General features: G+C 29.4%; 2 protein-coding genes across 4 annotated transcripts; one reads left to right on the forward strand and one right to left on the reverse strand.

Moving 5' to 3' along the window:
* Positions 1 to 20,566: 20,566 nt before the first annotated feature.
* On the reverse strand, positions 20,567 to 49,988 carry LOC142323338 (uncharacterized). The gene is made up of 5 exons (XM_075362833.1): positions 49,829 to 49,988; positions 26,898 to 27,165; positions 25,424 to 25,586; positions 21,878 to 22,322; positions 20,567 to 20,828 (listed from the first exon to the last, which is right to left on the reverse strand). Exons 2-5 carry the CDS (start codon positions 27,162 to 27,164, stop codon positions 20,630 to 20,632), a joined length of 1,074 nt encoding a protein of 357 aa, XP_075218948.1. The 5' UTR covers position 27,165; positions 49,829 to 49,988; the 3' UTR covers positions 20,567 to 20,629.
* On the forward strand, positions 33,292 to 85,615 carry LOC142323339 (zinc metalloproteinase nas-7-like). Of its 3 annotated transcripts, XM_075362834.1 has the most exons (7): positions 33,292 to 33,453; positions 55,861 to 55,987; positions 60,972 to 61,169; positions 74,673 to 74,852; positions 78,003 to 78,308; positions 82,634 to 82,767; positions 85,284 to 85,614. In XM_075362834.1, the coding sequence occupies exons 3-7, from the start codon at positions 60,980 to 60,982 to the stop codon at positions 85,383 to 85,385; spliced, it is 912 nt and encodes a 303-aa protein (XP_075218949.1). In that variant the 5' UTR covers positions 33,292 to 33,453; positions 55,861 to 55,987; positions 60,972 to 60,979; the 3' UTR covers positions 85,386 to 85,614. The 3 variants fall into 3 exon arrangements, with proteins under 3 accessions (XP_075218949.1, XP_075218951.1, XP_075218950.1); XM_075362836.1 differs by lacking the exon at positions 55,861 to 55,987 and having other exon boundaries at positions 85,284 to 85,615; XM_075362835.1 differs by lacking the exons at positions 33,292 to 33,453; positions 55,861 to 55,987 and having other exon boundaries at positions 60,887 to 61,169.
* Positions 85,616 to 102,648: the final 17,033 nt, after the last annotated feature.

Raw genomic sequence — 102,648 nt, forward strand, 5'->3', positions numbered from 1 at the left:
AAGTTTATTTTTTTTATACAAAGGATATTTTTAACTACCATTTCTTAATGTTTAAAATTTTTTTTTTCTTTAAAAATTTTTCATTCTAGCATTATTTCTATAGTTATCTGTATATTCATTTTTTATCATATTTTCTGTTTTTTATTTGCCAGTCATAGTATTAATATCATTGAAGTAATTTATTTTTTATTTACAAAAGGTTAGATTTGTCGATATAATGTAACAGTTACTTGAATGTGTTGTGAATAACTAAAATTCTTATATGTAACCTCATATCAAAGATTTATTATTTTTTCAAGATCCACCAGTTTATTGCTTTGCTCAGAGAAAAATGATGTCTTCATAAACAATTTAAACATTAGGCTATTGAATTATTGTGTTTTTGTTTGACTGAACCTGCTGATTTTTTTTAGTAATATAAGTTTATTTTTTTTATACAAAGGATATTTTTAACTACCATTTCTTAATGTTTTAAATTTTTTTTTTCTTTAAAAATTTTTCATTCTAGCATCTTAGTTAGTTTTAACTTATTTACATATTGTTAATTTTTTACATTATACAGTTAAACACTTTTAGTGGGTAAAGTTCTTGATTACACTAGCAGAAAAATCAGTAATGGGTGTAGTTAAAAAACTACGATGACCTCCTCTCTTTCCGTACTGAAATGATATAAGTTATTTAGTTTTATTCCACAATGGATCTCAGTTTTTCTGCTTGTTTCTAAATTAAAAAAAAAAAAAAATTGTTATTTATACAATAATACAAACTGGGTTTTTACATAAAGTGTAATATGAAAACTGTCGTCAGATTATGGGAGGTTGGATATGTATATTATGCTGTATAGAACCATAGCTATAAAGAAATGTCTTTTAATTTATCTCCTGTATGGACTTAACACTTAAGAAAACACGCTTAAAAAATTAAACAAATTTCAGTACTACATCTATAACTGAGTAAAGTGTCACTGTAGTTTAGGAATAATATACATCATTTTCAATTGCAAAAAAAATATATAATTTTTCTCAGTTAAATAAAAATGTTATTCTAAATAAAAAAATTATTTTTGTCTGAAATTATTTGTAGTCCTTTCATATGTTTTAGGGGTTTTATAATGTTGAATGATTTTAGTGTTGCCAATAAAATGAAAAACCCTCTTTTGTAAAACCTTAAGTCTTGATCTAATGAAATTCATTTGAAGTATCTAAAATAAGCTTTGTGTTTTAAGAATATTTAAATAAAACATACTTTAAAGTTGCAGTTATATTTCAAAATGATTATTTTTATAACGCCTCTCGGCTGTGTTTTCAATCGAGCATGAAATTTCTGTCTTATTTTATGTCTTTAGACAAGAAAATCTGTACAAGTTATTTAATTAAAGAATATCTCTGTGCATTGTATAGAAATAAAATTTCCATAATGGATTTTTTTTTTAAATATTTGACTTCAGTTGTAGCTATTATATCTCAGAAGTGTGTAGTGAAATAGCACCTACGTTTTCAGTTCATTTTAATGTATGGTAATGGGTGTATAACATTTTGGCTGGAATTTTGCCCGGCTTTACACCTTTCAATTTTGTTGCTACTTCTTCTTAAGATATTCCATTTGTTGTGGATCTGTCTGATTGAAAAAGTATGCTATTTACAGCCTTATCCAGTTTATGAAATTTATTGAAATTACAAGTATGTATCTTAAGGTTAAGAGTAAAATGTATTTGTTCATAAACAAATAAAAATTGGTTAAGATGACAACAGTCATCTTTTTATTAATAAAATATTTTCTTATTTGTAAATCACTTCTGAATGTGAACACTGAAATTAAATAACAAATCATTAAATTTGTTGTTATAAAATTATGATTTTTCATATAACAAATGGCTACTGATACTTTGAGAATATGTCATTTTTCCATCTTCTGGTTGAAAGCCACAAATTAATAAACTATACAGAATGAGTTGTTTCTTTTGTAACAGCTAATGAAAATAATTCATCAGCAAAATAAAGTCTTTTCAGTAGCAGAACTTAGTAGTTTTGCTAAAGTAGATTATTGTTTTTTGCTGTTCTCTTAATAATTACAATTTATAAGCTGTGTTGCAGCCAGTTTAATTTGATTATAGCTGTTATGTAAGTAGTTACAATATTGGAGTAAAGTTACTGGTGTGTGAGTTAAATGAAATTATTGCCTACTTATAAATGTCAGTGAATTTTTCGGTCTGTTAGTCTTAAATAAATTTAAGCTACTTAAAAATTTAGGAAGTTTATAAAAATATTAATTAGGTAATTTCAGTTGTCCTACTACCAATATATTGAGCGTACATTTACTGTGTTATTGTTTTTTGGAGGCTTGTAATACTGAAGGCCTAATCATTTTTGTTATTGTTTTTGTGTATCAAATAAGTAAAGTTTAATGTTTTAATAATCTTTAAAATATCTTTTCTTTTGAGCAGCACTGGCTGCTGCAATCATTAGATTCTTAATATAAACAGTTAGTAGTCATTTTTGAGAAGGGGTGCTTCACCTGGTTCGGTTTAACTTTATGAACTATAAAATATATCTTTTATTGTGGTTTTTCCTTTGGTATTTCATCCTTATTTTATATATTTAATACTTCAGGATAACTGATAATGATCCTACATAGTGCAGCAATCAGATTGTAAGGTGATACTTTTTCTTGCTCATTTCTTTTTTGTTATTTATTTATTTTAATTTTAATATACATCTAATTTTCAGTGATCTGTTTTTTGTATTTTTTCAGATTAATATAATCAATCGCTCTCTCTTTCTGTCTGTCTTTGAATAAAGCATCTGTGGTATTTATAATAGTGTCGATTGCTAAACTCATTAATTGTGCTATTAATTATTAAAAATTACATCACTCCTTTTTTCTGATTGTTAATATGTAATCAATAGTGTAAATTAATCACTAAAGATTAATAATTAAATTCATTATAAAATAATTAAATTTCCTTCCTTATTGTTGTATTCACATTTTAAATAATGATAAAGCAGAATTTAAAATTACATGATTAATGTTTTAGAATTGAAATATTAAAAGCTAATATAATAATAGTAATAATTATTATTAAAAAAAAATTCACTAAATGAGCCAGAACAGTTCTGTATTTGACTATTAAATTATTATTATTTAATAATAATCAATGGTAATATTAGTAAAATCAGTTGTAAAATAAAAAAAAAAACATGTAAAGGACTAGTAATAATAATAATATAATAACAATAATTATAATTTTATGTATGTATGTATGTATGTATGAGATTGTAATTAATTGCCTTGTTAGGTTTTTTAAATTTTTCTAGTCTTTAAGATAGTTAGTCTGTACACATAAGTATTAAATGAATGATACAAACATGACTAATTGCTGTGTACTGTTTACAGTAAGTATTGAACACTGTTACTATGATTAATATTATTATTATTACTATTATAATGTATTGTATAATAATTGTCATGCATTATAACGTGTTTATGACTGCCTGATATATATTGTTAATTCTGTGTTATATACAGATATGTAAACTGGTTTTCTTTATAAGACAGTAATCATTTTATAATAAAATATTAATTGTAATATTATTATTATTATTATTATTATTATTATTATTATTATTATTATTAATAATTAAATAAAATACAAATTAGTTTATGTTTTGCTGTTAATGAAAAACAGGTTTTGTATTGCAATATTAAAATTTGAATTAGTAATTATGATCATAATGGACACTGTTTAGGAATGATGTTATTGTAAAACATGCTAATTTTAACAAGTAATTTATGCTAAGATTTTAGGATTGGTATGTAATTCTTTCTGCAATACTTATGTTCTATTCAGTTGATTCTTGAAAATTATGTAAAATAATCACTTTTAACAACAAACTATTTAACCTCAAGCAAAAATTTTTGTAATTATGTAAAACTGTTTTTAGCTCCACTTTTAACATCTTAATTTGTATCATTGATGGAGTATAGTGTTGTTGAACTGTTTTGACTGAAGCAGATGGTGGTCATGAAGTTAAGATTTAAGATTTCCAAATAAAAGTTAAATATTTAACACTGCTGTGGTCACGCAGTTTCCTGAAACTCAGCTGGTCGCGCAGAGGACTATTTTGCTCCATTCGTTTTTATTTAATTATGTGACAAATGAGTGTTGAAACTTTCTTTATAGGATTTTACAAAGGATATTGCTAAATAAACCTTTTAAACAAATGAATACAATAATTATAAGTTCTATTATTTATATGGACAAAATATATTTTGAAATCATTATTGCATATAAAATTGTAAATGTACATGGGATCAAGTATAAAAAAATATATGTTTACAAGATTATTCCTGAAGTTTATAAAACCAACAAAAAAAATTGTAAAACTATAAAATACAAAAAGAATGTTTAAAATTTATATTAGTTTCTTGTCTTAAAAATTACCCATTTCTTTTTCTGTTTTACTCTAAACACTCTTCACATACACTTTTCTGATGGTCAGGTCACACCCATTTGTTATACTGATAGCAAGTTTTTTTTGTCGTTTTGTTCTTAGCTCTTTCACAAATAAAGCAGACTTACTAGGTGTGATTACCATAAATGGGCAGTTTCCCCAAAAAGCAAATAGCTGCTCGTTGACAGTAAGGTAGTCAGAAGGATTGAATGCTCTTTAGCTGTTAGAAAATAATTTCTCAAAAATTTCCCTGATTGGGGCCAGCTTACCATTACCCTAGAATATAAGGAAACTTTTTTGTCCTCGACTTGTTGCCACAAAGACCACCACCATTGAACTCATTTTATGTAATTATAAAAGTAGGTTTTTTTACCTTTACTATGAAATTAAAAAAAAATTTAGTTTATGATTTTAATTTTTTTAATAATTTATGATTGTCTGCTTATTTTAACACTGTGATTCTGTAAAATAAACTATTAAATACATTTTTTTAAGTTGTAGTTGATCTCATCTTCATTAGTTAATACATTTTTATTATATATTAGTTCAGTTTGTCATTAAAATTAATAAATTTTGTATAATTTTTACTGCTGAATGTGATTGGCAACAAATACATTCTTCAATGCCACTATTTTTTTTTATATCAGCATGTGCTAACTAATTATTACCAAATGTGATATGTTAAATTCATTAGTTTACAATAATAGTTTATTTATAATTAATCTGATTCTTTTATCTGGATTAGAAAAAACAATTTTTATTAAATATCTCTGTTTCAACAGTTATTTAATAGTTTACAATCAAAGGAGACACAGTAGAGTTCCAGACAACAGCGGCACACTTCTGCAACACAGATGAGGAATAATTTTTTTTAAGGAAACGGTAGTGCCATATGGTATTGTATTGATGCCTGTTTACATTATTAGGCATATTCAGTATTACATATCTGTTTTCAAACTGTCATTCGTAACAGCTGTACATTTTATTAGAAAGTAATACTGTTAGTTTCATATCATATTTGAGTAAAAAATATATATATTTACTTGCTTAATTTTGTCCAGTGTATCTATCACCAATATTGAAATTTTTTTAAATAATTAATTTTTTAGTCATGTAGTTTTACTGCCATTTTTTCTTGTTCAATCATATTTTACTCATGTGATTAAAGACAGTAATCTGTGTTACACTTCATTTGGTTCTATAAAAAATTATTGCTAGCCAATTGAAAAAACTAATACCAAATATTTCAGACATTTTTCTAAAGTTCTTGCCAAGATTACCAACCAGTTTTTTACTAATATGCATTGCTACAAAAAAAATCATATCTGTTACTTAAAAATTTGAATGATTTTATTTTCATTTACTCAATAAACTCATTTAACCAAGAAATAGCTTATTTTAACATGCTATAAAATTAAAAAAAAAAATATATATATATATCATAAAATTTGACGTACTATGTAAAAGACTATTGTGTTGTTTATTACAGTAAATAAAAAAATTACAACATTTTTTACTAAAATGATTGTTTCGGAAATTTTTTTTTATTCTTAAAAACGAATTAATGGAATCGATCTTAACACAGTTGTCATGTACTGTAAAGTACTATGCATATTACATGTAAATGTACTATGAATTTTTGTTTCTAATAATAGCTGACATAAACACAGGAAAAGCATTTGTTTAGCATTTTTTCATAATTTCTCACACATTGAGATAGACATTGGATTTTTATGCACAAACACTAATCATTTTGTAAACAGGATGTTGGGACACTTCACGCACAATTTTGGGATATCAATAAAACTGGATGTTGGCACTGAAAGGCTAACATTCAAAAACAAAGAAGTTAGTGAATGTACTTTTATTAAAGTTAAGTACGTTGTTGAAATAGAATCAATTCAATGTTTTATTTCATAAGGAAATAACTTTGGATTGTTGGTTTTGTATTAAATTAATACTCTTTTTTTCCCAATTTTAAATGTGTACCGATGTAAGTTATAAAAGTACTGATATAAAGTTTTGAAAAGTACGTATGAGATGCGAGTATAATTCATTCCTCTCTTTTAATCGCTGTTGTCTGTGGTTTATAGTTACATTAAATTTTAACTCTAATCTGACTTCTGAAGCAGTAACCTTAAGCATATGTATTACTCATCAAAATTTAGAAAGCTCAGTTGTGATGTGCAGAGTGGGGATGGATTACTGGACCAACTATACTGGCTTCTTGCTACCGATGCCCTCTTGGGGTATGCTATCCTCTTCACTACTATCAACAGTGTTTACATTACTTCAGACATTTCAGGTAGAACTGCTGCGCATCTGTGTGTATGTGCTTTCTAAACTTTGACAAGCAGTACGTGCTTTTCTTTATTTCAGGATGTGTTTTTATCAAATATTTTGTATTTTTTTTTTGCATGAATGAAATTGATTTGGATTGCTTTATTTCTTCCAGTTTTGCTTCTATTTAATTTTTCTAAATTTATTTTTTCGTATTCAGTTAACAGTTTGTTTCAGTACTGTAAGCTTGAAAAAAATTACTTTTAAGTCTTCCCTTTCACTTAAAGGATACTTGAACAATTTTTTCTGTTTGTTATTACATTGTTTTCAGTATTTTTCAAAAGGAATACATAAGGGGCAAAAAAATATATTTTATTAACATGTTTATGAATGTTTTTTTTTTTTTATTGAAGGATGTTTATTAAAAAGAGCATTTTACAATGTAATCTAATCTAAACTTCTTAGCATGAGTTACTTATAATTTACATTATCATATTTTCATTCAGTGTAAGTTATTAAAAATTCACATGTCAAATGATTTTTTTTTATCAGAGTTTTTTTTAATAATCTTATTTTATAAATGTGAGTGCAAAACATTTTATCTATTTAAATCCTAGTTACTCTTTGTCACCTGTTTGTACCTCTGTTTTCATAGTCTTCTTACATAGTCGTTGCTTTGCCAGTCATACTACTATATTAGCAATTCCTCATACATGTTCATCAGTTTATTGTGTTGGTGAAAAAAAACAGGTATTGAATACTGTTAATATTTTCGCTTTGTTTGAGAAAGTTATGTATATTCATATTTCATTAAAATAAAATGAATCCTAGCAGTGAAATAAGTTAAGAATATATATTCTTAACTTATTTCATATATTCTCCTCACTCTTTGACTACATTTTTTTTTTTTTTTTTTTTTTACTGTACGTGGCCTCTTTTGTAGTGCATCATTACTTCCTTAGTAAACTTTTAATGTATATGAATTGTAGCTAAAATATTAAAAAAATTGGATTTTTGAATATTTTAATTCAACATTACTCATTTAATTTTACTGTATATTTAAGATACTTATAATTTTTTTAACAATTTGTATTACAAATGGTCTGTCGAAGTATGAAGGCACTCATATGACAGTAAGAAAGCAGTGAAAAGTAATTATTTAGTAATACAATATTTTTTAAATGAATTTAAAAAAGTGTTTAATTGTGCAATTTTATTGCAATTCAGAATGCCTTTTATTTACAATTTTTTAGTATTATAATAATAGTAGTTTTGCACATACATAAAGCATATATTTATTTCATTCTGTTCTTAGTTTATTTATTTTGTTCAGTTTATTGGTTAGTTAATGTTTTTTTTTCTATGTTTGTATTATTTGTTGTTTAAACCACGTATTAATCATCAGTATTATAATTTTACGTGCAATAAACTAATTTTTTTATATTATACATGTTGTATTTATTATTTTATAAATGGCATTGTTTGTATTATACTATCTGTATCAATATATAAAATATTCCTTTTTTTGTTCGAATGGTACATCATTACAATTCTCAAAAAATGCAGGTCCAGTTCCAAAACTTCCTTTATTGTTTTATAATTTGGTCTTGAGAAAGATTGTGAAGTGTTGGAGCTGAAATTCGCATTGTTTTGTAATATCTTTTGTCAATGAATGTGGTCGAAACTTTCTTCAATGTGTTTTAAATCAGAACAAGTTTTTAAATTTTATCTTTAACTGCTCTCTTCCAATTTTTGAAGAATTATAAAAAAATCAATTTTTTTTTGAAATTACAGTACAACCCCGCTTTAACGCGGCTATCCAGACCGTTGTTATAACTTTATTATTTCGAAAATAAATTGATAAAAAAAACACAAAACAATGGCAATTGTGTTAATATTGTCATAATTAAAACCTCGGGTCACTTGGATGCGTTTCCAGAGAGTTCTGTGGCTTCTTGGTTTGCTATTAGTGTTTTTGGCTGTCTGTAGCGTGTGTACCTATTGATAGTGTCAAGACGTGCTGATAGCATACTGCGGCTGCTGTTTAGCATCATATATAGACTCGTTATCTGCTCGTCATTTGCGGTATATAAGGCACAGATTTCTGCAAAAGTGTACCCGCCTCACCGCAGCGAAGAGGTGACAACGACTTCTGGTCGTAAGCCCCCGTAATGAGTAAGGGAATAATAGCAATCCTATTTCCGTTCTTTTCAGAACGAGGGCCGTAATCCGTGGTTATATTATTAAACTAACCGATCCAGAAGCGGCTAAGAGGTACAAAGAGCGACATGGGAATACAGAATGTTCCCAGCTGCCCGTAGCTCGCTGCGGGATTGTCCAAAGTTTACGTAGGAGGAAGACGGCGAGAATAGCGTTAGTCATGGCAAGTCAGGTCAGGGAATCTCCGGGCATGCAAGAAGCAGGATTCCAGGTTGTAGTGAAGAAGAAGCCGGACCCTGATACTTCGTCGGAGGACGAGGTTTCCAACATGGATGCAGGGACACCCACCCGGGTTAAACCCAATCCCGTAGTTGAGGCTTTTAAGAAAGCGAAGGGCAGACCCGGCAGTTCTGCCTCGCTAGTCCAGGCAACTCAGGGCGACCTGGACTACTTCATTGAGTTTCTGGAGCTTCCCGGCAGCGTAGGCTCAGGTGCGAATTTTAATGTAGCCGGCGAAAGTAAAGTTGAATTGAAAGTAAGTTGAATTGTAGAGGGCCTTCCGTGGTACCAACATCGATGTTACCATTGGTAAGGATATCCCTGGTAGGATTCAGGACTGGTCTGTAGTCGATGATTGCGCAAGTGATCATCGATTAATAGTTTTTGATATGGTAGACGGGCTGCGAGATGTCTATAAGGGGTACGTCCCTGTTCAGCAGCGGCGCTTCCTGCACAGGTGAGCGGATTGGCCTAAGTTTTCTAATATTTTTGCTGCCAGGCTTCGAGTTTTTGCTCAAAGACTGGACGATCTCCCGTTAGATGACCTGGTAGAGAATTTTTCTTTTGCGGTAGTTGAAACCGCTGATCAGTCGATTTCCAGAGGTACGGGTTGACAGAGAGTAGTTGGATGGTGGACTCGGGATTTGACCGCGATGAAGCGGACTATAGGCCGGTTCAGGAGAGTCGCACAGCGTGAGGATGATCCTGATTGGCGTGCAGCCTTGCTTGCGGACTATAGTCGGAAAAGGACCGAGTATTTTCACAAGGTTAGGTCTTCTAAGCGTTTTTCCTGGCGCTCTTTTGTGCAATAGCAGGGAAATGAGGACCCGTAGGGTGTCGTTTATGGAGTTCTTGGTCATAAGAAGAAAAATACATTCTTCTGTCTGCTCTCTCGACGCAGGATGGAGTTGTAATAGACAAAGATCATGTCCTCACTTTTCTGATGAACGATTTGCTTCCAGATTATACTCAGGTTGGTGAATCTCGCATCATCAACGTGTTCGTAGGGAAGTTGTAGGTTTTCGCTCTGAAAATTTGTCTTCTGAGATTACGGACGGCTATGCCGTCCACGGCATGGGATACCACCCGGTCAGCCGGGAATAGGTCCTCTCAATTGCCTGCCTCAAATCAGGGGGTCACCTAACCGGATCTCAGTCTTTATTTGTCTCAAATCAGAAGTACCCCAAACAGGGGACCTCCGATCGGGACTCGATCTTTACACTTTCCCTTCCTACTCACCCTAGGAGTTCCCGTTCACTCATCGGAAGTGCGATATCTCAGCACTCCTCATGAACGGGGCTATCCAACCACATCCTATACTACCCCACTGTGTACCATCCTCTTCCTCATCAACTTCCTCCATCACCTTCCTTTTCAAAATGTTGCCCACCATCCTACCAATTACGTTCCAGTTTCTAGGGCTATGCAACATTGCCTCTATCACATTATCCGGTGTAATGGCACCAACAATAGCCAGCACTTCCCTCTTTCCATCTAAAACAGTTAAATACCGTGTGATCAACCGTATCGTATTGCCCACAAGACCTACACTCCGGCGACCTCTTCCTCTTCCTATCACAGAGGAACTTATTAAAGCAGCCATGGCCAGTCAAGAATTGCGTCAATTCATAGTTGACTTCACCATGTTTCTTGACCAGCCATGGCTAAATCTGCGGTATTCCAGCCATCTGACTCCTGGACCACCTCTCCTGCCACTTATCCAACATTTCCCTTTTCGCCTGACTCTTCAGTTGCTCTTCTGCTCTTTCCACCATTTCGTCCGCTACAAGATCCCACGGCGGCATCCCAGCTATCACCAACGCCGCCTCGGTCGGGACTGTACGATACACTCTAACTGCCTCAATAGACAAGGGCTTCTGAAAGCTTAGAAATTGGTTCCGGGCCTTCTTCTTCTTCGTTTCTATGCCGGAACCGCATACAGGACGACGGACCGAGATACCGATGCTAATAGCCTCTTTTTTTGCCAAACTGCTCATTAGCCTGCACACCGCAGCCACTGTTCGTTTACTTTTCTGTACAGCCTTGACCACATGAGGCTGAAAAGATCTTTTATTATCGAGCTAGGCTCCAAGGTACTTTGCCCTGGCTGCCGGCACAATCTCCACATCTCCTACTCTAAACTTATTGGAGCCAACCGCCTTCCCCTTCGGTTAGCACGCTGCAATCTCCTACGAGCCCGTAAGCACTCCAGCCTGGCCACAGCTACCTGGGGAGACCACCAATAGACACCTTTTCTACGGGCCCTCTTCCTGTGCAAAGTGTCCTTATATGCCTTCGCCATTACCTTCGTAAGGAACTCCGGAGTAATCTCTACCATATGTCCAATTCTTTCATTTATAAGACCTGTTACTTTCAGCAGTCCCCGCTCACTTATAGCTCTCCTAGCGGATTTCATCTCACCCAGTGACCACGAGGCACTAACTTCAGAATATATCGCCTTGTGGTCGCTAAGTGTCTCTTCTTCCTTCAGGATCGACCAACACCTAGCCGTCCTCGCAAGTCCCGATGAAATAAAGGACACTCCATTTACCGGGACTAGGGTTGGTAACTCACCTTCATTGAGATAGATGAGTCCCAACCCCGCCATCACCTCTTCTAAAAGTAGACCTCGTCTATCTGTAACACTGCCGCCCCACGTATCATTCTTGGCACTGAAGTGACCACATATTACTACATCCTTACACACAGCATTTCTCAGCCTGCTCAATTCATCCAGAGTCTCTTCAAAAACGCCAAACTCAACATTTGGGGACACGTATACATCGCAAACTAGAATGTCTGCAGTCTCTAGCCACACGTGCCTCAAACCGGCACCAATTGGCTTACAGTTGGTGCCAAACCGGCTTACAATTGGAATATTACTATTGAAACTACATACAGCTGTACTGCAAGTAGCATCACGCAGCCAAATCTCATCTGTATCTTCCTAACATTAGGCTCTGACACAACCACTAGATCTACACCCCTCCTCCTCACAATTTCCATTATGGCATCGTGAGAGGCTAAACTCTTGTTCATGTTTACTTGTAGTACTCTAACCATTTTTCTTGGCACATTGTACTCCTTTGATTCTGTACCAAACTTCACCACACATCAAACACGTAGGCTTCTTCTTACACTCCCTGGCCTTATGTCCAGCATCCCCACAATTAAAACATAACCCTGACCTATCAGGACTGACACATCTGACAGCTAAATGCCCTCCCTCATGGCAACGAAAACATCTCACCTCATCACTTTGCCTCATGTGGTGCCGGTTGTGCCAACTGGCACAACACCCATCCAATCTGAAGTCTACCTTTACGCACCAGCCTTTCCGCCCCCACCTGCGGTAACACGACAGTTGCATTCCTCATATCACCGTATGCCATTCTAAGGGACACAACCTTCAGGTTCATGTCCTTATTCTCCATCCCAATCCTCACAGCCGACAATATATCTCTCTCAGTAACGTGTAGCTCAAGATCCTTAATGGCCATGGATGCCAGTTTACCTCTCATTCCTCTCGTAACGTTCACCCCAGCCAACTTCTCCTTCACCACTTGTGCCACGTTAACCTTGTCCACGTAAGCCCTCTTACTCTTATATGCAAGGCCTTACCACCTCCCTTCTTGATTGATAACACTTCACCCAATTCTTCTTTACTAACCTTAACTTTTTTTAACAAGTCCGAACAAGAGGTACCCTCCTCCTTTAAAACTTTATACTAGAACCCTCACTTCTGATCTTCTGCTCACTCTTGAGATCCATCACTCATGACTTATCCTCCTCCATAAAAATCACATTCTTTTCATTTCGTTTCCGGCCACATACTCCAAAACCTTTTTACAAAGCCAACCAGTACTGTTTCTTACAACCCCGTAAACAACATTTAATTTAAGTTCAGTGATCTTCTTTATCGTCCGATATAGGTCTTCAGCCACCAATTTCTCGCCCACAGAATTATCTACGACAGTTGTATAGCAGGCTCCCAACTTTTCTTCCTTAAGCTCACCCAATGACACCTCCGTGTGGCCCTTTTCCACCACCACTTACCTTCGCTTCAATTTACCACGTCTCAGCAGTCTTCTCAACGACATAGTGCGCTCTAAAACCCTCCTCCCATACTCCATTTTAGAGCCTTTGGCAAGATCAAATATAACAATAATGTCCTCATTTGACACACCAAAAATAGATATTTTTCTCTCCTTGCACGACTCAAAATGTAATGGGTCCGAAAATGTATCCACCCAAATCCGAGGTCGGATTTTTGGGAGGACGGAGGGTGGTATGGGGGTGTCGGGATTCGTCGAGATACTGAAGGATTCGGGTATGGATCAAAAGGTTCAAAAGTAATAACAAAAGGAAATTCCCCCTTATAATTCACCTCTTACACTTAGAAAATTTTCTTCTACTCACAAAAATTTTATAAGTCCAACTCTTAGATGTAAACAACTGACGTTACTGACCTGCCCCAACAAGACAAATAACTTAGATAAATTCTTACTAAACTACCAGGTTATGTTGTCCTCTTATACACAGTTCCTTAGGGAAGAATAAAACACTTTTAGAAAAATGACAATAACTGATTAATCCGTCAACCAAAATTCTTAAAATTTCATACACGTATCCAGTGATAGCGTGCCAACAATTCCGTAATACACAAACCAGTAAAAACAACCAAAAAACCAATCAAAGTTAACCAGTTAAGCAGAGCAGTACTCAATACGTGTTACCACAGTATATCCACAAACTCGACTAAAGTGATTTGTAACCTGGCTAGGAATAAAGCCTTCGGATATGATTGCATCACAGTGGAACTCCTTGTTCGCACGTTGCCAATGCTTCTTAGTCCCCTGACTAAGGTTTTTAATAGGATGCTTTTTGCTGGATATTTCCCAGCGTGTTGAAAACGTGATGAGTTGAAACTACTCTTCAGAGGTGGCGACAAGGACCCCACTGTAAGTTGTTCTTACAGTGTTGCCACTGTTGTTGTTACAGTTGTTGCCACTGTAAGTTGTTCTCTGACGCTCTTTCCTGTAGTAGGTAAGGTTTTCGAGAAGGTCTTGTACCTCCGCATTAATAGTAGGTTGACCATATACTGATGGACGACCAATATGGGTTTCGCCCTGGCAAGGGCACAGAGACGGCTATTCTTAGAGTAATAGATTTGGCTTCGACCAGCGAGTGCAAGTATGTACTCGGCGTCTTTTTGGACATATCCAGGGCCTTCAATAACTTGTGGTGGCCCTCTGCCTTGATTCAGTTGCAGCAGTGGCTGCATGCAAAATGAGATTAAGACTCTCTTGAGCTATTTCAGCGACAGAACCGTCGTTCTACGCGACGGCGGCTCGGAAGTAGGAAAGAGCCTGTCTAAAGGTTGTCCACAGAGCAGTGTTTTAGATCCACTCGTCTGGGTCTGAGTTCGACTCTCTAATGCGGTTGCAGACCCCAAGTGGCTGCCATATCGTGGCTTATGCCGACGATGGGTTGCTACTGGTTGAGGGTAATTCGCGTGCTGAGATTAAACTCAGAGCGACACAGACATGTAAGGTACTAAGGTTGTGGAGTCTTCAGTATAAGATGGTTTTCAGTGTGGAGAAAACCACTATGATGTTACTTAAAGGTCATCTAGCCGCGACCCGTCACCCGTGGGTTGTGATGGACGGCCTTCCGATTAGGTATGTCCCCATTCAGAAATATCTGAGTATCATCCTTGATGAGAGGCTTCAATTCAGGGAGCACCTTCAGTTTGTCGCAAAAAAGGCTATAGATGCTTTCTTTGGTGTTCGTTGATGATGATGGTGATGATGGATGATGGAGTCATCCATCATGATTGGGAGTTGAATTATCGTACCACTCGTATTCTTTACAAAGGTGGCTGTTGTACTCTGCGCCCATCTGGGCTCATCGTTTACAATTCCAGTGTTATAGGGACATTTTATTGCGAGCCCAGAGTCTTCTATTGTTAGCTGTTGTCGGAGGCTACAGAATCGTCTCAAGAGAGGCAGTCTCTATGATCGCCGGCATAAAACCAATTGACATTTTAGATACGGAACATAGCAAGCGGTATGTTCTAAGAAGGGAGGCCTTCTTATTTCTTGGCATATGCGAGAAATTGAAGACCATGGTTTTGACTCTTGGCAAGTTAGGTGGAACGATTCTTCTATTGGTTAATACACACATGATATATTTCTAAATGTTAGGGAGCAATTAGGTGGGTCTCCCCCAATCGGTAGACAACTCAATTCCTTTCAGGACGTGGTGTTTTTAGAAATAGTTTGACTAGGTTTCGTTTGACTGATTTGGTCTTGTGCTCGGACTGTAGGGTAGATGACACAGTGGACCATGTCCTTTGTGTTTGTCCCTGGTATGAGGCTGAACGTACTAAGAGTTGTTAGGGAGCTCGAGAGAGTAAATTCCTTTTTGATCTGTGAGTCAACTGGAAGACACACAGCGAATGAACTTTTGTAGCTGGCTTTCTTCATTTCCTCGCCCTGAGCAGAACGACTGAAGGGGTATAAGTAGAATAGCACCCTGGGTGGCTAGGGACCACCTGGACAGTTGATTGGCTGGAGGTAGGCGTGTTGGCATCGAGCCACGGTTAGTCAGTAAAATTAATGGTGATTATTATTAAATGTTAACTGTCCATGGAATGATGACTGCACTGCCAAGGGTATGGGTAACCATGCAGCCATGAGGTGTAGCATCGTTTTGACAAGGACAGTTTTTGAATGAGCAAGCATCACTGTCAGCGGGGTGGCAACTGCAGTGCCAACGGCATGGATTCCCATGCAGTCATGAGGTGTAGCAGCATCTCAATGATGGTAGTAAGTGAAAGTAAATGTCACACAGGACTCTGCAATGGAGCTGAGTGCGAGTAGAAGATCTGTCCATCTCTTCCTGGTAGACCAGACCAGAGTCCATAAATGAAACCAAGTCAGGAGTATGAACTGAAAATTGAGTTAACTAAGGGAACTAGAAATAAATTTTGTTGTTGCGTATAACATTTTTGGAGATATGTTATTTATTCAATTGCCTCGAATATTATGAGACATTATGCACAAATTGGGTCTGTAAAGTGTAGAACTAGGTGCGGGGTTTGTGCTTCCACAAACTCGGTTAGCTAATTCAGAGGGGAATGATGTAAGACATTCAAGATGTCCGGATGAGGTCTGCAGCGAAGGCAAAAGCTGAGTTATAAATCACTGATGTTGATATCTAGTGATGTATTTACATTGGTGGCATCCCAATGAGGCCTGGATTATTGCTATGAGTTGTAAAAAGTTAGAGGGCGAAAGACGACTCTTTTTAAAGCCCATGTTGACCTTGAAGAGGGGGGGGTGGCAACCAGAAGCGTCACAAGGAGGTGTCTTGTTCTACAGGGTTGGGATGTCACATAATTAAAATATTACCTAATGCTGCAGTTAAAAGTGAGAGTATTATGGGATAAAATAAAATGTATAAAAATATAATACAATACTGATATGTATTGTGCAGTACTTATATTTTTATAGGTGGATTTCATTTTCACTTCACTTTTTTTATTGAATGGTAAACTACGGTTATTGTACAGTCTTTGAAGCACTTATAGCCTAATTGGAAATACAGTACTGTAATACCTATTTGAATTCAAAATACCATAAATTAATATACAACACTACCTTATTAGAACATTACTACATTAACACAACACATGTGAAGTTAATGGAAAAGATGAAGTCAATATAAATTTTTTATTATTATTTTATGTTTTTGTCTTCCTTTATGTAATTTCATAGAGCTAACTATTAGTGTATTTTTCTGTCCAATTTATTACTAAATATGTATACATGGTTAAAATGCATTTCTATACACCTACAGAAACATAAAAGAAATGTTTTTCTACTGATAGTCCATTTTTTTGGAGAAACATTAACATTCTGTTTGCGTTATAACTATATTCATGTTATTTTGAACTGCGTTATAATGGGTGTATTTTGAAATTCAGTATCTTGTTCATCATTAAATCTCTAAACAAGTTTTGAGGTTGCTCATTACAAATATAATATTATATTTTAAAATATAAGATGGTAGATTCAGTAATAGAAGACAATGTAAAAATCATGTAGAATTTCTTTTAAAAACTAAAATATTACCTACGAGTTTTTTTTATATTGTTGTGCAAGTACAAGTATGACATTTAAAATTCAAACAATCCTACTATTGTACAGCCACTTTTTTCCAGCTGTAACAAGTCATTTTTAACTTTTTTTTTGGAATAGGAAGCTAAATTTGAGGTTAATATATCAAGCATAACCCTAGTCTTCTAACCTGAAGTTAGAAGACTTGTGTTGTAAAGATGACAGGAAAAATTGTAGGCATACAACTGATACATTTTTGTGGCTTATGAATGAAGTTTAACTTCATATGGTGTAACATTAGTTTTATTTACTTCCTTTATTTTTACAATGATTTCATGTAGAAAAGACTTAAATGATTCAGGAATAGATGTACTCGCTCTTTATACATTTTATTATAAGCAGGGTATATTTTATTTATACATATTTTGATTCAAATTATTTCAACAGTAGTTTTCATAATTATTAACCAATTTTTATTTTATTTTTGTATGATTTTTGTGCTAATCTAGTCTATTCCAAAAAAAAAAAAAATAATTGTATTAATATCTAAAAACTGTGGAATTTAAATATATTTATATTTACTAAACAATGTTACTTTGTTGATTAGTTATAAACGATACTGTTGATGGATTGTTTAATAAATAAATCTGAATTTTCTAGATTCTTTGTTTTTTTTCTAGTATACATTCCTACTCAAATATTTTTTGACTAACAAACTTCAGATTTGTTATTTTATTGTGTACTGATTATTTATTATTGTGATTTTGTGCTACACTATTATAGAATTATATAAATTTTTTGGTGTTACTGTGAACTCTCGTTTTTATTTGTAAATTTGTAATATATGTTTCTCGATGGTTTCAAAGTTCCCTTTTGGTTTTCCTTGATCATATGAGGAAATGGTAAAGCAGTTTCTTAGTAACATGTGGAGTAGCAGCTGCCTATTCCTGATGTGATATAAAATGTATATAATTATCTATTCATCTGAATAAATATTTATTTATTTGAAGTGGGGAGCAGTTATGAGGTACATTTGGTGCAGTCTAGAAGAAGAACTACATGTTCAGTGATATATTTTCCCAGCTTGAGTAGTCAGATTGTGCTTGGTGTCCTTTATATATATATATATATATATATATATATATATATATATAAAGGACACCATATATTTGTACATCTAATTCATATTAGGAGTTGAATTATTAATACAGAACAGCTTGGAATGATTTTTAAAAACTGTTGATAATGATAAAATTTACTGGTATGCATTTATTTATTTATTACCATTTTCTTAATTTTATACAGATACTAAAATATATAAAGCGGTGGGTAGTTAAAAAAAATTAGATTAAGATCAAATATTATACGGATTTCAATATTATTACAAAATTGTTCTAAATAAAATTGGAAAAAGTGGGCTCTCTATATATCTGTGGTTTCACATAACTTTTAGATGTATATGTCAGTACAGAATGTAGGTGTATTCACTACAAATATATTTTTTTTTAAAACAATTAATGGTAAATATCATTCAAAAAGTCTGAGTAACTTAAAAAATTCATTAAGTTTTCTCAGAAATTGTTTTTCCAGGTCAAATTCAGCAGGTTGTTGGATCACAATAGATATCTTAAAGGTTATAGATTCTAACTAATCTGTATTACATTTAAACCTGCTGTTTTAAATGGAACCCCAGTACTTTATCATTGATTTGTCCAGATCTCTAAGAATAAAAAAATACTGTACTTAAAATAGGTAAGATTTATTGAAAAAACAAAACAATATTATTTTGTGATATGCTGAAATGTTTTACATTTTTCATTCTACAGAATCAAATAGATTTATGTAATGTACATATATATTAACTGTAGCATCAAAATTAATCCAAAACTGGGATTTTTTTTATTGTGTTATGGCTATGCTGTTTGACCATACCCACTTTCAAAGTAATTTGAAGTTACATTCTTTATTTATTTAATAAGCGATGCATATTAAATAGTGTTTTATGGAAATTTATTCCCTGAATTATTTACAAAATCACATTTTTATACCTCATGTTGAACAAACAAAATAACGAACGGCTGTAATTACAAAAGAATGTCTTGGAGCACATGGATAGACAGAGCAAATTGCTTTTCAATGTAGTATTGGCATAGGAGTTGCAAATGAAGTTTTAAGAAACTGGTTCCTTCTCACCTCAAAGAAAGGGTAATGTGATCTACAGAAAAAAACTAGTCCACCACAATCTGTTCTAACAAAAAACAGTGAAATTAACCTAGCTATCCTATCTATTGTGAAGTTAAATTGAAGGTATATAGTCATCAGAACTAATGTACATGAGACAATTGCTCAGTGACGACTGCTTATAACTAGACAAAAACTTGCTGGCCAGCTAAAAAAACTTATTAACACCAGTAAATGCCAAAAGAAAAAGTTATGTCTGGCAAAGCATATGTAAACTGGACCATGAAAGACTAGAAAAGTGTTATTCTTCCCCCTGTGATTCACACTTTTGCATTAAAGGGTAAAGACGTTCATATATTGGAAAAGCATCAAATAAAATAAGTTAAAAAGAATCTTTTGGTATAGATTTACTGTTGTAAATTCCCCAGTTCATAATTATCAGTGGTTGGTGTGTAGAAAATTGATGAATATTACTAAATCCTATACACAAAGAACATTACATAACTTGTAAATTTTCTCAATAGCATCCTATCTTTTATGCCCTAGAGTTGGAGAACATAAAAGAAAGAAAGAGATTCTGCTAGTGGAAGCAAACCTTCTAGCATTCTTGTTCGTGGACATGCTAATGGAAAGGACTTGCTATTAGAAAAAAAAATTAATTGAAAGTTGGTGGACAGGTATAAAATAAACAATGGCAAAAATTAAGTTTGTTATAAAACTGACTTCATTAAATTAGTAACATAGGTATATTGCATAATGAAGAAATAAAGTATATCTTATACTTTAATCTATGCTAAATCACATGTATAATATAATTAAGAATGTAGGACACTATTAGAATGGATGAGATACTAGGTATTTACAAATTGTACATGTATAAAATTATTCTAATTAAAATTATCTTTTATTAAATAATGACTATGTTCAGATTAATTTGTATGCTACAGTATCTAACTCAGCCATATAAATCTGTATGTTTTTACCAAAAATTTCATTTATAATTAATAAATAAAAAAAAATGTTGTAGTAAATTTACAAAATACTTACAACATATTTATAATTATAATTGAAATTTGTTGATGTTAATTTCCTTTCAGAATTTCAAAACCCTAATGTTAAATGATGGTAATGTGCTATCCAAAAATGGGATTTTTTTTAACCAGCAGGTGATGTTGATAGTTTACTTTTAATAACTAATGGTTTTTTAAGGGAAGTAATAGTGACAAATGGTTTTGTTTTCTTTTCTGTTTTTTCTTTACATGGTATAAAATCACATCGTTCTCTTTTATTGACAGATTTACGAACAAGAGCCAGCTGTTTTGCCAGATTTGGTGGAAGAAAGATTTCAATCGCTCTGAAAGTAAAAAGTAGTTGTGTTAATAAATAATCTAAAAATTCTTAAAGTTACTGGGAATAATCTTTAAGTTAGTTGTTAATTGCTTGGATCAGTTTATAATATATGCATTTAATTATAAAAAATTACATCTTGTGTACTTGAAAATCTTAGACATAAAAAATGGACACACTTGACAACTCAAAACATGAAAAACATATAAAAGTACATTCTAAATCAACAAACACAATTTAAATTACATAGATTCTCCCACACATCACCAGTAAAAAAGTTCTTTCAAAACATAAGTAAATATAGCACAGCATGATAACAGTCAGTACTTTCAGTGCCAGTCTTTCAAGAAGCAAAATGTAGCTCAGACTCAATAAAGTTTTTGTAATGTTCACTTTAAAGTGTACTATAGTAAATTTAAAAACGGCTTTATGTTTTTTTTTCTTGACATGTCACATACTAAAATTCCAACTTAAAAATTTGTGTATCTTTAAAATTACTTATTAATATTATCATGTCTTTTATTTTATGTTAGTCCTATAGCATCATTAAATTACTTAATAATTTAGGTGCATAGAAAACGTTGTGCCAAGTGAAATGATTTAATACATTCATTATGTTTGTTTGAAGTTACATTATGTTTTCCAACACAGAACATACAGCATCAAAGGATTAGTTCTTGTACTGAATGCTTTGACAGTTTGTTTATATACACAAATATTAAACATACTGCTGGTATAATATATTCATTCTTTTGTTGAATGTGAACTTTATAATGAGGCAGATTTTATTTTATTTCTTACTAATACTGCTTATGAATAATGCTTATTTTTTTCATACTTAAATCCTGCAAGTAAAATGCCTTTTATTTTCCTCACCTTCTTGAAACATTGTTTAATTTTGGTTATGTCTACAAAATTGTTACAGCAATTAAGTTTAAAAAATGTATTTCCATTTTGCAATGCCTTTTTTGTAAATATTAACAAAAATTGTTGTGGTATTGTTAAAATGAGTGGACTGAAGTACTTAATAATAATTATATTTATTATAAGACATACCTGATTGGTTTACTTCCCAGTTTCATAACTCTAATAGCCTGTCCGAGTTCACAAGCTAGTCTATCACTGCAATCTTTTCCTTCAATCGCTTCAAAAACAATCTTTGACAAATCTGAAAGATCTCCTTCTTCTGTGACTTCTTTAACAGCTGCTACATCTGATCTAATATTTCCAAATTTTGGCATGAACAAAATTGAAAGTATGAACATCATAGCCACACCAACAAAACTTGCCATCGCTATAAATAACGGTTCAAATCGTTTTACAGGTGATCCTGGCATTACCATTCCTTGGCCTTGCGTTTGCATCATCATATTTGCCATATCGCCTAACTCTTGTTGCTGCTGATGTTGAGTGTCATTATTCATAAAACTTTTAATAGGATAAAAGTAATAATAATAACCAGGTAATGTTCCTTGATTTGATGGATTTATTATATCATGTTCTGCAAGTAAGTAAATGATAAATTAAAAAGTAATCCAAATAACTTTCTTTATCCTGTTTTATAGAATTCTATGTTATAACTCTTACTCTACTGCTGGACTGGAAAGAAATAGTAATATCTTAAAAGCTAGCAACAGATAACATTACAGTTTGTTATCTGGTAACAGCTAGTTACCAGATAACATTAGTAGTAATATTACAAATACTTCAAAGAAAAGCTAAAATTGCTTTTAATTGAAAAATGTTTTTCTCCATTGAAAAATTTCTCACCTTCCTAAGTAATAAGTAGTTGTAGATTTAAGATTAGACTTAAGTTCAACTTCCTGACTCAATGAAAAGGAAAAAAGAGTACAGTTAAAAAAGTCATCCAGTTTATAAAACTACAGTTGTTAAAATCTGAAAAGTAATTTGTTACATTGTATTGACAGTTCATAGTAGCACACATTGATAAGAAAAATATTGCATATTAATAGATGTCATTTCTATTATATTCCCTGTCAAAAGCAAAACTAAGAATTTTATCTTCATTTATACTTACAACAAAAATAATGAATTCAGGCACGGTACTAAATAATTATACTTTTTTCAAGTGAATCTGATTAATGATTATTTTAAATTTACTTAGGTTATAATTTGATCCGCTGGAAATGTTCTGTTTGAATGCAATATGGTTAATCTAATTGACCAACTTTAAATCCAGACAGATATTTCGAGCAGATTTCATAAAATTCGATGAAATATATAAATTTGAAAATGAACAATAAAATACAAATATTTTGTAATAATGTGGTACTGTTACATTGCACTGTGAATAAAACTATAAGCTTGCTTGCAGCTTTTTTACAAAAGTAAGTAAAAAGCTGACAACACAGTTGTAGGATTTCTCATCATGCTGTGTTCCAGGAGAGTCCTACAACTGTGGGTTGTTTCTGATGCACGGCTTACACACACATACATACAAAACTTAATTTAAATATTTATAATTTTATTTAAATATAATATTTTTTTGTTTATTAAATTCAATGATTCTAACTGAAGCACGTGCGCATACAATATTTAATTCGTGCAGGTGTGATGGAACTAGCGGCGACAGTCGGCAATAACTAAACTAATGTAATTTCACAAATTACATAGAACAAATTTGGCTTGAACGGTAGGCAGACTGGTGTAGCCGTAAAGCTTAATGCACCAGGTACTGAGTCTAGCAGGCTCTATACCCAGCCAGACTGAGTTATATTTTTACACTTTAAATATTATTCGTTAATTTAATTCTACAGCTCACCTGTGACGTCACAACTTAGCAGACGACTGCAACAGCAGTTTTGGGGTCGGGGTGCGATTTTGCAAAAAATTTTATTTGCAAATACTGTTATTTTTAATTGTTAAAAAATGTGTCCAAGAAAAATACTGAGGGTGAGCTTGCTGTACAGCATCACCCCCTTGACCTTCTAAATTTAAAATTGAATGACATCAATGTCCCATACGTAGAAGTAATCTGACCAAGTTTGGTCAAAATTGGTCCAGTAGTTCTGGAGATATAAGGTGATTTAGAGGCCAACACTGAACACACACACTACATATAAACATTAACATTCAGAAAATTTCCATCCAATTTTTTGGTTTTTTGGGTCCTTTAGGTGTTAAAATGTCAAGATTCTATGAAAACTGCTTATGCCTTAATTGGACTGATAACAATACTTTCCCTTCAAGTGCTATAGCGCTATCAAGACGGGAAAGTAAAATGAAAGGTGAAGCCTGATTTTAAAGCCATACATTTCATCAATGAAAAGTTGCAAAAATTGGATGCATGGCTTATGTTAAAGCTTTATTTTTTCATTATTACTTACATGCAAAATTCATAATAAAAATGGCCACTTTCCAGCTGTTTCTAAAAAATATACCTGATTTTTACTTCCTTTTTCAGTTAAGTCAGTTTTAAAACAATGTAAAATAAATGAAAAAACTTCCCTTTGGAACAGATATTCTCATATATTTTTTTTATACCAAAATTTATAAATTGATTACCAATTTAATTTACCAGCATTAATTTATTACCAAAGACTATCCCTTGGGCAAAAGTTCAGAAATTTAGGAAAATTAAAGGCAACTAATTCAAGCTCTACTATATGAAGTTAATAAGGAAGTAAAGAAAAGCTGAAAAAATTTAGTACATGCGTGGTTTTCTGTTAGGCAATTAATTTTATAGTTTTTAACGAATTTTGTGGTAATCATAAATGGTTGTAATAATATGAGACTTATAAAGATTAATATACAAATGCAAATTTAAAGCGCAAAGTAAAATGAGTACATTCACAGCATTAAAAGAGATAAAATCCCAAACTCTATCTATCTTTAACTAAAAATACATGTACCGCCTATAAAAGTTAAATACCTATCAGATAAATAGAAATACCCAGGAGCAAAGGACTGAATCCAGGCTCTACAGTGAATAGGGGGATAAAATATTCTTGCATATTTCTGATATCCTTGCATTCTGTTAAATATTTTTTATATTCTTTAAAATTATGCATATAGATTAAACAAAAATAACTAATTAAAAAACGTATAAAAATATTATTATATCAATATGTAAAATAGTAACATCCAATCTTATTTTAAATCTATAATAAAACAGATATCTACAAAAAAATAAGGAAATAGTAAAACTATAAAATATTGTACAGGAATGATAAATAAGAAAAAAATTCTTTCAAGACCGTTTACAGAAATATAAATGCAATAAACAAAATATTCAGCAAACATTAATTAAAAAAAGAGCAATAAACATTAATTAATTATTTACAAGTAAACTGTAATTGTGGCAGAGTAGGTTATTTTACATTCTTAGTAAAATTAACAATTTAGACAATATGTATGTATTACAGTTTTTGATGCTTTTTACTTATTTTGTACAAGAATATCTACTCTGAAGAAGCAGAGATCCCTGCAAAATTGCTAAATGTAAATAACAGAAAAAACAGTAAGTAGTACTAATTAATTTAAAAAAAAAATAAATAAATTTAATGTCTTCAGCTTATGTCCTTTGTAATTTGGTTAATCTTTACTAGAAATAATGTTTATATGAGATTAATTTATACATACCATTACTATTAGTTAACATAGGCATTGTAGACACATTCAAACTTGTACCCTTACTCAAAGCAGCATGGTATAATGCCAACAATTCTTGTTTTGAAAGTGGCAAATTTGATTGTTGGTAGGGTTTTTCATCAGCATCTTCATGAACTGGTGGATATGCTGGTTCCTAGTTAAACATCAGTAAAAATAAATTTTTTTTTGTAAATTAAAATATGGGAGGGATATACAATCAGCATTTCAGAAAGTTATGTTAAAAGAAGTTGAATTCTTAAATTTAGAATGAAAGTAAAAGTATAACAGAGCATTGATTTTTAATGGTGGTATGTTTTAATTTAACTACAGTTGAAGAATGTGATTCCACAAAGTGAACTTGTGTTGATTAGGAAATCTTAATAATAAGTTAAGCAACAGAAATTGTCAAGTTGTTTTAAGAAGGCTAGCAAATGAGAAAACTAAACAATGTGCAATCTGAAGGGTGAACACTATCACTTCCGTTATTAATCTTTATACAGTTAACCTTCTAGAAACTACAACACAAAAGTTTTGCTACGATAATGATATGATATTAACTTTCTAACATAAAGAAGTGGCATTAATCAAGGAAATATGGACAAATAATAAAATGATGCTGCTGGGACACTATTTAAAAAAGTGTAAGCTGTACGTTAATCCAAATAAGAATAGTGATTACATGCTTTTACTTTATCTACAACATGGAAAGATACAGATTTCAAGATCTGTTGCTTGTTAAATTCAGTAATCTCTGATATTAGCCAGCCAGTATTAGAGGTATTGTTGATAAAAAATGAAATAGTAACATAAAATCTTATTTTTAATTTACAGTAAAACAGGTAACTACAAAATAATAAGGAAACAATAAAACTGTAAAATATACAGGAGTGATAAATTGCAAAAAGTTCTTTCAAGAACGTTTACAAATATATAAATGCAATAAACAAAATATGCAGGAATGATATATACATTATAATGTTCTCATTATAATATTCTATTTTGCAATAATATTTTCTAATATTGTGTTATAAATTAATGGAATATAAGAATGATCTGTTATTATAACCGTTTGACTAATAATAATAATAATATACTATTTTTGGAAACATTATTCTTCCTTCTTATTTATGAAAGTACATCATCATGAATAAAATTCTATGGAAAAAATTGTGCTTCGGGTGGAATCTATGATTCTAAGTTACAATGCAGTAGAATATTAAATTCCATAATATTTTGCTTCATTAGAACACTACTATACTTGTAGAATTTATACATCCCATAACAAACTTAGTATATCATATGAAACACTTTCATAAACAAAGTAAATCAAGAAAAACACCAGTCATGCAACCATGAAAAATAGCTATTAATTCAAAAAATTAAAGTTATTCATTTAAAAAGATTATCACAACTATTGCTATCAAACAGTTTTTAAAAAAAATGTTATCATTAATGTATAACTAACCTCAAATTCATATGATGAATTTTCATCAGGCAATATTATTCTAAAAAGCAAATCTTTAACTTCTGGTTGAATGTCTTGAGTATGTGGATCACTTTTATCCATTAAAATATGATTCGCTAGCACACCTAGAGAAGATTTAAACCTTTCAATTTGTATTTTACTCATCATAGCTTGAAGAAAGTCTGCTCCTGAAGAAGCATCAGAATCACAATTTCCCATTCTTATGAAATAAACTAGCAAAAGTTTACACCATATTAATTGGATCATTCTGAAATCACAATACATTTAAATGTTATTCTAATACAAAAAATGTAATCAGAGATGTCAATTGTGGGATGATAACACAAAATAATCACAATTTTCTATTACAATTAAATGGACACAAACAAATTTATATTTATGTATACTGTTATTAATATAATACAATATAAATAAATAATAATTACACTGGTAAACATAATTTTTGTTTCCTAAGATAATATGAATTAATCTGTTTTTAGATGCTGAAAACAAATATGAACTCAGAATTTTTCTGTCACCCAACATTTTAGAAAAATTTTTAAATTTTAATTAAAGAATTTTTTTCATTTTTCAATGTATAGTTAGCATTTTAAGCACCTATATTGTATTTTGTTAGCTCATTTTTTATTGTTTAACTTTGTTAACATAATTTGTAAGCTATAAATAAATAAACAATACTAGACAAAGAATTAAATCATATCATAGTCGCATATTATTATATCATATCTAATACTGAAGAGTGAGCCTTCATGGACAAGATTAATCATGTCTATGCAGGTCAAAACATGCAGCTGAAAACACAGCTCTGTTGTTTGTATTAAGCACTGAATTTAGGAATGAATTAATTTTGTTCAGTCTTATTGCTATCTTGAGTTTGTTAACAGTACAGTGCCATAATGCATTGAAATTGTGTAAATGATGTGGATGCCTTTTGTTATGTATGTAGTGAGTTTAACATAAAATCAAATAGAAAAAACATTACACCTTTAATTAAAAAAGCATATAATTTGTACTTTCAGTGTATTTGGTGATAGGATAATACGTGGGCTCCTCATATAGTATGCACTAATTGTTCTGTATATTTAAGAGGATGGCTGAAAGGCACACAGAAGGATTTGTCATTTGGTGTATCTATGGTTTGGCGTGAACCAAAGGATCATGTAACTGATTATTACTTTTATTTAACAAGTGTATCTGGAATTTCTAAAAATCTAAATATACTGTAAAATATCCTTCATTGCAATTTACAATCAGACCTATACCTCACAGTGAAATTATTCAAGTTCCTGAGCCACCTGTGAATGTATGTTTTGAAAGCAGCGATGAAGAATCAGGCTGTACTAAAGAAAACTACGATGATTTTGATTTTGAATTATCTTCCCATAAGCCACATCTTATACCACAAGGTGAATTAAATGACTTGGTTAGTAATTTAAATTTATCAAAAAATCAAGCTGAACTGTTAGGATCAAGACTGCAAGGTTGCAATTTACTTCAAGAAAATACAAAAATTTCAGGCTTTCAAAGCCGACAAAAAGAACTTTTTCATACTTTATTGATGAAAATAATTTGGTTTATTGCACAAATATTGACAAGCTTATGTCACAGTTAGGACAAGTTCATAAACCTGAGGACTGGCGTCTTTTCATAGATTCGTTCAAGTGTAGTTTAAAAGTGGTTCTACTACACAACGGTAACAAATAACCTTTGATACCAATCGCTTATGGTATTAATTTGAAAGAGACATATGATGTGATGAAAGAAGTTTTGAAAAAAAAAATTATAAAAAACATAGCTGGACATATATGGTGATTTGAAATTTATAGCTATTTTGTTAGGCATACAGTTAGGCTGTATTAAGTACATGTGTTTTCTTTGCGAATGGGACTGCCGAGCTAGGGGTATGTTACCAAAGAGTGGAAGAAACGAGACAACTTAACTTCATATGGGAAAAATATTATTCATGAGCCCTTAGTTGAACCCAAAAAAATAGTTTTACTCCATATCAATCTAGGACTAATGAAAAATTTTGTAAAAGCAATGAAGAAGGTCGTCCCGAATTTTTCTACATCAGGCAGAAATTTCTGAATGTAAGTGAAGGAAAAATTAAAGAAGGAATATTTGTTGGTCCTCAAATAAGAGAATTGGTCAAAGGTGATGTATTTAATTCAGTGCTAAATAATGTAGAAAGTGCAGCTTGGGCTTCATTTAAAGACGTTCGCAAAAGTTTTCTCAGCAAACAAAAATCCGACAATTACCATGATATTGTTAATCATCTTCTTACTTCATACAGTGCTACGGGATGTAATATGTCTTTGAAAATACATTTCCTTCACTCACATCTGGATTTTTTCCCGGACAACCTTGGAGACGTAAGTGATGAACACGATGAACATTTCCACGAAGACATTTCAGTGATGGTAAGCCGCTATAAAGGGAAATGGAATACTACTAGCCGATTACTATAGGAAATTAATTCAGGAAGTGCCTGAGGCTACTTATAAAAGTGAAGTGTCAGTGAAATAATTCTAACACAGATATGGCCATGGAAAATTATAAATTGTAAAGATTTTAACAATATTTTCCCTTAATTTTTTTTCAAACATAATTTATTTAAAACTAAGGGAGATAGAAAAATTGTATTTACAGAAAGAAATGGTATCACACTTAGAGAAACACACAAAAAAAAATTTTTACTATCATTATTATATGTTTATTATTTAAATAAATTAGTTAATAATGTAAAATCTGGGGATCCTTTGTCGGCTCCATGGAGTTTTTCATAGTATAGTATCTACTATCTCTAAACCAACCTACTGGTTTTTCCAACCCTATTAGCAATGACAATGAATGGAATAAAATATTTTGTTTGCTTTAATTGTTTACATTATTAAAAGGAATTTATCTCATAAATGTACTGTGTATTATTTATTTTCTTCACTCGGGGAGTGAAGGATCTTGTTGTTGGTGATTGGGCTTGTATGGTACATTGATCCTGAGAATTATACTGATAGTAACTTAAGCTACTGGTAAGGGTTTCCAAGCCAGACAAGAAATATTTCATAGCATGTGTTTCAAAGCAGAATTTAAGGAAACTTCAGAGCAATGTCTTTCTCTACATTAAGAACATTATTCATGGAAGAATAAGGTAAAGATTATTGTAAGATAATAATGGGAGATTGAAATAGCAGGTAAAGAGAATTGGGAAGATGAAGTAGTACTGTCACACAGGATGAAAGAAGAGAAACTATTTTTCAGTTTTGTATGACAACTGAAATGTTAATAAAAAATTCTTGGATTAAAAACAATAAAAGAAGATGTTTGCATTGAAATCACCAGGAGATGAAAACAGATATCAATATACTTCGTGACAAATTACAGATACTGAAGAAACATGATAATAAAGGTTAACAAGAGTTGACATTAATAACAATCATATACATTTTTTTTAGCAGATATGAAAGCAATATTGAAGTGAATTAAAAAAATAAAAATAAAATAAATAAATGGAATCTGGAAAAAATAATTAGAGCAAAGAGACAGTAGGGATGTTAGTTCAAGTATTGAAGGAAAAATGCACAAGGCAACAGTATAAAAAAAATTCAAGATGAATATGTAGGATGCCTAAAAAGCAGCAGCAGAACGAACAATTAGGTTTATTAAAAGAAGAAAAAGAAGAAAAAAAGCCATGGATTATGAGAAAAATGATTTAAAGAAATAAAAAAAATTGGAAACTGAAAAAATACAAGAACAGGGAGGACAAAGAAGAAAAGATGATCTTTAAAAAAATTAATAATTAATATTGTAGATTAAAGATAAAGCAACAGAGAAATAAATAGCTTGCAGACAAGTGGTCAGATGTTGAAGATGTGGAAAGGAAGGACATCACGAACTAATGTATGAAAAAGTAAAAACAGCAACGTGGGATAAATGGAAGAAGAGTACAGGCATTAAAGAAATTGCTGTAAGTGCTGTAATTGCTGGTGAGTGTTATAAAAAGAGGAAAATGGAAGATATATGGAGGAACTATACTAATGTGAAATCCAAATGATCTACACATACAAGGTCAGATTGAAATTGAAGAGGCTGGGGTACAAGCAGTAATTTTAAAATTGGAAGTTACACAAGTAATAAAAACATAAGAAGAATGTAAAAGACGTGGGGATAGAAAAGTAATTAAATATCTTAATGAAGAATGAATATGAGCTGGTGAAATTGTTAATGCAATTTAGATCAGTGGGATGTGGCCAGAAGACTTTCATAAAAAATATTGATTCAATTCCCAAAGTGTCAATATCACATGACAACTAGTTTAATTTTGCATTCAGCACAGAATTTTTTTGTGAATTCTGAACAGAAAACTGAGTAAAAAAAACGGAGCAATATTAACACCAACAACATGGATTTTAGAAAGGAAGAGGCAGAAGGGATGTGATTGGACAAAGAACTGTTGGGTGAGAAGTAGTTAGTAACAGGTAAATATGTCAGAGTAAAGGGATAAAATAAGAAATATTAAAAAGCTAAAGAGTAGATTGGAAAGATAGACAGGAAGTTGATTAAAGAATTGTACCTGAATAGAAAATGGGTATGAGAATAAAGGGTGCATGAGCTGAACGGTTTGACTTAGAAGAAAAGTAAGACAAGGGTACTACTGCATATCCTCAGCCTTTTTTTAATATGTTTATTGAAGATATGGTGCTTAAAAGAGGATGATAAAATGATATAAAGAGAATGAAAGAAGAAAATAAATTATTAAATTTTGTTAACAGTCATTTACTTGTAATTTAACCCGATAATAATACATACACTCATACCTAAGTGCTATAGTTTATAAATTTAACAAACCAAAAATAACACAGAAAATAAACAAAATTAAAATTGTTTTTAAAATTCTTATTACTGTATTTTTTTATCTATATGAACATTTTATAACCTATTTCAAATAAATAACAAATAGGTGAAATCTCAAAAAACTGAAATTAGTTTTGCATTATTAATGTAAATAAAAAATATAAAATTTGTACAGTATTTTAAAATCTTTTGAGACTTGTAGTATGGTATCGATATAAATATCCAACAAGTTTCCAATTTATGATTAAACTATTTTTATAAAATAGTTTTTGATAAACTTAATTAAAACACATTACACGTGTTATTCTGATTATTTTTTTTATCATAATAAAGCTTTATTATTACAAGTTTTTTTTGTTAAAATTTGAACATGATGAAGAGGAACCAAAATCTGTTTTTAAGGTTAAGTCCAGACTAATACAGGGATGCACTGGTCCGGAACTACTATTTGAAAATAAAAAAAATTGCCCTTTCACTTAAAAATTGTTTAAATTTAAAGTCTGGCCTACGTTTCATTTTAATATAAGAATATAACCTAAATTAAAAAATCAGACCGCATGAAAATGATCCTTGCTTTTGAGTATCCGTTGGCAAATGACAACAAAGTAAGTCGCTAAATATGTAATTCACGAAAATAATTTAAACATTTGAAATGAAAAAGATAGGTTTTGCTTGATATCAATGTAAACATCGAAATGAATGTGAATTTTTCATAATATTGTCACGAAGGCTACCGACCTCATTCTTAGGGTCTGCTGTTATACAAAATGAAACATTCCGATACTGGAAAATTTCCGAGTGCACCTTGCTGTAATTTAGATATTACTTAGTACTTATGATTAATTTAGAGTTTAATTACCTTAATTGTAATAAATTTTAACTATTTAAATAGATCACTGGAAATACAAATGATACCAATGGTACATCGTCAGAACCTGTTTTATTTTACAACGTAGGATATTTTATAAATTTTAAACGAATTGTACTCGTAATATTTAAAATTAAAGAAAGTGCACGGCATTCTAAGAATTCTAGGTAACGCAAGTAAGATCAACATATACGATCAACACTTTAACACTGAACTCCAACACTACAAATGCAAAAAGAGAGAAAGATGGAAGTAATAAGTATAATTAGAAATAAAAAATAAATGTAAAATTTTTGAAAATATCACGGCTACCGGGAAGTTCATGATATTTTTTATAGTTTAGATTACTGTCAATAGATGGCAACGTGTTTTCGTAGGACACTTAATTGTATTTTATTTGTTACCTTCCCGCGTAGCTTCTGTCTCTATAATCCATCAGTTATTGTAAAGGTTAGTCTGTTTATTTAAATATTATTTTCTGGTATTGTCTTATCTGTGATTTCGTTGGCTCTTATAGAAGAAATTATGCTAGTTTGATAGCTATTAACGCTAGCTAGAAGTGTATATTTTTCTTTAGATATAAATATCAGAAGCTGCTATCGCATAAATATGATGTTATAGGGATATAATATAGATAGTTAATCTAGATATAATAGATAGATACCTAGTGAAAAGTTTCTTCAGTGATACATGTAAAAACAAAAAGAAAAAACTAAACGAGATAGAACAGTATTTCGCCATCGGTAGATTTGAGAAATGAAAACTGTGAAAACAACGATGAGCTTGTGTAAATAATTGAGTAACTTCAAAAAATTGGTGCGTTAGTTTTTTTTTATTTCTTCATTTTGTGTTTAGAATATTTACTTGTAAAAATTTTAAAACCTAAAGATTAAATTCTTCAGAATTAAAATTTTACATACAGAAGTAAAATTAACAGTCGGTTATTAAAAAGTAGATGAGAATAAGCAATATTTATTTCCGAAAACTTAAAAATTTATACTCGTACAGTCCCCGAAAAATTTGGAGAAGTCTTCATGAAAGTACGATACTCATAAAACATAAAACAAAAATTATTTATTCTTATGTGAAGTAGTTGCACTGGATAAGCTTATTTAAATTTTTTCTGTTCAGTGTCTACGGTATTAAAAAAAACATTATTCATTTGCATATTCAACTTAAGTGATAAATATATAGTGCACTTGTATTCACATACGTACTGTTTTATCAATGATTTTTCAAAGATTATGTACAAATTTACTATTTTTTAATACAGATATTAATATAAACAGTATTTATCATTAGTTTTTAATAATTAGGTGATAAGAGATTTTTTAAATGTATATAAATAAAAGGTATCTTAACAGAGTTTTCAAAAAAAGAGTAAAAATATAATTATATACACGATTGTCGTTTGAGGCGATCAAACGAAAGTATAAACTTAGCTTAAAAATATCTGAACAAGTCATAGCCCATTGCCTTGGGTTAGCCTATCGATATTTAATGCACGTATCTTATTTAGGTTGGATAAGATAAACATTTATCACAAGAAAGATAGAAATAGCATATGAACCTTAAACAAATTAAACAGTTATCCCTCCATGAGACAAATTTAAGGGAAGGGAAAATAATTTAATATTCTTATGATATAAAATGTTTAAAATAAGTTTTATATCTAGATATTACTCCCCTATCGTTATTCAAGAATGACGTTTTTTGCATGCTTATTGATAAAGTAAGTTTCCCAGCAATTTTATTTCTGTTTACATACATTTTTAAAAATTTTTGTTTCTAATAAACTAATTCTGCCACTAGTTTCCAGTAAAGTTGCACTTAAGCAGATTTCTGTGGTTTGTATTTATAATGACCCAAGTGTACCTTTTTTCTAGTTTGAATTTTTCTCTAGTTTTCCTTATGTATCCTAAACTGTAATTATTGTCTTTTTAAATCAATTAATGAACATCCAGTTTTTGATAGTTTTAGTTTTAATAAATTTAGTTTTCTAAGGACGGATTCCAATTTCTTATGCTTATTCAACGGTAACGTTGAAGTTGGGATTTAAAAAAATAATTTTTACCTTACTACTACGAGGACGAGATGCAATTCTTTCTCCAATCCTGTTTTCTCTGTTGTTCTGCAGAGATCGGTTTGGTGTATTTGTAAAATATGACAGCACAGTTATTCTTTTCATTAACTAAAACTGAATTACTGAACTGTATAATTATATAATTGTCTTTTTTTCATTACTTAATAATAAAAACAATAATGGTAGTAATCTTAGAATAAATATTATCAAAATATTTAATTAATATATATTATATTACATATATTATACCAATAAATATTTTTTAAAATCAAATTGAGGAAATGAATTTGGTTATAAGATTCATAGTAAAGCGTTTAAATTTTCTAGACGGTTTTCATAACTGATGCTGTTTGGTTACTAAGCAAGTGCATTAATTTTAATTTGTACTGTCTGTTTAGAAATTGGGTAAAGCGGCGTTAAAAGCTTTATTTTAATAGAGAACCAAATCAACTTGTAAATTATTTTATATTTATATAAAAATGTTCTCGTATTAAACTGAATTTCTCTAACCGTTCTAAAATCTATTATCGGGTTGGTAATAATGAAATTATTCAAAATTTTTATTTTTTCGACGCGTCTAATCACTTTGATCACTCTTTGTTATAAAACCAATAATTGGCCTGAGATTACAGTACAAATTTTCCTTATCTATTACATTAACTTTACTGAAATTTAAAATATTATATTAACAATACTGTAAACAGTAGTATTTTGTATTGAATTTAACTAATTAAGCTCCATAATAAAACGGAATTGTTTATGAAAGATTTAACCAGTGCCAAAACTAATCTTACTTTATTAAAAACAACGTAAGTACTGTTTCCACGGTTACTGGGTATCATTGATTGATATTGATGAGGAAGTTCTCTCATTATATTCCCATATTTGAACTGTGCTGTCGTTAACGACGGTTTTCTGTGAATTTTAGTTTGAACGTGATCGGTTTGCCATTGAAGTAATGCCGTACTTATTTACAACAGAGGAATACGACTGATATGGTATCCATTTTGGGTGTGTGTATTGGTAATGCTACAGCTGCTGCAGTAGAATATGAAATACGTTTTCCTAATAGCAGGATTTCAGATCTCAAAACCATTAGCGCGACTTTTTGCAATGGAATCAGGTTTACTACCTAGTATTCGTACCAGCTACGAACGATCTGTCCAACACGACACTTTTATTGATGAAATTATTGTCAATGAAGTTCAGCGCAGTCCAGGCGTCAGAACAGGACGTCTTTCTAAGCGGATTGGAGTTTCGCATTCGATGGTTTGGATAACACTTAATAAACAAGTTTTATCCTTTTCATAAACAGCCAGTTCAACATCTACACCCAGGAGACGGTCCGCTTCGCTTGAAATTTTGCAACTGGTGGAATACAAATCGACAGCTCTACAAGTATGTTTTGTTTACCGATGAGACAAATTTCACACGAGATAGGGTCAAGAACTTTAGATTTTTGCGTCTGAGGATGGATGAAAAATATTGTATACAAAACAAAAATATATTCTAGTGAGGAATTAATTATCCGCATTATGGATGCGGCTGAGCAACTTAAGGGCAGTCTTGAAGAACTAAAAAGAGCAAAAAAAGCAGTACAGAATTGTTCTAAGAGATAAGTTGAAAATGGTGTGCTCATATTTGTACATTTATTATAAAGTAGTAAATATAATATACTTTAGATCTAGTGTACTGTTTCTAAATAAAATTAGATTTTTCTAACTTTTCTTTGTTTTATTCAACTTATTTTATTCCATTTTGTTCAGAATTAAATTTTCTACAAGTTTTGTTTAAGAGGTTTTATGTATTTATCATCCATTTAACAAAGTTATTGTTCGTCAAACCTAAAAAATAGTATTTTTTACCACAGAGTTCTCAAATACTACTGCAGAAACGGGTCGGAGACTTATTTTATTCAATTTTTCAGGTCAAAAACCATAAGAGATCATTAATTCTGCCTCTTAATTAACGTTCTAAAAATTTCAGTACTATCTCATTTCACCGAGGTAGCTGAAATCCGAGCGAAATCTTTCAGTAGCCGTAACTCGCAAACAAAGCATTTTAGGATATATGTTTATGTAAACTTTTTCCATTATTTTCACGAGTAGAATAGGTTATGAAAGTCCCGGGAGAAATTCGTGATACACTCTGAATATATATCTTCAAATACCATTGTACGAGTATATCATAAAGATATGAAAAAAGTGCTTTTGTAAAAATAGTACAATCTAGTAACAAAATTTTGATAAATATTTGAAATTTTTATACAACTAACTACGAGTAAAAAGATTTAAAGCTATGGTGAGTTAAAATTTCAGACCAATCGGAGGAATATTCATTTAAAATGGTAAAAAAAATTACATTATACCACATGAATACTTCAAACAAATAAGCTTAAAATGTATAAATCCCATAATTATCAGCTAATAAGATTTTCTAACGTAAAGTTTCAAAACTCGGATCTTAGGACTAAATGAAGAATTAAATGCGGATCTTTCCTTTATTTAAATTAGGAGAAGGCTTTTGAAAAAAAAGGAAATAAAAAATCTAATACAGCTAGTAAGTAAGCGTTGTAGAGGTCGATCTAAAAAAAATTATGTATAAAAAATAAATTTCCGAATGAACCATCGTAAGAATATTTATATAATTCTAAAAACGTTAAGGCTATTTTTATGGAAGTTAAAAGTAAAAAGAAAAAACAACAAAGAATAATAATAGTAATCTTCATTAAAAAAAAAAAAATTGTACCAAATGGAAAAGAAAAACCTCATTAATGGAATATAATACACTCCAATCACAGTATATTATTTAATTCAGAAAATCGCGAACTGAAAAAAAAACAAATTCTTTCCTGTTTTACATTCGGTTCTGATTATAAATAGATGATTTCAATTACTTATAATTCTTTAAATTACGCATATGAACAGATTCTTATTGTTATAAGTACTTCAATTCATAAAAACAATTTAAATGTTGACGGTTGAAGGAATACTTCTTGTATTCCTTGATTTGAACCAAAATGGGATTGAAGATAAATTAACTTTATATAATTAAGATCATACTTAGGGCCGAAGGCTAGATTGCTTATTTGATACAAGGTATGATTGTGAGAAAACGAATTATAAAAAATCCTAAACAACGAATTAAAACAATATATCAGAAAAAATCGCAATATTTCACAGAGACCACTAAGTATTAATTTACAAACCAAATTTTTAATAATTTACAAACTAATTAAAAATTAACAAATAGTAGATTATACGAGCACATGAAATACCCAAATTTTTTCTTTTACCAGGTTAGTGGATGCAATCTGTAAAAAGCACACAGGTTAGTGGATCTAACAGTTATAGGCTATGTAATACAATACGAATTAGTTCACGTAAATATAAAAAAAAACTTTACAAATTTGTGTAAATTTAATAAAAAACAACTTGTTGTTGGCTAGTTAAAAAACAAATTCATAGTACATTTAAAGTTTTTAGCTAGATTTCATAAGAAAGCTACCTATTAAAATGGGTACCATGATTTCACTTCCGGAAAATTTCGACATATCTTCGCGTTTCACATCCCCTGACCCCCAAACCACCGTCAGTTCAAAAGTTTATATATACATTTATATATATATATTTTAATTTCTTGTGGACACGATAACTGCTGTAATTTTCCGCCATTCACTTTCAAATTTATACATAAAATATAACGACCCAAAATCTCGGTCGAGTTCGTTAATGGGCAAAATCGGACCACGGGGATGGAAATGGAAGGCTCTTTCGAAAAAACAAAATATCGCTATTACTTTCTTATTAAGTAAAATATCGAATTCGTTTAAAGTTCCTACTGTTCTTTGGATAAGGGCTTAAAACTTATCTAAGTAAAGTTTTTTATATCACCAACCATTGGCCCAGGGGGGAAAGAAATGAGGTTTCAAGACAAAAACAATCATACCTCTTTTAATAGGCTCAGTGTCGAATCGGTTTAAAGAGGTCGTAAAACCTTTTTCGGTTACAATTTTTGATGTGACCAACCCTTACGGCAAGGGATGACCAAAATGTAGCTGGAATTGTAAGAAGATGGGGCTTGTTGTATGCTAAGAATGTGAAACTTTTTTCACATGCAACCGCTGTCGTATTGAGTAAATTTGAAGTTTTTCTTAACTTTAAAGTGGAAATCTTTTTTATCCCCTACTTAGCATCAGTGAAACCTATCTCCGCCTTCCGGCGTGCCAAAAGGTATTTTTAATATTTATCTGAAGACCAAGAACTTAAAATTAACTCATCCAGCCATTACTGAGTATTAAAATTTGTTTATTGATTATAATAATAATGCTTTATTATAAAATCGCTTCATGATAAAGCTGTTAGTTTTATTTTTTATAATAAATATTTCAAAATATTTGGTCAATAAATAATATTCAGAATTAAAAATATAAAAAATATCTCTCCTTTCGGTAGACTGTATATCTGGAATAAAAAATATCAATTCTGAATATATCATGTACAACCATATACCACGCGCACCCAAGTTTGGAAAATTGAAAAAGGTAAAAAAAAAACTTACTTTTTTACATTTTATTAACTAAACTATCATAGCAGATCGAATGTATTTCTTATTTTCATAGTGTTAGAAAATCAGTTTATACTGCAATTAATTAATTAAAAGCATACAAATTGTACTTGGTCTTTACCTAATTTAAACTACTGTAATAAACGCTAGAGTTTTCATCATCCACTGAATTGCATATCTTTGTAATCATTTAACCACAAATAATCGTACTTACTTCCATCGAGAACATTCGAAATTCGTACATTTTTTTAGTGATTTTTAAATCAAATCATCCGGTATTTCTGACCAAACCGCAATAATCCACACAAATCTGTTATCAAAGACGGCTTCTTAATTTTATCAAATGTTGTAGTCTCTCGTGTCGGGTTGGTCATCCGATTATGTAGTGTTCACGGGAGTGGTTTCAAATGGTAAGTTTATATAAATATCTAGCGTCGAAGAATAGATGTCATTCCACGGGGGATAATAACCTAATCACACTTTCCAGTAATCAGCCTTCGTTTTATATCATCAATCGTATGACCCCTACAACTTTCCGTTATAAGTATGGAAGGTTTTCATAATAAAGCTCCTGATAATGAAGCTCTCAGAGAGCATTTAATCCAGTCTAGTACTAATTTATAATTCATCAATCCATTTTCTTGGGCTTGTACGACAATATGGGGCGGAAAATTTGACCTTTTGATAAATATTATATTTAAAAAATTATATATGGGAGTTAGTTTTTTCCTGTCCGAAAGTATTGTTATCATCACCGAGCAACGTTGCTTTTCGTAACCGTTGTTTTTCATATTTGAACACTCTTTGCAACTATACTTTCATAATTGTTGTCGATGGCATTTCGAAAGTCATCGTTTCTAGTCCGGATTCCTAATTTGATCTATGGAATAATTGTATGCTGCTGGTGGTAGCTATGCTATGTCGTCCTTCAAATAAAAAGCTATGTTGGCGAAGAAATCGTTATACCCAGTTAAGACTAACTTTAAATTTATCCCTACCTATATTTAATTCATCGGCGATTTCCAAGGCTTTCATCCGACATATTTCTGTATAAATATATATCCAAATAGATAAACATTCCACATATGCGCTGGAAGTGTTTTTTTTATTATTTCCGGATATTTCTCTTTTTTCCGCCGAAATGCTCTCTTGTTTTTACTAGAAATTCGTTTTTTTCACCGCTCACGAATGCAGGAATCTGCTTTATCAAATTTTCTGCCTGTAACACGATTTCCGTGCTTCTTTACGTAAGTAATAAGTAATAACACGTAGATTTTCTGCAACAGTGAATGAACGCAGTCTCTTTTATCACTCATTCTATAATTCTGTAAAAGAAATGTTTATCTGCCACAACATGATCAACAAAAATGTTTTTATATGAAATAAGAATAGCTTTTTTTTTTTTTTTTTTAGTTTTCCGTAGGGAAACTAAAAAACCGCCAGGCCCGCTCACTGACGGCAAGCGCGGGGCTCATACCCGCTAAAAAAACCCGGATATCCGCCTTTCGGCATTACTCACGGCTGCTGTATCCTTGCGAGCTTCTAGATGAATGAAATGAAATAAGAATAGTCTATGTGTAAGAAAAATGCTAAGGACAACTTCGATAAGTCTGGAACTACCAAGCGCTTTAATATGGTGGACAGGTACTTGCTGCAATTCAGCGACCTAGGCGTGGCAGCAAATTGCTGTCCAGACAAAATTAATTTAAATTTATGGATGTCATATATACTTTTAGTAGCTGACGGGGTGTGCCTATCCATTTTAGCAAATATATGACAAGTGAGCGTTTGGGACACGTAAGCCGGTGGTGTATGGCACCGCGCTTAGTCTTCTCACGTTGTTAGGTAAGCTCTAGAAGCTATTTAGGATACTGGTCGCTAAACTGTTTCGAGGCTCAGTAGCCGTTTGTGGCACAGATATTTGATCGTATGCTTTAGGGCGACCGAATGTGGTGGTGGCGGGAGAAGTGTCGAGCAAACCAAAAAAGTCTGGAACTACGATGTAGATAAGTCTAATTTTCTAATACCGGTAATTATTCATAGCCAAGTTGTTTGTTTTATCTAAATCATTGTATTTCGCTGGATGTAAGATCGTAGTGAAAACAAGACAGTTTGTATTACAATTCTGTAAAGATTAATTAATATACAATGTCCCACGAAGAAACGGAGAAAGTTTCAGGACATGTTCTACTGGTGAAAATAATAAAAAAGTTCATAAAAACATAGCTCTAGAAACACTTTGTTTTCGAGTTACGGCTAGCGAAAGATTTCAGCTCTTCTAATAAAAAGAAGCCCTACTGTAATTTTTGGAACCCAAATTAAGGAGTAAAGATGGTGGTTTCTTATGTAATTTGATTTGTGAAATAGGATAAAACAGGTTCCAGAACTATAATAACTCCAGTAGTTTTTAAGATATCCGACATAAAATACAAAATTCAGTGTGTAAAAAGAAGTTTTTTTTTAGGTTTGTAGTACAGTAGCTTTTTTAAATTATTAATAAATGCGAAATATTCAGAAACAAAACTTGTAGAGAATTTAATTCTGAGAATATTTATGTAAATACAGCCGATAAAAAGTGAATAAAAATTTTTAAAAATCGGTTTTTTATTGAAGCAAAACAGACAGAAAATCGTATTATTCTTTCTGTACCTAAAAAAGATTCTTTTAAACATTCTTCAGTGTATCAGCATTTACAAACGAAAGCATTTCCAACGTGTCCGTTTTCTCTTGAACACCAAGTAAATCATAATGTTAATGATGAAACATCGCGTGATTAAGCATATTCAGTGTAGCCCCGGCACTATTACAAGGTGAATTTCATGTCGTACTGTTTTGTCAGGAAACAAAGTGTAGCGCATCCTACGGAAATGAAAATCTATATATTTTCCGCCTGCAGAAGGTTTAAAATTTGTGGCCAACAGATTAACCTCAGCGATTAAACTTCTGCCGTTGGCTTCTATACAACGCTGATAAGGTAAATCCATTTTTATTTATGATGAAGCCACTTTTACGAGAAACGGAGTCTTCAATTCTAAAAATAGTCATTTATGGAGCGAAGACGATCCACTTGGTACTGTGGAAACTAGTTTCCACAGTAGATTTCACATTGATTTTTGTTGGAGCATTATTTATGACAAAATTCTGGGACCCTTTGTTTTCAATGAAAACCTTGCGGGAGATGCATACGGTCATTTCTTGAAATATAATTTGCCGGGTCTTTTGAAGGATATACCTTTATATACTAGATTGCAAATGATTTTCCAACACGATGGGGCAACACCACATTTTTCTTTAGTAGTCAGAAATCATTTGAATGCTAATTTCTTAAACTGGATTGGACGTGGTGGACCAATCGATTGACCACCACGATCACCTGACTTAAAGAAACTAGATTACTTCACTTGGGGCCACATGAAAACGATAGTATACCAACAAAAGTTTATACTATAGACAAAAGTTAATACTAAAGAAGAGTTACTCATTAAAATACGAAATGCTATTGAATTTATGGGAAACGATCCTGAGATGATACGGAAAGCCCACTGGAAATATTTTACGTCGGGCACAGTGCTGTGTAAATTGTGAAGGAGGAAATTTCGAATGATTACTGTAACTGAGATTTGTTATTTTGTTCAATAAACAGAAAACAAATATCAAAATAACAAATTAAGTTTTAAGATAAATATTTTTAAGATAAACTAATTGTTAAGATAACGTAATCGTTAAGATGACCTGAAACACAAACTTCGGTGTCAAAAAAATTTTTTTTTTTAAGTTTTTAATACAAAAAATAGCTTTGTTAAATGACTAATACATGCGGAAGATTTAGTAACAAAACTTATAGAGAATTTAATTCTGAGAAAAATAATGTAAATACAGCCATTAAAAAATCGGTTTTTTATTGAAGCAAAACAGACAAAAAATAGACAGAAAATGTATTATTCTTTCTGTACCTAAAAAACATTCTTTTTAAAGCATTCTTTTAAACATTCTTCAGTGTATCAGCATTTACAAACGAAAGGGTCATTTCGAATGTGTCCGTTTTCTGTTGAATACCAAGTAAATCATAGTGTTAATGATGAAACATCATTACATTATGTTAAAAATTAATTAAATTATTAAAAAATTAGTAGTTTTAATTATTAATTAAAAATTAGTTAAATTATTTAAAATTAATTAAACATTATTTTTTACGTTATCTTAAAAATTATTGGAGTTACAGTTGTGGGATCTATTTTATCCTATTTTCCAGCTCAAATTACATAAGAAACTACTAACTTTACTCCTTAATTTGGATTCCAAAAATGACAACAGGGTTTTTTTTAATAAGAAGAGCTGAAATCCGGTCGAAATCTTCCACTAGCCGTTACTCGAAAACAAAGCGTTTCCAGACCTAAGTATGTATAAACCTTTTTCATTATTTTCACCAGTAGAACATGTCCTGAAAGTTTCTCCGTTTGTTCGTGGGACACTTTGGATGTATAAGTTTAATTACATTAATGTTAAATCTTAAAATCTATGTACGACGAGCAGGCTATTTTTTCAACCGTTATTCCGGACAAAATGGTGGGTATGGTACACGGGTGTATATGGTAATATCATCCAGCCTGGTATAAATTTACATAATCGAAGCCAATGCCATATTTTTTCCATGTTTAATAAATTGCTAATCCGTTTAAAAGATCTTTTACCTATTTGTGTAAAATAAAATGTTTTCTTTTACCGATGAAGTATTATTTTATCTATGAATTTTTAAACTCGTTGATTAAAAAAAAATTCTAAATTTCTGCATTTTTGTTTAAAGTATACAAATAATATTTTCTCAAATGAGTTTTATTAACGTCTACTAAATAATTAATCTATTTTGTACTTATTTCATTTATTTAATACACTCGCGTTTAAACTATACAATTATTTCATGCATTAACCACTTTTAACCGTTAATATGGATTTTAACCGCTTCTATCTTTTGTTTTTTAAAATTGTGTTTTTTGTGAAGTTTTCTGATCAAAGTTTTACTACAATTTCCATTGATCCATCCTAGCAAATAACAGGGCAATCCCTTTTTGTTTTATTCGTGAAATAGCGTATCTACTTGTTACTGATTTGATCTGTATAATGTACTGTTCTGTATCGATTTGAATAAAATATTTCTTTGCAAAAGAATTGTACTTGAACGTTGTACAATCACTAAATGCTGTGTGTTAAACAGAACATATGTTTCTGAAACAGAAACACTCTGTGTTTGTTTTTAACACAGTATTACATGTATTTCAATCAACGTTGAATTCTATTTGTTTTCAATATCTTAAAAGTTTTATAAAATATTTCCCATTCTACGAAACAGTTAATATAACTTCTTCCTACAGTTAATTACCCTTTACAATAGATTAATTCTTGAGTTTAAGAAAGAAAAAATAATGAAGATAAAATAAAGAAAGAATCAAAACTAATTATGAAAAAATAACATTCAAGCACTACCAAGTTATTAAAAGTAGGGGTGTCTCGGCATTGTCGTCACGAATGGCTCCCGCGGGACGCGTTCCTGTTGTCTGAGGCCGGCATAGTTATAGTGTAAATTTTGAGCTGTATATATTATTAATTGTAAACATTTAGTGTAACTAGTGTCTGATTGTGTTATGTAAATATTGATGTGAATGAGAAGTGTGCCTGTGACGCGGGTAGTGCTGATGTTGCCTTTACGTCAGTTCCAGTACCACCCTGAGTAAGGGAGTGGGTTTTTAGTTGGTCCCACCGCATAGGCGGTGAATCCCACACACCCGTATGTGGGTGACGTTACTGGATAATTACAATAAAAATTCATTTATTAAAGGATTTTATAAATGTAGTTACTATATTTAATGTAAATACATTTTTATTTTAGTAAATATAATTTTTAGTCTAAATTTGTTATACTATATTTTATTACACGACTGCCCAAAAAGGAGTGTAATGTGTTTAGGATATATGTATGTTTGTTCCATCGTAGCATCTAAACGACTGAACCGATTTAGATTTATGACCCCGCAGTGGAATCTTTACGTTACCGGAAGTATCATAAGGTATATGTAAATATATATATTTAAATAAATTTAAAAAATTTGAAAACAGAATTATAATATATACAATTATTAAATAAAAAATTGTTACCTGCACGTAATTATCCTATATTAAAGAGCAATGTTTTTTTGGCAGTCGTGTTTGTTTATTAATGAAATAAATATAATGGAATATTTGTTATAAATCTAAATAACTTTATATTAAATCTATTTTTTCCGCTGTTTTTGTAGTCACTACATCAATTTTAGTATTCAATAATGATTTGGCGAATTAATTTTAACTCTCTGACTATTGAATAAGAAAAAAAACTGAAAATTGATCATGAATTTTTTATTGTTTTTATTAATAACAACTTTTTTTAATTTACACATATTTACAAAAGTTTTTACACGTATATTTATTTGTACAAGGTAATATGGTCTTACATAACCTATAATTTTTAGATCCTCTAATTTGTCTTAATTGAAATAAGAGTCATAGGTATTTCATGAATATTCTACTAGATTTGGTTATATAATCGTACAATTATTTATAAATTAATGATCGTAATTAAAAAAAAAATAGAATTACCTTTTGTTCGAAGCCAAAGAGGGCAATTTCTTTAAACCACACTATTTAGTTGGATTTTCGCGGTAATTCTGAGATTAATATGTGAAAAAGGTTCTAAGTATTTAATGATTGGTTTAAGTATATGTGTGTGTGTGTGTGTACGCGCGCGCGGTAAAGATGATAGAGTAAGTTCATAAAATTCTAATATCATTATATTTGTACATACGAGGTGCGACAATAAAGTAATGAGACTGATGTGAAAAAAAATGTTGCTTACCGTTTTAGTCATGTTTAGTGTTGTCTCCTTCAAAATAGTTCCCCTCTGATTGCACACACTTATTCCAGCGCTTCTGCCATTGATGGTAACATTTCTGGAACTCATCTTCTGTAATATCCTCCAAGACCCTCGTCACAGCTTTTTGGACATCTTGTGTTATTTCAAAATGGTGTCCTTTGACCGCCATTTTGACTCTTGGAAATAGAAAAAAGTCGCACGGAGCGATATCTGGTGAATAAGGTGGCTGTGGTAGTACTGAAATTTGTTTTGAGGTTAAAAATTGCTGTACTGACAGAGCAGTATGGGTTGGCGCATTATCGTGATGCAGAATCCAATTATCAGCAATGTTGGCATAGACACGAAGAACTCGTTTACGAAATCTTTCTAAAATTTCTTTGTAGAAATGTTGGTTAACTGTTTGTCCAGGAGGCACCCACTCTTTATGAACAATTCCCTTTGAATTGAAAAAGCACACAAGCATGCATTTCACTTTTGACTTTGTCATGCGAGCTTTTTTTGGTCTGGGTGATCCCTTTGAGCACCATTGCGAACTTGGCGTTTTGTCTCTGGATCGTATTGAAAAAACCAAAACCTTCATCAACAGTGATAACACGGCTCAACAAATCTGGATCGATTTCCGTTTGCTCTAACAGATCGGCTGCCACATTTTTCCGTGTTTCTCGTTGTTGTTGTGTGAGACTTTTGGGGACCATTTTTGCACAAATCTTTCTCATACCAAGATCTTCAGTTAATATTAGACGAACCGTTTCTCGATTGATGTTGAGTTCTTCTGCAATCATTTTCACGGATAATCTTCGATCAGATCATACGATTTCACGCACCCTGGCCAAGTTGACATGGGTCCGTGAGATTGATGGTCGTCCACTGCGGTCTTCATCTTCAACATTCGTTCTGCCTTCACTAAATTTATTGTCGCACCTCGTATACCAACATTCTGCTCACTGTTGTCATTCATTGTGTATAATTTGCAATGTTATAAGTTACAAATTAATTTTTTATAGTTTATTTAAATATTCTATCATTTACTGTTTTTTTCTCTTTGCTCATAGTTGAGTAATTTTGCACACATCTGTGCTTTTTCGGAACAGATTTTCAAAAAAAATATTATAATAAATTAATTAAAGCATAATTAAATTTTTAAATTATATAGATGTTTGTTTATGATTTCAAAATATTATTGAAATAAAATGAATTATTCTGCTATAATTACAATCTGCTGTTAAGTTATGAAATTATTATTTTGGTGTCATATTTAAGTGTAAGTTTAAATGTACATTTAAACTAAATTTATTATTTCCGTTAGCCAGTAATCGTAATCATATCTTCACTTATTTTTGGTTTATATTCATTACTGTTTTTAATCTGTATTTTTTTTTTAAGTCTGGTGGATTTAAATTTCTTACAGTTGATTTTTTAAAGTTATTACGTTTTCTAGATTAGAAAAATGTTTGTTTATTTTCTTAATATGATATTAGATTTTTTTTAAATGTTTATTTTTCTATTTATATAAAAGTAAAATGTTTTTATTTATAATTCCTACGTTCTATAATTTTGTTTTCATTCCATTTTATAAAGTAATCCTTTATTATAAATACTGTATTAAATTAGGTTAATTGTTATTAATTAATTGAATTAAAAAAAAAAAATGTGTTAACATTATAATTTAAAGGAATTAATTTTAATTTTTAATACTTACAAGAATTAATTTTTTTTATTTTTATTTTATAAATTTATTAATTTATTTTTTTATGTAAATAAAAAAATAAAAAAATGAATATTTTAGTTGCTAAATAAGACGACTTCTATTTCAGTGACTGAAAAATGTAAAAATCTGTTTCCGCAGTTTAAAAATCTATATTTATTTTTATTTAAATTATAATAAAAGATATCAAATCTGTTTCACAATTTAAAAATTTATATATATATTTTTTTAACTTATAATAAAAAATATCATTTTTTAATAAGCAGAAATATGTCCGAAAGTAAACAATGAACATATACAAAAAAAAGGTAGGATAAAATTTAAAAATTAATTAATATATTTCCGTCGCATTGATGCAGTTTATTAAATTGCTTATTAATTTATATATATATATATATATATTTGTGTGCGCGCGTGCGCATGCGTGTGTTCTCTCTCTCTCTCACACACACACACACAAACACACACATTATAAAAATATGTGTATAATGATTACTCGATCACTGTTTTCGTCCATATAAGTGAAATTAGATGTATATCTAAGTGTGTGTTTGTATATCACACACGTAAATGTATGTACGTGTGTTATATATCGATACATCATACATAGTATATTATATCCTGTTGTACTAAAGTACCCGTTCGTACTTATCGAAATATAATGATAAAATAAATTCTTTATTTATAATAAACTAAATAAAAAGAAAAATTAAGGTTCTATTTAAAAGTTAACCTTGCAACAAATTTAAAAATGCGCTCTTTTTATTTTAATTTTAATGAATTATAAGCCCATATTTTATTTTCGTGAGGTAATAATTAAATGGTTAAATTGTTTAACTACTATATATATATAAAGTTTGTTTAACTACTATATATATATATAAACAATAAAAATAATAAGTATAAAATTATTTTCATAACAGATGTTTCAATTTATATTTTGTTTTTATAACGATTTTCAAGAGACTAAAACTAGTAAAAAAAAATTTGCAGTTAACTTAAGATTAAACACATACGCGCGCAGACTAGTTGATCTATCCTTTAACCACGCGTTTTTCTAGTAGTACGTAGAACATAAATTAAAATTAGTTTCTATCACAAACTTTCGAATAAATCAAAATATTTTTGGAAAGGATAATCAACTAACCCAGCTTTTAAAAGTAGTATAATTCGTAAAAATTGTACTAGTTAAAAGTATTGTAAATTTTAATATTCAAACTTGGAGATAAATTTTACAATTTTTTTTTACTGCCTTATTAATAAAGTATTAATATTTATAAGGTAGCATAAAAGTAGGAGAATTTACTGTTTATTTATAATGTGGTTGGTCGTTTCATGATGTTCTCTTTTCACGTCCTCATATTTAAAATTGCGCCTACAACATGATATAATTACATCACTTATATTGTACTGAGGATGTTCATAGAAAACAGTACGAAGGCAGTCGTGAAATTAATAATCAAACAATTAGTTCTGATACTAATAAATATTATCAAAAAACAACTTAATATCTGAACAATTAGAATGAGTTAATATTTTCTTACAATTTATATATATATATATATATATATATATATATATAATATTTTATAGTTACTTTTAAACTTTATACAATCATCGAGAATTAATTTTATAGTCTAAAGTCTAATTACAGAATAATAAAATGAAGTTGTAAAGAAATACGAATTATATCGCTAAGAAAAAATTACAGTTTTTATATGCTTACAAGTAGTAAAAATATAAAAATGGGGTACCGAGAAAAACCATTTTTGCCTTTTATTAGGTTTGATAAAAAAGTAAACTCGTTAACCCCTAAAATTATTAAAATGCATTTTTTATATTTATATAATAATAAGAACAATAATAACTAAATTAATTAATTAAAAAAAGCAAATAAAAAATAAAAATAGCCAGTAACATTTTATACTTTTACCTGTCCAAACACTTGCGAAAATATAGATGACAATCTACGAGTGTACTTGCCAACGAATACGTCGGGATAAGAGTATGGGCGCGCGCGATGGGGATATGCTGTTTACAGAGTTCACGAGGTATGGGATACTGGATTCAGTTCGCGAGTACGTGAGTTAGGAGCGGTTGTTTAACGCCGGCAGAGGCTGGGCTACTGACTGAGATTATAAGTGGGTCGTTCTCAGCTAGCCTGCTAGCCGTTGGTCGTTTCGATGTCGCAGATGACCTGCTAGTTTTCTGCCTCTTTGCCACTTTGTTTCTTATAACGGTTACGGTTGCAGTGACATTCTTATTCGGGTGGAACCTCCTTTTGAATTAAAATAGATTTAATAAATTTGTAACGATATACAAGGATGATGATACTAACAAAATTATTACGTAGATTCTAACGTACACGGACCGGTTGTACAGTATCTATTTCTTTTGCACGCTATTTATCGATAATTCGAATCGTACTTGTTTTTCGTACCTTCAGTTTCATTCCGTTACATTAATCGTTGCAACAAAGGGGGATTTACATTCACAAGCTACTGCAGCGGTAAAATGAAACAAAAACTAGAACAAGGGACTTTGGGAACGGCCGGTTATCAATTATATCTCGACATAGGTTATTTATTTTTGTATCGCCTGCTCTCGGCCTGTACCTTACTCTAGCCGAATTTTATTTTAGAAACTTTTAATCTATCGTACCGTATTTCATGGATCAAATTTCCTACAATTACAGATTACTTTTTTGTTTTTCACTATGATAAATGCAACTAACTACTGTCGAGAAACTAATCCAATATATGATGATTTTTTTTAAATCTTGGGCTTAATGTTTTTACTTGTTTTTTATACGATAGGTTTTTGAGGGTAAATAAGAATCTTGTCTTGTAATAACTTAAGTAAGTATGAGCCGATTTAAATAAGTACTTTACTGCAGAATTCTTTGAATCGTCTCCTTTTTCGGATATAAAAAAGAAATGACTCTTCAACCTGTTTGTAAAATAGACGTTTCAGAATGATTAAACAGTATTTTGGAATTTCCTCTAAAGCCATTACTGATCGTGAAAATAAACTGTGTAATTTTTGGAAAGAAAGTTCATAAGAGAATTTACAACAAACTTTTGGTTTAATTGCAAACTATTCTAGAAGATCATTAACATTTTTTTTTAACAAGCACCATCTTGTTACGAAATAAAGTTCTGTGGTTTGTATTGCAGTTGAGGAAGGAATTCCTAGGACTACGCACAAAAGACTCTCTTACACGTTCAACATTGTCTTCGGACACACTCGGTCGTCCTATAAATAAGGAATTCCTTCCCTTCTTCCCTTACAAATACAGCCAGTAGTTTCAAATTGTTTACACCGTATACGAATGTTATTGTCACTCGAGGATCACAAAGAAACTTCAAACGGAACGTACGTTTCACGTACGATTCACACTTTGCAAACTGAAAAACACAGAACGCTTTCTGTTTCTGGGGGGGGGGGGTCTCCATCTTTGCTACTAGCAGTTTCAAGGGGAAGGTACAGGAAACAGTTTATGAGCTTGCACAGAATTAAAATTGTTGGAAGTGCTCTTTCATTTCATGCATAATTAATTAATGTAGGTGAAACTTGAGAAATATTACATAGCTTTAAAATCCCGATATTCATTTTGAAACACAAGTAGTTTTATTTTATCATCCCTAATCATTCTATATGCATGTTGTGTCAGAAGCAAGACTATAGCATAAACGTAACCTACTGAGTTTATGTAAGCTTCATCGTACATATTCAGGCCCGGGTGGTTAATTGGAAACCAAAACATTCTGGTGGCCGAATCGTAGAACCGAGTAACCCTATAGTGTTAAATCCCAAGTGGCATGAGTAGATCATAATATGCTAATCCTCTGCACAGAAATCTTGAACTTTAATCTATCTTTTTTACTCAGCTACGACATCAAGCTACTGTAATCCGTATCATGAAAATTTGTGTTTGGAATCACTTAGTTCATCAGTACAAATTCATAAAAATTTGAACGAATTATTTTTATAATCTGTCTCTTAACAAGTTTTATAAAAAAAACTGTTTTAGTGATTTCAAACTGGTATTAAAGGAAAACATACCAGATATTATTTCATTTACACATTGTTTATCTTTAAGATGTTTTGCTTAAATGGATTACAAAAAAAATGGAAAAATATTAAGTGTACACGATGATTTTTCTACAGCCGTAGTATACATAATACTGTCAAGTGGTACAAATTCTTTATTGTCTTTAAGATGAGGAATGGTTACAGTATCCGGTAATGAGAAGCATGTACAGTCCGGTACTTAGACGTACTTCAGACATTAAACAAACTGTAGAATTTATCATTTAGTTAAACTTCTATTCGATTCCTGTATCAACATTTTATAACAAGTCATTGCCTTCGCTAAATCCACTAATATTAACGTAATATATACTAGTATAAATTTTAAGCGTTTAATTATATAATAAGTTACATTTGACGTGTATTGTATATCATTTATAATTTTAGTTTAAAAAATTTTTATCTCATTTTTCAAATGAGATAAAACTAGTTTAATTTTTTGTTTTTTCACTCACGTACGAGAAAAATACACTAAAACTTTCTTCTATACTCTTTTACTCTTTTTTATATAATATAAAAATGAAAGTTTAAATTATTTTGTTGTGCGTCGAGAATGAAAATAACTTTAAGCTGTTGTTATTCCTGAAGTTATATTAGAAGACTGAATATTTGAAGCATAATGAAAAAAATTGCGAGAATATTTTCTCTGTTGAACAATTTATTATGTTTGAAATTGTACATGCTGTTTATTTTCAAATATAACCTACTTCAAATACAAAATGGGGAGTTGTTATTGTTTATTAACATTTTAAAAAACCGTATTGTACATGAATAAATTCTGAAAATTAGAAGCTTTAATATAAAATTGTTTAAATTTGCTTTGATAAGATAGATCAATTTAAAGTCAAGCTTCAACCATGCATTATATACCACGAAATTATGACGGATATGATAGCAGACAATTCAGTGCAAGTAACTGGCATTACGCATCCATCAGGTATGATAGTGACGTCCTAATCAGTAAACATTAGGATTCGCCGAACAAAAATTAATGTTTTTGGGTTTTGTGAGCATTACTGTGCCCTTTGTACACAGTTGGCTGGTATTCTGATCTCTTAATATTGTTATTTACGCCCATTGACTATATATGAGAAGAGTGGATGAAAAAATTCGAGTGGGATTATTAAAAATTATAATCTACGATTTAGTATTTTATTATTATCTTAGTATTTATTATAATCTATTATGTAATAAAGAAAAATTGGTTTATTTGATATTTTTGAATACTTTCATAATGAATTCGGAAAATTTATTAAAAAGTTATATGAACAAAGTAAAATAATATACTCGTACTGTTATGAAAAAAAGTCTCATTAATATCTTTTATTAATACTAGAATCGTAATTTTAAAATGAAATTTACACTTGTATCTATTTCATCTATTTATCTGTTTAATTTTCAAACCTAAAACAAATAAAAAAAAACTTAAAACAAAAAAAAACCATTGAAATATATAAATAAATCTCAGGAAAAATAGCACTCAAAATGAAAAAAATTGGATGCGACTTATAGCTTTCAGAACAACAGACAAAACAAATCATTACATCAAAACAAGATTAAAAGCTAAGGCAACCATCATACAGGCAACATTTATCGACAATCTCATAGACAAGATTTTCAAAAACTTTTCTGTATTTTCGGTCCGGAGTCTATAGTTTAAAAAATTGGTAGCTCTGTATATAAAGTTAAAAACTTTAAAAAAATGTTTGAAAAATATTTAAAGTAGTAAAAGAAAACATATAAAAACATATTGTAATTTTAAGAGGTGAGGATGATTTTTTGAATATGTTTTTAAATTATATATATGGATTGTAGGTAACAAATTTGTCTTAATAAAGTATTTTTTTAAAATGTTTGAAGAAAATCAAAAAAGGATTTTTGCGCGATATCCTCCACATCCCTAAACAAATTTTGAAAAAAAATTAATACGATCAACGACCCATATGTAGAAATATTTGAGACAAATTTAAAGAAAATCGGTTTGATCAATTTTGAGTTACAAGACTAAAAACAATACGATAACATATACATATACGTTACGTACATATGTTTTTTTTTTTGGTCTAGATGAACTAGTTGGACCCTAAAATGTAAAGATTTCCAAAAAACCCGATACTCCTTTTTTGACATGATCATCATACTTTTCCTTTTAATATAGCTGTTATAGCTATATTCGCCGGTAAAGTAGCGCGCGCGCACACACACACACACACACACACACATGCAATTACCCAACAGCGTTATACTAAATGAACAAACACGATCTTCGACCATATTCTTTATAGGTGTTAGCCAAATTAAAGAAAACTTCTAGCAGCAATATTAGCTGACACCAGTGTAAATACGAAAGCACTAGTCGCTCGCTGAGGATGGTCATGAAATCGACCGAAAATAAGTTTTTAAAAAATCTTGTGTGTAATTTTTTTCGGTGTGTCGTTTACAGAAAATGTAAATTTCAGATTAATTTAATTTTTATATATTAATTAGTTTAGAGCTTGCGTTTTAGATATTTTGATTTATAAATTTTATTATTGTAATTTTACTATTTATATAATAACAAACAAATAAAATTACATATTTGAATTAATTCTGATAAAAAAAAAGACTAAATGATGAAATCACCTGGATTTTAATAGCACAGATATCTAAATAATGTGGGCGTTTATCTCATTTATTCGTCCCTATGACGGCCCATTATAAACTGCTGACGCAGCAACTCTTGACGTGAATTAATGCTAAAACTACCGTCTAATCCAGATAAATACATTATGAAAAAGACTAGTCTTATAATATAACCTGTTCATTTACTTACAGGACTTGTTTCTGAGAATTTTATTCCCACAAGATGAATGATTTAAATATAATAGTGTTGTATATTACTTTTATAACAGTGTACAATTTTTTTTCTTTCTTTTTTTTTAGGATAATTATCCTACTTCATTGAAATACGTAGCAATTTTCTACTATTGCAAAAGAAATATAATTTTCTTCTTTTAAAGAATTGTTATTATGTTTTTTAACTTTGTATATAAATGTACATAAGTTCAGAGCTACATCTTCGTTCCATTGTAGATACGGTACTCTTCAATTTACTACAAATTATTTATGCTGTAATGCGACCAGCAGTCAGCAAGAAACAGCTTAAATGAATGTTTTTTGCGAGGATATAAGATTCAGTGATTTTTTTTCTTAAATTTCTATATTCTCTAATTTCACACCAAAAGTTTTATACGGGATCATATATAGAGTGTATACATCTATTTTTAAACATACATAGAAAAACATGTTAATAAAAATAAAAATTATGTTATAAAATTGAGGTAGGCCGATATAGATGATTGACAATACAAGGTCAGAAGGTCGTACATAATAGTGAGTTGAATGAACCTATAAGGTCCTGTTTTCAACTAGTTTGTTTTGTTATTATTTTATATAAATTACTTTGCATGTTTTATTTGTTAGTGTTGATTTTAGTTCCGTTTAAAAATAAACCCCTACTGTTTTATAATCTTTAAAAATAAATCAGATAATTTGTATTGTAACGTTTATTAGTTATTATTATTTTTTTTTAATCTGGAATCAAATCTTAAAATTGTCTTTACAAAAATAAACTGCCTGGAATTTATGGCACTATCAAAATTTAAATAATTGTATTGAAAAACGGGGTTCTCCGAAAAAAATATGCCATTGAAAAATATAAATATATTATATGCGTAAAATAAAATATCTTCATTCCGTTGAACAGCCGAATTTATCATTTAATTATGACTCACTCGGTTGTCCCTAAAAGCTATGTAGTATTTAATAAACATAACTCGACTTTTTCGTTAAAAATATTTCTTCTGATTTGAAGTTTTTGTTATCTGATTCCAGGTATGACCGACAGTTTGGTGATCGTAAATTAGAAAATAATCTGATTTTCCTCTCAAGTTTATAATAATGAAAGTCTACGACAAGGAATAAAAAAAACGTGTGTAAGGTGTAAATTCTCGTTTAAATTGTAAGTTCAAATTAAACATTTTATTCACGCATCTTTTGTATTAATCTTATCAAAAGTAACTTCTGCAAATGGTGGTTGTTTACATACACCACAATTTATTGTATAGCTTTATTCCTGAAGAAAAGCAACCGTCTTATGTCACGACGTTGTTGCTCGCTCGGAGCTGAACTTTTTTATATTTATAAAAATGCACCGTCGTAATGGCTAAAACTATGAAATAAATACGATAAATAAGTATCGTTAGACTATTAAGAAAAACGTTTTATATTCTCGTGTATAATTATCTCTTATTAAACGTTTCTTCGTGGGACATTATATATATAGAAGAAACGGAAAAACTTTCAGGACATTTTCTACTAGTGAAAATAATAAAAAAAGTTCATATAAACATAGGTCTGGAAACGCTTTGTTTTCAAGTTACGGCTAGCGAAAGATTTCGCCCGGATTTCAGATCTAATAAAAAGAAGCTCTGCTATAATTTTTAGGACCCAAATTAAGGAGTAAAGTTAGTGGTTTCTTATGCAATTTGAGCTGTAAAATGGGATAAAATAAATCCCAGAGCTATCTTAAAAACTACTGGAATAGTTTTTAAGATATCCGACGTAAAACAGAAAATTCGGTGTCAAAAAACAAGTCTTTTTTTAGGTGTGTAGTACAATAGCTTTTTTAAATGACTAATAAATGCGCAAGATTTAGTAACAAAAGTTGTAAAGAATTTAATTATGAGAAAATCAATGTAAATACAGCCGATAAAAAGTAACTAACTTTTAAAAATCGGTTTTTTATTGAAGCAAAACAGACGAAAAATGAACAGAAAATCGTATTATTCTTTCTGTACCTTGTGCATATATATATATATATATATATATATGAACAAAAAAAAGGATCGGGTTTTAATTTTTTATAGTATCTCTTAGATGAGATGTATAGTGTTTTGATTCAATACAAGAAATTAACTCTTGTTAATTTGCTATGTATGTTTAAAAATAGATGATGGTTTAAAAATAGATATATGATCCCGTATACAATGTTTGATGCGAAATTAGAGAATATAACAATAAAAAAAAAATCAATTAATCAAGGTAATAAAAGAGGAAAACGGATAGTTTTATTTGCGCGCATAGCCATATATTGATTCCATAACTTTATAGCGACACTAGCAAAGATGGGGACTCCGAATAGAAAGCCTTTTGTATTTTGCAAATACTAATTCTGAATCTATAGTTACAGTTCAACGTGCGTTCCATAGAAAATTTAATTATAATCCTCAGTGACAATAACATTCGTCGATGGTACAAGTTTGTTTGTCTGTGGAAAGGGAAGAGGACGACCAAGGGTATCTGAAGAAAATGTTGAATAACATTTTAGTGGAAAAGTAAACACATCAACCTTCTAAAACTTTTTCAGTTATAAAATAATAGAAGTTCTAAAATATCAACTGATAAGTTTTAAGTACTTCTGTTTTTTGTACAGTTACATTTTTGGGCATCTTGTGATATAATAAATGTTCGTAGGAATTACCAAGCTGATTTCGTTTACATCAATCATTCTTTCCCTCTCTGGTTCAATAAAATACCAAACTGGTCATCAATATCAAACACTCATTACTTTTACTCATACTCCCTTTTGATATAAAATAATTTGTTTTGAGTTGCTTTAGAAAGTTAGTATGAGTTTTCAGGGTACAAAAATTGGGTATCAGATTATTGTTCTATGTTACAGAACCGGTATTATGAATAATGTTGATTGCATTTAGTAAATTAAAACTTCGAACGTTTCCATACATTTATATTTGTATTTAGTTAACTTTTCTTAAAAGGGTAACTCAACTCAACTCAATTATTTATTCACCTCTAACAAATTTACAGAATCCTCTTCGATATTATGGCTGTGCAGCGTGTAAAGCACTTGGGGTAAAAGTAGTATCGTCTAGAGTTGTTTTATCTCAGAGTTAACAGTGCCTACTACACTATTATTTTCTGTGGTGAATAGTCAGTTGTAGGGCTGAGAATATCATCAGTATTTTGATGGGTTTGGCATGCTATGTAATATTATATTTGTGTCGGTAAAGAAGGCAACGGGAGATTACTTAACTCCGCATTTTCCCGAGAAAGTTTGACAGTGGATATTTATCGTTCTTTAAAGATGAGTATCAGGTCGCTTAAAACCATTATGGTTAAAATATTTTCTCATAAATTCAATTAAAATAGAATTAAAAGATTTCCTTTTAGAGAAGTAACATTATTCTGCTGATACGTTTTTAAATAATATTACTTAGAAAAATCTGAATTTTTTGAATACTTGTTTAACGTGTTCTTAAATATTTTTTAAATCAATCTTCAAGTTTTTATTTTGTTCTGATTTAATTTTCTTACTGTTACATCAGTATTATTTAATATAATTATTATTTTTATAAATTAATATGATTTATAACCGCTTCTCTTTCTATTAATTAATTTTTTACTTTTTGTGCTACTTTGATTAAGATTTTACGGTGTTTTTCATCCTTTGAGGCAAATACTTGAGTAATTACTATTTTTTATTCATGGGAAAGCACGGCTACTACTCATGGTATGATCTCTATAATATATTATGGTGTTCTGTCTGATTAAATTAATTATTAACTTATATCTAAGTCGTTTTAATTTTTACTTCTTGTAGTTCATGTCTCCTCGAATCCTTTTTTTTGTAAACACATCTCTAAATAGACAATTTAAAAAAGACTGTTTCCACTCTAGGGAGTTGGGCTTCGGTTTTAGATGTAAAAAAAATCTTTTTCAGCAAAAGTTGTCTAAAATTCAATTAAAAAAATGTTTTCTTCGATATAATTTGCTAGAATGTATTCCAAAAAATAAATAAAAAAATATTTCCGTCTGAAGATGGTGGAAGACTTCGTTTGAAATTTAATATAAATTTTTCCTGTAAAAGCCGCTAAAAATTTGATTTCTTTTAAGTTTTTATATTATGCATAATTATTTATGAATACATTTTTTATTTAAAATAAAGTATTTAGAACGAGTTTTAATATTCTACGAGTAACGACATAGTCAAGGATTACAATCAGGATTAAGGATCTTCGTCCTCCATATACAGTACGCAGACATACTATACAGGTTAATTTGCTACACGTAAAGCCATAAATTAATAAGTTTATTTTGACCGATACAGTGACAAACCTTCAGTTTTATACACAGCGATCATGAATAATGATACATATTTCCATAACTGATTTAGAGCTAAAAATAAGAAAAATATTTCAATATAGATTACAAAGTACTTTTATTTTTAATTTACAACCCGTGAAATATTTACTCTACTTTACCTGGGTAAAAGTTTCGGCTTGAATTTCAAACACCAATTTCAAATTTTTTAATGAAATTGAAGGTTTGCGATTAGTCTACGTAAAAGAAATTAATTATTTTGGGAAAAAACCTGACCTTCTTATGTATTCATTTAATTCCAAACAATTACGTAAATATATGTCCCTAAAATATTATTTTTACATTTTTATAAAAAGAAAAAATTAAAAATAGTTGTTACGAACTAAGAAATTTACATTTGAAATTGTGAAGTAATTTATTTTTGTTTTAAGGAAATACAGGTAAAATACTTGTCCCAAGTGGCTCGAAATTATTTTCTTAGCTAATACAGAATATCAGATTAAAAAAATCTAAATTCATTAGGTGAAACTGTAAATTATAGTTTTGCATTATAATTATAAATTATTAATCAAACTAATAAAAATGATTATAATTTTATATTAATAAAATTGTATAGCTACAATTTTATACACATTTATTAAACAAATTAATTAAATTTGTTTAATAAATGTGTATCGGAAATTACAACTTTGTTATAAGATTTGCATTAATATTCAAGATTCGAGGAACAAATGTTGACTTATATTAGACACGTATTAATACGTGTAAATACGTTTGAGGCCGTAAAAGAAAAAGATTTCAAGACCTACATTTATATAAAACGTTTTACCTTATTTCTAGGTGTGGAATCAGTTCGCGAAATACATATCTTTCCTCATGAATCATTCTGTATACTTCGAATAATAATTGTAATTTCAGTTATATTTTAACCCCGTTAATTTAATAAATTGAACTCTGTATATAATATCAATAGTGTTGCAATTAGCTTTTAAGGATTCTTATTGGAGATGATAATTTCATGTAGTTGAAAGAAAATTGACGAAATTACTAGATATTCAGAAAATATGAAACTGTACATCGTTCGGATTTTAGATGCGTTACATTATGTTATGATTACGAATATTTTGATTTCCTTATAAGGTTAAGGTTAGAAATTATTGTCTAATCGATCTCCCTTACCATCAAGTATTCCATCGATAGGGTTATTGCAAGGTATTACATTACGATCTCATGTACAGAGTAAAGGTCGTACTCTAGTGTTACAGTAGACGCCTGAAGCGATAACAGGTTGCAATCATTAACGTGTTTTGTAATACTTATGACCCTGTTTTAATTTAATCTTTTTAAACCGTCTATCTAAAGGAAAAAATACATTTATAATTTTAATATTTCATTTCTAGGTAATAAAAATGTAATTAAAAAAAGAAATTTAGGTGTTATAAGAGGGTATAGTATTACGTAAATAATAACAAAACAATCGTAACATTTGTTTGTTTTAATACTTGATTATTATTACTTTTTTTTATTTTTACAAAGTATAATTTCGAGTACTAATGTCATCCGGTGATTAATTTCTGTATACGACAAAAGAAATTCGGTTCGATTCCAGAAACAAATACTATAATTATTATCACACTTCCGATTCTGGGTAATTCGTCAATGCTATCCACTGTCTACTGGAACATGACGATAAATCATTAGTAATTAATACACTCACACCTGCTATTACAAACCGTACTATATCATACTAATCAGCGTACAACGGATGTAGCTTATCGTAGACTCGTGTATATATTAACGCGTCCCCTGTTTACTCTTTCTAGAAATTACGATGGAGTACTCTCGGTCGGTATTAGCGATTTCAACGATCCTGGCAGGTCTTCTTCCTGCCGTTGTTTTGGGCTTTCCTTTTGCGTCCAATATGGTAGAAAACGATGAAGTAGACAGCGATTCAGATGCTATTATGTCGACTCTAATAGAAATCGGAGATAAACTGTTTGGGGAACCGAAACCATCAACAGGTATGATTTTATATATTTTTATAATTAATTTATTAAATAGATAAATCTCAGGATTAGATCTCATTATTAATTCTTAACTATACTTATGATAGAAAGAATTCGAACCGACAGTTTTCGGATTACCGAATAATTCGTATTGTAGAAAGAATCTACTAGTCTCGTAGAAAAAATACATTATTATGGAAATTTTATTTCCATATTTTCAAGTAATTTTTTTTTACTTTATTTCATTAAAAAATTAAAATTAACCTGATTTTTTCATTAATATTTATTTTAACCATTTTCCTAACTGTAATAATAGAAAAAATAATTATGTTGATTGCAAAATATATTATTTTTGAATGTTGGATTTTTTCATTGGTCTTAGAGAACTTTATTTTTGTATTATTTACGAAATATAAAAATAATTTTCATAAAATAAAGGTCCTGGACCAACCGAAACATCTTTTTTAAAATTAAAATTATTATTCTTATTTAATATAAAATTATAAATATAATATGAGCCAAATATAATAAACTAAATGTAATAAATATATTTAAAAAAATTATTTAAGTGGCTGGCTGTTATGGCCATCTTTAATTCAGTCACTGAGATTGTTATAAGTTAAGATTTAAACAGACGTTATGACATAAATTTTGGGAACTTCATTTTTTTTAAAATTTTTGTTCGGTTTTTTTTATCTTAAATGTTTATAATTTTAATCGGCGACCATTATGAATAAAATCATAACAGATATTATTATTTCAATATATTTGATTATATATAATATATAATATAATATATAATAATATATATATATAATATAATATAATATATAATAATATATATAATATATATATATAATATAGCTGTTAACTGATTAGCGACGATGCGTTAACCGTTAACCGTTTTATATATATATATATATATATATATATATATACATACTCGTATACATATTATTTATTATATGACCTTAAAAATACACATTTATACGTATTTTAGTGTGAAGAATAATGCAGTATAAATAATAAAAGTGAAATTATAAATGTAACTGACTATAAAAACATTATTGTATATTACAAAAGAACAAATATTTGCATAATACAATATTTGCAATACAGCTTATATAATACAATACTAAACTCAGAAGAATAAGCTCGTCATGTATCACCACATGAAAAAATCACAGTACATAATATACGTGTGAGTGTGTGTTAATAAAAATATATAGTATTATCAAAATATTTTACAATAACAACTTTACGGTAATCCTTAATAATCATAATAACAATCAGCAAATATAAATGTTATATGCACTGTACACTATAAAAAAATAGTACAATATGATTGACAAACTGTAGTGTTTATTTAGAGCGTACCGCTGTAGACCTGTTTACAAAGTGCTCAGGAGAGATAGTCTTTTATTATAAAAGTTGTACAGTGCTTTTTCTTCAAGTGGTACGATTACGTTATGATTTAATCGTTAATATACATCGACTATCAAACTTATACTGACCAGTTATTATTTATTTTTTAGTTAAACTGATAATTAATTAATTTTACCATAATTTCACAATAATTGCTATGACTAAAAACGATTTTAAAGTAATACAGTAATAAAGTTTAAATATTAAAAGGAACAAATAGAATTGTATGTAACAAAAGTAATACATATTGCTACTGAAAAAAGCGATTTTGAATTGAAATTAAAAAAAGTCGTTTTAAGTAATAAATAATTAAATTAGCGTTTATGGAACTTTATAGAAAGATATCACGTAATTATATTTTTAAAATTTTTGTTCCTAATATGTACATTGCAACCTGTTCAACTAGTGAACAATAAACAACCCCCGCCTCACCGACCAATGAGATGATATGTATGACATGCAAATGAGATGTAGTCTTGTACAGATTCAGGTCGACCATTCCTGAGGTGTGTGGTTAATTGAACCTCAACCACCAAAGTACACCGGTATTCATTGTCTATTATTCAAATCCGTATAAAAGCAACTAACTTTTACTGGGATAAGTACCTGAAAACCTTCGACTTCGAAAATCAGCTGTTAACTGATTAGCGACGATGCGTTAACCGTTAGACCAGCCAGGTGGGCCATCATGGAAAATAAAAAAAAACATTTTAGCGGTCTATTTATCACGATACAATATTATGTTAACGACTAGTGTCATTAGGTTCGTAGAAAAAAGGTTAGTTCATCAAACCGCGGATTTGCTACTTGATAGGCCAACTAATAACGTCGTAACTTATACTAACATTATACTTACATATAATTATATAGAATGTACACCGTGACAAATAATCCCATTATCTATTATAGATAATTACAGAAGAAATTCGTATGATTTTGTAATTTTAAATTTTTAAAGTTAATGGTAATGCACTTTTAATACTGATTATTTATTTTTATCACCGATCGATAATAACTTGTCAAAAAAGAAAAGTAAATAAAGAGATCGTCATTCTGATTGATGTATAAATAATAATACATTATATAGATCAGTTAATTATTATAAATATAAAAATATAAATTATAAGATAAAAAGTAGATGCAATTAAATTCCATAGTTGAATACAAATAAATAAAATAACGTTAAAGTTAATAATTTTAAATATAAAAAAATACTACAAAATAATTCACAATTCAGAAGGCGCTGGTAAAAATTATTTTGAGCAGATATTTATGTACACGTTAAATGGGATGCAGAAAAATCACGTTTTTTTTTAATACATTGACTAAGTAATAATGTTTCTGTAAAAGAAAATGTTTAAATTTTATTTTAAATAAATTGGTGGAAAAAGTTTTTAATCGGTTCGGTAATGCATTGAATCATAATAAGGACCTTTCTCGTAAACCAAATTACTGTGCTGAGTTATACGAAAACGGTTTCTTTGTCTGGTTTGGTATTACTTTTAACAAAGATAGCACATTCATAAATATAAATACAAGGAATTTCATTACTATTTAAAACTAACAAATTTCAAACTTGAATTTCTAAAAAAAGTAATTAATGCAATCTTGATCGTATTTAATGTACCGGTATTAATTTTTAAGAATATATACTGAAATATTTCTAGCATCGATATCATTTTTAAAAGACTTTTCTAAATTTTTTAAACATTTTTAACTTCAAATATTTGTGAATTTCTAAAAAATAATTGTATATGATTATGATACTATTTTATTTAATCTATGTTTATGTGGAATGTTACACTTCTGAAAAAGATTTGATATCTACATCCAATTTTCAGATTGGGAAAAACGCAAATTTTTATTTTAAATAATTTACATTATTAGCTTTCATGTTAGAAATATTGCTGAAAATATTTACTAATTTTAAAACATCTTTTACGGCTTCTTTTGAAAAGAATTGTATTTTTTTCATCTAGTTTTTGTCAAAATATCAATCTAAATTAATTCTATTTTTATGACTTAAAATTTTATATTTTTAAATACAAGTTTTGAATATAATGGAAAAAGATAACGTTATGAAATTATGATACATAATAAACTATTACATGAAAGCAGAAAAAGTTTTGATGAATATTAAAAAAAAATTTCTTCTTATGGGCCGCTCTGAATATTTTCAGCTGCCCTTTACGCGAGTCCCACACTTGCATCATATCATTATTGAAATTCTACAACAAAGCGTGCATAAGCGACTTTTAACTGTTCAACTACGGACGATTATTTGTAAGAGGATCGATCAGGAGCTGTTTTAAGTGGTATACGACAATCGGATAACAATAGAGTATGCACTCTTTATTTAAAGCAGTTTCTCTTTGTAACCCTATACCAGATATCATACCATAGCTGCTTAACTAAAAATTTCTTATCTGGATCGTATCTAATAAAAGTTACTTTCAGGTCAGAATCATATTTAGTTTCCGCTGAAATTTTTATTTAAAAAATAAAAAATAAAATTTGCTTAGCGTTTTAATAAATAAAAAATGTATTTTAAGTGTAATAACTGTTCAAAAGATTCTTAACTGGTAGGATAATTGATTTTTTGTTCCTATCGGAAAAGAACGGATTTTATTTTATTTGATAAACAAGCTAAAATTACAGAAAAAAAAATGAAATACAATAAATAATATTTTTAAAAAAAGTTTGGTTCTGTAGCTTGCATATATAAAATAATATAAAGAATTCTAGAACATTGTGCTCAATTATTTTTTTTGCGTTAATCTAGTTCTATTAAAAAAAGAAAACGTTTCGACTAGCTGAGCATTTCGATTGTTAAATGAATAAGAGTAGACACTACGGAAAAAAATATGTAAAAAAATAAATAATCAATATTAACTGACAAATACATAAGACTGACAAGTACATAAGTACTTAAAATATTTTTTTCGGGATTTTAGGAAAAAAACAAAAAATAAAATAAAAAATCAAACTGTTGAAGCTCTAGCTAGGTAATCTCAATAAAAAGCTTAAATTTACTTGTAAAATATCTAGCCGTTTAAACCTCCAACCCAGAATGTCTCAAATAAATAAAAGTAAACCCCCATAAAATACAAATAAAAAGGTGTGGTAAACGGGGAAAATCTTTAACTATGTTAAAATCAGTTATAAACAGGGTTGGAAAGAGAATATATTTTTTTATTTTAAAATTGTCGTTTGAAAAAAAATCGAAGTTAGATTGTCATCATCCAAGTTTCTGTTATTCACTTATTGTTACTTTTCATAAATGACATGGACATTCTTGAAATCTACTCGATAAATGTACTGTGTAAAGATGAAATAGTACCTAAACAAAATGTTGTAGACTTCAATAACTCACACTGTGGGTGGAGTTTACAAACATTTCTTGAAAAATGTTTGTAGGGTAATTTTTCATGTAGTAATATTTTGAATGACTGACAATGTTCTGTATAAAAAATAGCTAATACGGTTCCCACAAAAATTTAGAAGACTGAATTTTATTTTCATCTATAAAAATCGGGTAAAATGTTTTCGAAGTATCAACGATTTAATAGAAAATGTTATTATTCCAGTTACTGTAGGCAGGTAAATGGTGTAATGTTTTCGTAGCGAGCGCTAACCATATATAATAAAACAAGTTCATAAATTCCTAAAATGCTTTTTTATGTTTTATTTTGAAATACAATTGAAAAAAGGCTTTTATACAGATTTGTGCCGATTATCTGGATTTGTGTCTCTTACTGTTTTTATGGGATAACGCATGAACGACATAACCTAACTTAAACTTGACAAATGAATTTATTTAAACAAAAGATAGGAATTTACAAAATCAGAATCATATTCAATCTAAGTAATTTATCAGAGTTCATTTCCGCTTAACAAACAATTTATTATTAAAAAAAAACAAAAATAAAATTCGGTTCCTTTTTGGTTAAATGATTTCGTTAGATAATAGTAAATTTTTTTTTTTTAATTTCGTTCAGGATACTTTTTAGTAAAAGATTTAAACGCTAAAAATTAAATCTGAAATAGCTTTCCAAGGAAGTTTTTAGGTAGATTTCATAAGAAAGCTACCTATTGTAATGAGTAACATGTTTCAACTTCCGGATTGTTGACATATCTTTGCGTTTAACACCCCCCAGACCCCAAAACCATCGTGAGTTCAAAAGTTTATATATGCATTTATATATATATATATATATATATATATTTCACTTTCTTGTGGACACAATTACTGTTTTACAATTTTACGCCAATCACATTCAAATTGATACATAAAATATAACGACCCAAAATATGGGACGAGTTTGTTAATGGGCAAAATCGGACCATGGGGGTAAATGAGGGGGGCTTTTTGAAAAACAAAATATCGCTATAACTTTCTTATTAATTAAAATATAATTTTTTTTTAAAGTTTCTTAAAACTTTGAATTCTAAATAAGGGCCTAAAACTTATCTAAGTAAAGTTTTTTGATATTACCAACCATTGGCCCAGGAGGTGGAAAAAATGGAGTTTTGAAGATAAAAAAATCTTACCTACCTTAATAGGCACAGTAGTGAATCGGTTTAAAGTGGTCGTCAGTCCTCTAAACATTACCTGAAACTTTTGTCTGAAACAAGTTTTGATATGACCAACCCTTACGGTAAGGGATGACCAAAATATTGCTGGAATTGTAAGAAGGTGGGGCTGGTCGTATGCTAAATATGTGAAACCTTTAATCACATGCAACCGTTGTCGTATTGAGTAAATTTGAAGTTTTTCTTAACTTTAAAGTGGAAATATTTTATATCTCCTACTTAGCACCGGTGCCTACCTCTCCGCCTTCCGGCGTGCCGATGGGATTTTTTTTGCTTTCCAATTTTTATTTTGAACGAGAAACGGATTTTGTCACGGTTATTCTTAGAGTTACCTGAACAGTTATTTTAATGAAAAATTTCAGTCGATAAAAATTGGAATAAAACTTTAAGCAACTGTCACAGAACAATTTTTTTTTGCAATTTAAAATGGTATTTCCTTCTCCTCTATCTGGTGATTAACAGCTTTTTTTTGAATTTTCTATCTGTGGATGCATTAAAAAAAAACTTTTTTTAATGCATCTACAACATCAACAAATAAAATTTTGAAACATTTTCGTATGAAATCTTCTTCCGGGTGGGAAATAAGAACTATCTGGTACGCAGAGAAATACCGCATCGTATTTTTTTTTAAATATAATTTGTAGGAAACGCTTGCTAACTGGTAGATTGGAAAGTAGGCTTACTATAAATAGTTTGAAATACATTCCAGAAACAGGTTTTTTAATTATAATAATTTTTTCATACAGAATAAATGTGACATTTTTTCTGAATTATGCATCAGCACATTCTCTTGAACGTCTGAAAACTTTTACCCATGCTGATAATAACATGTCACGTTCGATGAATTTACGAATTATTTAAAACACTGGGCTGCCTTATTAAAAAATAATAAAATTTTCAAAAATATTTTTAATATCTTACTTGTGAAAGATATTAAAAAAACACTCCAACAAATAAGGGAATGCTACTCTAATGAAACATTGTTTAACAATTACGGTCCATTAGGAGCATGAATTTTTTTAATGTATAATTTAACAAATTTGTAAGTTACCTTGTTAACGAATAAATTTACGTAAACATTAAATCTAAAAGACGTGTTCTTTAAAAAAAAATAAATTAAGCGTATACAATTTTCAACAGGATTAATGATAATATTGTAATTTATATATCTTTACTAAAATGTTAATAAAAATTTAGTTACAATGAGACTTTTCTAGAGGAATAGAAGTTGTAGGAAAAAAGTACTTTAAATTCTTAAATACGATGACGTGTGAACGATTCATTTTTTGTGTTAATAAAAAGAAAACACGTGTAGCTTGTTGTTTAATGTTTTTGTAAATATTAAGCGAGTAATAACTTCGTTAATTGATTATATTAGTATCGAATGGTTTGTGATATGCTATAATTTGTGATATACTACTGAAAGTATATTTTGCGATAATGCATACATAAAAAAAAGTTGTAATCTGTTTGAATCCTAAGGTCGCCCCCCGACTCTAAAAATGAGCACTCTTGACAGAAATTATATAATTAATTCGATCGTTGAAGGAGATATAGGAAAAGACAAAGATGTTTTCGTTAAAATATTACCGCATTGTAGAAAAAAAGAGAGAAGAATAGATAGAAGAAACGGGAACTGCAACCGTTTAAATGGTCCATGTCTAAAAATCTATTTTAGTTACGTATTAATTATAATCTATCAGGGTAGCATGAATATACATTTCAACGACCAGATAAATCTAACAGGTGATTTTATTTTAAATTAAATATTAATATTTTTTTTTAAGTCGCTAGTCATTTAATTGGAGATGCTGTTCTCCATTCTTTTCTGTTATGTTCTAATCTTTTAACCTCAACATAATTCCTACATTATACTTCCTTGGTAATCTGTTTTATCATTTCAAATCTTTTACGTCTCTATAGTTTTTACTCCCTACACGTCTTTCTATTATCAAATTAACAAAATCTGATGTCTTAATATAAAGTCAAACCAACAAATTTTGTCTCAAGTTTCTACCAGAAATTTCTCTCATTTTCTATTTGTCTTAAGATCTTTTCATTTTGTATTTCATCAGTCCGCTTTGTTTTCAGCATCCTTTTGCGACACCAGATTTCAAGGGCCTCGATTCTTTTCCTTTGTGTTTTTTCTGTTGTCCATACGATCGTAATATACTATACTTGACACAGATTTTCAAATTTTTTTCTATTTCTTAGATCCATATCTGATACTAATATAAAAATATTTCGAAATACTATTTATTTTATGATAATAAGGACTAAAAAAATTAAATCAATAATAAATAAATAAATAAATATACAAATTAATGATAAAAACTTAATTGTACCGATGACTCAAGCATATGATATACCGATATTGAGCATACCGAGCTTCAGTTATACCGATGACTCAAGCATTAAATATATTAAATAATTTTACAGTAGTTTTTTTACACCGATTTTTGTATTTATTTTTTGTTTACATATTAAAGTTTTTTTGTGGGTATTAGAAAACGTGTTAGCGAGACCTTTACAAAATGTCTTAGATATTTTTGAAGATAATTTAGCGAAAAATAAAACATTCATTGTACTTCGATTGAATGTACTACATAATTTATATAGTAAATCTGCATTATAAAATAAGAAGCCAATATTATTATTATTATAATATGATATTATACTCGTATATGATTACTATATTATTCTACGTCGAAAATGCCTGCGATGAGAAATCCCGCTTATTCCTAAAACACAAATAACTTAATAGAATTTGAACTGCCTTTAGTTAACTGTCAGAAGAATATGCAGATTAATGAAGATATAATATTCTAAGCATTTGGCACCGTAGGTATAAATACAATTTTATAAATTAAAGTTCCACTTAGCAACAATTTTTAAAAATTGTTGGTAAGTGGAACTTTAATTTATACAATAATTAAGATAGGTGGAAAATTACCAATGTTTAGAGAGAGAGAGAGTGAGAGAGAGGAGAGAGAGAGATATTCGTTTAGTTTTTCTATTACAACCGGAACAGTTTTAAAATTTAAAAAAGGAACACTAGTAAATAGTAGGCCGACATAGTACGCGGACCGCCTACACGTTACCGGTTAAACTGGTGATGCTGTTTGTATGGCGCTAATATACTGGTCTCTTACACCCTTTCAATACTATGCACCTCTCACGGAACAGAGTTGTGTTAATAAGCGTTTTAAATTCACTCAAACATAGATTACTTAATTCATCTTTCAATGAATTAAAAATAATAATTAATCTATACTGTCTAGTCTCATTGTCAATTAATTTAATTTCTCAAGTATGTAGTGTTACACGTCGAGGTCGGTTTGACCTTCGTCGACTATTAATCATTTTAGTAGGAAGTTTATTATTTCCAGCTGTAAGTCGATTTTTTTTGTCGCTTTGCGATCACCCGTGAACTTTATACATGAATATTATCTGTATTATAATTACATTGAATTGTTTATTTATTTGTACATTGAAATTTTTCAGTGTTAAGATTTTTATTTTACAATCTTATCAGACACAGATGATTTTTTTTTATAGTTTTGTATTTTTCGTCTCTTATTATTTGTAAGACAGATATTTAGATTTTAATATGCTAGGTAGCTTTAAAAAATTGATGTAATGGGGTGTTCAATTAATTACAACGGTTTTCTGATTTGTTATGCATTATTTCAAAAACGTTTATGAACAAATAATAACTTTAAAACATTTTTTTAGTCCTAATCTGTAGCTCTTTCTTGTCAGTATTTCTGCAGTAATTTAGTTTTATTTTTCATTCTCTCAAAAACTATTGTTTTAAAGTCCATATGACTAAAACCACTTTTATCTTAAACCTCTTTTTTTGTTAAAACTCTTTTATTGGAAAATTTGTTTTTATTAATTTTCATTTGAATGATACAGAGTTTATATCTCAATAAATTAGCCAGAAAAAAGAAAACATAAAATTAATGGAAAAGGAGTTTCCTTATAAGAATCAAAACAGCTGCTGTCAACAACAATTCCATTTATAACACTGCAGATGAAGGAAGGATCTTATAATTGTTCTGAAAAATCTTGTGGAAACACAAATAAATTTCAAAAAATGAATTTTTTTGTTAATGGTGGTTTTAAAGTTGTCTAATTAACTTGCTTATAGCAGAAAGAAATTGTGAAAGGTGTGTTATTGTGGCAGTATGTAAAATTAAAGGATAACTTAACATATACTGTTTTAACTTTCTGTTAAAAACTTATTTACAACAATAACATTTACAATTAATTTTACATTCTGTTTTAAAATGTTATTTTTTATTACAGTGATACATAACTTTTGATGCAACCATATTAATTTTACTTTAGCTGATTGTTTACCAAAAAATAGCTCTTTGGCTGAATACTATTAAGTTTTCTTCAGAGTTCAACCAAATTTTGTCATGTACTTGGTGAAAAAAATTTGTCTTTTTTATTTAAAGCAGTAAGTATTATTAAAGGACCCTTTTGAATTCACTCATTCATGTCCCTCACTGGGATGACAATCAGATCATTTTATTTCCCTTAGATTATGTTTCACATAATATAAAAAAATTGATCGGTCTGTGCTGATTTTATAGAATTCAATATATCGGTTTAAAATTTATTTCTCACTTTACTAATCAAAGTGATGAAACTGACTTTTTTATATGCAGTGTTAAGTGGTGATAAGTGTCATCAAAAAACCTTGTGATTCATGAAATAAGGTACATTGCAAATATGAATAATGCATTAAATATTAAGGTTTGGTTCATGGTATAGTAAGTAGGTCATTGTTAAAAGATAACTGCATGTATGTTATTATGTTCTTGTAAAGTTGAGATTATTGTTTTCATACAATGGTCTATTGAATACAATATAATTATACTAACTAACTAAAGAATTTTAACTAGGAAACTCTTCAACTAAATTTTGATCAATTCTGTCTAAAAAATGATTCAGCATTAAAAACAAATATTAATTGCTTTGTTACTTATGAATTAACAGATAGAGATGGATTCAGTTTTACGTGTATCCAAAGTGGATAATTAACTATTTGATATCAATACAATGATTTTTACCGCATAAAACATTTAATATAAAATACTGTCAGCCAAAATACAGTGTATCAAAATTTGGTCTGATTAGAACCACAACTTATTTTGAAACTGTAGTATAGAACACATGTAATATGAACAATTTTTTGTTAAAAAAACACTCAAAAAACTATTGGCTTTCTAAATACAAGGTAGTATATTTCCATTAGATTTGTACTGAGCTATTACAAAGTTTCTTTATTAACCTTCATCAGTGGCTTGTCAAAGGAGCTGCACAATAGCCTTCTAAAGATTATGGATATTTTGTAGTTTTTTAAAATTGTTTTAAAAAAAATTGATTCGATACTGTGCCTATTAAGAGAGGTTTTTTGTCTTTGAAACCCCATTTTTTCCACCCCCTGGGCTAATAGTTGGTGATACCAAAAAACTTTACCTAGATAAGTTTTACTTATCCAAAGAATAATAGGAACTTTAAATGAATTCAATATTTTTCGTAACCCATTCAAATCATATGACGCCCAGAGGTCGTCACATGATTTTTTAGCATGTAATTCATATGACAACCTCAGATCCACAATGCTGCAGTGCTCCATATACATCCATATATTTCAGTTTGTAGCTCATAGGTAGCATTGTAATGTATTCTGAAGTGATGTGCTGACATGTGATTTTCGTAAATTTCCCTTTCTAGCCTTGATCACTGCTTCTTATCGAAATAAAATAAACTCTTTGTTCGTAATATTTTGATGACCTGAATAGCCATTATGGTGGAGAAAAAGTTTCATGGTGATGATCAGGAAGAATTGACAAAGTGTTTAGAAAGCGTTCTAAACAGTGATAATGAATGTAGTAATTTTTCTGAAGATGCATCAAAGTTTGAAGAATGTTATAGTGATAGTTCTACTGAATCTAGTGATGAAATTAGTGAGGAAAGCAATGATTTGGAATAAAATTTTACAAAATTTGTGAATCTAGATCAGGCTATTGTTTATATTTCAGAATTTCTGTAGGTGATGATGTGATAAATCCTACTCTTCCTGCCAGTACTAATGTGATCGACATGTGTGAACCATTGTTGGACCGAGGTCACACATTGTTCTTAGATAATTGGTGTTTGTCTCCAGATTATATAGAAGGCTAACAGAGAGAAAAACAAATGTAATTGAAACTGTAAGACATTTTCAGTGAAAAATCTTTATTGGTTGATTTTTTATATATTACTGTGTTTCCCAACATACTGCCATGGGATTTAAATAGGATTTCTAAGTCAGCTGTGTAGGCATTAAAAAATGACATCATTGGGTTAATAAGAAAGTTATAGTGATATTTTGTTTTTTTGAAAAAGCTCCCCATTTCTACCCCCATGGTCTGATTTTACCCATTAACGAACTCGACTGAGATTTTGGATCATTATATTTTATGAATCAATTTGAAAGTGACTGGTGCAAAATTATGGCAGTTATCATGTCCACAAGAAAGTGATATATATATATATGCATATATAAACTTTTAAACTGATGGTGGTTTTGGGGTCTGGGGGATGTGAAACACGAAGATATGTCAAAATTTTCCTGAAGTCGAATCATGGTACCCATTACAATAGGTAGCTTTCTTATGAAATCTACCTAATAGCTATGTCATACGACATACTATAGAGACAAAAAATAGATCATGAAGACAAAAAATAGATCATGAAAACATTCATCAATTAAAATTAAAATCACGCAAAATTGCCAACAATTTTAAGAAAAAAAGTGTTGTTTTGAATTTAAGACTGTCACAAAATATGGTTACATGATATATGTTCAAAAGATAACCAATAAATACAGCAGCCTAGAACAAACAAATGAAACTTTACTAAATATTATATTTGGAAAACTAGATGTACATTCACCCTCAGCTACAAAGAACAACATACAAGCATTACACACATCAACAGAATCAACCTTTGCAAATCAACATATACAAATGGGACACACATAAAAATATATCAGTTGCAATATTCAAATTTTATAAAACCACGTAAAATTCATGATTTTATGCGCTTGAACAGTAGTATAAAATTTATAAAGGTCCTTAAATATAAAAAATTATCAAAATACAGATCAAATATATTATTTGATATCATAATAATTGGGTCTCTTAACAACTTTTAGGTGATAAGCACCTTTAACAATAGCATCATCTGCAACACTTTTAAAGAAGGGACTGGGTTATACTCTTGAAAACATCTTCAGGAAGCATATTTCCAGATATTTTGAAAGTGATTTATGGTTATCTTGAATGTGTTACTAAGTGTTCTCACAATTATCGTTTATATTAGATGCATTTAAACTGTTATTCAGTTGAAAATAATAGCATGCTTGCACTTTAAAGATTAAATATATATCTGTATATTTTAAACAAAAGGTAATATTTTTATTATTACATTTTATTTTAGGTGCAGCAGTTTCACAATGGAATCCTGAAAATTTAGTTAACCCAGAAGAACTGGGTGATTATGCTCAAGGAGATATTTTATTTCGATCCAACAATGAAAGTCTTTCAAGAAACGGACTTAAAGCAACTTCTGCTCGATGGCCAAAAGGAATCATACCGTATGAAATAAGTCCTTATTTTCGTAAGTAAATATATTTTATCATAACTGCATAAAGTAAGTATTACAATGATAATACTACACTACCAATTATATTAATTCAGTTAGTGATAACTCATAATAAGTTACGAAAATAACAGAAAATAAGAATTCCGTTTTTTAAATGCTAATGTTTTATCATGGTGAATCCTACCATGATGAATCTCTCAATCTGAGAGTGCTTGCACAATTGCTGCTCAACATTGATAATAATAACTTGCAATATTTTGAATTAAAATTGAATTAAAGTTGCATTTAGTAATTTATCTAGCATGAGGCAGGCTGCTTAATATTATTATTGACTTTACACGAGTTGTTTAATAAAATTGTTTTATTAAATAAAAAAAGTAAAGTTGAAATTTCCAGTAAGGTCTAAATATTTTATTTATGTCAATTGATATGAGCTTAATGAATTTAATAAAATTTCAGCTGATAATAGCTGCATTTTATTTTGGTGTCCAATTACTTGTTTGGTATTTTATTTGTACTTATTTAGTTTGCAACATAAATTATTAATCACATCTTTATTAATCTTTATATACCAAATAAATGAAATCATGGAACTTTTCCCAACAGTTTAATGTCATGAAAAAGAAAACTCAACTGATTAATATAATAATAACAAAACAGCTTTAGATAATAAAAAAAACAAAAAAAACAGTACTTTTATCAGCTGTTAAATGCATCTAACCCAATGTCAGCATATTTCCTCAGTGAAACCTGACAAGTCATAGCTCACTAAATGACTGAATACTACTGCTGTCTAGTATAATAAGCAGAAATAAATGTATAAGCTGATAAAATTCATTATATTAGCACCAAATGAGGTCAAGATAAGGAAAGGTACTGAACCTCCTTGCTTCAGTTAATATGTTAAAATTTTTTTGCATATAGTAGGTAATATTTTATTAAATTATATGCACAAAAACAGAACTGTACCTAAGAAAAAAAACCTATCAGTTTAATTACAACTTTGCTCACAATCGCTTTAGATTTTTTATAAAATTATTGAATAACTTTTGTAGTTAAATAATTTAGAGTTATATGAATATTAATAAGTATAGGATAATGACAATATTTGTTGGAAATCATCCCTATTCTGCCTGTTTAGCCAGTTTCTGTAAATTGACTCATCAGGCCATAAATCTACTATTAATATAAACTAACTTTCTAATTATCTATCCACATAAATTTTGAAAATTTATCTAATTTTTCTGTAACTTTACTACTAACTGGGGAATAAATTGACTATAGCAATAAAAATTCTACCAAAGAACATCTTTTCTGGGCTTATTGGATTTTTTTTTAAACCAAACCTTAGTTATTGCAGTGTGTTTCACAATGTGATTTTAAATGTTTTTGAGCTAAAGTATAGAACTATGAAACATTATCTGAGTGCAAGAGTTGATCTAGGAAATAATTTTCAAATAAGGTCCTTTCATTAATAATGAGTTGCCTTATATAAAGAATTTGTATGAATTTATATTTTTATTCGTTAAAAGACACTAAACATTTTAATCTAGGCCACATTATATTGAAGAAATTAATGCAATATTTTTTAGTATACTTATATATTTTAGGAATTTGCAGTAAAGTGTAAATAACAACAATGCAAATGTAAAAAGGAAAATCCACAGAACTAATAACTGTGTTCTTATTCTTTTGTTCTTATATAGTACTTTTTATTCATTATTACTGTCATAGTTGTACAACCCAAATGTAAAATAATATCTACTCAGAAACTTATTTGTGGTATGATCTAATAAATTTTTATTTAAAAATGATTAATAGAACTGGTTGATTTCATAGCTGACCCAGCTGTAATAAGAACATTACCTTCCACTTGTAGGGTAGGTCAAAGGTAGTTGGGTGTTATATGGATTAGGTTTTATTTTCCTCATCCTAATATGTCTTCATGGGTGTAGATCCTTAGATTCAGTTGTGCACTTTAAATGTTCAACTTTATAACTGTAATGATTCTACATAATTATTTAAAGTACTCGACATGTATCCAGTGCATAATTCTCATGCTGAATGAGACTCTCTTTATTATTGCTTCTTCAATGTGAAAATTCAGTTTTGGATGTTGCTAGGTAATTCCTCAAATGAGTAAGAGCTTTTTGAATAAAACTTTTTTTAAAAATCCATAAAATAAAAATTAATGGTAAAAAGCCAAGCCATTGGTCAAAGAAATCACAAACTATGAGAAATTATTCAGTCCCCAAAATTATTGTGCAAAACTTGGAGTTTCCTGTATGGATTTTGGCTCAAAAAGTAATATGGAAGAGGATCTACTAATATAGCACAGTCCATGATTATCTCTTGTTTAATGCCATATATTTTAACTCTTGAGAACAAATAAAATACTTGCAGATAATTATGGATGATTATAACAAGACAATATATCAAATCCTATTGTCAATTGAATATAGTGGTTACTTCTGAAATCACTGCAGTGATAGTTCAAACAAAATATTAAATATTCAAAATTAATTAATTATTTAAGTAAAATTTTCATTAAATACATTAAAAAGTTTCAAAAGAATTTAAAGAAAAATAATCTTGAAATTCTTAATTTTGTTGAAAACAGGAAATGTTTTTTCCAAAATCAGTAATTTCATAAGTTAACAATTGCAAAATTATTGTTCGCATGAAAAGAAGTTTTTAAAACTTTGATAGGATGAGACTCAACTCAAAAGTTTATGTTTCCAGGAAATGCTTTTCCTGGATTTTAAAAAGTAATAGCTACTATAGCTTTGGCTCCACCAACACTCCTGGTATATAAATTATAATATAATTGTATAATGACTGTGGATTAAATACATTTTTTAAATTTGTTCTTTATTAGTCATTTGGGTAATGTGATGCACCTTTACATTCCAATTCCATTCTGTTTTATGCCATCATATATTCAGTCTCTTAATCTGAACATACTAATAAAACCTCAGTTATGTATTTCATACATTTTTCATGTTCCTTTAAGTTTTTACTTTCTATAACCACATACTAACTTTTTTTTTTTAAATTAAAATTCTGATATAAATATCTCTTTTCTATTATATACTGAACTTTTATAATAAAATATTAACAGATCAGGAGTTATGTAGCTTTTAGTAATATAATTTGTTGCTGTAGGATCAGACGACAAGGCTATGATAATGTCCGCTATTGCCGATTATCATAAACTAACATGTGTGAAATTTGTACCACGTACTGGATCTGAGCCAGATTATGTTTATATTACAAATTCAAATACTGGATGCTGGTCTTCAGTGGGAAGAATTGGAGGTGCCCAAGAACTTAATTTGCAATCTCCTGGATGTCTTACAAAGAAAGGAACTGTAATGCATGAAATGATGCACGCTATTGGATTTTTGCATGAACAGAATAGATGGGAACGAGATAAGCATGTTACTGTAAACTATAAAAATATTGAATCAGGTGAGCAACATTTTTATAAATCTTGTTTAAAGAATAAATAATAAAAACTTACTTCTGAAAAACTAAATAGAATGACTTGCCTGTCTTAGTGTTGATGAGATTCTTGCAGTACTGAGTAATTATAATGAGACTCGGCCTTTAATTATGTGGTTCTGCTAAGCAATCTTTTTTATTATGTTTTTGGTGGAACTGATTGCTATGACCATTAGCCGTTATTTTGTCAACAGAATCTACCTAAAGAAAAGAGTATACATTATTTTTTCACTTTAGTGATCTAACCACTGTTCAACTTATTTCAATGATGCTTCTGGTATTTGACATTTTATCTTTATATTTAATCAATATAGTGTTTGTGTTTCATTAAACGACTACGGTATAAATAATTGAGTGCACTGGTTTAGGCAAAAAAAAAAGTTACGAAAAAAATATACAGAAAAATGACAAACAGGATAGCAAAAAAAACTTTTTTCTATTTAAAAAAAAAGTTGTCTAATTTGATCACTCATGTAAATAATAATAAAAAAAAGGTTAAAGAACATTTACATATCCTAAAATCTGTTTTGGTAAATACAATTTATCCTTCAACATTAAAGAGATCAAATCCAATAATGTTTAAAAAATTATCTGTAAATGGAGTTTTAACAATTTTACCATATTTGGAATTAATATATCAATTAGTAGTTTACTTGTATAAATTAGTTTTAACACAGTATGTAAAAATTACTGATGCACTATACAAAAGCATTAATTTTTTTTCTTGATAACTATGTTGTCAAGAATATCTTGACAACATAAAAGACATAAAGACAACATAAAAGGGTATAAAGAATGAAAAATGACCCACCCATGACAAATGTTTCCAGTCTACCCAAAATGAAGCTGATAAACATTCAAATGACAACATAAATTCTTATCACAAATTCACTTAGATTTTACAGCCCTTGACATGGAACAGTTATTACAACCGTAGTTTTAAATTTGGTTTTGCTAAAAATGGTCTTATGACTATAATTTCATAAAACACTGTTACTTTTGAAATTTGAAATCATTTACCAATTCTGTTGAGAAGTACTAGACTATACCCTAATGTTTTTTTGTATTAAATGTATAATTGTGCATGTGTGAGTTCATTTTTACTGTAGCATATACTGAGTGATTCAAATAATACGCTGTAAAATTCAAAATATACTTTTCAGTTTTCAAGAAATTGCTACATAATTAATATAAACACTCATTTGGAAATATCCACATAAACCAAATAATTGCAAGTTTAAACTGTTACCTTAAATAAATAATAATTATACTTGTAGACACACTAGAAAAAAATGCTGTATAACAATTCCAACTGATTTAAGTTCAATGATTTATAAAAATTGATCCTTTTGAGTGCATTTCAACACATCCATCATCTTCACAACCTTCAATTCTTAAAATGTTTTTCCTTTATATATTGCAGGTGTTGGGAAATTATCAAATCATGAGGTTATAGTTTATACCTTTAACAGTACTTTTTGAATAATTCATCGTAAAAAATCCACTATATTTGTAATTATAGCAATAAACCATGCTGTATGTCATATATATATATATATATATATATATATATTGTATAAAAATATAGCATCTTTTTTTTTGAAAGGCTTAATATATTAAACAATAGATACCATGTAAAATTTCTCTAGAAACAATAAATCACATTAGTTATATTATGTTTTTTTTTAAATCATAGCAGTTTAAAATTGGTTTCCATTCTTGATAGCCTTAACCTGTAAATTTTTATAAATAAATTTAAATAATACATAGTTACGGCTTGGTTTAATAACCAAAGGCAAATTATTTATTGCCAATTATATTTTTTTCAGTTTAAAGTTTCTGCTTTTTATAGTGTGTTGCTATATATGTTAAGATTATTTAAAATTTCATTATCTGGATTAAATATTTCTTAATAGTTCAGATTGGTGACTATTTTACAGTATGAAACATTATTTTTTGGAAGTTACCTTAGGTCATCAAAAGAAAAAAAATCATAAAAAATACTGCAGAAGAAAAGAATACTGCACTAATAAAAAATTTATCTTTAATATTTCTAATTTAAAATTTTTAATACTTCTTTTGGCTTAAAAAAATTATAGAAAATTTATTAATTTCTTGCTTTTATAAGAAAATAAAAAAATAAAAATAAATGAGTAGATATAAGGATAGAAATAATTTTTAATCTTCTCACTGAAAAAAAAAAGAAGTAAATTTGAAGTCGTATTTAAATGTTGGGAGCAATCTTTTTATTTCAATCACCTAATACATCACATTAATAGGTTATTAATGATACAAAATAATTTTCTTCTATTCTTCATATTAGAATATCAGACATTTTAAAGAACTATAACCATTGGTTTGGTAATATATCCACAAACTTTAGAACAGTAATTGAATAGTATTAGAACTATAAATTAATTAAATAAAACTGATTAAAATATCTTTTGATTCAAAACTGAAATTAAATAATTTTAGTAAATTATACATTTAATATAGTTTAATGAACTGTTTACCAAGAAGCATTTTACATTCTTTAATTTCTTTCACTGGTTTCAAAATCAAAGCTTTTGACTAGCTATTTTTCTGCTAAAATCACATGTGATCTTTTTTAAGACTTTTTCCAGTTTGGAAGGCAATTAGAACTTAGAACTCAGGTAAAGCATTCTAGGACCACATACATTCTCCAGCTATGCAGTGGCATATATGTTAATATGATGTACACCTACAACAAAATGACTACCCGACTAATGAAAATTACTATAAATCTGCTGAGAGTGAAATTAATTGATGGGTTGGATATTTCTAGTCTTATATTTAACTGTAGGGGTAATAATATTCTTTATTGGGTATTCATATTCTTATTTGGCTACTAGTTTCCTATTCTGCTAATATTCTACTCTATTCTAATCTTGCCTTCAATAATAAATGTTTATGTACCTGTACGTATTCCCATACAATATTAGACCCTTTACGCTTCAGAAAGTCATAAGAAAATTTCGGTCCCTTAGATCATCGTTTGGAGCTAGTAAAATATGAATAATGAAGACTGATGTATACTAATTTCAAATTTATAAAGGATGAGCAACATTTAACAGTTATTGATATATTTAAAAAAAGACCATTAAAAACTATTTACATAAAAATAAATGTTTAAAGTTTAATTTTGTAAACAATTTTTGGTGCTTTGGCGCTTATGAGAAAGAGCCTTTTTATTCTTTTGTTGGTTTTATTAATAAACTACTTAAACCAACTAAAATGTCTTTCAACAAATTAAATGATAAATTAGATTAAAAAAATTATTTATACAAAGATAACATTACCCCATCGATGAATTTTTAAACAGTACTAATCAAAGTTGATTTTTTTAGATCTTAGCTTATCTGTTTTAAAATTATCCCTTGATCTTTCCTGGTGAATGGTGTAGCAGTTCTTTTTTTAACCCATAAATTAACATATCAATCCATGCCTTATGTGATCAGTATAATTTGAAATTATGTTTTAATCTGAATAGCATTTTTGTTTATTTACCTGCTATTTTTAAATACATTTAGATTAACAAAAAAATACATGTATTTACTATGAGCTAGACTTATCATTAACTTTATGATGTATTGGTTAATCAATTTGTAATGTATTTCTTGCAATAAATTAGAATTTATTCATCTTGTATTGCAATGGGATATATATATTTTTTTGTTATTATAAAATTGTCTCCTGTTGAGTTGAAGCAGTTTGTGTAATGTATTGCTTTACAACAAAAAGGAGTAATTGATTTGTTGCTTTACATTATTTATCCAGTCTTTCTTATAATTTTCATGTATATAAAGCACTAGAGATAGAGGCGCTAAACAGTGTTATATTGCTTTTTCTAAGACTACACTCTACAGGCAATTCTATGGTGAGTAGAATGAAATTGTTTTGAATATGGCATCTTGATGGGCTTGGCTTGCTGATGCACAGTAATGCATTTGACTCAGTGAAATACTCAATGAGAAATAACTTGATTCCTAAATTTCTCTATTAAGCCAGGCCCTTCTTTAGAATATCTGTGCCATTTTCAGAAGTAATTTGTCATGTCAGGTTGCCTACATCATAGTCATGCTACTTAAAAAATATAAAATTTGACACAACTTTGAAAGCTAATAATAAAAAGACATTTTAACTGATCATGAATTTAAATAAATGTTTAATTATAAGTTTTCACTGGCTGGATGTTATTTGCTAATATTACTCGTATGTGTTATGTGATTTCTTTTTAATGTAATGCAATAATAATCATCTAAATTTTTAAGGACGAGAAAGTAATTTTGAAAAGGCTAAGAAACAAATGACTGATAATCAGGGAGTTGGTTATGATTACCGAAGTGTAATGCACTACTCTTCAAATGCATTCTCTAAAAATGGTCAACCTACAATTGTTCCAAAGGTAATTTTAAAATATTTGTTGTATTAAAAATGATATTTGTTTACGAATACGACTGAAAGTAAAATTATTCTGGTAGAATTAAAATTAAGACCACGTTGAACATTAAAGTTGTAAAACTATTTCCTCAGCTTAATAACTAGACTTTAAAAATGAATTACTCCTAATTATAAAGTACTATTACAACATTTATTTCTTGATCTATTGCACAATAATTGTATTTACTAATTCTTTATCCTAAAAAACTGAAAATATTGTACACATGTAAATTTAAATGAAATAATAATGATTTTCTAAATTCTGTTTTAACTAAATGAAATGTGTAAAAAAAAACTTAACAGCACACCATTTAAGCTAAGGTCAAATGATGCTGTAACATTAACATGTTCATTGTAATCAAATTGTTTTGAATTTTTTTAACCACTGTATTCAGTATTTGAAGTTAAATTGCCATCATACTAGCAATGATCTAACTATGCCACAGAATATGAAACATGTTTTTTTAATCTTTCAATAAAAAATGGTATAAGACACATTGGAGATAAGCAATGATATTTTTAATTTAATTTGCCTTTTCATGTTAAAGAAATTTTAACATTGTTTCATACTAAATAATATTCCATCTGTCAATTCCATCCTTGATAATGATCCAGAGGGAATTTAGTCTTAGTCTAGGCTAGCGTTTCAAACATAGTGTAACGGGGTTAGTTTAAAGTAACTATTCAGAACCTGATTTATCTATGAACAAAAAATCTGTACTCTTTTTCTTCTTTTTCATCATCTGGGTCTATAGCCTTTATTGAGAACTGATCTCCCTCGCAAGCTCCTCACCAATTTCTGATCACCAAACAATCCTCTCTACCCATGAATCCCCATCCTCATTGTTACCTCTGCCATTTGATCCATTCATCCACTTTCAAGTTGCCCTCATACAAACTGTCCTTGATAATAATCTTTGATATCCTTGTTTTCATTATAATCATAACATGCCCCAGCTACTAATGTATAGTAATCTAATAAATCTCATTATATTTTCTGAACTTATCAACTGCTCTAATTCTAGTTTTTCTTATCGATCCTCCAGTACAGGTCCAAGATTCTTTTAATATGTCTTTTAAAGGTTGAAGAATGACAAAATGAGTTCGCTATTATAATTACCCTGATTGCAGACACATGTGTTGCCACTGATTTTTGTAAATTTTTGGTTGTGTTTTTTTTTAATTACTTTGCTTTCACAAAACTTCATACTAGCAAAATAATATCTGCTAGGTTCCTGAATCCTTTCATAGATAAAAATGTTTTTGTCATTGAAACTTAATTTCTCAAATCACCTCTAAAAATTTTTTATCCCCTACTCACTTCTGTTCACATTTCTTTATTAAGATCTTACTCCTGCTATTGGCTATTGTCATGCGTAGAAACTAATTTTGCCTTCATATTTCATTAAGCTTTTTTCTTCATTTTAAGTTTTTCTCAATCAAATAATGGTCTGAATTGTTGTTAGACCGCTTGTAACTTCTAACATCCATGAGTAATGATGAGTAATATCTTTTTTTTACTAGTCAGAGAACAATTTGATCAATTGATAGAAAATTTACAGACTTTCAGTTACTGAAACGAATTCTTTTATATGGAAGACATGGACGTGTGACGACCTGAACTATTTTTGTTGTTTTTTTATCATAAATTCTGCCATCTGTAACTACTAAAACCATGTTGAACTACCTTCTTCTTAATAGTTTTTGCTAGAAGTCTTCCAATATCATGATAAAGACATACCGGTAACTGCTTTATACTGCATATTCTTTTCAATATAATATTTATGATTCTGATGTAAAACATAAGACTCTCTCTGTATATAAGTGTAGAAGAAGTATTTCAGAAAAAATTAACAACTAGTATATGATCCATTGTGGTATTCTCTAACAATAGACCATGCAATTACTGTTGTTTTGTTTCATTGGTAAGGGTGATCTGAACAAACACATTTGTAAAGAACTATTCCTTTTTCTCAGTCCTTTCACTAGTATAGTTTAGACTATACTCTATTGTCAAAAATAGGCAATATCCACATTCCAAGTGAATGTCTTTAAGTAATTTGGTATTTATGTATTTCACTAATATTGTTGCATAAGACTCTCTTGAATACTCTAGCATTTGAATAATCATCCTAAATATTTTTTAATGCTCATAAATAACAACAAATTTTACATTCAGAGGTTGTTCCTTATGTTATTAAATTATATTCATAAAAAAATAGCCTTAGAAGAACAGAATCAGAAGATTAAATACCTCAATCTATGTTTTCAGTCAAAGTCTCCCATCAAAAAGTTTATTATTTTTTATGACATGTATGTTTTTGAATTTGCCTAAGCATATTTTACATGATTTGCCTGAAGTTTTAATGTTATAAAAGTATGTTTAGCTTTAATAGTTTTTATAGTTATAAAAAATTATTTATTTCACATAGAATATAATATTAACTAAAATTATATGTTTGTATTGAATGTTTTGTACAGATATCTGGTGTAACATTAGGACAGAGGGATAACCTTAGTCGAAAGGATGTCCAAAAAATTCGTCATATGTATAGGTGCAATAAACGCAGATCAGTGAACTGAGATTAACCTAAAAGCTATTTTATTTCTTAAAAAAAAAACACCTAAAATGTAGCTGCAGTTTAAACATATTTTTAATTTTATTAAAAAGACATCTATATAGAATATAAAATTAAATGATTCATTTATTTACTTCTATAGTGCTTCTTTGTTATTAGGGGCTGCACTTAATGGTATTTAGAATTAGAAAAACATAGTTTGGTATTAGTATAATAAATGTAATTTTATACAATTTTTTAAAAAAGAATAAATAATTTGTGTGTATATTGTGTATTTTATTGTTTTTGTATGAATAATTTCCATTTACCTACAAATTTATGATAAAGTTAGTTCAAAGAAATATTGTCTCATTTACTCTACTACTGAGTTATTAAATACATTATGGATACTTCTTCATAGACTTTATTGATTTTCTTAGATAATATACATTTGTAAAAATCAACCTTCTAAACCTCTTTAAGTGAAGAAATGCCTAAGAAAAAAAAAACAATTTTTATGCAGTACAAATACAATTTTTACACAATTGTTTTTATACAATTTTTATTTATTTTTTCTTGAAGTTGAACATCTTTTGCTGTTTGGGTAGACACCATGGGGAATTAGGTTGTGAGGAATTGACTCAAGTATAGGGTTAGTAAGAGAATGTTTAATTTTTTGATGGAGATAGATTAGGGATGATCCTTCCTGTAGGCTTGACCAGAAACTATTTTTAACTGAAGGTTTCTACAGACCTATTACAACTGCTAGAATTTGTATATAACTGCAATAGTTACAACAGAACTTTACAGAATTGATCAACTAGGCCTAGTTGGGTTTATTTATTTTTAGTAAGATATTAAAAATAAAATTTAGGGAAAACCTCTTTGGGTTCACTTAATTTTAGCCTCCTGTGAACTATTTTTATAGTACTTTGGAAATACCAAAGAACAAAACAACTAGAAACACATGACTAAATATATTATATATATATAAACAACACATGACATCATATTTCTTTAAAATTTCATCATATTCCTATATAAAGCCAACAAGAGATTAATTATAATTAATTAACTAGTTGTTTTGCTAATTATCAAAGTATAATTAAAAAATGGTAGAATTGATCAATCAATTTGATATATTTTAACTTGTTAAGTCAATCATACTGTTACATATTTGGTATATTGTACTTCACATACAACAAACAGGCTTTGTTTAAACAAGCATGAAGCAATTTTAACAGTATATTTAAAGTAAATCAGTTGTAATTTTTGATAGTTAAATGTTAATAATATTGATTTTTGATTTAGTTAAAATCATAACATTTCCTGCTATGTTTTGTTTTAAATAAGTCAAAGTGTTTTATTGTTCTTAACTAATCTTCTCATCATTAAATTTTTATTTGTCTCTTGCAAATTTATAAAAACCAATTTATATGTAACCTAAAAAATGGATATTTTTCATTCTCAATCTTTTGATCTTTTAACAATTTTCTTGGAAACTACTCATCTTCCAGATATATTCTGGAACCCAAGGAAATAGTTTCCCAAGATATATTCAGGAAATAGTTTCTTGTGTCTGTTCCCATCCCTCTGCACTTTCTTCTGCATACCTTTACTGCTTCTTGTACATATATTTTACAAAGTGTGGGTGAAAAACAGCAACCTTGCTTAAAACCCTTGGTCACCTTAAAACTTCTTGAAATATCATTCCCCATCTTCACTAAACAGTCATAACTTTTATACAAATTATACATTGCTCATTGATATGAACCTCATTTACCTCAGTGTTGAGGTATCAGATGTGCTGAAGAAAATGAGGAATGAATGAAAATGAGAAATGTGCTAAAGAAACTGGTCAGCGCCAGGAATTGACGTAAAAAAACTTTGGGTTGAAATGTTTACAACCCCTGCACGATCAGATAGCTCAAGCCTTCACAGAAGTATTGAGGTGATCCTGTCATAACCCACAGTGGATGATGACAGAAGGCATAAAAATATGATACCCAAAGGAAGAGAAGTAGTAGAAGAATCACCAAAACATTATCATCTGATAACATGTCTGCCAGTGATTTATAAATTATTCATGTCCATTTCTTGAATAGGATATATAAACATCTAGACTGGAATGAGGTACTTCCAGAAGAAAAGAAAGGGAGCTGGAGAGGATCATATGGATGTAAGGAATTGCTTCTTCTGGACAAAACCATTACTAATGACACAAGAAAGAAGAAAAAAATTGGTGTTGGCCTGGATTTCAAGAAAGCCTTGGATAGTGTGCCTCACGATTGGATAGTAAGAGTTATGGAGATAAGTAAGGCCCAATCACAGAACAGCAGAGTACGCCAAGAAGATACGAGAACCCGACTACTCATCAATAAACGGAACGGGGATGACGTGAAACATCTAGAAACAAAAGGATTTGGCCAGGAAAGGTTTGCTTTTTTGGGGGGTTTTTGGGTTGGGGGATCAGGAGATAGAGGAGGCTCGGGTCGGAGGAGATCCGGGAGGATTTGGATCTAGAAGTAACAGGTAGCCAGAAAAATGTAAAAAAGGACTCTCCCTTATAATTGAGATGGCTAGGACTTCGAATATTTCCGCCTCGAACGCGAAAAATATTCAAAGTCCTTGTATACTACAATTAAATGACGTCACACACTTGTACTGTCTTGTCTTTCAACTTAGAATAATTTAAAATAATTACTAGGTTAAATACGACCAATTTTTTATACTACAGTATAGGTAAGAACGAAAAATCGAAATAACTAAATAGTCCGTCGTCCGAAACTCACCAAATTACGTGTCCATATCCATTAATCATACACCAACAAAATCTAATCCAAAGAACCTTAAAAATCGCCAAAAAACCAGTTCAAAACAGCGGAGCAAAACTACATACGTCTGATCACTTGTGCAATCCCAACTCGACTTGACAAATATGACTACATTTCTTGAAATGGAAGTACGTTTTTAAGTGACAAGGGCCCTATACACCCGTTTATCTAATATTTCTTTTAATGTTTTAATTTCCTATGACAACTCCATTTCTGGATGATCTGTTTGACAAGAACTAGTCTTCTGACTAGTTACATACTAGTTATATATAAAGGACACGTCAGTAAAGCGGGAAAATGTAAGAAGCGGGTAATTCATTTGACGTTCGGGTGAGGGAGCTGAAGTTGATAATATATTTTCAGTCATTTAAAGCCATTTTGCAAACATGGAACAGTGGTCACAAGGTGCTTCTTCTGTTAAATCGTTTTTTAAAAACGGTGACTCCACCACAATTGTACAAAAGTTATTTCGGTTCAATATTCCGCGTCATAGGCGGGTACAGTTTCTTCATACGATTAACTTATGGATTAAAGGTTTGAGTCCACATTAAATTAAAAACATAAAGGAGCAGAAAGTGTAAGATGCCAGAAAACATTGATACAATTCGATGTGCCATAAACGTAGGTCAAAACGTTCTGCGACTAAACTTACATTGATTATCAGTGAACCGTAGATCCGTCAAATCTTATATAAGAACTAAGTTTTCACCCCTGTAAAATTAAAATTATTCAGGAATTAAAAGATGCTGATTTGGTTGCTCGCATGAGTTTTTGTCAAGAAATATTACAGCGTTCGGTTGGTGATGAGAACTTAATACATCATTTGTTTATGTCAGATGAAGCTCATTTTAATTTGAACAGCTACATAAATAAGCAAAATAGTTGATACTCGGGCGCTGAAAACCAATTTAGTAACACGAGAAACCGTTGCATAGTCCGAAGGTCACGATGCGGTGTTCTCTTCCTCTGGCATATTTTGACCGTTCGTTTTTCAAGACGACCGAGGAAACTGTACAACCGTTACTCCAGCGCGTTGTGTAAGCATTTTTGAGGATACAACTAATTCAATTTCCACAGATTACATGGTATCAGCAAGATGGTGCTACAAGTCATACTGCTCGAGTGCCTATTTCTGCTTTAAGAGATCTCTTTCCGAACCTTATCGTACTCAAAAATGTTGATATTTTTGGTCCGCTTGATCTCCTGATGTCCGTATGCGATTTTCATTTTATGGTTTTCTCAAGAACAAGGTGTATGTCGAGCGACCTACGTGTAGTTAGTGGTACTAAAGTTAAAAATTCAAGAAGTTTTAGGCATTACACCCGTCAAGTTACGGTGAGAAATGGACAATTTTGGATACAGTTCCGTCAAGTGCTATTAAAAAAAAAAAATATGGCCTGTCTTACTTAAAAGAAAACTGTAAAAATATCCATGTTAAAATAAAAACTTACTTAAATACAGGAGTTTTAAATTTACCCGCTTTATTCACAATAACAATAACAGTAACACCATAACAATTTCCACATCTATCAAACCAGACAACAGAATTCCTGTAACTGAACACAATAATTTGGCTTACGAAAAAGTCTTATTATGCTTCGGTTAATATTTTTAATAAATTACCGAACTATTTAAAAAATCTTCCCATCAATTTATTTAAAATAAGATAAAACGATTTTCTTTTACAGAATCAATATCACTCTATTAATGAATTTTTAAATAATTTAAAAATGAAAAAAAAAACACCTGAATTTTCTATGTCTTTGTTCAACGTGTATATAAATATGTGCTAAATTGTTCTCATTAATACCTTTTGAACTGTAATTTATTTTGTAGTTATTTTTTATAATTACTGTCTTCATGCATTAATTTAATATTATTTCATGCGTTTATATTTTAAATAATTAATATGTATTTTAATCATAAATATTTTTTATTTTATAATTAATTGTGCGTTTTTTGATGCTTGTATTAATCGAGGTGATCTGACTACGGTGTCGGTAAATGCAGGGACAATTCCATTTTTATCTAGAGACTAGCACACCTATCCATTCCCGACACAATCTTTATAATATATAATTATGTATTGATCAAAATTAAAATATTTCTTTATTTATTGTTGATAATTATCGACCATTTAAATTATCTTTCCTCCAATTTATCTAAATTGAAATTAACCTTTTTCTTTTACCGGAAAAAACGACAGTGGTTATGTCGATCAGTTTTTAAAAAATACTAAAAAAAAGATCGAATTTTCTGAACCTTGTTCAAATTTTACAAATTATCCATGCTCAAATGATTTCCAGTAACGGAATTTAAATTTAATTTTAAAAAATCTATTTAATATTTTCAAACATAGTTGCTTTATTATGTTTCATAATTATATATTTGTTATTTTTTTATATTAATATCGATTTTAATCACTTCACTTATTTTATTATTATGTTGTATCTTGTAATGTTACAGTAATGAAGGTTTTACCACGGTTTCCATTGAACCGTTTAGTAAATATTGGAATAGTTCTTTAACTTGAGGTGTTGAACACCTACCGATTTCTGACATAAATATAAAATATAATTATTTATCGATCGGAATAAAAATATTATTTTCTGAAGTAATTACTATAATGAAGATTTTGCCGTATACGCGCCTCATATATTTTTTTTGTATTTGAAACTTATTTTTCCCCGGTAATGTGTACACATACGTATACTATACACTATACAGACATTTTCAGTTTATAAAATATTGTAACTTTTAATTTTTAAAAAATAATAAATTATCATTTTTAGTATATTTAAAGAAATATGAAGTAATTTTATGCAAAACGTAATGAAAAATATGAGTAATGCTAATAATAAAACAAAAAAAGGAAAATATAGAAAATTTTATAAATCACAACAGTGGATGTAGTTCCGGTCAGATATATCATATATAAAAAAATGAAATGTTTTTACAATTATTCTGACTTTCTAATTGTATAAATGTGCTGATGTGAAGAAACAAGAAGTATAAGCCTAAATTATAATCCGTGTTTAGAAGTAATAATTAAGATTAAAAAAAAAGAAGAAAACATGCTATTTTACAATGAACAACTAGGAAATAAAATATAATTAACAGAGCGTAAATAATAATTCGCATAATTTTACCTACAGCTAGAAACTACTAAAGATTTGCATTAAAATTAAATTTGATCTAAAATATATAGTTTCATCTAAGTTAGTTACGCATGCATACAGCAAGGCGAACAGAAAATCATAAACGCATACACACATGCTCCCACACATGCAGACTTGCGCGCTCATATACTGTAAAGAAATGGCGTAAAAAGTTTTCTTTTCTAGCTGTTAAACAGGGGAAAAGTTTGCTGTTTAAAAATGATCTCCCTGGATTTTGTTTCCTTGAAGTTTTACGGGCTTCTGAGTCTAAAAATGACTAAATTAATGGTTATTAAATACAGTACGTATGTCAGTATTTTGTGTACAGAAAGTGTATGTTGGCTTTTACTAAGGTTTATATCTCAGTAAAAGTAAATCTAAATCATTAAATTTGGTGTAGAACCTCGAGTATTAGAGGAATTGTTTTTATTAATATTTAAAAAAACTGATGAGGAAATAAGACAATAATACAGAGATATTAAAAATGGAAGAACTGAGGGAAAATTTTACTTGTTTTTTCTGAGTCTTTAATTGGTTGACCAGTTGGATTCTATTCACCATTTTTTTTCTGATATGTACTAATCTTTAACTTCAATTTATTTACTACATCCTACATACAAACTTATCTCATTTATATAATTCAATCTTTGTGAATTCTAAATTAAGTAAACCTAAATGTCTTGATACACAGCCCAACAATCTAGTTCGTTTGTTAACAAAATTATGCCACTAATTTCACTTTTCTTCTATTTGTCCAAAAACCTCTCTTTTTCAAATTTTATCCACTATATAATTTTCAATATTCTTCTGTGACATCATATTTCCAGACCTTCTATTATTTTTCTTTATGTTTTTCCCTATTGTTCATATTTTACTATCTTAATAAACTTCACAAATATTTTAAAGAATACCTCTGTAATTCTTAGATTTATATTTGAGGTGTCCCTCACAACAAGAGTGAACTCAACAAAGTCAATTTTTCTAAAAAGTATTTCTAAAGAAAATTCAATGAAATGTTAAATGATAATGTTATTTTTGTCAAATTTGCCCTTTTTCTTCTGAAAACTATCGTAAAGTAAATGAATAGATTTAAGATCATACAAGTTATTATGCATAGCTGTCAAGGAAAAAAAAAGGTGAATTACTCTATATTATCAGACCTTCATGTTCTGCATACCTACAGTTTTTTACATTGTTGCTTAATTGGTAAACATTCTCTAAACAATAGTGCCAATTTTTGCTTTAAAATGAGCTTGCTTTTGCCACTCTGTTGACATCTAATACTTTAAATGAGGCCTTCTCAAAAAACGGTTTTGTCAAGTTAGCCCTTGTTGTATGGTATGCCTCATTTGATGCTAGCAGACTTTTTTTTGCAAGAAGGTTCCCTGCTTGTCTGCTTGAAGGCTTGTCTGCTTCTGGTATCTATCTACTTGTTCATCCTTAGCAATTTTACTTAGTTATAAAGATTTTCCACTTCTAGTCCACTGTTCACCTATCTTAATATTTAATTCCTCAATATTCTTTTCATTTCATTACCTTTGTTTTACCTACAGATATATTACCTCTATTAAAATTAGGAGTTCTATGTATTTTTAATATTTTACCATTCTACTATATACATTCAACTATATACTTGAAATATTTTTTATAATTTTTCCCTTCATCAGCTATTCATTTGGAAAATTGTTAATGATGTTGCTGATATTTATTGGCAATTTCTTAGACCTTTTAATCTTAATTAATCTTTCCCCAACTTATAAATTTGAAAATTATTTTTAGCCATATTGTGTTATTTATTTTCTTATTAAAGGAAAATTAATATAAAGTTTTAGAACTTTTAATTAAAAGAATAAATTTATAGAAGTTTGCAAAAATTCAATTATGTGTTAAGGTACTTTGTCATAAGGTATCAAGAAATCAAATTAAAAATATCAAAAATCACACTAGTTTTGGTTATTAAAATAATTATTAAAAAATTTGAAATGGCAAACCAAACATATATTTGTAAATATAAAACTTTTATTAACTTATTTCAAACATCTTCAGGACCCTTCAGTTAGTATTCAGTTAGTAAGTGAGTTTTCTCGCCCTGGCATCAACTGAGGTTATTGCTTTTGTTTTATTATTATTATTTTTTAATTACATAGACGTGTTTTGAATGTGGTCAAAAAGTTTATTTGATTTGAATTGTGCCTTTTATTTAGAATATCTTTCTTTATTTTTTGGATGCTAATATTTTTCAATGTGTGTTAAGATATGATCCTCTTTTGTGCATATGTAGAATATCAAGGTTGAGTCAATGTTGATGGATTTGTGATTTAGGTCTATGAAACGGTTAGTTAATGATTGTGTTACTATAGAGGGCTTTCAATTATTCATTGCATTTTTTTGAAGTTGTATCACTGTTTGAACAATTTAGATACAGTTATATGTATATTTTAGGGCCATTATTTTGGTTTGATGATTGTTTAGTGTGCAATGATTTGTTCTGTTTGTTATTCTGAAGCCTATAACATGTCCAAATTCATTAAATTTGTGAGCTATTTACTTTGAATCTTTATTAATGCATGTTTACATAATGTATTTTTTGTTTTGTTTGTCTTCGTTTTTATTTATTTTGGTAGAAGAGTGTTGATGAATGTGCTGTTATATTCATTTGTGTGCTAAAATAGCGGTGAGATTTTCTATGTGGTCTTCAGGTGATGTGGGCATATTGAATATGCTTGAGTATGCTGACCTTACTTCTAAAAGCAGATAGTCTATGTGAATCTGGGTGGTCTGAGTTTTATGAATGAAAGTGTGTTGGTTGCTTTTTGTGATGTTGAGGTCAAGAAAATGATTTTTTTCTGTTGTGTTTGTATTCAATTATAAAGTTTAATTTGTGTAACATTTTGTTTTTGATTGCTAGTAGTTATTAATGTTGTCTTCTGTTACCTTGCTACAACACACATGAATATTATGAAATGAGTAAAGATACAAAAAATGCGACATTCTAAATAAACAGGCATAAGGCGAATTCAGCATACATTTGATCACATTATTTCTGTCTGGTGTAGTAAAAGAATATAATTAATAAATAAGCAATTTTTATTGCTAATATCTGTAAAATTAATTAAATTAAAAAAATAAAAATTATAATTTATAAAATTATTTGTAAAATAAAAAAAATGTCAGTAATAAAAACAGCTGATAACAGGGTGAAAAGAGCAGCAACAGTCACTAAAGATATTGGTTAGAAGGACGGAAAATATTTTGAAGTTATTGAAAGTTTTATATTTATAAAATTTGATTTGGTTTGTTGATTCAAAAAAATAATAGTTTTAAATAATTTTCACTACCAACCGTCATGAACGAATATGAACGCGTGATAAAATCAAAAATTAAAAAAAACCCATGAAGCTGTTTTGAAGAAATATATCTACTGCAGCGACCCCGTAAAACTAATCTAAGAACCTGCACTGAGGTGATACCTATGTAGAGCAATGAAGTGATACCTATGTAATGTAAAAAATCGCATTGAAATCGGTCTAGTAGTTTCTGAAGAAAATGGTAACAGGCACATACACAAACACACAACCTCTTACCCTAAACACATATACCATCTCCATTCCGTCATGGATAAAAATAACAAAAACGTTTTTGTAGAATTAAAAATCTTTTTCTTTCTATATGATATAGAATGAAAGCTATTTGTGCAAAAATTATAGAAAATAAAAAATAAAAAAAATTTAAAGTGATAAGCTGAAACAGTAAAACATTAATTCCTATTTTTACCCATGATGGAATGGAGACGGTATATGTGTTTGGGATATGAGATTTTATGTGAGTGTGTAAGTGTATGTCTGTTACTATTTTCCTCAAAAACTACCGAACCGATTTTGATGCGGTTTTTGCATTACATATGTATCATTTCAGAGCAGGTTCTTAGAGATGTTTTACAGTTTTAGGCCATCAGGGGGCACTGCAGTAGATGTGTTTCTCTAAAACGGTTGGGCTGTTTTTCATGCGGTTTTTTTCATTACATAGATGTCATCTCAGAGCAGGTTCTTAGATTAGTTTTATGGTTATAAGCTGCCAGGAGGTGCTGCAGTAGATATGTTTCTTCAAAACGGCTTCGTGGGTTTTAAATTTTTAATTTTATCACTTGTTGGAAGTGAGAGTTTATTAATGTAATCCTCTAATAACGTTTGAAAACTGCTTCCATTATGATAATCCCTCATTTAAAGAAAAATTAATTAACCCTTTTTCATGTACGCTGAGACTGCCAAAAGTAGGAAAAATTATAAAATCCAATATTTTAGGGTAAGGGGGGGGAACTGTTATGATTTCAAAAATAATTTATTTTTTCAGTTATGCTATTTTATGGAAAACTAAAAAAATACACAAACTTATTACTACTCATTTAATTTATAAAAAAAATAATTGAATTAATTACCTAATAACCTAGTTAAAATTTCATTTCAGTAATTACAGTTTAAACCATTTATGAGGTAATCATCCAGTTAAAGTTCATTATATATATTGAAATTTAAATATTTTTACAGTGAGGGATCTTAAAATATTGCAAATCTGGGAGACTGGTAAGTTTTTCACTGATAAAGTACTTTCTCCTAATTATAAAAATATTATAAATAAAAATTCAAGTCTTGAATTTGAGTTTTAGAAAGGTCTAGAGGATTCTTTTCAAAAATTTTTTTTACTACGGCCAGGCTATAAAAATCAATACTTTCCAGTACTTTTCCATATAATAAAGACAATGGGGTATATAATCTCGCAAAAAAATTTTTCTTCATGAAATCTTGTTTCTATGTAATACTAATAAATATTTTTAAAATAAACCTTAAAGACGCTTGTTACTTGCTGGTTGGTTCCTGCACTCATTTAAGATAGAGTATTTTAATTAAATACTTAAATAAATTAAGTATTTGAAAAATAAATTATTTCTTATTGTTATTTCTATTAAACAAAATGCTTTCCTTTCAATAAATTTAATTTGATTGCTTTACTTTTTCAGTCAAATTTATTCAATCGGAGCTCAAAGCTTATTATAAAAATAAGATCAATCAGCTGTTTTATAACAAATAATTAAATATAAAGTAATGCATTCTGCAAACAATAAGAGATTAACTAGTTAAAAACAATTAAAAGACTGTAATTATGTTTCAAAATTACACGTTAACTATGTACTAGAGATATTACCATTTCAGTAGACCAGTAAAATGAAACTTGAAATAAATCTTTCTTATTAATTAATTGTAGAGATACATGTTTGCATGAGTATTTCCTCCAGGTCATAAAATGTAACTGTATCTTTTATCCTTCTCAATTTTAACAACACGCTTCTGGAATTCACTTCCTGAATCCATCATTCATTCCTTCACAATTAGTGTTTTTAGAAGTATTACTTGATTATCTTTTGGCAAATTTAAGTTGCAATTTTTCCCTCAACATTTCTAATAAATTTTATTCTCTTATCTGGTTTATTTTTTCTCATTGTTGTTTTTGTTGTGTTTGCTGTTCTTTAATGTTTTATAATGCATTATGTTTTGTTGTTTGTAATTATAATTTTTATTTGTCGATAATTTTATAATGTATCTTAATGTATATGTTATTTGACTACACTATCATAGGTCTTTTAAGAAATATGAAATATTATATCATTCATGGTACTTCAAAAAGTAAAACAAGTTTTCAAGATTTAAGAACCGGTTGTCAGATCATAAATTGGTGCATATAAATATGAGTTATGTTGTTTGATGTAAGTAAATTAAAAATTTTAACTCATCCATGTGTTTATTAATGTGGAAATTTTGTTAGAAACAATAATCATATATCTTTAAAAAAATAATAATATCCAACTCTATTAAACCAGAAAACACATCTGCTTTTTTAATAACCCAATGCTGTACTTATATGAAACGACCTTATTATGTATCCATTATCATTATAAATTATTGACCCATTTAAAAGATCTTTCCATCAATTCACTTGATGGTATAAAAATTTTGTTTTTATAGAAACCACTTTTTTTATTTTATAACTAATTATGTATTTTGAGATGCTGCTCTGATCAGGGTTTAAGCATAGTTTCCCTTGATCCATCCTTGTAAATGTTGTGCAGTTTCATTTTCTGTTCATGAAGTAGCACACCCTATCTGTTCCTGATGCAATCTTTGTGTTGTCATGACTTAATTTTAAATAATTACTTTTTATATAGTGTGTTGTGTGTATTAATTACACACGCGCGCGCGCGCGCGCAAAGAGAGAGAGCGAAGGAGGGTGAGTGAGAGAGGGGGGAGGGGGTGAGAGTTATTTATACTACAAATTAGAAAATTTGAATCACAAAACTGTTGGAATGTTTTAAAGGAATTAAAGTGTATACTGACTGGCTATGGAACTTGTGTACAAACATTGTTGTCTCTCTTTTCTCTGTTTAGTCTCCAGAACCACTGTAAGGTATTACTTCAAAGGATGAATGAGGATGATATGTATAAATGTAAATGAAGTGTAATCTTGTACAGTGTCAGGTCGATCATTCCTGAGATATGCGGTTAATTGAATTGCAACCACCAAGGAACATTGGTGCCCATGATCTGGTATTCTCAGAACTGGTATTGAACCTTAGAACTCTTGACTTCGAAATCAGCTGATTTGCAATGACAAGTTCACTACTAGACCAACCCAGTGGGTTAAGGCACTGTTGTTTAGGCAATGGATTCCTAGAGATAGAGAGTGTGTGCACTGGCACAAGTTGCAAGGTAATAAATGGATCCTATAGCATGATGTGTTCATAAAATTAATATCAAAATATTAATCAAAAGAAAAACATAATCAATGTATAAATCTTGGAAAGAAGAAATACCAATCTCAGGATACAAAATTAAGACAGTTGTAAAAAAAAAAATCATGACTGATACAGTCAAAATTTATAAAACTACGATTAAACTCAGCAGCTCATGGTGTTCCCAGGTGCTGAGGAAACCTTGAAAATAATTCAGCATTAAAAGTATTGTCATAATTTATTAGTTTAAAATATAATTGTGTTTATATGATAATGAAATAATTGCAGATTTGGTATATTTGTGCAGATCTGTTGATTTGGAGTAATTATTCTGTTAATAGGTTAAACCCCATTTGAATAAGACTAAAGTGTACATTTTGTTTTAAGGCAAGAGATGTCTCAGGATAATATTGCTGCTGATCAAAAGAATTTACTGTAAAATAATTTATTTTTAAAGAAACACTGTTCCTTTTCTTGTAAAATGCCTATACACCAATCCAAAAATTAGTTCTTTGTCTTTCATACATTTAAAATTATTGTAATAAATTAGTATGTGTTTCCTTTTATGGAAATGGTAAAATTGAATGTGAAGTTATTGAAATGTTAGACTTATTTAATGAGCGATAAATACTTATTTTCAATAAAGTAAATGCATTTATTTTAAAGTTTCAAAAGTAAAATTTAGAAATTACTGTGAGTTTAAATCTCAAGTCAAAATTAAAGTTAAAACTGTTGTTTTAAAATAACTTTAACTACTTATTGCAGTATTATTCTATTATTCCCACATTTAAAATAAATGTAAGTTATTTAATAAAAAAATGATAGGCTGTGAAGTTAACATTAAAAATTATGAATAAGATTAAAACTAAGTAGTTAAAATTATTCAGTTTATCTGAGTTTGTTTATTAGCATTTTTTAATTCTATTTTATTACTAAGATTTTGATAACTAGAGTACATAAAACTGAGTGTATTATACATAAACAGGCTATAAATATTGGCTATTATATAAATTTACACAATATTAAGTTAATAATTGTTTTTATTTATATGTAGGTAAATATTTCATATATTTAACAATAATAGAAATGCAAATATTTTGAAATCAAGTGAAAGCACAGAATAAATGTTAGGAGCTCAGATTCAAAGTATTTCACGCCTACATATAAACAAATATTACTGTATTGTAATAAATATGTATTATGTAATGAGATTTGTAAATAAAAAGTTCTTCAGTTTAGCTTCTTCTTTAGTTTCAAGAGGCTGCTGAAGAAATGGTTTTGAAACTTGTTAACTGCCACCAGTTGAAGGGCAGTTTAAAATACATAAAGATAAAGTATAGTTTTTAAATGTACATTTAATTAATATTTTTAGTAGAACAGCAGTTTTTATAAATAAAAAATTTAGTCTAAAATGTTTTAACTGAATTTTATTTTATGTTACAGGTGAAAGTTCATTTCAAACGAATTTCAGCTTGTAAGGCTAAAATCTGTGAAACATTAAATATTTACTGTAATACTTTATTTCAAACAAAAAACTGACAAAACTATTAATAAAAAACTCAAAATATAAGAGATGATGAAAACATCAGTTATAACAATACAATTCACAGAAACACAAAAGACTGCTGAACAAAATATTGTTATTTGAAAAATAAGGTAGTTGATATCACAAGACAGATCTGCTTTATTCATTACATAAAAAAACTATATAGCACTATTCTCTTTAAGAAAATATTACTGCTTTAAATTTTTTTAATTTCCACTTCAATTTCTCAGCAATTATCACGTTGAAATAAGAAACATCAAACAAAATAATTGACGGTAATAGGAAAATGAAGAGAATTTTCTAAAATTTACTCAATGAAATGGGATTTTTGTTTGTGTTTTCTTTTTTCTGAGGGGTAAAAGCTATTTTCATTTTGGAATTTACTCAAGAAATCATCAAACTAACAAAATATTCTTTATTTAAAAAAGCAACAAGATAAAAAAAATTACTATTATTATTTAATGTGAAATATCTGGAGTTCCACAGTCCAATATTGGCCCTTTGTTCTTCCTTCTATTCATCAATAATGTTGCTGATATCATTCCTGCTGGTATGCAGATGATTTAACGATCTGTTAGAGTATATCTTCTCCTACTGACAATTGCCTGCTGCAGAGGAATATAGACGCTGTTCTCCAATGGTTTCAACAGAATTTTATGCCTTTGAATTTTCATAAAATTAAATTTGTTTCTTTTTCAAGAAAGACAAATATCTTGTTTTTTTTTGGATATTCTTTGGGTGAAAAAATTATATACAGATGCTGTAATGGATTTGGGTGTCTTCTGGGACTCCAAGTTTTATTTATCTGATCATGTTGATCAAATTGTTGGTAGCACACAACATAATTTTGGCCTTAATTAATGGCTGGCGAGACATTTTCATTACACTTGATCATGTTTGGTTTTGTATAAAGCTTTGTTGCAGAGCATTCTTGAATACAACACATGTATTTGGAACAGAAATTGAGATTATACATCTGTAAAAATAGAAGAGGTTCAGAATAATTTTCTGTCCTGGCTGCGGTTTAACTTTTTGAATCTCAGTATCATCAAACCTTCGTCATCTGTTCGGTCTTCCTACATTAACAGACTGAAGAGACTATTTTAATCTCCTTTATTTTTATAAGTATCTTCATGGACACCTTCCCTCACCTGCTACTGTCTTTTTGCGTGTTCCTAGTTTGAATTCTCGCAACACATATCTGCATTTTGAAAACCATTCAATCTCATCTTATACTGTACGTGTCAATCTATGTCTCATTTGTGGAATCAGATTGATTTCTTTCAGCCTTTTACAGAATATTCCAGAAGTATAAAAAAAAAATTGTTTTAGTTAATATTTATAAGTCTTTAAGTTATTTATGAGTTTTTCATTATATTTTCTGTACCTAAAATTGCATTTTGTATATTTTAAGTATTCAGGACAAACTTCTTTCAACTTCTTAGAATTTCTTTCAATTTTTATGAAATCATTTTGAGTACCTTGTATGTTAATTTTTTTGTTTGTTATTTCATTGTATACCATGTCATTTTAGTTTTGCTGTGTTTTCACTTTTCCTCATTCTCTTCTGTTCGTTTGGAGAGGATAGTGGCTTAGAGGGGAGGAGGAGGAGGAGGTGACAGAATAAAATGAATATATATAAAACCATTATATTTATCATTTTTAATAAATTGCTTTCAAATTTTTTAGAAATAGATGAAAAGAAAATTTTTGATGAAAAAATGTTTAAATATTTATTAGTGGGAATTTCTTGTTCGCTATTTTCCTTTTATTATATAATGTATTATGTGCTTTGTGTATAGTATTTGTATTTTATAAATTATAATCCTTAAAAAATATGCAATTATGGTGTACAAGTATATATTATGTATTAATTATCTGTATTTTCTTATTACAATCATTATTTTCCTTTTATTATAAAATGTATTATTCTGTATTTTGTATTTTATAAAATGTAATTTGTAATCTGCAATTAATTGTACTCATTTATTAAAGATTATCTTCACACATATTCTATTTTTTTGGCTGAAATATATTTAGTTTTTCAAAATTAATCTGTATTTACTTTAATTAATTTTTATCTAATTTTTGACACTACCTTTATTAAGTATTTATTATTAATTTTAAGTATTATCTAAGGATATAAGTATATTTCTCATTGTATTTTTTGTGTTGTACCTTATGACTAACATGTATTTAAATTAGGTTAATTGAGTATCTGCTAATAACACTTATATCTTAGCAGGACCCAATATTGTAAAATTTATGAATACAAATTAAATAAATAAAAAGCTGGCAAGTTATTGCATGACTTTCCTGGCTCGCCGGGCAAGTCATGCAGCTTACAGAACTTTTTCATTACAAGATATTTATGGCTTTACCGGGAAATTTTCCCAATTTAAACATTAAGGGCCTGACTTTTATTTAAAAAAGAAGCTAATCTGAGAACTGTTTAATAATTTGCGAAAAATCAATTTTCTAAAGAAAATTGATTTTTATGCGATATCCTCTACATCATCAACTAATTATAAAAAATTTAATATGAACAATGTCCCTATATAGAAATATATGACCCACATTTGAAGAAAATCAGTTTGGTCAATCCGGAGATATATGGCCAAAAGCAGTGCGACAAACATACGTACATATGTTTTATTGGTCTAGATGAACTAGTTGGACGCTAAAACGTAAAAATTTGCATAAGACCTCATAGACAATTTTTGACATTATCACCATAATTTCAGCTATAATGTATCTATTCTAACTAAATTCTCCAGGAAAGTAAAAATAAATAAATAGTTGTTATTATTATTTACGTACGAGTGGAACGGCAGGTTTAGAATTTTTTGTAGGTTAATTTTAATATTTTGAAACAGAATAATATATAATATATATTTAATGTGCTAATCAAACTTATTAGGCTTCAAATAATCTGCAGAGTCACTGAATAATAATAAAAACGACAAAGA

The sequence above is a fragment of the Lycorma delicatula genome, chromosome 4, assembly GCF_047948215.1.
Source record: "Lycorma delicatula isolate Av1 chromosome 4, ASM4794821v1, whole genome shotgun sequence".
Taxonomy (NCBI): Eukaryota; Metazoa; Arthropoda; class Insecta; order Hemiptera; family Fulgoridae; genus Lycorma; species Lycorma delicatula.

Bases quoted from the DNA above. Each gene is read 5' to 3' on its own strand.
- LOC142323338 (XM_075362833.1), bottom strand. From the start codon at position 27,164: ATGATCCAATTAATATGGTGTAAACTTTTGCTAGTTTATTTCATAAGA. The intron at 22,323-25,423 runs GTATGTATAAAT...ACTTACTTGCAG, and splicing joins TATGTTAACTAATAGTAATG to AACATGATATAATAAATCCA. The intron at 20,829-21,877 runs GTATGTCTTATA...TTTTACTTTCAG, and splicing joins CTGGGAAGTAAACCAATCAG to AGCGATTGAAATCTTTCTTC.
- LOC142323339 (XM_075362836.1), top strand. From the start codon at position 60,980: ATGGAGTACTCTCGGTCGGTATTAGCGATTTCAACGATCCTGGCAGGT. The intron at 78,309-82,633 runs GTGAGCAACATT...TAAATTTTTAAG, and splicing joins CTATAAAAATATTGAATCAG to GACGAGAAAGTAATTTTGAA. The intron at 82,768-85,283 runs GTAATTTTAAAA...TGTTTTGTACAG, and splicing joins AACCTACAATTGTTCCAAAG to ATATCTGGTGTAACATTAGG.